We start from the raw sequence: 142,775 nt of genomic DNA on the forward strand, positions 1-142,775 counted from the left end.
TCATGTTCTTTAATGTACTGTGTATGAGAAGTCACTAAACACTGATGATGAACAGACAAAGAAATTCACACTTCAGCTTTACCTTGAGGCCTTATTTTAGTAAACCATAGATGTTGATTGTTCTATAAATGGCAAATAGGTGTTAAGTTTCTAAAAAAATGTGTTCTCAATTCTCCTTTTTTAAAAATAGATTAATGAATGATCTTGCCAAAATGACTCTAAAATGAATACAGTATTTTTAGATTACCCAATAAATTATCAGCAATATTAGTGTTACTATATAAATGAGAGGTTAATTTATTAGAAAATTACAATAATTCAAAGTACCACTTTATTTACTATTCTAATGGCATAATCATGGTTATTTCAACCTAAATTCTTACTATGTCACCACTGTGTTTCACTGGCTACCTCCCTTGTACACTATTCTTTATAACAGTTTGCCTGATGACTGACTCATGAAAACTGACATTAACCATTGTAAGACAGGCCTACTGATCATTTGATATTACCCTTGAGTTCTCAATGATCTTCTGGAATATTGTGTGCATTGCAATTAGAGTGTTATTTGTTGTACTGTACGACCACTCTTGAAAAGAGTTACAGTGGTGTTGAATTTTTAGCTTTATCAAGGGGAAAGGGAATCTGGGAAAACTTCTGCACCAGTAGGTATATATATATATTTAGCTAATACATAAACCCCAAAATGAATATTCACAAATTATACTATTTATAGAATGGCTGGGGGTGCTGCCGAGGACAATGTTAAATCACTGTCCACGAAAGAAAAAGAAATGTCCTCTTTGTTGCTGCACTGTTTAGTAATTGTAAAATATAACTTTTATTAATTGCATTTAAAATGTGAAAACTTTCAGAAGTGAAATATAAAGGATACGATTACATTGTGAATTAAAAATATATTAAACAAATTATGATTGTGTCTTGTGTATTGTGTATTTGTATTGTTGTATAAATAAGTTAATTAGTTGGTCATCTTTTATCCACACTGGTATTCGGCATTTAGTTTACCCTACGATCATAAACTGGTTTCTAATTGAATAGATGTATACACCACTGATGTTTTGTATAATAAGGAGACTAATCACATCTCCTGATGCTACAATGCTATCTGTTTGGTAACAGTTCCTCTATAAATAAACAAAGTAGCAAGTTTGATCACCACAAATGTATCAATGTAATTATGTATACATCACTAGATGGCGTTGTTGATCTAGTTAACAATGTTATTCAGTTACATTTGTGGAGTGCCTGCAATATAAATCAGCACCTTCTTAAGGCTGAATAGATTCTGCTTTGGGCAGTGGTGTCCCTCCCCGTGGTGTCACCTGGTTCGGGGAGGGATGCTGTGCGCGCAGCGGAGCCGTGTGCCGCTGAAAAGAGGCGTGGCCTCATAACTCAAACCCCGGTGGTCCCGTTCTTGTTAATGCAGGGGGGTGCAGAAGGTGCCTTGTGGCAGTGCCGGCTCCCTTACAATGTCAGGAGCCGAGTGCTGCACTCAATGCTACAGTGCAGCACTCAGCTTCTGTCACTGAAGGGGAGTCTGCACCTTGGTGTCACCCTTCGTCAGGTGACACCTGGCTGCGGGCCGCAACCTCCGCACCACCTTGTGACGCCACTGGCTTTGGGTGCTGACTATATTCTATTACAGTCGATATATTTGGGTATATATATTGTTAGTGTGTATGTGTATCACAAAACAATTAGTATCCAAATAGGGTGGATTTGGTGTTATCTCCAACACTGTGCTGATCATATGTTTCAATCAGTGATTTAGTGTTATGGATATACCCGTGCCCACACAATTCTCTGAACGATGTTTGCGAATCAGATCAGGAATCATTGGTGTGTCCATATAAACGGTGATATTTTATGTATAACTGGATCTTGAGTATTGAGAAGGGTCAGCACACAATATATATTTAATAATCCACAGAACACCCTTGATAGCATGGGTGAGCTGGATTTATTGATTATTTAGCAGACATACATATAATACTGATCCACCATGTGTATGCCCTGTACTATTTAGATCTAGGTCAGTTTGGTGTAGGTACGGCTTGACATACATATATAGTTTTGCCACAGTACATATGTTTTATGCCGCAATGTCCAGATTTTAGTTATATATATGTTTTAACTAGATTTACACAACACATTCTGTTCAACATTATATGCACCTTCTGCCAGTAAGTAAGTATAAGTAGCACTTTTGTATTAATGGGGAAAGCTAGGCAGAGTATGTAATTAAATAGTCATGTCTGGATGAGTAGTGAAAACTACTCCCATCACCCACTTATTAAGTAGATCATGTTATTTTTAACAGTTTATGTTCTTTTAAATAGGAGAGTACAACCCCAAACCATGCTGATTCGCATCTCATTTATTGATATTCCTGACTGTAATTAAGAACATTAACTGAAAGTTCACATAATTTTTTAGACGAAAAATGTATTCAATTTTGAAAATATAAATCAGGTTGTTTGATTTATTGGGCTCTTTTTTTAAGAATTGGTGAAGAATTGAACACATTCAAGATAGATATGAGGTGTTCAGAGTCTCAAATCACCCCCCCCCCCCCCCGACTCAGATCACTTTGGGGTTCTAAGTGGAACTGAGTACCGACTCAAGTATTCTCACCAAGTTTGGAATTCGGAACTAAAGAACATATCTCACATATTTTGGGTTGCATTATAGTCACTCCCTCATGATTTCAGATACTGTGAGGTACAATACATAGTCAAAATTAACTGGAAATGCATGTTATTGATGTTAATATTATAGGAACACAACCAGGTCCAAGTTACATGATTTTAGCTGTTTTGATACATTTTTAAAGAAACTGAAGCAAAACACTTGAGGGTGGCTTTGCCAAAATCAATATCAAAACACAATGATGATTTAGAACCAATACCAAAACATGGAGGTCTGCGCATATCTCTAATTTAAGGACACATTTATGTAGACATTCAGAAAATTCTAAAAAGTTCACAAACTTTCTAACACCACTCTAGGTACATTAGTATAACAAATCTTTCCTCTACATAGAAGTAATTTTTCCTCAAATTTCCTTTGAATCTCACTCCCTCCAGTTTCGGTGCATGTTCTCATGTTCTAGTACTTCTCTTCTTTTGAAGAATTTCTCCCTCCTGCACCTTGTTAAAACCCATGATATATATGAAAGTTTCTATCATGTCCCCCTTTTCTGCTCCAAACCAAATTAAGATCTTTTAGTCTTTCCTAGCAAGTTTTGTGATGTAGGCCATGCACCATTTTAGTTGGCCTTCTTAGTATAGTCTCTAATGTATTTATATCCTGGAGATGTGGCCTCCAGAACTGAACACAGTATTCTAGATGAGGCCGTACCAATGATCTATACAGTGGCATTGTTAAGCCTTTTTTCCTGCTACTGATTCCTCTCCTTCTGCAACCAAGCAACTGACTTGCTTTTCTCATTGCTTTGTTACGTTGCTTACCTGCCTTTAAGTCACCTGAAATAGTGACTCCTAGATCCCTTTCCTCCTTTGTAGTTTCCATTATAGTACCCTTGATACTATATTGTACTTTGGTGTCCTTGAGACCCAAGTACATAATTTTGCATTTTTAGCATTAAACTGTAGTTGCCATGTTCTTGACCATTCCTCTAGTCTACCTAGGTCTTCCATTGTTTGTCTTACCTTTCCTGGTGTATCTACCCTGTTACAATTTTTTGTATCATCTGAGAAAAGGCATACTTTCCCTTTAATACCATTTGCAATGTCATCAACAATGATATTAGAAAGCATTGGGGAAAGTACAGATCCTTGCGGTACACCACTTGTAACATTTCTCTCCTGAGACTGCACTACATTACTACAACTCTATGTTTCCTATTCTGCAACCAAGTTCTTATCCATTTACCTGTCTTAGAATCCAATCTCAAGTTTTTGAGTTTATTTATCAGTCTGTGATGTGAGACCATGTCAATAGCCTTACTAAAGTCTAGATAAGCTACATCTACGGCCCTCCCCTTGATCTATTATTTTAGTCACCCATACAAAAAAATCATTAAGATTTGTTTGGCATGATCTCCCCCTAGTAAACCCATGCTGTTTGTGATCCTGTAAATTGCTGGATTTGAGATGTTCCACAACTCTATCTTTCAATAGTGTTTCCATTATTTTACCTACTACTGATGTAAGGCTCACTGGTCAGTAGTTACTTGCCTTTTCCTTGCTTCCACTTTTGTGCAGTGGGACTATGGGCCTGATTCAGACCCACTCGCAAGCGGCTGTCCGCTCGCAAGTGGGTCGATGTTGTGCACTGCGCATGCGCACGACGGCGGGAGCTCCATCATGCGCATGCGCCAGACGCGACGAGCGAAGGACTTTCCTTTGCTCGTTGTGTCTGATCAAAGGGGGCATGCTGTCGCTGTTGATTGACAGCACGCCTCCTTTGGTGGGCGTGCCGGGGGCATGCCTCCCTGACGGGGGCGTTCCCAAGGGAACGCCTACCGTCAGAAGCCGGCCCACTGACATCACTAGTGATGTCAGTGGGAGTGATTTTGGCTCTGATAGAGCCAAAATCACTCCGGGCCTTGCGGTTGAAAAACTCAACCGCAGACTCCGGCTCGCAGTGGCGATGGTCGCGATGGTCAAGACCATCGCGGCCATCAAACTGCACGCTCGTATAGGCTGTGGGTGGTGACCCACAGCTATACGAGCGTCCAGGAGGATGCTCCATAATTATGGAGGACGGCCCTCATACAGAGCGTACGGCTCTGAATGAGGGCCTATATTCACTCTATTCGAGTCCTCTGGAATTACTCCTGTAGCTAGTGACTGGTTAAATAATTCTGTTAATGGTGTTACCAGAACCTCTTTAAGCTCTTTTAGTATGCTTGGATGCAGAGCCATAGCTAGCGCTCTGAGCGCCCGGTGCCAGCCCCGCCCCTTTTTGCATGTGACTTCATGACGTCGCGCACAAGGGGGCGGGGCTGCTGGTAACTGAAGCTCAAGCACTGCCCACAGCATCTTCAAGATACGCTTGGGTAGCTGTAATTATGGCAGGGTGCCTACCTGTAGCATCCGCGGGATGCTACAGACAGCACTGCTGCAGTGATGCTGGCTGAAGGGTACCATTACAGTCACCCTGCTATCAGAAGCAGGGACCATGGGATGTCAACTGTGCCGCCCACAGAGCCCTGCGCTGTTTGGTCAATAATTATTTGGTCAATAATTATCCTGTCTGTTTTCACAGTTAGAAATCCTGGAGTTGAAAACCATTGCCCTACAGCATTGCTGCTTTACAAGGGTCTTGTCAACTTAAAGCATTTTTATTAATTGTGAGCAGTAAGCAATACGCATTAACAGTGAGTGTAAAATCAGAACCATGTACATGTTGAGTCTCCCTTATCCAAAATGCTTGGTACCAGAAGTATTTTGGAATATTTGCATACCATATTATATGTTGGGGATGGGACCCAAGTCTAAACACAGAATGCATTTATGTTTTATATACTGTACGCCTTTATACACATAGCCTGATGGTAATTTTCTACAATATTTTTAATAAAGGGGTCACTATCTCAGCTAAAAAAAAATCTTTATTTCTTCTTCAGGGTCCATAGGCTCCACAGGGAGACCTTGGGGTGTAGGTGATGGGAACCAATCCGGGCGCTGCCGCTCCATCCCCCTCCGGTGCCGCGATGCCAGTACTGATCTGATCCTTAGCTACGGCCCTGCTTGGATGTATCCCACCTGGACCCATTGATTTATCCACTTTCAATTTTGTCAGTTCTGTTAGGACCTTTTCCTCTGTAAATATACTTGTATCTACCTCATTATTATGTATAACCTTGCAACTTAACTGTAGCCCCTCCCCCTCTCCTTCGGTAGTGAATACTGAGCAAAAATAATAATTTAGATGAGTTATTCCCAACCTCAGTTCTCAAGGCACACTAACAGTCCTGGTTTTAGTGATATCCACGCTTAAGCACGGATGGTTAAATCAAAATAACTGAAGTACTAATTAAGTCACCTGTGCTCAACTATGGCTATCCTTAAAACTTGGACTGTTAGTGTGCCTCTCTCCACAGAATCTCACTGTCTGTCTTAAGTTTTATTCCACCATTTGATTTTCTCCTTGCACTTACTGTATATACCAAAACAAGTTTTGCCCACTTAACTACTGACTGGGCCATTTTCTCTCAGCCTGTGCCTTTGCACATCTGATCACATTCTTCGTCTGCTTCATCCTGAAAAGATTTCCTAAATGCCCTCTTTTTTGCTTTCACACTAGTTGATACTTCTTTTGTGAACCATACTGGCTTCCTTCTCCATGTGCCTTTCCTATCCCTTTTGATACAAAGATCTGTTGCTTTCAGTATTGGACGTTTTAATTTTTCCCACCTCTCCTGCAAGTTGTTTCCAAGTTCCTCTAATCTGACAATGACTCCCTTACACATCTACCTATCTCTGCAAAGTCAGCATTCCTAAAATCTATCACCTTTGTTTTTGTGTGGCATGAGTCGCTAAGCTGTACATGTTCAAGTTCCCCAATACTCACATGTAATTCTTTTGAACTAATGATAAGTTTTCTTTTGTTTATTAACATGACAACAATTACTGTATTCTCAACAACGAAAAAGAAGTCTGGGGAATATATAAAACTTTATTTTCTTGTGCAGCCAGCCATTTGTTTTTAATTATTACAAGTTTATTTTATCTGTGATTTATTGTTATAGTTTTTTTTTATAAATTAACGTGTTGCGTATAGAAAATTAGCCAATATAATTACAGTATATTATTGGTTCATTTAAATTGTAATTTTTTTTAATGTCTTGTATATTATTATTTAATGGGCATTACTGTTTAATACAAGGATCAGTCATTAAAAAGTATTTCTAGATAATTAACTAATTTTTATGCACACCATAAAGAAGTGGTTATCAACTGCAGTCCTCAAATACCCTCAACATGTCATGTTTTCTGTATTTCTTTAAACATGAACAGGTGAGTTCATCTATTTTATTTGGTCAATAATTATCCTGTCTGTTTTCACAGTTAGAAATCCTGGAGTTGAAAACCATTGCCCTACAGCATTGCTGCTTTACAAGGGTCTTGTCAACTTAAAGCATTTTTATTAATTGTGAGCAGTAAGCAATACGCATTAACAGTGAGTGTAAAATCAGAACCATGTACATGTTGAGTCTCCCTTATCCAAAATGCTTGGTACCAGAAGTATTTTGGAATATTTGCATACCATATTATATGTTGGGGATGGGACCCAAGTCTAAACACAGAATGCATTTATGTTTCATATACTGTACGCCTTTATACACATAGCCTGATGGTAATTTTCTACAATATTTTTAATAAAGGGGTCACTATCTCAGCTAAAAAAAAATCTTTATTTCTTCTTCAGGGTCCATAGGCTCCACAGGGAGACCTTGGGGTGTAGGTGATGGGAACCAATCCGGGCGCTGCCGCTCCATCCCCCTCCGGTGCCGCGATGCCAGTACTGATCTGGGTATCTCGGCGGGCGTTACGGGGTCAGTGCTAGCCAGGGCCCCCAGAGAGGACCCAGACTACACCTGGACATCAGGGGACAAGTAAGACAGGTTGCCGCTCGTGGTGACCCTCGCGTTATGGCAGTCGGTACCTCCGGTCTCAGGGGACAGACCGGAGGTGGCTGAGTGTGGAAGCAGGCTCTGGCCATCGTGCTCCACTGGACCACCGGGGACTATTTAGTGCGGGAAACCAGCATCCCAGGGGTTAATATTCAGCCAGGGGAGACAGCTTCCCTGTTTAAGAGGCTCCTCCCCTCAGCTCAGCCCGCCTTTCCACTGCAGTCTGGCTTCCCTGAGCTGCTCTCCTCCTCTGGACATGCCCCCTCTGAGGTCTCCGGCCGCCATTTTCTTCATTTTGCAGTCACAGTTCTCCCAGGACAACGCGTGGGTTGGTCCCTCTGCATACCTCTCCCCAAGGTCAGCGTATGTAGCACAATTGCCTACCAGACACTGAGTTTGTGTAGTTGAGTATAGTGCCGCTTTGTAGCATCTTTCCTGCATTGTATGTGACTTGTACTAGTGCTGCCTGTCTGTATCTCTTTTTTCTATCTGTCAGCTTATGGCTATACCCTTTCTCTCATTCTGCCCTAATACAGGTGTTGTTAGGGTGGTTCATACGTGACCTTATATATATATATATATATATATATATATATATACATACACACACACAATATTTGTGAGGTCTGTCACATACTGTTGTGTGCTGCACTGTGCCATATTTAGGCAACGGGTTACTGCAGCTTACCTAAGCTTAAGTCAGGACCAGTATATTGCTCCCTGTTAGTATTTATACATACTCATGATTGCTTTGTACCCAGTGCCATATTTTGCATCATTTTACCCTGCAGACATGTCTGACAAGGGTAATGAACACGTTCCTGTACCCATGCCTCAATCTTACAGATTATGTACTGCAGTTTTCAGTGAGCAGGATGTGGTTTGGGATGGGTTAAGTATTCCCCCTGTCAGTGTTAGGAAACTGAGGTTTAGTCAACAAGGGTTTTGATGATACAGTCTTAGGAGCAGATGACCTAGGCTAATTAAGGCCTGTGGGCCGTGGGCAAGATGTGGCATTTAGGCCATGTAGCAGCCTTGAGGGCTGGTATGCCTTGGCTGGTAGCGGCCTGTGGACCATGAGCAAGATGCGGCCTTTGGGCCGTGTAGCAGCCTTGAGGGCTGGTATGTCTTGGCTGGCAGCGGCCTGTGGGTTGTGAGCAAGATATGGCCTTTGGGCCATGTAGCAGCCTTGAGGGCTGGTATGCCTTGGCTGGTAGCAGCCTGTGGGCCGTGAGCAAGATGCGGCCTTTGGGCTGTGTAGCAGCCTTGAAGGCTGGTAGCAGCCTGTGGGCTGTGAGCAAGATGTGGCCTTTGGGCTGCATAGCATCCTTGAGGGCTGGTTTGCGACTTGTGCCACCGGGTTGACACAAGTGTTGGCACGCTGGGTTGCGTACTCAGGACACTTAGGTGCGACCTATGTCGCTGGGTTGACACAAGAGATGGTACACTGGATCGCGTGCTAAGGACGCAAAGGTGCTGTCTATATCACCGGGTTGACACAAGCGATGGTATGCTGGGTTGCGTACTTTGGACGCTGAGGTGCGGCCTTTGCTGCCATGTTGACACAAGCCACTGGATGCTGGTTTGCACACTCAGGACTGCTAGTGCACTCTGTGCCGCTGGGATGACAAGCGGCTGGGAGCTGAAATGCGCACCGTCCCACCTACATGACACAAGCGGCAGATGGCAGATGTTATGCAGACCATGCCGCCTCAATGGTACAAATGGCAGGCAAGCAATAAGGCTGACAGGATAACTGGAACTCGACTGGAACAACAGGAGACTGACCACACCCGGAAACACGTGAAACACTATCACCGGCATCGAAGCAGCGTTCACACCAGGAGGAAATAGAGCAGGATCCAATCCAGATCAATCCTGGCATGATAAACAGAGGGTAGGAGGAGTTTTAGCGAACGCTCGCCCGGCTTTCGCCTCACCCTGCATACGCAGTGTGGCGGCTTGTGACAGTCAGATCAGTTGGTGGATCACATGGCTGATGCCTGGTAAGTGGTATCAACCTCAAAAACGTTTGACTTACATTTCCTGAGGCTCATTGTAAGGGTGTGGAAATCAACCTCTGCAGTGGATTCACACATTAAACGGTTAATTAAAAGTGCAACGTTACTTATGCCTTCCATGTCTTACTTGAAGGATCCTATGGATAGGAAGGTGGAAACTTGCCTAAAGTCTATATACTCTCTTTCAGGAGCTGTTGCCAGCCCGTCCATGGCTATCACCTGGGTAGCTAAGGCTATAGGGTTGGGCCGATACACTTGAGGACTCCTTGGAAGTTCCAGAGAATCAGGTGTCACTGGTCAGCCATATTAGAGATGTGGCTGCATATATCAGTGATGCCGCTCTGGATGCTAGTCTACTGACATCTAAGGTCTCGGCTGCGGTCATGTCTGCTCGCCATTCCCTGTGGCTACGCTATTGAAGCACGGATGCTGATTCTAAGAAAGGCCTGAAGACCTTACCCTGGACAAGATTGTTGGCATGTTGGCCAAATCCAAATCTGCATTTCTGCCTTCAGCATCTGCTTCTGCAAAGTCTCGAAGCTCCTCCTTTAGGTCCTTTCGTCCTCAAGGAAAATCCAAAGGGCAGTCCTTTCCTAGGCAGTCCGCTGCCAAGAAGACTTCCAAGCCTAAGAAACAGGCCTGGAGCAAAAGACGCCCAGCCTCCAGACCAGAGGATAAACTTGCAGCCTGAAGGGGCAGGCCTCCCTCTGGGGGACCCTAGAGTGGGAGGCCAACTTCTTCAGTTCGCCCAGTGCTGGTGTCAAAGCACTAAGGATGCTTGGGTAAGATAAGTGGTCTCTCAGGGGTACGCCCTCTCATTCCTTCAAAGACCACCTCACCAGTTTTTCTGCACAGGCCCTCCTTCAGACAAGACTGAGGCCTTGCAGATCCAGAAAGCCATACAGTGATTGCTGCAAGCAGGGGTAATTATACAGTACCAGTTCCGCTATCTCAATGAAGGACTGGTTATTATTCTACTCTCTTTCTGGTTCAGAAACTGAATGGGTCTCATTGGCCTAACCTCAACCTCAAATCTCTGAACAAGTTCCTCAAGGTGCGCAGGTTCAGGATGGAAACCTTACGACCCATCATACTGGTTATGGAACCTAGGGACTCCATGGTATCCCTGGACATTCAGGATGCATACCTACATGTTCCCATAATGCCTTCTCACCAGCATTATCTGCGGTTTGCTATACTGCAATGACACTTCCAGTTTTGGGCACTGCCCTTTGGCCTATCCACGGCTCTATGGATTTTTACCAAAATTATGGCTGTCATGGCAGCCAACCTGTGGAGTCAGGGTAACCAGCTCCTACCATATCTGGACGACCTCCTCTTGTTGGCGAGTTCTCCAGAAGTGCTTTACCACCAACTGCAACTGACAGTTGCTTGTCTACAAGCGCATGGGTGGTTAATCAATTGGAAAAAGTCCTCCCTAATTCCCTCACAGACTATATTTCATTTGGGAGCCCATCTGGATTCTCACCAGCAGAGAATCTTTCTAACTCCAGAAAAGATCTCCACGCTGCAGCTGTGAGTACGCAGATGTCTCCGCAGTTGCCGGGTGTCAGTCATCCGTGGTGTCCACATTCAACATGGTAGAATATTCTCAGTTCCATTCCTGACCCCTGCTGAGATTGATCCTCTCCAGGTGGAACAGATTACCCCACCAGATCAGGGCTAAGATGATGGTACTCTCTCCGGAGGTGTGCCTGTCTTTGTTTTGGTGGTTATTGTCATCTCATCTAACCAGGGGTCACTCCTTTTGGATCCCAGACTGGATACTCCTAACAACAGATGCCAGTCTTCGGGGATGGGGTGCAGTGACCGGTCCACACTCCTTTCAGGGCCGGTAGACAATGGTATAGACATCCCTGCCCATCAACATATTGGAACTTCGGGCTGTGTACAGGGCCCTCGTGATGGCAAAGCACATTCTTCATGGAAACCCTGTGCAGGTTCAGTCTGACAATGCCACCACAGTGGCTTCCATCAATGAGGCACTTGACAGAAGTGTCCCACATTCTGACATGGGCACAATCTCATTTCCCAGCAATTTCGTCAGTGTTCACTCCGGAAGTTCTCAATTGGGAAGCAGACTTCCTCAGCCATCACGACATGCATCCAGGGAAATGGTCTCTTCACCAAGAGGTGTTTCAACTCCTAGTGGACAAATGGGGTCTTCCAGAGGTGGACCTCATGGCCTCCTGACACAATCACAAGTTACCAGTGTATGGGTCTAGAACAAGAGATGCTGAAGCAAGTCTTGTGGATGCTCTTTCAGTGAAATGGACCTTCCGGTTTGTGTACCTATTTCCTCCAGTCTCCCTGCTTCCTCAGGTTCTTTGGAAGTTCAAGCAAACTGGAGGCACTGTCCTGCTGGTGGCTCCAGCTTGGCCCAGACATAATTGGTACTCAGATCTTCGGAGTCTCTCCATCGACACTCCATTTCTGCTGCCTCAATGTCCGGACCTGTTTTCTAAAGGTCCTTGCCTGTACCCGGACCTGGATAATCTGTCTTTGATGGCATGGCTCTTGAGACATCCCTCCTAAGGGTCCAAAGGATTCTCTAGCTCAGTCATCAACACGATGCTTAGAGTGCGTAAGCCTGCCTCCGCCAGGATCTACCACAGAGTGTGGCATACATATTTCCAGTGGTGTCATTCAAGAGATTACGATGCTCAGGTGTTTCGAATTTCCAGAATCCTGGCATTCCTTCAAGCTGGATTGGACCTCAGCCTATGCCTGGCCTCATTGAAAATGTATGTCTCTGCAGTGTGGTTCCAATGTATAATTGCTCCGCTTCCAGATATCCACACCTTCCTCAAGGGTGTCCTCCGGTTTCAACTTCCCCTTGTCCCCCCAGTGGCTCCTTGGGATTTGGCAGTAGTTCTTCGGGCCCTCCAGGGCCCTCCATTTGAACCACTAGATTCAGTGGAACTTAAGTGGTTAACAGCTAAGACTCTTTTTCTTCTGGCTATTGCATCTGCCAGGAGGGTGTCAGAATTGGGAGCTCTCTTCTGTAATCTTCCTTTTCTGATATTTCACAAGGACAGGGCGATGCTTTGTACTCATCCTGAGTTCCTTCCTAAAGTTGTTTCTAGTTTCTATATTAATCAGGAAGTATTAGAACTGGCCTTTCTATCACCAGACCTCTCAGCAGGTGAGGCCCCATTGGATGTGGTCCGTGCCCTCAGGATTTATGTGGACCATACCAGTTCTCTTCGGAAATCAGACTCCTTGTTTATGCTCTATGGTTTTCACAAGAAGGGATGGCCTGCCAATAAACAAACATTGGTTAGATGACTTTGTATGACTATCTCAGAAGCTTACTCGCAGGCAGGCCTGCCTGTTCCGGTTTCTGTTAAGGCTCATTCTACTCAGTCTGTGGGTCCCTCGTGGGCAGCTTGCCATGGTGCCTTGGCTGCCCAGCTTTGTAAGGCGGCCAGGTGGTCTTTTGTCCAGACCTTTCTAAGGTTCAATGCATTTGATACCTTCGCCTCTCAGAATGCTTACTTTGGGTGCCGGATTCTCCTCTCTGCGCAGGAGCGTCCCCACCCTTAAATGGACTGCTACGGGACATCCCCAAAGTCTCCCTGTGGAGCCTATGGACCCTGAAAAAGAAAATGAGAGTTATGGTAAGAACTTACCTTTGTTAACTCTCTTTCCTCAAATTCCATAGGGTCCACAGGATACCCGCCCTGATGCACCTGGCTTCATATGGGCTATCGTACTGGTCGCTGTTTTCATGTCTCCTTCTCTGTAAGTGTGATTCTTGAGTTTTCCAGTCTTCATTCTCTCTTATCCTCCTCCGGCCTCTGGCTTTTTACCAACTGAGGTGCCTCTGGCTCAGGGGCGGGGTATAGGGAGAGTCGACCCAGTGTATCCTGAAAGCTTTAATTGTGTGGTGCCCGGATTCATTCCCATCACCTACACCCCAAGGTCTCCCTGTGGACCCAATGGACTTGAAGAAAGAGAGTTAACAAAGGTAAGTTCTTACCATAACTCTCATTTTCAGAATATTCTGTATTTCGGAATATTTGGATACAGGAGACTGTAAAGCAGATTAAAATAAAGGAACCTAATCTTAAATTCTTTGATGTAGAGCTGTAATCTACACATTTACCAATGAATATTTAAAATTGACCCCATTTACACATATAAGATTAAGAACATGCAAGTTAAAATGTGTTTTGCATTCTATGCTGATGTGTTTTGCATGTCAATGCTGATGGCAACTCCCCAATAGCACTTCTGCAAAATTCCAGTGAAATTGGTAATAAGACCACAAAGGATCATCAAAGCCTGCATATAACAGAGAGAGCAACTCATGAAATGTTTCTTGCTTGAGGAAGTGAATCACTAGCTGAAGTACCTGGCATTGCCTGGGTTTAAATCTTCAAGTCATTAATTTTTATTATGTAATGTCGTCCAAATCCATCCAGTGGAAGGCCCAAAACAGGTTCCCTGGGTCAAAGTTCTGCCCAGTGTACTCCAAAGGGAGGTCCTACTGGGACTTTAACCTCCTAGAATGTCTTCTGGGATCCAATGTTACCACTCTGTGAAGTTTTTGTCCAAATCCATCCAGTGGAAGGCTCAGAACAGGCTCCTCAGTTCAAAGTTCTGCCCAGCGTACATCAACGAGAGGTCAGACAGGGACCGCAACCCACTAGTATGTCTTTTGAGATCCAATGTTACCACTCAGTGAAGTTTTTGTCAAAGTGGAAGGCTCAGAACAGGCTCCTCGGGTCCGAACAGACTCCCCGGGGTCAAAGCTTTGTCCAGTGCACTCCGCCATGTCATCCTACTGAGACTCCAACCACTCCATTAGCTATCCCAGACCAATTGCCACCTCTTTTGTGAAGTTTTCATCCAATACATCCAGTGGAAGGCCCAGAATAGGCTCCCCGGATCAAAATTATGCCCAGCATACACCAAAAGGAGGTCTGACTGTGACTCTAACCCCCTAAAACCTGGCCTGGATCTAACTGGACCACCAAGCATTGGTTTCATTCCAATCAGTGCAGGGGTGTCTGAATGCATAACTGGACAGACAAACAAACAAACCAATGATTTTTATATATAAGATTTGTCGCTCTGTCACATTTTCACATTGTCGCTATGTGGTCTAATAGCTTACTTTTTTGATACTAAATAACTATGTAATTTTTGGTTAATAAACTTTTTATTGTCTAATATATGGTTAGAAATTACTCCATTACAAAGACAAATGTTTACACTGTCAAGTTCACCTATGTTCAAGAGAAACATTTAGGGTCTGATTTAGAGGTGGACGCAGTGTAGATGTTGGACGCAAGTGGCCAATGCTTTTAGTCTGTGCATGCATCTGAGTTGCACTGTGCATGCTGCCTGATGGTTACCACTCTGAGATGCAGAATGAATTTGGATGCAGAGACAGTGATTTTTACTGGGCATTTCTGGGCTGTAACAGGGGGCTGACTAGCCAGATGTGGGCATGTTGCACACGTGTCGCAGAGATTCTGTGCCTTTATAGGGTTGGTGCAATCTTCGTTGTTGCGACTGATAGTGCTTCTTAATATGCACAGAGATGGATTAGAGCCACTACTGATAGGCATCTCAGTAATTGGCCATGGCATTATCAAAAAGATACAGTTGTGACTGTGGCAAGTGACTCAGTTGTGGCTGTGGCAAAATAAGCCATCATGGCTGCACCTGCATCCACCTCTGAATCAGACCATTAGTCTACTATTTCCCTTTAAAGTAGTACTCTAGGAAATCACAAACCAGACCAGTTGCCTCTCATTGAGGAGCGGCATGAATCCTACCCTTCAACATTTTTAAATTGTGTATTTGTTAAACTAGATAAAATATAATTTATCTAATTTATTAGACTACAGTGATAATGATTTCTGTATACATAATATAGATTTTTCCTTTATTTTCTTAAGAGCTAACTGAGCTTCTTTGTTCCTTAAAGTATATATAAAAGGATTAAGCAATGGAGTTAAGATTGTATACAGCACAGATAAGATCTTATTAAAACTAGATGCCCCACTAGTAGTAGGACGAACATAGACAAAGATCATTGTACTATAGTAAAGTGTAACCACTGTGAGATGAGAAGCGAATGTCGAACTGGCTTTTCTCTTTCCATTTACTGATGATATTGCCAGTACAGTAGTAAGGATTCTAATGTATGACAACAGAGTAACCAAACAGGAGCCCACCAATATCACTGAGGCTAGGAGAAAGATAAGTGTCTCTGTCTGGTGGACATTAGTGCATGATAAGCTCAGGAGAGGAGTGATATCACAGAAGAAATGCTGGATGTGGTCAGGACCACAAAACTGTAAGGTAGAGATGAAGAAGATAGATGACGTGGTGGACATAAAGCCAGATGACCAACAGCAAGTAACCAAAACTTTACAAATCTTTGTAGTCATGACAGTGTGATAATGTAATGGCTTACATACTGCTAAGAACCTATCATAGGCCATCACAGCAAGAAGAAAACATTCTGTTGACCCTAGGGACCCAAAAAAGTACAACTGAGTAAGGCAAGCAACAAAAGAAATAGTATTGTTGCCAGTCAGTGAACTGTGCAGCATTTTTGGTAAGGTAACGGAAATGTAGCACATTTCCAAAGCAGCAAGATGGCAAAGGAAGAAATACATTGGTGTGTGAAGAGTCCTATCTAACCTGCAGATGATGATAATGATGACGTTGCCAGCCAATGCTAAGATATAAATTACAGTGAAAGACATTATGAAAACAACATTTCCAATAGGGGAAACCCAGAGCTGTAGGAGGACGAAGACTGTAACTTGGGTGTTGTTCATATTTCTTATCTTCATATAACTAAGAAGCAAAGAACAAAATATAATTAACATTGTAACATGTTGTTAATAATATATAATATATAATGATCAAAGTAGAAATTTAGAAGTGAAGTAATGGAAGATGCAAGTGAATAGAATTTGATAGTGTTTTGTAATAATAATTTAGTAATTTGTATAATAATTAATAATAGTGATAGTAATTTGATACAATCAATGCCGTACGAGAAGTGGCTGTATGTCATATAGCCATATACCATTCTGCTTCAGCCATTTTTTATGCAACTTCATCAGAGCACAAAGTAAATAAATCAAGGAAAGCTATTCTTGTACAGTATTTACCTACTTTGTACCCTTGAAAAAAGATGCAGTAAAGCGCCTGAAACGTTGGCATATCAGCTGTGTGCTATGGTTATTTTCATCAAAGTCCCTGGAGTGCTACCTTAATTCTCTGTGTGTAATAGGGGTCAAGTTTGGGCCACCAGGTTTTGCACCCGGGCAATATAACCGTGATGTTCAACAGGAGTGCCTGCCATTTGTGGAGTGTGTGTGTGTATGTAATATATATATATATATATATATATATATATATCTATATATATACACGAGGTCTGTCCAAAAAGTTTGGTGAATGGTCTGATATATCTGTATGCAACGCTTGCAACAAGGCCGCTCATGCGCACTGACATGCATGGACATGTCTGGACCTGCCCCAGTCAGGGTTTGCCCGAGGCCGCCACTGCACTGCCATTGCATTCATTTCAACAGAGTGTCCTGAGCAGAGTGCGTTGAACAGTAATGGAGCAGTGGAGCTAGTCTTCCACCGTTCCTTGCCACTGTGAAAGCATGCAAACTAATCGTACACACATTTTCTACTCACAGCATCCTGCCCATACGCTTTCACCAACATTTTGTACGTCTCCATCGCCGATTTACCCAATTTGAAGCAGAACTTAATGTTGTGTCATTGCTCCATTGCTGATTGACGCACACTGCTTGGGACACTCTGTTACAATTAATACAATGGCAGTACGGTGGCAGCCTCAGGCAAACCCCGACTGGGGGCAGTTCCAGATATGTCCATGCATGTAAGCGCGCATGAGCGACCTTCTTGCAAGGGTTGCATACAGCTATATCAGACCAATCACTGACATTTTTAGACAGACCTCGTATATATTGTATACTGACTGTATATATATATATATATATACATACTGAAATGCTACAGTGGAGCAGCTCACCGTCAAAATGAATGTGTGTCTAAAATGACAGCTCAATGAACCCTGCTGCATATGGGGCTCTGAAGCAAATGGATGGTCACTGCACCTATGCTAACAAAGGTGCATCGGTGGAAAAGGCTTCAATTTTCACGCATGTATCGGAATTGGATCTTTGCTAATTGGCAAAGGGGTGTTTCCTGCTTCATCAAATGGATGGATGTAGGCAGGTCAGACGAGAAACATCGGAGAACAAACACCCTGCAACCATTGCTGGGAGAACACAAGCTGTTGGTGGCAGCGTTATGGTCTGAGGAATGTTTTCATGGCATTCTCTGGGCCCACACATCCATGTGGAAGGCACCTTCAACCGATTTGGTTATGAATCCATTCTTGCAGAGCACGTACACCCATACATGCTGATTGTTTTCCCTGAGGTGGATGGGATCTTCCAGCAAGACAATGCAACATGTCACACAGCTCGAAATGTCTGACAGTGGTTGGACGAGCATGACCAAGACTTCCAAGTACTTCCCTGGCCGCCTAACTTCCCGGACTTAAACCCAATCGAACATCTGTGGGGCCACCTCAATTGTTGTGTTGGCTCTATGGATACTCCACCATGCACCCTCCAGCAGCTGTGGGATGTACTGGAATCAGCATGACTATTAGGACAATACAGACAAGGGGGGTCACTATAAGTAAAATATTGACAATCGGGGTCACTATAAAGAATATACAGAAAAGGTGGTCATTATAAGGAAAATACATAAATGGGGGTCACTTTTATACAGATAGGTCACTATTAGGAAAATAGGGGTGGCCACTATAAGGAAAATACAGTCAAGGTGGAGTCACTATAAGGAAAATACAGGCAAGGGGATACTATAGGAAAAATACAGACAAGGGGGGTCACTATAGGGAATATAGAGACAAGGGGAAGTCACTATAAGGAAAATACAGAAAGGGGGATCACTATTAGGATAATACAGACAAAGCACTATAAGGAACATACAAACAAGGGCGGTGCTAAACAGAAAATACAAGGGGACCACTACTCTAGACACATATGAGTGTATGTACTAAGCATTGGAGAGGGATAAAGTGGACAGAAATAAAGTACCAACCAATCAGCTCCTGACATTTTTCAACACAGCCTGTAAAATGACAGTTAGGATGTAATTGGTTGGTACTTTATCTCTGTCCACTATCTCTCTCCAAGGCTTAGTACTTAGACCACACAGTTTCCAATGGGCACCATGTTTTAATTTGTCCTGGATGCCAGTGACCCTAGTTAAGCCTCTGGATATCAAAAACCAAAGCCAAAATCTATATGACCCAAAACACTTAAAGGGGATTTTTCCAAAACCATATTGTTTGAGGGTGGGTCTGCACATCTCTAGGTAAGACCTTTCTGCTAGTAGTTGTACATTTTTTTAATAGCTACTGTTCTAAACACTCATTTATTATCTTCTCTTCGATTAATTGTATTGTATACTGGGCATCCTACTACATACAATTACATATTTTTTATATTTGTCTTCTATCAGGTTTGTTTTATGGGTGGGTGAGTAGGTCAAGTATCAAATAATCAAAATGCATGCATAACAATTACTATATATGTATACACAATAATAACATTAACATTATTAAGAATTATCAGTTAGTAGTTCACAATAAGTTTGCAAAAACATGACAATTGTTACACTGTACACCCCTAAATGTATAAATACATTATATACTGTTATTCTACATTTAGTACTTTTTTTCCTTTTTCACACCTTAATAATATGTGATATCATAAATAAGAGTGAATACTTACTACAGACAAAGCACAAGTAGAGACTGGAACACATTGTGATGTAATTATTTTATACAAGTGCATGATCTTAAGACTGTAATAGTTCATGCTATATTTATAGAATGTCATGTGCAAATTACAGTGAATTAGTTATTTAAATAAAATACCCAAGGGCATGATGTGTACAGCAACATCTTAATGAATTAAAATAATAGTACTGTATGTAGACTAATTGCATCCCTAAAGAAATCAAACTTGGAAAAAAAAGTATACATGTTAGTGCTAACAGACATATACATGGTTTGCTGACCATTGTACTATAGCTTAAAGCATAGACTGTCACACAGAACACTGTCCACTTAAATGGCACGTGACTGTGACAATTTCTTAAATTGCTAATTATTCGCCCCCAGTCCCTCGCCCCACTACAGCAGTGGTCCCTACCTTCTTCTTGTGGCTGCTATAGTAAAAGCAGAAGTGGCTTCCCACCAGAAGCACTTCAGACAGGCAGTCCCAGGGGGAGGAGTTCCCCCCACCCACCTGGGACTGCCTGTCCGGACTGACATTAGCAGATAGAGCGCTTCCACTGGGAGCCTCTTCTGCAACTGATGCACACTGTATGCACAAGACTTGTTTGGCTTTTTTTACTTTCTCTTTTTGTGTATGCACATTGGATAGTGGCCAGACTGCCGCCGAGGCAAGGGGATGCTGCAGCGTGGGCAGCCCCTCCACCAGTGTCGGACTGGACAATGAGGGGACCACCGGGGGAATCAGTGGTAAGGGCCCATGCTAAAGGAGTGTGGTCATTTACTAGAGGGGGTGAGGCCAGCCACCACAGATGCTTGGCTAACCATTAGTGTGGTCATTTACTAGAGGGGGTGAGGCCAGCCACCACAGATGCTTGGCTAACCATTAGGCAAATCTTGGTGTAGTTTCTATAGGCGGGAACAAGCCCCCATGTTGGTCAGTGGTCCTTCTCTACCAGGTGACTTACTGTCTAATAAAGTAACAACCTATAATTTTAGGTCTAAAACCTGACACAGACAGTGTGGCCCAACGGGGATTTCCCCTGTAACCCTGTGGGCCAGTCCAACCCTGCCCTCCACAGTGGGCAGGTATAAAATAGTAGGGAAATTTAGTAACCTGTTGTTATTTGTGTGGTAAAGTCTCAGGTTTGCAAGCACTTGGTTTACAAAAGTGCATTGTTTTACACCACAAGATTTAAAACCATCCTCCCAATTTTTAGACATGGGAGGTATGAAAAATGTCCCATGTACAGTTATTAAGCAGGCGTTGGCAAACAGTCACTTTTTAGTAAAAACAAATACATATAAATAAATATGGTTCACATGGGTGAGATTGCTGTTTGAGCTACTGTATCTTGTCTGTCAGATAACTAAAAAACTATTTGCAGGATATGAGTGTATTTTATATTCTGTATTTATGCAAGATTATGTGAACATAATGTTACATAAATAATATATAACCTTTTCACTGACACAGTTTTGGGTCATGCTTCAATTTGAATAAGTGTTTATAGAGTTTGACCAAAGAAGATATGGTTATGCAGAATATGATGGTGGCATCTGTGGAGAAATAGAAGTTTGCACAGGCCTAGAAGAGTTGGGAGGAATGAGTTTATTTATTACAGTGTGTCTACTTTTGCAGAGCATTGAAAAACATAATTTCAGTTACTGGATGAAGCTTATTGAAATGAGACAAAAGGATGGATATAATGCATGTTTTAAGGGTGATCTTAGTATTGGCCACTACTTGCCTTGCTTTACTGCCACTGCCAGGCACCCTCTCAGAACAGCAGCCTGCCACCAGAAACTAAACAAACTAAACCCTCAACCTAAACTGAAAAGCCAGCTAACCATCTCCACTATAACCCAAAACCATTGTTCTACAAAAAGGACAATTATTTCTTCTCACAGGTGCACAACATAAGGTATAAACAGATGAGCACCCATGAAGTGCACCATCTGACTGTGTGCCACAAAACCACCCCTCTCCAATGCAAAACAACCCATTGCCACATTGCAGAGCATCATCCAGCTGTGGGCCAGTGGCGAGAAGACACCAAACTCTCTCTGGGGATAATGTCTGAACAAAAAAATGTAATACCACTCCATAACCCCTCAAAATATTGTATGTCTGACTTCATGGCCAAAATGTGAATGACAGACTTGCCATCTCCTAAATCACTATTACCTAAATTAATCACAAATACCTGGTGGAATCCAACATGGTTGCCGGGTCCCTCAATAGTTTCCACAGCCCAGACCAATCAAACCCAAGACTCCCACCCTTCAAACCTGCTGGATACTTGGTAAAATGTAAGTATTCTTAGTTAAGGGATGCCTTGTCACCCAGAAAACAAAAGAGTGTCCCACCGCCCAAATGGCCTTATAAACCAAACTGGGATCAGCTGAACAACAACAGCAGTGAAAGGTTGTGAGGAGAAGTTAGCTGAACAATGAACAGGAACCATCCACGCACATGAGAATGCACAGACCTAAGGCCTGGATGGAAGCATCCAGCAAGACAGCAAATGGAGTCAACATTGCAATTATGACACACAATGATTAGGTACCCAATTATTTCAGATCCTACCCCAACTTTAACACACATCATTTAAACACCAACTCAAACTGGAACTTGGTCACAGGTGACTTGTCATTGTCCTCCAACAATGCATTCCCAGCCAAGGGAGGCAACTGAATATACCATATTGCCCACAGATGGGCAAGATGGCAGGAGGGGGAACATTATTAGCACTGTAAGAGTAAATCCAGCAATAAAAAAAAAATGTGTTTTAAATCACCTCTAGGACATTGCACCTCTGAGGAAGTGTAATAAGTGTGTGTAAACCTTAAGTCATTGTGCATTTTAGTAAAATCAAGTGTCCTTGATTACAGTAAACATTGAGATTAAGAACTGAAGCACACTCTCTCGCCGTGGCACACTAACTGAAGCACACTCTCTCGCCGTGGCACACTAACTGAAGCACACTAACCCCTGTAGAATATCTGCAGTGAAACTATACAGGGCATGTTTTTACAGCACTGGAAAATTCATTCAAGTAATCACAGCAAACCCAAATATTAAGGTTATCTATGTATAAGTTTGTACATGCTGCATATGAGAGTTTTCTGCCTGGAGTTCTGTATGTATGATTTGAAGGTTTGCTGAATACGTGTTTTATGTCATGTTTGAATGATACTAAACTACTGCTGCTTCATCTCTCAAAAACAGGGCACAAGGTTGCAAAGGACAAATTACAGCCATGCCAGACTAAGGTTAAATACTTGGGACACTATCTAACCCTTCGCAGATATGAAGAAGACCCCGTGTCACTGGGCAATAGCAGGGCAGATGAAGCTGCCAAATGGGCAGCAGGGTTAAGAATTAACATGCCAGTTAGTCAAATGATGGTTTTTCAGGCAATTGATATGCAGAAGTTAATTGAGATGCAAAATTTGTGTTCCATTCAGGAAAAAGCAGTCTGGAGATGAAAGGGAAGTGGACAGGAGTCCTCTGGACTCTGGAAAGATGGACAAGTTAAGCCAGTGGCACCCAAGGCATACTACCCAAGCTTGACTGAGGCAGCGCACAGTCTGACTCACCTGGGAAAGCAAGGTATGTGCAAGTTGGTCAGGGCATATTGGTGTGCACCAGATTTCTCTTCCCAAGCCGGAAAGAGGGCAATGTCCTGCTTGACATGCTTGAGGAAGAACGTTGGAAAAACAATACCAACTGAGCCATCCAACATCCCTCCGACAGACGGACCCTTTCAGGTAATACAAATTGATTTAATCCAATTACCACCCTGCAGGAATCTCAAGTATGTATTAGTTTATACTGCTGTGTTTACTGCTAAAAAGATTGTTCAGGAATTTGTATGCAGGTACGGTATCTCTAGAATCATAGAAAGTGATACTCATTTCACAGGTGATGCCTTCCAGAACATGTGTAAGTTAATGGGTATTAGTAGTAGACTTCGCACCCCCTGTCCACCACAAGCCAGTGCCAAGGTGGAGAAGGTAAACGATACTATTAAGAATAAACTAAGTAAGATCATGGCAGAAACTGGACTGGGTTGGCCAGAAGCCTTACCGCTAATCCTTCATAGCATCAGGACAACTCCTAGACCCCCTCTCAATCTGTCCCCCTTTGAGATACTGTTTGGTAGACAACCTCATTTGATTGTAAGTCCACAGGAAGATTTGAAGAGTAACAACGAGGTTACTGTACAGTATCTTATAACAATGAGTAAACAGTTGAAAGAGCAGCAGCTAAAATTGAAATTGTTGTCACCTGATATGCCAGAAACAAAATGTCATGATGTTGAACCTGGAGAATTTGTTATGATCAGAAATGTGTTACTTTCAGGTTGTCTGACAGATCATTGGGAAGGTCCGTATCAAGTGTTGCTGACGAGTACAACTTTGTTTAAAGTAGCAGAGAGAGATACCTGGGTTCATTCCACTCACTGCAGAAAGGTCAACCAACTGGGGGAGATACAAGGTGGAGTCACGACAGATAATGTAGACCTGTCAATTGCAAGCTTATTCCAGGAGAGTTAAAAGTTGCAGTGAGATACCTGAGCTAAAGAAATTTGTAGATCACTGTTCCAGCAATGGAGTGGTGTACTGGGGTTACATTTGTGTCTTCTTTCAGAGTTTTCATCATCCTAGTGTGTTTCGGGATTTCTGGTTTCTGTGACGGAGGAGAGATGACGGAGAGAGAAGCTGATGGTGATATCGATGGAGTGGAGTCGGAAAAAGGAGTGCTAAACCATTCGGGGGAGTATCTGACCAAACTCAGAACAGTAATTGCTAAAGGATCTATTATTTTGGAAACTCGGAGACAGTGTGAAGGTTTATCGTCTGAGGAATATTGTATTTGTGAGTTTTGTGGGTCCCTAGCCGATGAGAAATGCATCCAACAGTGACGGCCGAAGTATAACCCGTATTGGGGTGGGTGTCCTTTAGAGGATTATCATACCTTGGTGGGCAAAGTTTTAAACCAAACTGACTGTTAGGTGTGCTCTCATGTGCCTCAGGGACAGCATAATGCAGGGTTAGTGCCATTCCCATTGAATGTCTCTGAGGATTTAGAATTGCAAAAAGGTGAGGCACTGGATGGAAAATTTCTTATGTCCAAACCACCCCATTTTAAACTCCACCAGTACCAAGTAGATAGATAACTTTTATGTTTGAACATCACCAACCCCAACAAACCAGGAAGTTGGGAGGTGACTGGGAATAACCAGACGATGACCTTCTCACTAAGAGCTGATAATGAACCTATTAATTTTGAACTTTTACGCTACATTAAACTAGGTGGCAGACATTTCCAGTATAAATATACACTTAGTTCCACCAAGGAAATGGTTTGTATGGTACCAGACGGGTACTGTGCCATGGTTATAGAACCAGAAACGTGTATTAGTCAAATGGGAAAATCTGAAATAAGATTATTTGTTAGAAAATTATGTTTGACGATAATAATACATTCTATCCCTTATGTACTCCCAGATTACATGTATTTTATATGTGGAAGGAAAGCATATAAGTGGCTCTCTCTGAGTTCCGAAGGTTTATGTTATCTGGGAAGAATACTTCCAGAGGTTATTACCCTTACACATAGTGAAATGCTTGTGATCCATAAAAACACACCATCTCCATATCTTCATACGCATTATGAACACCGTGACAAAAGAAACATGATACCTGGTGTCATACATGCAGCTACACAGATCATTAGTAAAACAACTGGTTTCCATATTTTATTAGCTCTAGATCCCACCAGGAATGCTTGGGTACTTTAAATTTTAGATATATCCAAGGTCTCGCTAAATTAATAGATAAAATCACTGAGATGTATGAGGACACATTCAGGTATACAGGTAGAAGAGTGGTTCACTTGGTTGAACCCTGTGAAATGTCTCTCCGGTCTAGGAGAATTGTTCAGGAACTGGTTGCTATTGTGGGTAAACTCCTGATCCTTATACTGATTATCATCTTAGTAATTGACTTATGTGTCAGGTGTATTCCTAATGTATTGAAGTGCGGAGCAATGATATTATGGATACCAAGGTCAAGGAAGAACTGTATTACAACCCTGAATTAGAGTGTACCATCAGATGATGAAATATGAAATCATGTGGTGATGTATTATAAAGGTTATTTTTAAAACATCCTAGATAATGTATTCTCAAGTCCCCAAACTTCCTTTATAGGTTCGATGAGATCCCACATCCCGCCAATGATTCCTACAGATCCGCAGATAGTGTATAAAGGTTGTTCTACCCTCTTGAGATGCATTATTCAACAGTTCAGTGACCTACTTGTGTCAAACCGTATATAACCATAAATAATCCATTATCATGCATGACTACAACTGGTTAAGATCAGAGTGTGATAGCATATTGTTTGCGATCAAAGGGTGGACTGTTGAAGCCAGATGGTTGGCTGAGACCTAAATTGTAAAATTAATATCTGAAGACGCCATGTTTGCATTGTCTGCATGATGCCACCTGGCGTAGTAAGTATAATATCTTTGTGCATGGCGCTACTTTAGCATTGTGTACATCTGCCATGTTACTGCACACTGTTAAAGTCTTTACATAATAAATGCACATGAATACACACATATATATATATATATATATATATATTTAAAGACTTCATATATTCAGTGAGGACAGACTAGTCTTGTAGACATGTCTGTGACAAATAATTAAGAATACACAAATATACTGTGAGTGTTTACTTCGCATACACATACAGTATGTCTGTGGCAATTGAAGTATAACACCGACACTGATATGCTCATAGGGAGTGTTCTGAATGTGGATTTAGAAACAATTGTCAAACTTTTAGCTATTGTTAGCAATTGTAGGCCTTGTGTCCCATGCTGATGTGGTTAAGAAGAACTGGCAATTGTATTCTAAATAAACATAGGAAAGCCTTTTGTTAAAGTTATCAGATTTCTTGCCAAAGCTTGCTCCACCAGTGGACAGGACAAACTCCATTTTCTGTCATTTTTTAGTTCAAACAGAAGTAATATTAATAATAACCAGTTACTGTTTGAAGCTGTATATATATATATATATATATATATATATATATATATATACATCATACACACTTAAATGATCACATGTGTATCCACAATGCTTGCACACATATTCACAGTTGCTATTGTAAATAAAAAACACACACACAGTGCATGTTCTGCGCTGTACACAACCACTGCATACAGCGCACCTTTTACACTGCATGAAGACACACAACGCATACTTACATATAATTATAAATATACACACACTCATAAAAGGTTCCTGCACATTATGGTTTATATTGAAGCTATTAATTATGATGTAAAATGTATGTATTTGATATCTAAGGTTTAGTACATGATAAGCAGACCATGTTTGTTACCATTCTTAACCACTGTCTATTTGCAGATCTCTGGTTCCATTAGCAAGGAGATCGCAACATGCGTCTGCAAGTTATGGATTATAGAGAATTAGGTGTTAGAATGTACTTTGTATGTAGTGTCTATTGATTAGTTAAAACACACACAAAGAGCCATTGGAGGGCTGAACTACCATTGTACAAACTGACCTATGACAGAAGAACCAAGAGCAAGTACCAATGGTATTATGCCAACTCGTTTCTATTGTACTGTTCACTCTCTGTAGGGTATATATTCAAGCGCTCTATGTCCAGTAGTTAGTCATCATCTTCTTTCTGTTGGCGGAGGCTTCATCTTTGATGCCGGGAAATCTGGATCCAGAGCGCTTGCCTATGTATCAACTGTACCTTATGAATGTATAATCTTTTGCGCTAAATTGTGTTTAGATCAAGGCACGTAACTGAATGCTTTTTATGTGAATAATAACTTTTTGTGCTTTGGAACCACACTCAAAGTGTGGAAAGCAATTATTTCTTGTGCGACTTGCAACGCTAAATAGCGACTTTAGGGTATAAAGCTTATTATTATATTCATACCACCAAAATCTAGTTTCACGCCCTCAACACACACAACAGCTCTGCTGAAAGATATATATAATTTAAAGGCTGCATCACACTGGCCATTGCCCACTCCTATTTCCTGCAAAAGATGCCCCTTTTGGGAATAAACTTGCATGCATAGTTCAACAGGTCCAACAGAGCCTGTATCTGCCACGGGAACAACTTACAAGATAAAACAAACAAGGAAAACCAGACCCCTCAACTTCTCAATCTTATCCCACTGCAGGTGGCAACAACCATCCACTGTTCGATTTCTATACCAAAATAAACCAACATGGTAGTAGGGCTTTCAGTTTTTTTCTTGAGTACTCAGCACACAAAATGCAGGAAGAGGCCATGTATGGAACATTTCAACTCCTGGCAGCACACAGAATCACCAATCTCAACAACTGGAAAATCCTTCAGATAGTAAGCCACCTGTGGAACAAGAATCCAAACAAACACATTGTCTACCCAACCTGTTAAGGAGACAGCTGGGAAATGTCACCTGGAACCATTGATAGCATGTATCCTTCGCAATTAGCCAGCTGCTACAGATTACTGCATTTATCCATTGCATTATCATCCAGTTGCATCATTGCATTACAAGAATGGAGTGTTGCACTCTAGCTTGGATTGGACCTGACAATTGTCCACAACAGGATGCTATACCCTCAATTTAAGAAATTGAGCACAAAGAATATTAGCTTCCATTTAATATTATACACTATGGGGGGTAGTCAATTTGGAGCAAAAAGTCTGGACTTTTCACATGCTGAACTTTTCGCTCCACATTGGAAGTTTGGCAGGGGATAAAGGGCCTCATGCAGAGGCGGTCAGAGGATGCAAGCGGTCGCTCAGAAACTGGGCGGCGACTTGCATCCTGACCGCCCGCCTCTGTTGCGGTCGTTAGGCTGTGAGTTAACACCCACAGCTCTAACAACCGCTAGGGTGATGGTCGTGATGGTCAGAGACCATCGCGACCATCGGGGCTTACGACGAGACCCTAGGGTAGGGTCTCGCTTGTCGTAAGCCCCGGAGAGCTTCTGGCTCTGTCAGAGCTGGAAGCTCTCCACTGACATCATTAGTGATGTCAATGGGGCCTCCCCCAAATGGCAGGCGTTCCAATAGGAATGCCTCCGTTTGGGCTGCCACCCCCCCCGGCCCGCCTTTCAAACAGGGCGAGCTGTCAATCAACATCGACAGCTCGCCCCCTTTGGAAAGAGACCCACTACGACCGGCGCTGTCGGCCGTAGCGGGTCTCATGCATGCGCACGAGGGAGCCGGCTCCCTCGTGCGCATGCGCACTGGCAAAACATTGAGGCGGCCGTGCGGTCGTAGACCGTACGGCCACCTCTGAATAAGGTCCAAAGTATCGGGCACGTGCCTGCTTATCCCCGTATTCAATTCCAGAAGCTGCAGAATCAGGACCCAGTGGAAAGGTAAGTATAGAACAAAGCAGGACATTTTTGGCAATTGTTCCTGGCACCCCCCTAAAGGTGTCCAGGCATGGAGGAAGTTGGGGTTTGTAATAGCCACTGCAGGTGCATAAATGTGCCTTAAGAAGAAGGAGTGAATAGCATTTACATTATATATTTTTTAAAATAACTATTTCCATCAAATTTGGGGTACATGAAAATGGATGCAAGCATATTTTTAAGTCCCTAAAGCGCATTTTTAAAATTCTTAAAAAATGCACCTGCCGCTACTACCCACAATGAAGAAAACACCTGCCTCATACTTGGGAACCCCTCTGGAATCAATTTAGCTACTTTAGGATTTTGTCTCCCATATTTTTATTTTACCCCAAAATTCAAGTTAATTTTTTTTTGGGTTGTCCCGATTTTTTTAAAAAACTTTTTTTGACACACATTCATTTTAGGGCCGTTCCCAGGGGTGCAGGCTATTTTTTTAAGCCTGCACCCCTAAACCCCAATCTGCACTTTTTTAAGCACCTATTGTGTGGAGAAAAGTTATCCCCGTTTTTTGACAAAGACTTTTCGCACCGGTGAAATTGAATACAGGGATAATTAAAACAGGCAAAAATGACAACATGCCGATAAAAGGTTTTCGCATCAAATTGAATACTGGCCTATGAGCCTAATTCAGAGTTGGGAATAGAGTAAGACAGAGCAAGTAATTGTGCAACTTGGTAAAACCATTCTAGAAGGAGCAACTGCATTCTGGAATATGATTGCATGGAGTTGCTCCTCTGACTCGCTGAAATTCAGGTAGAGGGGCCATGGGTAAAGAGTAGGGACACTATAATCAGAGAACGCAGTCTTGGCTGCTTTGTTCTATTTTTTAAACCATATCCTCTATGTTCACCCTTTGAAACTATTTATGTAAATCTCAGCGTTTGTGATGTCATTATGTTTAATATATATTGCACGTTATTTAGCACTTTGTTGTGGTCTTGTAGTCGGCATTGTAGAGTAGGCTAATCATTTATTCTTGATTGAAGAAAGAACTGAAAAGTTGCATTTTTTTATTGCTAACTGTGTATTATTAAATTGTAAAATTGTGACTTTTCCACTTACAGTGTCACAGGATTTTTTATGAATAAGAAAAGAATAAACACACTGCGCTACCACTTACAGTATGACAATTTTTTTTTACGAATACACAGCCTTTTGCACTTACAGTGTGACAATATTTTTTATGCATACACCCCTGCAGCCCCTGCCCCTGGATGGACACAGCGGCCCCTGCCCTGAATGGACACAGCAGCCCCTGCCCTAGATGAATACAACAACCCCTGGATGGACACAGCAGCCCCTGGATGGGCACAGCAGCCATTGCCCCTGGATGGACACGGCAAATACTGGATGGACACAGCAGCCCCATGATAAACGATACAGGCAGCACCTCTGCGCAGCTACATTGCTGATAAGTGTGGCTAACAAGCACACACAGAAAAAAAAAACCACTTTTATTAATTTATTGAAAAAAAAAATTTACACTGGGGGGAAGAGTACCCCAGAACGAGGCAGCAGCCCCTTGATAAATGACACAGGCAGCACCCCTGTGCAGCAATATTGCTGATAATTGTGGCTAATGCGCACACACAAAAAAAACACTTTTAATTTAAAAAAATTTCACACTGAGGGTGAAGAGCACCCCTGGTGGACAGAGCACCACCTGGACAACACAGCAGCACCCCTTTATGGACTGCAGTGACACAGGAGCCACTGAAGCCCCCCTATTCTGTCTGCAGCACAGCTCCTATAGAGTATAGACAACAACACAGCCCTTATGGACAACAGCACAGCCAGCCCCTATGGACAACAGCACAGCCAGCCCCTATGGACAACAGCAGCCAAGCCCTATGGACAACAGCCAGCCCATATAGACAACAACCAGCCCCTATAGGCAACCGCAGCCAGCCACTATGACAACAGCAGTCAGCCCCTATGCACAGCAACAGCACAGCCGCACAGCCCCTCCCTTGCATCCTCTTCACTCTCCACAGCTGGAATGAAAATGGCAGCGAGCGCAGGGAACCTTTATACAATCCAAAACTCACAAGAATCCGACAGTGGGATGATGACGTTTTGCCTCGTTTTGACATCCGAGTCAGACGGGAAAACCCGAGCCGGTCTTGGATCCGACTCGGATCTGCAAAATTCAGGTAGATTTGGTTCTCTGAGAAATGAACCTGCTCATCTCTAATAGTATGTGGCCTTTTGTTATCTGATTAGGTCCAATTTCATCCCTAGGAGTGTGTGGCACTGTCAACAAAGTAATAAACTTGGCATGGGTTTATTTTGTGGTTGGTTGTGGGATATAGTGTCCTGGAGGTACAGTAGTCTTATCTGTCACCATTTGATTTGCCACCAATATGTCTCTGTCATTATTGTTTTTTCTGCTATTCACCAGGTGTAGAAATGTAACACCAGCCAATAGAAAGTTTATTTCTAAAAAAACAACGTGCAATCTAAACATCATCCCTTTTTTAACCACTTCCCTGGCATGGTCGTATCAGATACGACCACACCAGGCTGGGCTTTCCCTGACATGGTCGTATCTGATACGACCAGTCAGGAATGGCCACTAGGCGGCTATGGGAAGTTAATCTTCCCACTGCCGCCTAAATTCAGAGGGACCTTCTGGTCCCTCTACACCAGCGGCTCCCCCTCCTTTGTGTCCCGATCAATGCTGGCCACAGTGATCGGGCATCTGGCGGCACCCCCCTCCCGGCGCGGCTGCAGGCTCCAGTATATCCTGATCACTGTGGCCAGCAGTGATCGGGCAGCCCAGCCGGCCCCACCCCCTTCAGTGAGAAGCAGCAGCGGCGGCTCTGGTAGCCGCCACTGCTGCTATGCATCGGAGCCGCCAGCGGAACACCCTTCCGCTGCGGCTCTGGGAACACACAGTGATCAGCATGATCACTGTGTAGAAGCAGCAGCAGCGCGGCTCTGATAGCCGCCGCTGCCGCTGATGAGTAGCCGGGCAGCCAGCGGGACACCCTCCCGCTGTGGCTCCGGCATATCAGTGATCACATAGTGATCACTGGCTGAGCAGAAGCAGCAGCGGCGGCTCTGGTAGCCGCCGCTGTGCTATGGGTCCGAGTCGCCAGCGGGACACCCTCCCGCTGCGGCTCCGGCAGTGATCACACAGTGATCACTGGTTATGTATAGACAGCAGCGGCGGCTCTGGTAGCCGCTGTTCTAAGTATCCGGGCCACCCCCTCCAGCCTCAGCTGCTCCTCCTCCCTCATAATGCCCACTTTTATAAGGGGCCTGGCCATAATAAAATATATATATATATATATATATACATACATATATATATATATATATATATACATACATATATATATATATACACATATATATATATATGCATCTATACATATATATATATATATGCGCATATATATATATGCGCATATATATATGCATATATATATATATATATGCATATATATATATGCATATATATATATGCATAGATATATATATATATATGCATATATATATATATGCATATATATATATATGCATATATATATATATATACATATATGTTCTATATATATATATATATATATATATATATATATATATATATATACACACACATATAAGTTCTATATATATATATATATACACACACACACACATATACGTTCTATATATATAAATATACATATATGTTCGATATATATACATATATGTTCTATATATATATGAATTACTAAGCGTTTTTCACAGATTTACTGAATTATTTAAATAGTTAATAGAGTGTACTAAGCACTTTTGTCGCTCACATTTCAACCTTTGTGTACACTATATATATATATATATATATATATATATATATATACACATATATGTTCTATATATATATATATATATATATTATATATATACATATATGTTTAATAGATATCGCAGAGCCTCTGTTTAGAGATGTCAACCAACCATCGATGGTTTGCAAACATCGATGTCTGACTGAAAACAAGTGGTTTTCCATTGCTGGTGGCCATCAATGTTGCACCATCGATGGTAGTCATCAATCGATGTTTAGGAAACATCGACAATTGTGGTCTACACAGATCTTGCCCAATCGCTACACAATTGATGGCTTCTAACGATGGTTGAACCATCAATGATGCAGCTGTCAATGGCCATCACTACAGTATAACATAAAATTTGCTATTTTTATGGTATACTGGGTTTTAAAAAAAAAAATTTTTCAAATAAAATAGTGATGGATAAGTTTAAACTTATGTTCTTGATCTAATTCAATCATAAAAGAAACCGACAATTTTGGAGCGGTTTTTGGAAAAAGAATTCGTCAGTTAAGTGGTTAATTTGATCATTACTGTAACACATCCAAAATGCATTGTTTACATGCTAGCCATCCGCTGCTCTTCGTAGCATCTAGGGTCTTGGTAAAACAAATAAACGAGTTACCCATGTTAAACGAGCCAATCAGCGTCCACTTTACATTTAAAGCGGACGCTCATTGGCTGATCCCACGTGGGTCCCAGCCAATGAGCGGCCGCTACATGTAAAGCGGCCATTGATTGGCTCGTGTCCCGTGAGAAAATACAGCTGACTTCGGTCATCTGTCCTTTTGTGAGGTGTAAGTATATGCACAAGCGGTCTGGTTCAGGTAACATGTTTATTTGTTTTACCAAGAGCAGCACCAGGATCTCGGTGAGTATAGATTATTTTTTGCAGGGCCAGGCACACGGATCCTACTTGAGAAGGGGACAGACACATCTGCAGCAGGTAAGTATGTGTGAATGGGTACGTGTATGAAATTAAGTTATACTAGGCACGATGTTTGCGTTTTGTATTTATTTAACTATTTATTTTACAGTGGGGGTATGGGTGCCGGCCGTCTGCTGGCACTTGTAGTTCCCCAAGTGCCAAAGGACAGGCATGCTGGCACCTGTAGTCCCACTGTAAAATACAACAGTTTCCATATAGCTCTCACTTTATCACCCCTGTACCCAACGCTCCATGGCCCCGGGCATCGGACCAAGCCTGGGGCTTTGGGGGCCCTTCTTGGGGGGGTGCTCAATTCCCCTGAGATCCCCGGCTTGGCATGACTGGCTTGGACTGATAATGCTTTGGCCCTGGAGACCTGGTAATAGGGACTCCGGGCTGTGGCATTAGAGTCCAGCCCTTTTGGGTCTGGTGCTGGTTTTAATTATAGGGGGACCCCTACGCAATTTTTCCCACTATAATTAAAACCAGGACTGGTCCTGCAACCAGGTGCTGGTTCCTAAATTTTGGTGGAACCCTACTCATTTTGTTTCCCGTAATTTTAGGAACCAGGACTGGCTGGCAAGTCCGGGGCTGGCTAGGCTTTTGGGGGGGACCCTATGTCATTTTTTAAATAAAAAAAACACTTTATATTAGGTATTCAGGAAGAAACATACACAAATCACACTGATCTGTGTATATTTCTGCCAAACTCGCAGCTCAGTAGGTGATCTATTTGAAACATCAATTTATCAATGAGTTTGCTACAAACTCACCCCAGATTGTAAACTTGATTCTTTGTAAATTTGCTAGGTGCAACTTTTTCATGTACTTCCTAGTTTGGCCGATGGTGAGTTTAGTCGAGTTTGCAAACTCAAATGAGTTTTAACAGTGAGAAGAGAAAACTCACTTCCAAACTCACACCTTTTTGGTCTTAGTAAATTTGCGGGTTTGAAAAACAGGTTAAACTCGCATGATTTTGCAAACTCACCCATACTGACCCAAATTCGATTCTTAGTAAATTTACCCTCTAGAGTCTCTTTGTTTTGGTGTTGTATATCTTATTCTTGGGAGCACCTCCCATTTCAATTAAAATTTAATGGGAAATATATTTAAATATATATATTTAAAAACACATATTTTCCTGTGCGGACAACATAAAACTAATTGACACCCACTCTATTACATGTAAAAAGAACTGTGCCCTCTCTATTACATGTACAAAGCACTGTGTCCCCTTTGATGTTTATTGTAGTAACTTATGTGTCCACATTATATTTAATATTTGCTATGACCTGTAATATTTTTTGTAGTGTATGGGTAAAATGTTTTACTTGTAAACTTCTTTTCATAATCATAATACCTGATTCATACAGATGTGTCCTAATATACTGTGGCTCAAGTCTCACCTAATAGCCCCCTATAGGCGCACCATGGTCCATGCAACTTGGCTGTGCCGAGCATCCTATTTGCTGGCAATGTGCATCTTAAGCCTCTCTCACACTTGCATCTAAATCCTGGGTTTTTGCACGTGAAAGCACATCAACCCGCGATTTAGGTAAGTGTGAATGCAGACAACTCAGGACGAAGTCCCAGGTCCCCTACTCTGCTCTTTACTCGGGCAATTGCCAGTTTCATAGGCCCAGGAATTTCCTGGCTCCCATATCTGAAAGGGGTATTATTCTCACTGCTAAAACAACCAGGAATGACATTATGTTGCTAGTGTACACTGACCACTGGTTATTGTGGTACTTGTATATCTACATGCAACTAAGTCTCAAATCTGAGTAAAAAAAGATTCTGATACTATTCCTCCAGCTATGTTCAGTTGTACTTCATCTGCAACTTAGTACTTGTGTTATACCAATTCATGCGTGTCAAAAGTTGCAGTCTAGTAACTCTGGTTCAATGTGTGTGGCTTTGTTTGTGGCTGAGATTCGACTATAGGGCTGTAACTAGGGGTGTATGAGTGGAGCCACTGTACAGAGGGTCTCATTCAGGCCCGCTCACGAGCGCAGGTCGATGGTACCCAAATGCGCATGCGCACGACGGAGGGAGCTCCTTCGTGCGCATGGCGAGACCCGAATAACGATGGTCAAGCCGTCGTTATGGGTCTCGCACTAAAGGGGGAGTGCTGTTGATGGTGACTGACAGCACGCCCCCTTTAGTGGGCGTGCTGGGGGCGTGGTTGCCAGACGGAGGTGTTCCCATGGGAACGCCTACCGTCTGGGTCCGGCCCCACTGACATCACTAGTGATGTCAGTGGGAGTGATTTTGGCTCTGATAGAGCCAAAATCACTCCTGGGCTTGCGGCAGCGAGACCCTACCACAGGGTCTCGTCGCAAGCCCGATTGTCGCGATGGTCTTGACCATCGCGACCATCATCATGGACGCTCGCATAAGCTGTGGGTGTCACCCACAGCTATGCGAGCGTCCAAAAGGCCGCTCCATTTTCAGGTTGGAGGACCCTGATTCAGAGCGAGCGCTCTGGTCAGAGCGTCCAGCTCTGAATCAGGCCCGGAGTGGGGTAGCACTCTGTACAGTGTGCTCTGTACAGAGTGCTACTCTGTAACACTCTGTACAGTAGTAGTAGTGCTACCCAGATGGTGCTACCATCTGGGTAGCACCATCACTGTCCCATGACCCTTGCTCTTGGATATCAGGGTACCTGGATGGCACCCTACAACCAGGATCACTGTTGAAGTACCGCCAGGAGAGTCCTTTGAATGCTCCAGACAGACACCCTGCAGTCTATGCAGCCAATCTGAACTTCCTCAGCTGCACTTACCAGAGTTGGCAACCCCATCCCTTCTATGTGATATAATGACACCTTGGGCTCATTGGGTGAGGCTGGCACAGTGCACAGTTTAGCCCTGTTATTGTACTGTTCTACTAGGATGCAAAATTTGAAAAAAGATTTGCCACGCTAACCACATTGGAGCCGGTCAGTTTCGCTTGGTCTTTCCTGCCATATGGCGCAAAGATGCCAAGTAACAGAGGACACATTTGTATGAAATAATAATAGACTCACAATAGAGATGTATTGCACTGCTTTGGTAGAACACCTGTGGCAGTAATTGTTCATTCCTATAAGACCGTCTCCATTATAGATGGACAGTCAATCAGGAAAAGTCTCTTATCTATGAAACCTCCTTCTCAACTATGATATCCAACTCCTGATGGCAGCTGCGGCTCAAGTTGTCCGGAGTGCTCCAGTGGTGGTGGGAGTCGCCGGTTGTGGGTGTGATGTCACGCACCGCGGCCTGCACGCGTCTGGCTCCAGGCGCCGGGCCCAGTGCTTGAGTAACTGTCAGGCTGCTGCAAGTGCCGCAGCTGTGCTTGGTGGTGCAGGGATCTTCTCTCCAGCCGGGGAAGCTGGCTCTGTCAGTAGCCCTGCCTCCATTAGCAGGAGAGACAGGTGCCATGTTAGGAATTAGCAGGGGGCGGAGCCGGCATCCTCAGGGATGCCTGTATTAACTAATACACTGTCTGGGGCTGCATTAATTCTGCCATTGCCTGTGGCTGCTGCTCCTCCAATGGCTCCTGCTGCTGGGCAGATTCCTCCTCCAATGGCTCCTGCTGCTGGGCAGATTGCTAGTTTGGCTGCTCCAGCAGTGTCTCTAGCACTGAACCCTACTGGTTTAATGTGGTTTATTTCCAACATAGCCACTGTATTTGCCATTGTGTTTGCTGCCATGCTCAGTAATGCTGTGCACTTATTGCCACCAACTACTGTTGCTCCTTCTAGCCTCTGTTATTTTGCAAGTTTGCCTCTGCGTGTTGTTCAGTGGTCCATCCTACTGACACTTCAATGGGGTTTGCATCTGCGGGCGTCATGTCATAGGATCCACCTGCTGGAGTCATGACGAGGGCTATGTCTGCTGCTGGGGTTTCAAACCCCACCAAAGCACCGGAAGGTCCTTTTCCCTTTTTTCAGATTTGGTTGATCCCTCATGGAATGCTGGCAATGAGGCGGCCGCAGGAAGTTTGCAGTCCGGTCTTCAATGATCCTCCAGCTGAGGTTGCAGGTGGGTGTTTATCAGACTATCATTCCAGTTTAAGTGAGGTCAGTTCTTCTACATCGGATGACTCCAATGACTCCAGTCCCTCCCAGAGGGCACGTAAAGTGCAGCGACGCACAGGGAAATTTGCAAAGCTGGAGGCCAATAAGTGGGATTGGCGGACATGGCACACTCACTCGACCGCTCGTGATGACAAGGCACCAGCTGATAGCATTGATGTGGGGGTGGTCCGCTGTGCTAACACTGCAGTGCTGCGAAGGCTCTGACCTAGTATTAGGGACAAGATACGTAAGGGCCGATGTGTTCTCCTTCACTGATAAAATGAGGAAGGATTTGCGGGCCTGTAAGCATTCCAGTCCTATTCCACTTGGCACGCTGGGATATTTGTTTTTTCTGCAAGCTATTTAGAGACTCATCCCACTGTACACCCAATTATAATCAGGTATTTTCACCTTATACATAGCATGTATAAGTCATGTAGAGGGATGGCCAGGCATGTTTATGATGAAGAGTTTGTCATAAGCAGGACAGGGTGCAAAGACGTGGAAGTGCGGCTCGATGTCACTCAGGGTTCTCACTAGCCTCCTGCCACAGCTAACTAGCGGCACAAATTAGGCACTGGTCAACCTGCACCCTTTGCCAGCAGCAAGGGTAAGTGCTAAGTGCTTTGCATTCAAGTTTGCTCAGTGTCCTTTTGGGCAGCATTGTTCTTTTCGACACCTCTGCATCAAATGTGGAGAGGGCTACCCCACATCCAGATGCTCAAAACCTGTTGCTGCCCCAGCATCCAGGAAGACAGCTGGATCCGGGGCTGCTATATAAAGCTTTTTTCCACTTAACTTGGATGCCATTGCCAAGTGGTTGACATGGTATCCAAACACAGTTGATGCACAATTTTGAGTGATAGTTTTAAGTTGGGTTTCCATTTGCCATTAGATTCTGTTGTGCCTGATGGTTCTCCAAGGAACCTCTGGTCAGCGAGAGAGCTGCTGCTCATTGTTAGGGAAAAGGCTCTTATGGAGGTGTGGCTGGGCCGCATGATTGGACCCTTTCCTGATCTGCCTCTAGCAAAATGAGTGTTGTCCCCTGTTGGTGTCTTAAGAAGACACCAGGGTCTTTTAGGCTCATTCAGAATCTATCTTACACATCCAGCAGATCAATTAATGACGCCATCCCTCAAGAACTTTGCTCTGTGACTTATCAATCTTTTGAACATGTGCTGGAGCTTGTCCGGGCACATGGTCCTGGTGCTTTGATGGGTATGGTAGATGTTGAATTGACTTTTTGTTTGCTACCCTTGCATCCTGACTCATTCAGGTAAATGAGTTTTTGCACTGATGATGGATACTACATAGACATAGATATAGGCTTAGCTGGGCCGGTTTTGGGGGGTCCTGTGCTCTGGATTTGAACCATAGTATGTTAGGGATCTACCCGAAAGAGGTTACCTGGATATGGTGGGTAGGCCCATAACCTTGGCCATGATTATGCTAAAAACCTCTATTGATTGCAAAATTTTATTGCATTTATATATTATTAATAATTTGGAGTTGTGCACCTGAGATTTTGTCTGTTTCTGTGACTACATAGACAAGTGCCTGCCTATGGGGTGTTTCGTGTCATGTGCCTTTTGTGAAAAATTCAGCTCTTTTCAGCATTGGTGTGTGGAGGCTGGGTCCAGGGGTCACGGTATCGTGCATTATCTAGATGACTTTTTGTGTGTTGGTCCTGCTGATTCCCCTCATTGCGGTTACTTGCTGGATTCCATTCAGGCACTTTTTTTTTATTTTGAGGGGTTCCGATTGCCCGTGATAAAACTTTAGGCCCTGTCACTCAACTATCCTACTTGGGTATCAAAATCGATACCTTGGATGGATATTGTCACCTACCGGCGGATAAGATTCTAAAGTTCAAAGATGCCATTCATGTTTACTTGGCCACTGGGAAGGTAACGCTGCACCAGGCTCAATCTTTTTTGGACTTGCTTATCTTCACCTGCCGAGTTATTACCATGGGTAGGGTTTTCTCCTGTAAACTCGAGAAGGCCATTGTGGGAGTCCATAGAGCACACCATTTCATTCGGCTCTCTGCTGTGGTGCATGTTTTTAACGGGCAGCTTGCTTCCTCACTTCCGGCACTGTTGTCAGGTTTATTATTAAAATTAAAATTACTAAATTAAAATTTTGTTACTTTAATATAACTAAATTGAAATACTGTTTGTTATGTTTGACTAAAATTAAAATGATTTTATTTTCAATATAATTTTGAACTTATAACTTATCATAATAATATTACTTTACTGCAATTTGAATGTTCTTTCTATTTTCTCCTCCACCCTCCATTATAGATTTGATATTCAATTTTAAAGATGTAGGGATTGTGGGTCATACATTTGTATTTTGGGCAGCTCACTATGCCAGAGCCAGGGAGATGCTGCAATGTCCTTTGTTAGCTAGGATTCATTGGTTAGGTTTTAGAGGTCTTCGTTGGGAGTTTCTCAAACCCAGGTTGTTAGCGGCTGTGTGGAAGTTTGGTTTCCCCAAAGTGCTGGTAATCCATCTAGGTGGGAATGACCTTGGCTCTAGGATTGCTCTTGGCTTATGCCTTAACATTGTGTCAGACCTCCTACTCATAATGGGTGCTTGGCCCTTCTGTGGTGCTTGGCCCTTCTGTGGTCTTGCATTAATCCTAGGCAGCATTGGCATGGTGCACGTTGACCGTGGGCTTTGGATGAGACTAGAAAAAAAAATTAATCCTGCTGTGGCTACATTTTTGTTGGCGTATGGTGGTTTTATGGTGGAGCATCTCTTGATCTGTTGCTGTGATTAGCATCTCTATAGGCATGATGGGGTGCATTTGATGGATGAGGGTCTGGTCTTGTTTCTGGATAGCTTGTTCACTAACATAGGTCACATTGTCTAGTTTTGTATGGTGGCGGGCTGCATTTCTGAATCTGGCATTGGCGTTAAAGTCTGGCTTATTAGACTGGGTGCATTTGGTGCATTGGGTGCACACACCTTCTAGTAATTGTGAAGAAATTCTGTTCCACCTTTATGGGAGCAGCATGGCAATCTACGATGGGATTTCGAGAGTCAAAGGTTTGTGCTTAGTACCCTGATGGGTTTTGCATCCACTGGGCGGATAACGCCCCCAATGCAGTGTTTGGTTGTTTAGTGTGCATTGTTGGGCTGCTCTGTTTAGGGGGCATCCTTTCTTGCCACCACACAATATTTAAAAAATAATATAAAATGAATTAAATAAATAGCTGACCTGTTTTAATGCCATTCACTGTCTCCATGTGTTTAATTTAGATACATTTTTGTTATGTATGCTGATCACACACCCAGGCACACCTCATCCATTACTAGGTTTAAAAATATTTTTAAATCCCTTTCATAAAGAAGAAAACTATACCAGACAGAGGATTATATAACAGTCAATAACCTAAGCACACTATGTTATTATAACATTATTGATGCCATTTTATAACAGTGCATATGCAGTAACATATAAATAACTTAAAGCAGATAAAACAACAGACCCAAATGGCATGTATGTTAAAAGCGCTTTATTGAGTAATTAATGGATTCATTTTAGGGCATGCTGTGATTGTTGGTGGCTTCTTCCTAAGAAGTTAACAGTTCGAATAATTCATACCAAGGCCTTTATGGATGGGGGAATTGGGGTGAAATAACTCTTTGGAGTAGTTCTTGTTTGGAACAGTGTATATGTTCCAGGGCCGTAACTAGCTATGGGCAGCCGGGGCCGCCAGCTGGGTGCATAGGCTCTGTGGGCGGCACCGTCGCCACCCAATGGCCATTGCTCCTGGCTAGAAGGGTGTCCAGAATGGCACCCTGCAGCCAGGATTGCTGCTGCAGCATGCTCCACAAGTGGACGCTCCAGACAGAAACCCTGCACACTATATGCAGCTGATTGGGCATCCTGAGTCAGTGCTGCACTTACTGGAGCTGCCAGGTATGCCACCTTTGCGTAACATCTTGATTTCACGCCCTCAGTGGGCTGGGGCTGGCACAGGGCGCTAATGTGCGAAGTTGTGTCTCTTGTATGTTCCCTATACTATTTTACAGCTACTGAATTATAAATCCTGCCTATTATTAACATTTTCTAGTATTTACTGTGAAAACTCTGCTGGTGTACTACTCACCTAAGTTTTGATTGCTGATTAATGTATTAATTTACACTAGTGCTAAATTTCATTTCTGGTTTGAAACCAAATCTATGGAGGGTTACTTAAAGAAAACATTGAAACTATTTACAACCTCTTTATTTTTTATCATTGTCTGAACAAAATAGCCATTGAAAACAGAGACCAATTACCATTAATTTCAAAACTGTTTGACCTTGTCCAAAATTGATCTATTTATTTAATTTAACTATGATTTAAAAGGGAATGAAAAGACCACTTTCAATACCAGCAGTACATTTTGGGTTTTGCAATGCCCCAGCATTCCTTCAAGAGTACAATAGGCCCTAAGGGATTATTTGGTTAGAGTTGTGATAGTTTACACTTACAAGTATTTTGAACCAGTCCTTCACTGGGTAGCAAGAATGCAAAATGTTATGTATTTATTATTTTAATAAAAAACAATAACTGCACCTTGGTACACCCTTCTTCAATCTCTCTCTCCCTCTTCTACATACCTCTCTTATTTTATTTCTCTCTCCCCCTTCTGCATCAATTCCCTTCACTCTGTTTATTTCACAGTCTCTCTCTCTCCCCAATATTCTCTTTGTCACCCTCTTTCCCCTGTTTCACTTTCACCTTCTTGCCCCTGTCTCTTTTTTTTCTTTCTGCCCCATAAGACTGTCACTCTCTACCCCCACCTCTTTACTCTCTGTTGCCACCTTTTCTCTGACACTCATACATATAAAGTGCTTTCTCCTTTAGTATCTTTCTCTTTTAATTCTCTAACTTTTAGTGTCTTTCTTTGTTTCCTTTACATTCTTAGTTGTGTTAAATTTAAATATCTATTCTAAAGTCAATGGCCATTTACATTGCATATCATTATGGAAATGCATGCACCATGGATGTGCACCTGCATACTTCATCTGCCACTGTTCAGTGGCCAAACAGTGCATGGTGGGCAAATGGCTAGGTAGGTTAGTGGGTAAGGTAAGTGAGTGGGCTGGCCAAGCTGACACAGGGTGCATTAAATGTAGTTTATCATTGGTGGCAGTGGGATAGGAGTTGGAATTGGGCAAACTTGCACTCCACCATCTGGATCTCACTGTTTATCACATTGATGATATAGTAAATTTTCTATTTCTCTTTAGGTATTGAAGGGATGTATCATTACTAAAAATGTGGTAAATCCTCAAAATACTGCCATTTTCAGTGGTTTACCATAGTGCACATGGTTCCCCATGTGAATTGAAAGGTCTGCTGTTGACCCATGGTACAGCAACCCCATTCAATTCTATGGGATTTTGATGTGACAATATGCATCGAACCTGAGCCCAATAGGCAACACCATCTACAAAGTTGGTGCGGTCCAAAAGAAAGTCTTGTAACTGTGAATAGGAGTGTGGATGAGAGACACAGAGATCCTGTTCATAGTGGAGAAGTTGTGCTCTGAGATATTTTGACATAAGTTATGAGATGTACAGTATCTTGGTATAGTTTGGTTGTGTAGAGTGTATAGGCTAGTTAGAGCATTGTGGAGAGGGAAATATCATAATAATAATAATAATAATAATAATAATAATAATAATAATAATAACACCTATTACTGAAATGATTACTGTATATATATAAATATATATATATATATATATGTATACATATATGTGTGTATATGTACACACACACATATATAATTATATATATAAATGAACTGTATTTTGTCAAAGTCAATTGATCAAAGAGTCCATGGAAGTCTTATCATTAGCATGTAAATAACACTCAGGTAACAAGAAGTGTTCAGGTGTAATTTCAATTAAAATGCACGTTTGGGATACATATCAATGAGAAAAGACTGCTGGCCTGACTCCTAACATAGGTTGGGGGTAAACAAAAAGCCTTCTACCAAAAGCTGTATTCAAACATATGCAGAGATCAATGTATCATCAGATTTTATCTGGTTTTGACATAAAATTGATATTTCTGTAATTGCTAGGAGTTCCCAAAATCCTAGAAATATATCTAAAGTCTATATGCAGGTTACATGAGATTTGGGAATCACTAAGATTTAAGATTTGAGAGAAATTATATATCTAACCAAGCAAAATCACATATTGTATTTATAGACAATTCAAAAATATACTGATCAGTTATTGGGCATCTGAAAAAACATCAACCATAGAGTGTATGTGTGTGTGTATATGTGTTAGGGAATAGATTGTAAATTCCAATGGGGCAGGGATTGATGTACAGTAAATGGTCAAATACTCTTTGTAAAGCCCTGTAAAATGTGTTTGTGCTATACCAATAACTAGTAATAAATAATAAAAATAAATAAATCAATGTGAAGATTACATATTTTATGTAGTTAATACACATGGGACATTATGTATAGGTATTTGTACTTAGGTTAAAAGTTACACTGGTGAAACTTACATGCTTACTGCGTTAATTAATAAGCCAGTCAGTCATCTAAGACTTGGTTATGACATCATGATGGGGTGGGATAAGCTGATAAAAGGCATCGGAGCATGTTTCTGTGGGTCAGACTGGGGGATCAATTTCTAAGTTGAAGACTGTACTTACATTTTCTTTCCATTTCTCCCAGCCAGAATAAGCTGTGTGTTTTATTCTGTAAGTTTCTCCATTTAATTTGATAATGCAACACGTTTGTCTATGCAATCTATAACCATTTTTCTTTATATGATTTCTATAACTAAGCATTGTACTTCTTTGTAAATAAAGTATCACTTTTTTGGTCTATTATGCTACAGAATCTAATCTTTGATGAAGCTATTAGATCACTACAATGATGCTATAAATGTTATTGATTGCTACATGTGGAAGAAAAGCCATCTGTGTGGTAGTCTTTGTCGCCGAGCCTGCACAATTGTGATGGAGTATACATTTTAACTGTTATTGACTGCTTGAATCAGGAGGAGGCCAAACTAATATGCAGAGCCTGGGCAATTGTGATAGATTGTTTGAGGACCTGTATTTACCATGGATGATGGAAGTAAAGAGAGGTGCATAGCAGAGGCATAGAAGAGGCTGCTTGCGATCACACAGAACCCATTCTGCACATTTGCAGAACTGGTCCTGTGTGCAATGTTTATTTTGCCCTTAAGTCCCTGTTTTTCCAGCAGATAGGACTGTGTCCTGAAGACCTTAGAGCAGTGGCATAACTAGGGCAGGGCTGCTGGGGCTTGTGCCGTGGGACTGGTGGCACAAAGGGTGGGGGGGCTACCGGCCATGGTACAGGCCCGCTCTATAGCCAGTGTAGTCCAGAGCTCAGTGAGTGTGGTCTGCACTACACTGTTACACACACACATCACCGCCAGTGCTGGGTAGTATACTCATATTACCCAGCGGGAATGTGTGTGTTTCAGCAGCCAATGAGTGTCATTGGCTGCTGCGCCCACTGCCGGAACCGGAGCTCACTCATGAGCTCCACCTTCTGGCTCCTGCAGTGGGTGATGGGAAAGACATCACAACATCTCTCCCATAGTACCAAATGGGATCCAGCAGGAGGACAGTTGGCGGAGCAGACAGCGGTGGGTACAGGGATTCAGGTATGTCAAGTCAGTGTTATGTGTGTCTGTGTGTTTTATGCACTATGGAAGGCATTGTATAAGGGGCAACTCATAAGGGGGATCACTACTGGGCACTTTCATAAAGGTGACCACTACTGGGGGCACTGTATAAGGGGCACTACTGGGGGTCTGCATAAGAGGGACCACTGCTAGGGGCACTGTATAAGAGGCATTACTGGGGGCATGCATAACGGGGTACTGTAAGGGGCTTGCTTAAGAGGGACCACTACTGGGGGCACTGCATACTGTGGGTACTGTATAAGGGGCATTACTGGTGGCCTGCATAAGGAGGACCACTACTGGGGGCACTGTATAGGGGAGACTGTATAAGGGACACTGCATAGGGGGGCACTGTATAAGGGTGCACTACTGACACTGCTACTGGGGACATTTCATAAGGGGCACTACTACAGTGGACATTGCAAGAGGGGCACTACTACTCAGGGCATTAAGGTGCATATGGGATGGTAAGGAATGTTCCCAGAGTGATGAGAAAGGGGTGTGTGTAATGTTGACATCCCCATTTTTCAGTGGCCATGCCCATTGTGGCATGTGACCATGCCCATTTTTGGCACGTGACCAAGCCCATTTTTGGCACAGGGGGCTCCATTCTTCAATTTACCCTGGGACCCAAATACCCTAGTTACACCACTGCCTTAGAGCGTGCAATGTTTATCTAGAAAGATAAAAGGTTATATATCTGTACACATATGAGTAAATAATAAATGCTTCATTGAGATATATTGGAAAATTATTCTGTTGGGGGTGCAGCCTATACAACCAATATGATTATTTAAGAAAGAAAGAGAGACTGGGGGTTGTCATAGTAGGCACACAGAAAAATTATGAATTTAAAATGCAACTTTTATTAGTTCTTAATAAAAATACTTATTCCATAGCATGCTGGTTAAGTCTATTTCACAGTGAAATATATGGGTTAAAACAATGGAGTGGTTAGTAATATATGTACTCAAAGAAATAAAGAATGTGTATAAAAAAGAACAAGGAGTCTGTCTCATTATGTCTAATTTATCTTAATTATAACAATGTGACTAAAGTCTAGTTATATAATTATTGAGTCGGAATTCAATATTCTTATATATTTATAACAATTTACCAATTATCCAGGATACAATTTATCATAAATTAATCTGACATTCTCAAGTATAAATGAATATAAGTCGGTTTATGGGACTCCTTTCCCTCTTGTTTTTTTTTATTTTAACGGTGTGTACGGTGAAACATTTATTATATATTTATTTAAGAAAGATGATGTTTTGTGAACAAGAGAAGTATGTATTTTGCACTTTAGCAAAGTATGCCAAAAGTAGTAAGCAGAATAAGATGTGATTATTTCATAGCAGAGATAATATCAATATCATGCTGTAATCTATGGATCAATTCTTTGTAATTAGTGGACCCATATTTTACCTCAAATTTGTTACCACAGATATAGCAGAAATTAAATCTCAGTTGTATCTTTTTGTTGTAAACAATGTAATTATGTTCCACAAAGAGATTCTGTACACTACAACCCAGTAATTCAAGTATCGAATTCGATCATCATGCCAGTTAACCAGGTTTAGCAATTAAAATACATAGTAACGTTATCTCATAGACATATCAGAGCAGACACGCCGCTGCCGACGTGCACGTTTCACTGTCACGCTTTGTCAAGGCTACTCTGATTGTCACCGCTGTCAGAGTATTTATTGTGTTATGCAGCCAATCATCATTCAGTAAGGAGCGGTGAGTGGATTAATTATTCACGCCCACCTCATTCCTTGTGTATGCGTCTGGGCTTGCTGTGTAATTAGCCCTGTCCCACGTGGTCAAGTCATGTGATCGGAGGATTCCTAATAGTTTGCATCACTTGAATTCACGCCCACCTTATTCCCTGTGTATGCGTCTGGGTTTACAATGTAATTAGCCCTGCCCCACATGGTTGAGTGATCGGGGGATACCCAATGATCTGCATCCCTTGAATTCAGTGGATGCACATGTCTTCCGAATACCCATACTATTCGGGTCATGTGCTGTAATCCACCCAATAGGGCATATCTATCACAAACAGGAAGTGGAGAGCTTGGGCAATTGTAATAGATTGTTTGAGGACCTGTATTTACCATGGATGATGGAAGTAAAGAGAGGTGCATAGCTGAGGCATAGAAGAGGCTGCGTGCGATCACACAGAACCCATTCTGCACATTTGCAGAACGGGTCCTGTGCAATGTTGAATTAGCCCTTAAGTCCCTGTTTTGCGGTAGATAGGACTGTGTCCTGAAGACCTTAGAGCTTGCAATGTTTGTATGAGTATAGAGTCATCAATGATGTGAAATGCAGCAGAATCCAGAATAATAAGTAGTGAGTAATGTCCTTTAGACTTAACAGTGATCAAATCATTCACTATCATTCTTTATACTATAATAAGGATACATCATCCTGATGCCAGCTTCTTAAAAAAATAATGTACAGTATATATAAAGTAATACTGTATATATTACTCATCATTTATGTTAAAAGGTGCAATAATGTCTTACGTATAAAACTTTTACTTAGAACTTCCATTATCTTTGTAAGCAGCAGCGATGTGAAATTTGGCTAATGCAGCAGGAGGCGTCTGAGGAGAAAAGACTACTCCTGACACCATTGCAGACCTGAGTGATGTATCCTAAGACAGCATCGGATCATCTGTGAGACCATTAGCCATCTGGCTAATTCTGACATTACTCAGATTGGGCCTCCCAGCTCTTAGGCTGAGGACAGGAAGTCTGTGCCTGCATCCTCATCAGAGTCCTGCAAGGTTTTCTTTCTTACGATGTTTTCCACCTGGGTGGTCATTTCATAGTTGTTCACCTCAAAAATTATATTATTTCATAGTGTAAATCCATTGATAAAAAAGGTTGAACCTATTACATAAAATCAATTCAGAGCCTACTCACAAGTAGCCCTAAAAAGATACAACAGTGAAGATGGTAGAGCCTATAATCAGTAAGGTGAAGATGTTAAAGTCCAGATAAACGCCAGCCTGGGTCCAAGTCCAATTGTCCTCACACTGATAAAGACACACTTAACATATAAGAGTGCACCAAACAAGGAGTTTAGCTTTTGGTCTACATCTGTGGACCACTCCCATAGTATATATTAGTAACCTACTCCCTGGTCCAACGCCAACCACAAAAAAGGATTTCCTGAGTTTTAGGAGTATTAATAGTATAGTTGGCACAAAAACCTGAAGCAGTATTATTGACACTTTTTCACTATTTCAGTTTTGTCTTGTGCGGACTTTTACATCCTTTTTGAAATAAAGAGTTAAATAATATTGTTTTTTTACAAGTGTACTATAAGTCCTAGCAAGCTTGCCCCAGCATAATGACACTTGTTTAACCACAAGTGCCAGCATGCCTAGACATTAAGGGCCCACTGCCACCTGTAGTCTACAAAAATGTTACACAAAAGACAGTACAAGGGAGAAGGTCTTTATTAAAAAAAAATAACACAGCCACACTTCCCTCATTCACCAAGATGTTACATACAAGATGTCCTCTTCATTCCATGTAGGCATCTCAACATTTGGCAAAACTAAAAATCCCTCTTTACAGAGCCCTATCATGAATGCCAGGTCACTCCTGGTAACTCTCCGTAGAACTGAATAGGGATTAGTCAGAGCATGGAAACTGCCTCCATCATAAAAACTGTTTTTAACACTAGTGATGAATTTATAGTGCTTGTTTAATATAATTAATAACTAATATTGTTCTCCCAAATTCTGACCAATCCATTGCAGCCCTTAAAACTGGGCATGACAGCACTTGCTGGAACCTGTAGTGCACCAGTAAAGAACAATATTATTTAACCACACACTAACTGCTCTGGGATGTGGGGTATAGCCCTAGTGCTATTGACACTACGGCTGGTTATACCCAGGAGTGGGACTGGAAAGTTTTTTGTGGGCCAGACTCCCATGGTGAAGCCAGCCACGTAACAATTGGCTAGGACACTGTGGGTTTCCACTACATGGTTCATCCAGTCCTGGCTGGTCAAGCCATAGTGAAATATTGAGGGTACCCCATGCTCTTTGTCTCCCCATTTTTTTATTACTAGCTTAGGTTTAAAGGCCAAGGCCAGGTGATATATTGGGGGAGAACCCCACACCATTTTTATTTTTAAATTTTGCATTGTTTCACAGTTATAAGGTAAAAGTATGCACAGATCCTAAGGATCTGTGTAGTGCTTTTTACCAATATGCCTGCCTGAGATAGGTCATTAACTGTATTTGAGCAGGTTTGATTGCTGTTTTTTGGCAGTTTCTAAAGCTGTTGCTTAGTAGATCAAGGGTTTTTATACTTGTAATGGTAAAAACATTATTGGTGCTTTGATGTTCTAATTGTATTCTAAAGTCTTGATTCTTAACAGCATATGATGGTTTGCTTCAGGTCTGGGTGCAGAAGAAAGGGTTATTGACATTTCCAAAACAGAAAGTCCCGGACACGGCCATGTCACTTCTGATTTTCGGCCGGGAACAATAAAGTTTAAGATATTCAAACTAGGTTCATTAACAAGGGAAGCCTGGAAACCTAGAAGTACACAGTGATTATGCCACTTCCAGTCTGCGGCAGCGCTGTTCAGCTATAATTATGACCTCTATATTTTGCTTTGGTGGTCTCTACTCCACTATTTAAGCATTGTTTTTTATACATTTGTTATGCCATAAGTGCATCAGTACTGTATGTATATTCTTAATCAGTATTTACAACTTTTTGAATTATGATACTTAACACTTCCAGGGTCACAGGGGTAATTTTCCATCAAAAAATCCATCTATATATCTGTGGAGGATCCACTCAGCCTGAAACTAGCATATCCTGGGGAGGAATTGTTGATATACAATGCACAAGATAATTTTTCTTATCTTGTGGTACTATTCCACTTTCTAAGAGAAGTGCCTGGAGGGTTTTCTTCACTTTGTTATTCTATACTGTTGCTTCTAAGTACAATTAGGATAGATTAAGGCTGTATCTTTAGGAGCACCATTGCACACACTGTCAACTGTATATTGTCTTTCTACAAATATGCCTGCCTGAGAGAAGTCATTTACTGTATTTAGGCAGATTTGATGGTTGTTTTTTGTCAGTTTCTAAAACTGTCACTTAGTAGATCAGGGGTTTCTATACTTGTAATGGTAACATTAATGGTGCTTTGATGTTATATTGTATTCTAAATCTAAGGACTGAGGACTCTGGTTTTCCTGGAAGAGACCTAGATACCTGCTCACAGATAGCTTGGGAGGTTTGGAGTAGGGAAGGATGTATGTAACTTCTCCTCATAGGTGACAGATGTAAAAGATGTTTTGCAGCAAGACAGTACTGGGAGAAAGGTGTACAGAGAAGAAATATACACTGGGTCTAGAACCAGAATGTAGCACATACTGGGACCGGATTGGGACCGGAATAAAGAACAAACTGGGGCCTCATTGGTACCAGACTGTAGCATAAACTGGAACTGGATTGGGACTGGACTGTAGCAGACACTGGAGCCAGACTGGGACCGGACTACAACACACACTGGAGCCAGAAAGGAAATGGACTGTAGCGCAAACTAGAGTCTGTAGCGCAAACTAGAAATGGACTGTAGCGCAAACTGGGATCAGACTATGGGGGTCATTCAGACCCGTTCGCGAGCAAAGGACGCTCGCAAATGGGTCGATGTTGCCCCACTGCGCATGCGCACTATGGAGGGAGCTCCGTCACCCTCAGCTATACGAGCGTCCAGGAGGACGCTCCATTTTCATGGTGGAGGGACCTGATTCAGAGCGAGCGCTCTGGTCAGAGCATCCGGCTCTGAATCAGACCCTATAACACAAACTGGAGATGGATTGGGACCAGACTATAACACACACTGGAGCCAGATTGGAACCAATGCAGGAATCAGCAGGTGAACCATAGACAGCTAGCCAGGGAGCTGGAGCCTTGGACATCTAGCAGCGATGAAGCTCAGGCACAGAATGCTGTCATTGAAGGGTATTTATACCCTGGGTCATGTGGTGATTGGCCAATGTGGTCAGGTGGAAATTAGCCTCACTTCCATTGGGGATTAGAGGTCAGCTGATCGGGACCAACATGGCAACACCCAGTGTTCGGAGCTGGCGGAAATGCTGCTGGAGCACCAGGCCCCTGATACCACCACCATGCTGGGATCCCGCCAATAGTGCACTTCCCTGAGACCATCCAGGTTGGGACCCACGGCAGGACAAAGCAGCACGGTGCTGGCACCAAAGGTGAGGACGATTCCTGACAGTACCCTCTCTCCTGAGGGTGGCCTCTGGACAGCCTTTGAGCTTAGAAGGAAAAGCATTTATAAGTTGTGGAGCATGAGCATCTGTAGAATCAATCCATAGCCCTTCTAGTTGATGAAATATTGAAGATGACCAAAATGATTATGGGAATCCAGGATGTGATTAATTTCAGAATCCACTCCTCTGCGGGTCTGTATTTTAGGAGACTTAGGTGTCAAAGACTGGAATTGATTTAAAACTAATAAATGAAGAAGAAATGTAAAGAATGAATTAGGTATCCACAAATGAGGAGGAAGTTCCAGTTTGTAGGCTACAGGAATTAGTATACAAGAGATTGGAATGAGTCCAATGTAATGAAGATCAAATTTCATACTAGGAATTCTGAGTCAAATATTCTGAGTTGAGAGCCAAACACGGTTTCCAGGCTTTAAGGAAGGTACAGTTTGACGTTTCCAATTTGCAAATTTCTTGTAAATGGAAGAGGTTATCTTAAGAGAGGAATGTACATCATTCCCAATTTTGGTGAAAGCCTGAAGAGTATTAGAAGCTGCAGGAACATGCAGAGTGTCACAAATGGAACACGAGGGTGGAAGCCAAAGACTGTGAAAAATTGAGTTGTATTAGTAGCGGTATGGTATCTGGAGTTGGGGTCATATTCTGCCCAAGGCAATATATCCACCCAATTGTCCGGGGAGGAAGACAAATACAAAAGGATTAATGTCTGTAGGTCTTGGTTTACCTTCTCCATTTGCCCATTAGTTTGGGGTTGATATGCTGAAGAGCCTCTTAAAGTAAAAAAGACCCACCAGACTGGATTAAATGTAGAGGAATCCCACAAGACAGGTAAAACTGGAAACAAGAGGCACCCCATGACTTTAGCTGTGATGTAGGCCTATCAATCTGACAATTATGAAGTTGTAGCCATGGAAGACCGAGGACACACTGATGAGTAGCTTTTGGAATCACTAGTAGCTCTATTTGTTCACAATGCAGTGCTCCAACTTGCAGAGTCAGTGGAGTAGTGGAATGCCAATGGGGCTTCCTTGAATGCAACTCACATCTACCGCTGTGAGAAAGACCAGAGGATTAGGATTGAGAGCCTTCGTGGGAATGGAAGTCTCCTGAACCAAAATTATGATGTAATGAAGTTCCCAGCAGCTCTGGTGTCAACCAGGGCATCAAAAGATTGGACCTTTGAAGGGTGGTCAAAGTCACAATTAACAAACAGTCAGACTTCGGGGAAGATTTCGCTGAAAACCCCAACTTGAGTTCCCCAGAACAGGTCAGAGTCTTTAGTTTCCTGGATGTACTGTCACAAGCCGCCGCTGCATCTTGTTTGACAGCAGTGCTTTGAGCGGTCCTCTCTGGTCCATTGCTAAGAGACTAGGATGCTGGGCTGTTACTCTGTGAGGTCCTCCTACCTGGCTGCTCCATCATCACTGCCCTGTTCTGATTAGATCCCTCTCCTTTTTCACCTCTGCTGAGTCTCTACTGGGGTGCCAGCTATAGTGTTCATTACGTGTTTTCCGGTTCCATGTGTGGAGATCATTCTCGTGGTGTATTCCAGTTCCCTCTGTCTAGCATCTATCCCTTCAGTTTCAGCCATACTGTGGCATCTGAGTGGACTCCGGGTTAATTATCATTGCGGCAGTCTCAGCCACACTGCAGTGTCTAAAGTGGACTGTTTGTTATCAACCTTACAGCTGTCTCAGTTGCACTGCAGTGTCTAAACAGACTGTTTGTTACCAACCTTACATCTGTCTTAGCCGCACTGCTGCGTCTGAGTGGACTGTTACCAACCTTACAGCAGTCTAAGTCACACTACTGTGTCTGAGTGGACTTTTGTTATCACATCATGGCTGTCTCAGCCGCATCCCAGCCAAGTACACACCATCCCTCAAGGCTGCAACTCTGCCACAAGGCCGCATCCCAGCCAAGAACTCATCAGCCCTCAAGGTTGCAATTCGGCCACAAGGCCGCATCCCAGCCAAGTACACACTGGCCCTAAAGGCTGCAACTCAGCCACAAGGCCGCAACCCAGCCAAGTACACACCAGCCCTCAAGGCTGCAACTTGGCCACAAAGCCACATCCCAGCCAAGTATGTGCCAGTCCTCAAGCTTGCAATTTAGTCACAAGGTCACACTCCAGCCATGCACACATCAGCCCTCAAGGCTGCAACTCAGCCACAGGGCAGCTCTCTAGTCAAGTGTACACAAAACCTTTAAGGTTTCTTTTATCATTTAATTCACTACTCTAATTTTGTCATTCTCATTTCTGATAGCTAAATTCTTCTTACAGTGAATTTCCCCAGGGATTCAAAACAAGTACAAGACAAGATCCAATAAAATGATTTAGACCGGCACAATATAGACATAATTTTTCTCGCTGACACCTCAAGCGTTCCACTGGAGTTAGGCACAAGTGATTAACTTGCATGGGCTTGTCCACAGGGGGAGAAGATGACTGTAGAGTACTGGGTATGTAAGACTTCATTTTTGAACCTGCAGGCTGCTCTGTCTTGGAGGCGTAGATCTATCTTGGTGCTAAGACAGATTAGCTCCTGCAAGGTCCCAGGGTGATCACGAGAGGCCAGCTCATCTTTGAGCCTTTTAGAGAGGCCATTACAGAAGGCTGCTTTAAGGGCCTCATCATTCCATTCAAGTTCTGCATCAATAGTTTTGAACTGGACCACATATTAACCTATGGTCCAAGAACCCTGAAGGACTCGCAAGTTATCCATAGAGGCTTGCAGAGAAACAACCTGCTTAATCAAAGATTCTTTTAAAATTTGCAATGAACTCTGCATAATTTGATACAAAAGGATATGCACATTCCCATAATGGAGACATCCATTCCAAGGCACCAAAGACGGAGCGCTGGATGCTGGTACTGTTGTTATCAGGGTTGTTTGAATGGTATCCAAACAAGAAGATAGTTCTTGCAAGTACTGCATAACTTGATGCTGAACTGACTCCTGATTTTTCAGCCATGAGGCCAATGTATGCTGGGCATTGCTACCTGGATTTGGCCTTAGCTTACTGTAAGTACTGGGGACTCTGGATTTCCAGGGAGAGACCTAGATACCTACTCGGGAGGTTTGGAGTAGTAAAGAACGTATGTAACTCTTCCTCATGGGTGACAGATATAAATTATGTTATTCAGCAGGACAGTACTGGGAGAAAGGTGGCCGCCAGCCAATCAGGGAGCATCTCTGTCGGAGCAGCTCCCTGTTTGGCTGAATGCGGCCAGCCAGTGTGTCCCATAGACTTCAATGGTGAGAAATCCCCATTGAAGTCTAGGGTGGGAACCGCTACATCGTAGCCGCAAGGTTAACTCAGGTTAATCTTGTGGTTACATCACTGATACAATGCTGCTCCGACAGAGATGCTCCCCGATTGGCTGGCGGCCTCTTCAATGATGGGGCACGCTTGTGCCCTGGTCTTTTACGCGGAGCAAAGGTATGTGTACACACATACCTTTGCTGTGTCCGGCATGGCTCGGTATTTATTGCATGGATTTTTTTTTCAACCCCTGGAATGCCTACTTGGACAAGTGGACGTGATCTACGCATAGGAGAGGTGAGTATGGATTTTTTTTTAGGTACCCCTATGGATTACTTCGGATACTAGGTGAGTATATGTGAGTGTGAGTGTGCATGTATGTTTCATTAAAATTTTACTTTTTCAGTGTATGTTTGTTTATTTACATATTTCTTTAGTTGTGGAACTACAAGTGCCAGCGGGCACGTAATGCCCTGCATGCTGGTATTTGTGGTTCTCCAAATACCAGCATGCGGGGAGGCTTGCTGGTACTTGTGGTTCTACAACTAAAGACAATATGGAAACCTTTATTTTACACTTTACACTACCAACCCGGCACCCACCACCCTGGGGTGGCGGGGATAGCCCCGGGCTATCAGTCTAGGCCTGGGGTGACCTAGAGAGGGGTACCCCTTTATTGGGGGGGTACCCAACTCCCCAGGGATCCATGGCCTGGACTGACTAGCGGTCAGGGATAATGCTTTGGTCGGGGAAACCGGTGAAAGGTTTTCCCTGGCTGTGACATTATTCCCCTGCTAGAAAGAATTCGGTGCTGGTTTTGGAATTTTCAGGGGACTCCTACTCGTTTTGTCCCCTGATTTTCCAGGACCAGGACCAGCTCTACAAAGCCCTGTGCTGGTTCTTAATATACAGGAGCCCCCTACACATTTTGGCCCCTGTATTTTTAGAACCAGGACAGGCTTTATAAAGCCCAGGGCTGGTAAGGCTTTTGGGGAGGGGGTGCACATCATTTTTTTAAAATTTAAAAACATTTTACATAAGTACATACAGAAACATGTACATATCTCAGGAATATGTGCATGTTTCTGTGTTAAAATTACCGGCTCAGGATATACTCGCTAGCCTGAAGCCAGTCTATTATTTGGGGACTTTTGGTTATCTTTTTTTTGCGAGTCTGAAACTGACACCCTATTACATTGGGTGAGTTGATTGTTTTCAATGTGAAAACATCTGGATGCAAGTTTGAGAATGGGGAGTTTTAGTAACTTTGAAAAATGCGAGTTTTAGTGAACTGACACCCTATTACATTGGAGAGTTGTGAAAAATTGCGAGTTTAGCACCAAACTCGCAATTTACCAAAACTGACACCCTGTTACATTTGGCCCTATATGTTTATTACAATTAATAAACCAATACAATTATCAATAAATGAGGCAATCAAAAAACATGTGACACATATATTAATATATAATATTGATCATGAGAATGGGAAATCTAAAATGTTTAAAAAGTCCCAAACCAGGAACATGGAAAGTCAATGGTTAATATTAAGCTCTTTTTGGAAGTACCTTGCTTATTTGTGTAACAATAATGGAGAGTGTCAGACTCTGTGCATCATCTGGCAATTAAACACAGAGCGGATAGCAAATAGTCAACTGATAGCTGATACAATGTTACCTTCCAAGCGGGCAGATCAGCTCCCATGTCATTGTGGTAATCCAGCTGCAACAATGAGGGACACCATGACCAAGGATGGCTGGCCTCCAGAACTCAACTCAAGTGTTAGTGGGTGTGCAGAGGGGAGTGAGGTGGCTGCTCCAGAACTCCGTGTCTGGCAGGTGAGAAGCAGAAAGCTCCGTGCTCTGTATGGATAAGGTAACAGCTCTGACCTGCATGCATGAGTGGCTTGCCATGAGCGCTCGACCCGACTAGCGGGGAGACTGCAGGAAAAAGATGGGACGGCCACTCCAAAGTTCTGTGGTGAGCAGGTGAGTGTCAGAGAGCTCTGTGTTCCGTGATGATGCAGGGAAAGAGACGCTGTAAACGGCCAGTGATGTTGTGAGGCTTAAAAGGGGGTGGTGAGCCTCTGTTCTTAATGATGCAAGGGGGCTTCCAGCAATGGGTCTGGGGATCAGGTGAGGAACCAGTGACAGGCACCTATGCGTTTCAGCGTCCTTCTGAAGCCTTTTTCAAGGGGAATTGTTGCTACAAAACAATGTAATGTGTACATTACAACTTACATTTTACATTTAGAATAACCTTAAAATTACCTGTAAATAATAATATCTGCTTAAAATAAGTTTCATTGAAGAGTCATGCTATACACAAAGGTATAGTACATCATATGTTTCCCATGGGGAGCTTTAGCTACCTATAAATGTGTAGCTGTTTTAATGTAGCTTCATTACATGGGAGCATATGGCATAACAAAGTATTGCAGGTACTGTAAGGTTTTAATAATCAGGCATATTGATATATACTATTTTGTACATCACATACTCTGAAAACAGTATTCTCCTGAATCTGATCAACAAATATATACTGTATAAACTGCATCATCAGAACATTTAAAATTCATGCACATTTTACATAATTGCATGAAACATAAGGCAGATATCCTAAATCAGTTTTATGCTGTTAAATATTTTTACATATTTAATTTTTATACTAGAAGAGGTTTAAATTATTTAAATTATTATAAAAATTAATTTTTATTTAATTTTATTTATTTTTCTTTCTTTCTGCAAAATCTGATGACCATGGGCCAGCTTAAGACCATAAGTACAATACAGTTGATCAATATATGGTGAAATATTTGGCTAACTATTTAGATTTTGTAAAATTTTGTGATATCAAATAAGTGTAAGATATATAGCAATAGTCAGAAACAAGCAGACAGGGAAAAAAAATACATAATAAGCCTAGTTCTAATTAAATTATATATATATATATATATATATATATATATATATATAATTTAGATACATGTACAAGTTACTTTAAAATTGAATTGAAATATGTATATTATTTATGAGAAAAAGAAAAGAAAATGTCCATAGTGGTGCACTATAATGAATACTCATAAAACATTACTTTTAATAATATACATCTAATATCAAAGGACTAAAAAGCGAAATTATTAAAAAAAGTTTTAGTGTGTGTAGTGTAAGTGACTTAGTAAAAAAGGCGTACGCTCCTAAACCACTCAATGTCCTATTAATGATGTTAAATATGTCAGCATGTATCTAATTGAATCAGTATTCACAAGTATATACAATATATCTAATTTAGCTGCTTCCACTTATCGTGTAGTGGATTTAATATATGCTTATCATTAAAGCATGTATGTTAGTCAATGTTTGAAGAAATACGATTCTTCTACAAGACTCAATCCTGTGAATCTCACGGGTATGTAATGTTATATTTCTATTTTTAACCAAGTTCTATGGTGGCATATATATTATACGTACTTCTATTCAGTTGCTGCAGCGCTCACAGCAACTAATTATATATATTGTCAGTATGTGTTTCCACCCTCAGAACCCTATTTAAATAGTACCATGAGTTTTGTACTCAATTTCTCCTATAATAAATGCAGTCTATTGATATATATTGTAAAATACTCTAATCTTTCACAGTGACCAACATATAGATAGATGGGAAAAGTTTATGCAAATAGGAGTTCCCTCTACTCCTACTCATATCAACACAATATATATTCCTTTATATGCCAACTTGCATGTCTCAAAGATTATTTTCACATAATAATGCTGTACTTCATGATCACTTTTAATTCAATTCAGTGTGATTGGTATTGTCACTGAATATCATACATTCAGATCAGCTGAGCATAGTCTTCTATATCCCGCGTGTCAACACACATCTCTCTATTATGTTTTTACCCTGACAAAGCTATACAGCAAAACGCTGCGTCGGTCAGCGGCGCTCCATACCACTGTGTCCTTGCTATAATAGTCCTATATCCCAGCGTTAATATCCGAGATATGTGATACATAATAGAGAGATGTATCTCTCTATTATGTTTTTACCCTGACAAAGCTATACAGCGAAACGCGAAACGTCCTTGCTATAATATTCCTATATCCCAGCGTTAATATCCGAGATATGTGATACATAATAGAGAGATGTGTGTTGACACGCGGGATATAGAAGACTATGCTCAGCTGATCTGAATGTATGATATTCAGTGACAATACCAATCACACTGAATTGAATTAAAAGTGATCATGAAGTACAGCATTATTATGTGAAAATAATCTTTGAGACATGCAAGTTGGCATATAAAGGAATATATATTGTGTTGATATGAGTAGGAGTAGAGGGAACTCCTATTTGCATAAACTTTTCCCATCTATCTATGCGTTGGTCACTGTGAAAGATTAGAGTGTTTTACAATATATATCAATAGACTGCATTTATTATAGGAGAAATTGAGTACAAAACTCATGGTACTATTTAAATAGGGTTCTGAGGGTGGAAACACATACTGACAATATATATAATTAGTTGCTGTGAGCGCTGCAGCAACTGAATAGAAGTACGTATAATATATATGCCACCATAGAACTTGGGTAAAAATAGAAATATAACATTACATACCCGTGAGATTCACAGGATTGAGTCTTGTAGAAGAATCGTATTTCTTCAAACATTGACTAATATTCATGCTTTAATGATAAGCATATATCAAATCCACTACATGATAAGTGGAAGCAGCTAAATTAGATATATTGTTTATACTTGTGAATACTGATTCAATTAGATACATGCTGACATATTTAACATCATTAATAGGACATTGAGTGGTTAAGGAGCGTACGCCTTTTTTATTAAGTCACTTACACTACACACACTAAAACTTTTTTTAATAATTTCGCTTTTTAGTCCTTTGATATTAGATGTATATTATTAAAAGTTATGTTTTATGAGTATTCATTATAGTGCACCACTATGGACATTTTCTTTTCTTTTTTTCATATATGATCTAACAATGTGTCTGTGGTAGCACCCCCACTTTTTCAAATAGAGAAATATTATCTGTGGGGTTCACTTCAATTTAATATATATTAGGGCATATATGGTGTCTGGTGCAACCGGAGAAAAATTTGTTCATGTATATTATTTAGATTGCCTGTATGTATAAGCTGTGAGTAAAGCAAGATCAGATAATATACCAGCGGCCAGCCAGTCTCATACATTGTTTTTAGAGATAACATGAAATTATCTGCAATAGACAGAGATGTGCTGGATTACTCCATAATAGTGGATTCAATTAGCTGGGATTTTGCTGTTTGCACCCTTCCTGCTCTTTCCCACTGATGCATTAAAAAAGTTATTTAATTACGGTACAAGCTCAGTGATAAAAATTGCAGAATAAATGATTGTAAATTCACCTGGTTTTGCTCATACCTCTAAGGTAGGTGAAAACTTTTTAAAAGTGTTTATTTTAATCAACAAATGTCCAAAGGACATCATGTAAGCCCCTCTTGCATAAAACATTTTTGATCTAAAATATTGGCATTTCTTATGACTTCCCTTTAAAACAGACATTTTAATTATTTATATATTATGCTTGCCATATCATCCCTTTAATTCGGGACACATATGAATTACACAGATTCTGTGGCAAGTCTCCATTTCACCTGGTTTTAATCAGCCACAGAACCTGTGTAATGTGTTTCAAATAAAAGGGATGGTATGGCAAGCCTTTTTATGTATTAATTATTTATTAGCAGTTATTTATATAGCACATACTTTACACATTCCGCTGAGCTTTACAGAGAATATTTTCCCATTCATATCAGTCTTTGTCCTAGTGGAGCATTCAATCTATGTTTCATAACAGACTGTGTCATACATGTTTTTTTTAATTATTATTTATTATTTTGCATATCCTAGTTCAGTAGTTGTCAACGGCAAGCCTCAAGTTTTCCCAACCGGTCATGTTTTGAGGATTTCCATCAGTGGATGCAGGTGGGATAATTACTGAATCAGCAAAATACATTTTTGCTTATACATGATGAAAGATATCCACATTAGGTGGTACATGAGGACTTTATTTGAGAAACTCTGGCTTAGTTTTCATAAAGTGCTATTTTGAAAACACTACTAGTTAAAAAGTTTAATAAAAACATGACTTACATTTGTTCATAGCAGTGTTAAGTCTGTGCATTTGAGAAAGGCTTTGTGTGCTGTTTAAATAGGCTTCATGGTAACTACAGTAGTTAATTGATTAGCTGATGTTCAGGTGTTTAGGTTTGGAGGTATAATTTTGGCACATGCTAACCTCACATCCAAGTCCATTATCAAAGTCTACAGCAGCTATACATTGCTCAGACGAATGCTAATTGTTCAGCCACAATAACCCCTTTATAAAGATGTATGAACAAAGTTAAATGATCACTTGAAAATACTGCAAAAAGACTCTCTCCATCAACATACAGTGAGGGGAGATGTACTAAGCCGTGAAGAGAGAGAAAGTACTAACCAATCAGCTCGTAACTGTCAATTTTCAAACACTTAATAGCCTGTAACATGACAGTTATTAGCTGGTACTTTATCTCGCTCAAATTTATCACTCTCCAAGGCTTAGTACATCTCCCCCTCTAAAGTAAAGCACACACATATAGGCTGTCTGTGTCCTATTGTCAGCACAATACACAATACCTCCATACGAAATGCTCCTACAGATGTGTCCTCCTACAGATGTGTCCTCATGCACCAAACTTCAATACACCAAACATCGTGAGACGCCCGGCGTGACCAAGCCCCACCAAGTGGTGTAGTTTAGCAACACCACTTTACAGTTTGTATCTTATTCACATCGCTGATTCAACAAAACACTGCTCAAAGTGCACTAGAGATATAATGGGCTGCAATCATACTTGCCTACTTTTTTTTATCTCCTCTCCAGGAGAAGCCCGGTGAGGAGATGCAGCTGCCTAACAGTACTTCAGGAGAGGGGCAGGGCTTCATGTCATTAGGCCCTGCCCCTGTCATGGCAAAATGCTGCAATTTGTGGGTCCACAATGAGGAAGTGGGACTAAAATTAAACAATTGCATCATTTTATCCCCACTCCCACCATATGGACCAGGATCCCAGGCAGTATTATCTCCCATCCAGCCCACTTAACTAGGAAGTAGGCAGGATGCTTAGAGATCTGGTCACTCTTTCAGGGCTGTGGAGTAGGGAGCCTCCCGCACCTTGCAGGAGAGTAGGCAAGTATGGGTACAACTTTAACTGCACAAGAATTTGTTATACACACACACACACACACACACACACAGAGTCACAGATGAAGCACAATGTAACTAGTTGTGAGAAATAGCCACATCCGCTGCATCGTAGCACTTTGTATACAGATTCTGACTCATTTGTACACACAGGGCTGGAATAACAATGGAGTGGATGGAGCTGCAGCTCCAGGCCCCCCCATGAATTTTAGGCCCACATCAACATGACACACTGTCATCATCACACATGCAAAAAGGCAGGGGGTGTCCAATTTTCTTTTTTAACCCCCGGGCCATAACAATACAGTTGTGCCACCGCACCCACACATCATTGCCCTGTAGCCAGTGATTTGTGGTAGCCTGAAGAGAGCACCTCTAGATCCCCATTGCACTCACTACTATTCTTGGATGCAGCGTCAGTGTGTCAGCCATTTGTGGCCATGCTGCGGACGTGATATCATGACATTGCATATTGCCCATATGCCTGTGCCAATCAGTTTAGGGGAGAGGAGCTGAGCTCAGGAAACCTCAGACCTGTGGTTGCAAAGGGTGAGACTTGACAAGGAACTGCACAGGTAAGGGGATGGTGCAAAAAACCATACAGAGGGGGTGGGAGAAACAATGATGGATATACAGACGAGAAGGTTGGAGCACCATAATTAATATACATACTAGAAGGGGGCACAAGAATGTATATATTGCCTAGGAGGGGGTGCACAATGATGGGTATATAGGGGAGGAGGAGAGGGTGGCCTAATAATGGCTATATAGAGGAGAGGGGAAGCACAATAATGGTTATGTAGAAATGAGGAGAGGAGCCGACACAATAAAGAACATACCAATGGGGGATATCATAATACAGAGCATATAGAAGGGAGGGGGGCTTCTTGGCATGAAAACAAATATGAGGTATGAGAACAATAATATGGAATAATAATAAATATTTAATTCACATGTCTGTGCAAAGGTGTATGTGAGGTTGAGAGAGTGTGTATAATTAAAAATGTAATATTATTATATGATGATATAATGATGCAGTTTTGGTTTATTGCTTTTTTGTGAATCCCCCGTAGAACGGTCTACCATGGTTTCCCCGACCAGTGTTGGAATACAGCAACAGCCTCCAAGCTTCTGAACAAACAGCCAGTGCAAAGAGGAATAAATAGCAACAGGTGTGGTTAGAGGTTGGACAATTTAATTTAGGGTCTTGTTTTTTTGTCAGATTTTGGAGAGTGTATTTGTGTGTCTGTTGTGGGGTCAGAGCATGATGGTGAGTATTTCAAGGAATATAGTCATAAGGTCATCAATAGTTGACAGTTATGATGTTGACATTATTAAAATGTTGTTAGACACCGTATCAACATTTTCAGAATGTTGATAAATGAAATAATGACGTTGTCAGAATGTTGGCATTAAAGTTAGGTTGATGGCTGGAGGGTTAGAGTTAGGCTGCAGGAGGAGGTTACATTAGGGGGAAAGGGAAAATAATGTTAGGAACTAGAGGAAGGGTAAGGATTAGGAGTAGGGTATAGGGAAAAAATACATTGCTTAAGTCTCACAGACTTCTGGGTCACATGACCGCAGGGACCCAGAAGCTACATTGGACTTACTGCAGCCATCAGGAGCAGGTAATTTAACACTGGGCCAATGTGCACAATATGTTGACATTCTTACATGTCAACATTTCATCACTGTCTACATGATTAATGTCATCATTGTCAACTTCGACATCATGACCATGTCAACATTCTCATGTTGACATGATGAATGTCGAAATTATGACTGTTATCATATCATACAATACCTGTATTTCAGTGGCTGAGGTATGAGATAGGGAACAATGGTGAGCAGGGCTGCCAAGAGGGGGGGGAGGAAGCACTAATTCTCTGGGCTTGGGTCAGCTGCAGAGGTGGACATTGTCCCCCTGTGTAGCACTGGATGTAATGATTTTTGGTGTAATCTCAGTCACCACCTCTCTTGTGACTGACAGCTCTGTCAGACAACAGCAGCCCACTTTGCGGAAAGTCTTCACTTGATTGGTTTAGGAGCTGGTTGTGGATGGTGCAGACTGCTGATGTTTGACTCCTCAAACACTGTGGAGAACTGAGCACTGGTTCCTTCCTCCTGCAGCAACATCTCTGAGCACAGTGATAGCAATCAGTTTGCACTACTAGTGCTAAGGCAATAGATAACCTGTAGGTCACTGCAGCAGTGGCAATTATCAGCTAAACATCAGAGGGGGCATTGCAATCAAAGACATCACTGGGGCAAAGCCTGCACTTTCTGGGAGTATACAGAGAGGTGTGCAGGGGGAAGGGGTGGACTGAGGGTCTGCAAGTGATTGGAAGAAAACAGTACAGAGGTGGCTAGGAATACACTCTTACAGAAGAGAGGAGAGAAACTGGAGGAGGAGGGACAGACAGAGACAACTGTGCTGTACAGGCATCATGGAGAGATGGGGGGGATGGTGGAAGGAGTAGAGAGACATACTGATGTGAGACAGGAGCCAGCAACAAAGACTCAGGAAGAGACAGCAAACAGCAAGAGAGACAGCACACAATAGGGAGAGACAGCACACAACAGCTGTGAGTTCAGGGAGAGGCAACAGCACAGAGAGAGCTGCTGTACAGGTGGTGCACCTGATAGTAGAGTAATAATTTTTTAGGGGGAGTGACGACATCTACCATGGCCACGCCACCCAAACCCAGGCCCACTTTGGCTTTTGACAGCCCTGGTGATGAGTATCTCAGTTTGTCAGTTATGGGATCAGGGAGTGTTTGTGAGTGATGGTTGTTTCATTAGGGGGTATGAGGTTGGAAAGTGATAGTGAGGGATATTTCAGTATTTGTGGGATGTCTAGTTACAGGTCTGCACACCGCTGATCTTTAAAGTACAGTAACAGTGCTGGTGTCCATTGTCCTCACTCTTGTGCTTCACTGTCTGCACATTACAGTAAGCTGCCTGTCACAGAATCACACTGGTCAGATAGTTACAGGCAATCATTCTGTCAGTAGGGTGGCCATAGAGCAGCTGGGTCTGGTCTTGCTAGACATTCAGGGGTGAGAGGCGAGCTCAGGTAGGACAGAAACCTCCCGTGGAGCAGAAGGCCATAGTTGTCCAAAGAAGAGCAAAGTGGAGCAAGCAACTGGAAGGAAGCTCAGCTAATGCAGTGCAGTCTCTTCAGCAAAGAGAGGATTAATACAGTATAACCAGGGCAGCAGGAGGACGGTTGGTGCAAGAATTTGCATACAGATTAGGAAGAGGGAGGACAAATAAAGTTCCACATGGATAAGGATGGAAAGCGCACACAGATGACATATAGATGAGGTGGGGAGAGCACATGATTGGCGGGAGAGCACATGGATGGACATACAGATAAGGGAGGGAACACTTTAATGGACATACACATGAGGGGGAGAACACATTAATTTATCTACAGATGATGGGGGAAGTGCAGCCATAGTTTGTGGGATGTTTTTTCCTTTTTTTATTTAACTATCAATAAAATAGTAGATGTTACATGCTTCATATGAGTGAAAAACAGAGGAAGATTAAGGTGATTGAAAGTAGGTGCTAACTATGTACTCCATGGTGTTAGCCACATCCATGGCACAGGCCACATCCACTGAGCAAACCAGACCCCCACAGCATGCCCCCATAATACTAGTCATACCCATGCAGGACATGTCACAACCCTGTGGAAGCACACAATAGGCCCTTCATAAATACCAGCTCCAGGTCCATGAGTGAGCTTTATCTATCACTGCACACACAGATGTACAATGTTGCACATCAAATTGATCAGTGCTGCCCAGTATCAAATCTCCCACTAGGCACTAGCCTAGGGGCGCCAGCTGCTGGGTGCGCCACAGCAGGCCACCTACCCAGCATACATCAGTGTCGTTAAATCAATGGCTGGCTCAAGGGTCATTCCAATGGAACAGCCACACAAGGATGTTACCCTATTAGGGGTGTAGAGTGGCTACGGCCAGGGCCCTAGACAAATAAAGATTGGTGGGCCTGGCAATGGTATTCAGATAGAAGATCAACAGTGTAAAGTTCGACAGTCAACGGGTCGTCAACACCAAATGGTCGACATGTAATAGGTCATCAAGGACAAAAGGTCAACAGATAGAAAAAAATCAACAAACAAATGTTTGAAAGGGTTAAAAGGTTGAAATATTTAACTGGTAGACACACATATGGCCGACACATGAATGGTCAACACATATATTTATGGTTTTTCAAAATTTTAAGGTATGGGGTTAGTGTTATGCACTTGGCGGAGGGTTAGGATTAGGCTGCCAGAAGGGTTGGTTAAGGTTAGGTACTCAGGGTAGGGTTAGGGTTAGAGTGCATACACACGAGGTGATTAGGAAAGACAGTACAATTACGACATCATAATCGTACAGTCATTCCTGATCCCCTGTAGTGCCTATACGGAACGATATGTCGTTCAGTGTAGGTACCCTCCATCATTCCTGAACATTGCCAATCTGTCATTAACGGCAGATTGGCCTGCATGTTCAGGTGAAGGACAATGTCGGAAACGACCAGCGGGAACGCGCATCGCTGGTCGTTTCCGACATTATGTAGCTTGATTTGTGCATGATTACTGAGTAATTGCATGATTATGATGTAGTAATCGTGCAATCGCACAGTAATATCGACCAGTGTGTATGCAAATTGAGCATTTGGTGTTGACACATTAACTGTCAACTTTTACATTGATGATCTTTCATACCACACCCCTGGCAGCAACCATACTGTAGCTCCAGCCACACTGCCAGTTCTAACTTTTTGGACCCAGGCAGCACTGGGCTCTTCCGGGTGACTCAGACAAAGCCCGAGCGATGATCTATGGAGATGTGTCGGCATGACATCATAGATCATGCATCTGCATGCAGCGTCGTCATCCCACCCACTCATTGCTCTGTCTGTTTGCAGTTACTTTGTCACTGAGGCTGCAGCCACTGCTGGGTGCTGGTGTTACCTGTGGGCAAGGAAGGTCTGGGAGCTCCTCTTTTGTCTGCTACCGAAAGGTCAGGTAAGTTTATTGTGGGGAGGCAGAGGCAATAATTAATGTGTGTTTTCTTTCTTTTTTCAGTTGGGGCCAATGTGTGTCTTTTTTTTTCTGTGGGGGATAACGTGTTTTATTTTTTTCCTGTGGGGGCCAATATGTGTGTTTTTTTCCTGTAAGAAAGCCAAAGTGTTTTATATTTTTCCTATATAAAACAATGTGTTTTCTTTTTCCTGTGGGGGAGATTGTGTTGGGTTTTTTTCCGTGTGGGGGACAATGTGTGTGTTTTTTATCCTGTGCGGACAATGTGTGACTTTTTTAATAATAAAAATAATACTAATATAAGTATTAATTACAAATATAGTTGGATTGGAAGGAAGAGGTGTGAGAGAGGTTGGAGTTACCTGCTTAATTGTTGTCTGATGGAAGGCTTCAGTTTCGGGAAGAGCCAGCCCCAGAAATCATTGAGGAGGTGGAGTCTGAGCTGGCAGTGACACTATCATGATGTCTATGCCTAGTGACTGGTCACTGTTGCTGAGCGACTGTGCAGCTATGCTTAACTGCCTGTGAACGTGGAGGCTGAGGACAGTTGTGAAGGAGGGGACGGCGGCCAATAATGGTGTGCCTAGGGGTGGCCTGATCGCTAAATGCACCTTTGGTCAAAACGGAAACGCTCACCTCCAGTTTAATATTGCAGCGTTTCCTATTTTGTATTTAGATGTTTGATCTCAGAGTGAGTCTATTCTGTTTTCACAGTACTGCTCTATTTTAATATTGAAATATATTTTATATGATTTTTAATATATTGAGGATAATGCAATAATGATTGCTAACATTGATAAATGTTAATTGGCTTGTGTCAGTTTCAGGTTCCAGAAGAATGTGTTATTTGAATTAGAATATTGTGTTGACTCTAACAAATGACAAAAATGTATATTACATATAAAAAACATTTTAATTGTACCATATGCACAAGGCTGCAATCTTTAAATACTGTTTACTGTTACAATGTTTCTCATGGTATACTTTTTTTCCTTCAGGAACAAACAGGCAGAAATATGGAACACAACAAAACATGGCTATCTGGATTCACACTTCTAGGACTGACTGACAATGCTCAGAGTCAGTTATACCTATTTGTGTTCTTCTTAGTGATATATGTAATCACAGTTCTAGGAAACTCTTTGATGGTCATAACTATCACTCTGTCTTCAGTTCTTCACTCCCCAATGTATTTCTTCATATGTAATCTTTCCATTATAGATATGTGCTATACCACTTCAACAGTTCCTAAGCTCTTACTGGACTTTTTATCTGATGTGAAACGTATATCCTTCATGGGTTGTGTGGCACAATTGTATTCCTTTATATCTTTTGGGGGGATTGAATGTGTTCTGCTTGCTGCTATGGCAGGTGATCGCTATGTGGCTATATGCATGCCACTACACTACACTGAAGTAATGAACTGGAAGACGTGCAGGATAGTGGCAATAGTATGTTGGATTGCTGGCCTATTGAACTCTCTTGCTCACACTGTCTTCACATTCCGTTTACCATTCTGCAAATCTACATCTCTTAACCACTTCTTCTGTGACATCCCACCCCTTCTTGCACTGTCCTGTGCTGACACTACCGTTAATGAAGTTGTGGTATATACTGCTGGAGGATCTGTGATCATAGGGTCTTTTTTGTTAACTGTTATATCTTACATATTCATTGCTAAAGCTATTTTAAAAATTAGAACTGTTTTGGGAAGACAGAAAGCCTTTTCAACTTGTGCATCTCATTTGGCAGTGGTTATACTTTATTTTGGAACTATTGTTTTTACATACATTCGACCTACTTCTACTTATTCCCTTGACCATGATCGGGTTGTTCCTGTTCTTTATGGAATCATTACCCCTATGTTAAATCCAATAATTTATAGTTTTAGGAATAAAGAAGTTCAGGGAGCACTGCTAAAATTAATTGCGACATATTTTCCTGCTAAAATTAGCTAAGATGCAAAATAGCTCTCTACTATTTGTAAGTACCACAAACACTATATATGACACACTTTATACCAAAATATAAAAACTGGGATATTTTTGTTTATTGTCTGAGTTTACTAATCAAAATCATCACTGCAACACCACCTCACATCCACAGGTCCCCCATCCTCTTCTTCTACATAAACAGAGATGGAGGATGAGGAGGTGTTTCATGCCACTTTATAATCACTCCTTACCTTCACTGCAAGGTAAGATTCCCTGATCATTGAGAGGATAACATTAAGATGTGAGTCTATGGGGTAAATTTACTAAAGTGAGAGTTTTTAGAAGAGAGTTTTAAAAGTGATGTTGCCCATAGCAACTAATCAGATTCTAGCTATTATCTTCTAGAAGGTGTTAGTTAAATGTTAAGTAGAATCTGATTAGTTGCTATGGGCAACATCTCCACTTCTAAAAACTCTCACTTTAGTAAATTTACCCCAATATGTGAGACCATTATGAATGTATGTATAGCTATTATATATACTGACACTTGCTTGTGCGACTCTCTAGTAATGATTTCAAATATCACAATTAGTTCACAGACATGTCTTTTAAAAATATGGCACTAGTTTACCAAATTCATTTCAAAGTACTGTAGGTGAAAAAGTGATTTCCAAAAGTATTCCACCACCTAAAAAGTCATCTGGGTTTCCTGTGTTACAAATTAACTTCTACATTGATTGTATCAAAGAAAATTTTTATTGTGAACCTGTGGGCTCTTCACCACTTAACCAGCTAATTTTTTTTTCCAAAAATGTCCACAAAATTGTTTATTTTTATTTTTGTTATCAAATATTGTGAATAAAAGCTATTTAAACCTTATTCAGTATACTTGTATTAACAAATATACAGACTAATAAAATAAGCTTTAAATATCTATTATTCACAGAATTTGATATTTAAAAATGACAACTTCAGGGAATGTTTTTGAAATAATTTATACAGCTAAGAAAAAAACTTTGCTATACAGTATATATATGTATATATACAGGGCCATAACTAGGGTAGTGCGGGACAAGGGGCAATGTTCTGGGTGTGTAAATTTGTTCTATTTATTATCATTCTCACTTGTAACTTCCTCTTTTTTCATCCCCAGCATCCATATATGGATTTCATACCCAATCCATATATATATATATATATATATATATATATATATAACATATAAATATATATATATATATATATATATATACATACATACATACATACACACGTATCATACATACACACATATATATATTAGAGAAGTGTGTGGGGACTCCCCTGAAGTGTGTTGATTCAGTTTTGGTTCTGGAATGCTTTAAAATTGATAAAGACAGCTAAAAACATGTAATTTGGACCTGTTCACATGCTATTGAAAACTAAGATTTGTTTTTTACCTCCAAGTTCCGACCTTGAACATGAGCGGGGACTTGGTTCTTCTTTTAACCCCAAAAGTGATTCATGCTGGGACTCTGTTCTACTCAGAACCCCAAAAGTGATCTGTGCTGGGACTCTGTTCTTCTCAGAACCCCAAAAGTGATCCTAGCTGGGACTCGATTTGACTCTAAACCAATAAGTTTGGGTATGCTCGTGTTTCGGGGAAACAAAACCACACAAATAGATGCTGTAGATAATAAAAAGAAACAAGTGCACCCATAGCATATTATGCTCCAAACTAAGTTTAATTAGATGCATACTTTTGTGAGAAAACAAGCAAGGTTATCTGATTGTGTATGACTATCTTTCTTTTCCTCAAATGTCCCAATATCATAGAACGTAGCGTAGGCCCAAAACAACTGTTACTAGTCACATACGAAGTGAAACTACTTAGTGCATTATCCTTTTAAAAATGTTTTATTAGCCCATGAAAACAATATATTGGATATAAAAACAAAGGTATCTATCTGACAGGGTCCCAGTTACAATACAGTGACAACAGACATCTGGTACACTGCTATATCTGAAGCAGCAGTTCAAGGTGTACAGTGATGGGTGACAGAAGCAAGGTACAGTAGGTCATCCTATTAGTTTAATCTTTAAGACTTTGTCAGACTTTTGTTGTTCAACCACACCAGTGTTGCTTTGGCCTTGTGCTTGGGATCACTGTGTGGCTTAAAGGTGAGCTTACTCACAACTTTTTCTAGCAGACTGAAGCAGATTGTCTGCAGTATTCCATGTATTTTGCACCATCATCGGTCCTTCACATTGAACAGGATGCCCAGTCCCCACTGCAGTATAGCATCCCCAAAGCATGATGCTGACGCCATCAAACCTCAGTTAGGATGGTGTTTGCTGAGTGTTAGGTTTGCTCTGCACATTTTAATTTGGGGCCAAAAAGCTCTATTTTTGTCTCATCTAACCACAAAATCTTATCCCACATTTTAGCTGCGTCACTGCTATTTTCTGGCAAGCTCCAGGTGTGCTTTGATGCGTTTTTACTTTAGTAAAGTTTTCTTTCTCGCCACACTCTCAAGCAGGCCCAATTGTTTGAAGAGCGCTTAATATGGTTGATTGGTGCATCTACACTCCACTCTCAGCCACTGAGTTATGTAGCTCCTTTGTGGCTTCCCTGACAAATCTCCTTTATTCTATTATTTTGAGATTTGAAAGGAGGCCTTGTCTAGTCATGTCTGGGTGTTGTGTTGCATCTTCCATTTTCCCACAATTGATCCAGCAGTACTCATTGGAATATCTAGTCACTTGGAAATGATTTTGTAGCCTTTTCATATTTTAAGCATGTCTATAACTCTATCTTTAATTTTCTTAGACATCTCTTTGGCCAGATGCACAGTATTACCAATATTTGAATGGGGGGGTCCTTTATTCAAAATAGATGACCTATTTTAATGATTCACAAGTAGAGACTAATTGAAATTCAATTGTTTGGTGAATATTTTATGTCTAAACTTTTAGTTCCCACAGCACATAGTTGCATACGTATGCAATAAACCTGTTCTATTTTTAAAAAAATCTGAGGACAAATAATGATTTATGAGTTTGAAGAATTACTTTAAGAACCTACTGGCTCACACAAATTTACTGTCTGGAACAATCTGTAAGTTATTTGTAATACAGACAAATCTATTGACCTTTTAGGGTGTTGAATAATATTGCTAGCCACTGTACAGTACATTGCACTCACTAAATCAAGTATGTTACATTTTTTAAATAACTTACATAAGAGCAGACTCCAAGAAACATTCCTTAGCTAAATCAATAATGCATATGGGGAAAATTATCTATCTGTGCCTGATAAAGGTAAATGCTGATAAATAAAAAGTCCAGATATTGATTAAGTATTATCCATTTTTTGCAATAGATGTAGGACATAAGCTTCAATAGGTTTCTAATAACAGATCTGGGAGGAGCTGTACAACTACTGTATATACTACAAACCATTTAATTGCCTCTCTCAGCGCTAACATATGTAAGAACATTTCTGTGCTGAAATACACTATAGCATGGATATTCAACATGCATCCCTAGAGCTGTTGTGGAACTACATGTCCCAGTGTGTTCTGCCACAGTTTAGGTACTAGGGAAGGCTAAAACTGTGATATAGCATACTTGGATTTGTAGTTCCACAACAGCTGGGGACTACTTGTTGAATATAGTATTAAAATTGTTCAAATTTATATTGCACATATATTTTAACCAGCACATATTCAGACCACCCACGTTAGTTTCAATGTTTCACTTTATTTCCCATAAAACCTAGATAGCTGTCATTTTATTTTGGTTTTTTTTAGAAAACACAGGGCAAAAGAAAAACCTTACACTCTCATCAGACTAGAATACATATTACATGATGTAATGATCATTTTCTACAAGAATACATTACTGTGGTTATCTTCCTTTAAAGTCCTTAAAGATTAGACTGCACCTAATTGTGTTAGTATTACCTGAAGCTTAAAGGTTAATTAATAAATTTGGACAATGAAAAAAAAAACAATATTCAGGCTTGCTGCTGGCCACAACCACCATATTACAGGTATTACAGTTCATTGCAATGACCAACTCACCATTGCTATGAACAGTTAAATTAATAAAGGATCCCTCAAAGGAAACTAGGCATGCTGTATGCGCCATGCATGCATAACTCACGCCCATTTTGCACATGCCAAGCATTATGAACAGAGAGGAAGAACAGGAGTGGAATGGGCTATTCTCATGTAGTCAAGGTGCAGTAAGAGTGTGTTCACACAAATGTGGCCCATGCAGACCAGCAGCTTTGTGCATGTACAACTCTTAGTTGGGAGGTAGTCAGCATCCTTGCAGATGGGATGCCGATGGTCAAAGTACCGGCACTGGAATCCCGACAGTAGTCGGTATATCCCGGCTCCAGAATCCCTACTGTCTGCATTCCGAAGGTAAGTATCAGGAGTTAGGGGGAGGGTTAGGTTTAGGGTTAGAAACTAAGAGAAGAGGGTTAGGTTTAGTGTGTAGGGGGGGAGGTTAGGTTTAGGCACTAGGGGGGAGGTTAGGTTCAATCCCCGGGGAGGCAGGGATAAGGGTAAGGTTTAGGTTACTTATCTAATGGTGTCGGGATTCTAACTTTCAGGATGCGCTGTCAGTATTCTGACCGCTGGCATCCCGATCGCCGGGATCCCATATCCAATCCCTCTTAGTTGGCTTATCTTTTACCAGATGCAAGTACAACCTAGGACATACTCTTACCAGATCAAAAAAGATTAAGTACTAATATATAATTATTTACTATTTTATTAAAACAAAAATAAGAAAATATAAAAAATAAATGTATTAACAAAAAAATAAAAAATAAAAAATTGTAAATGTAAGCTACATTGTCCTGTATTTTTTTTTATTATTATTATTTTAAACAGAGAAATAATGGATGCAATTGCCAGCGATATTTATTGTAGAACTAATTATACTGTACAAATAATACATTGGCTTACACAGATTGGCTGAGGTCAGCAACCATTGCACTGCTGGTCACAATGATCATGTTGGTGATCCAAAGCAGCATCTACGTATGCTGCACTAAAATCACAGATGCATCCGGTAGGTGTCTATTTCTACAACGGTTGCCTAGAAACCCCCCTCACCAGCTCACACCATGACCACAGGAGCAATAGTATATAATACAATTATACTAGAGCAGAGCTGCATATTTTAAAGATCTCCTCAGTATCATAAATTAATTAATTAGCACCATCTACAATTTGTAAGCCAGTAATGAATACAGCTGTGCACCAACTAGAAGATTTGGAAAACATGTACAATTAGGGGTGCACTGCTATAGGCCATCTACAGGGTTAGTTATTAATACTACTTAACAAACATTATCCAGTGTATATGAAGACCAATGTGTACATATATCCCATGGTGGTGCTAGGTCATTCTGCCCCTTCCTCAGACTCACAGACTTGTTCTAATGCTCTGTAATGGTACCAATATCTGAAATAAAAACATTTAGCTCAGGCAGGATGAACCTACTGCCACATTTAATGGCTTTCCATGATTGCTGGCCCTGTTTATGTTGGAATTATGACATACACTTTGTATGAGGCAGACTATTGCTGTTTAATTGCTAATTATACCCTACTCATCTTTAGAATGTAAGCTCTTACGAGCAGGGCCCTCTACCCTCTTGTGCTTCTCCTTACTCTACTTTCATCTACGCCTTATTCCCCACTAGGGCACCTAACACTTGGTTACTTTGCTCTGTTGCTTATCTGGGTGTTATGGTCGCTAATATAGCAATGTATATTATCCTTGTCCTTGTCTTGTATTGTATTGTACTGTAAGTCACTGGACAACCTATTTGTTTTTGTGCTTTGTAAGTTGACGCAGAACACTTGTGGCACCATATAAATATATGATAATAATAATAAATAATAATAATATTCATCGACTGGCCATACTCATACTCAGAGCTCGAAGTGGGAATTTAGAGGTGGGGGTATGGAATTTTGAATCTTAACCCCCTCCCCCTCAAAGCTTTAGGGATTTGATATCAACAGGATATGTTGAACAAAGTTTGCTCACCTCTTTTATATCTTTCATGTGTCCCATCTGCTTTCTCTTATCTGTTTCCTTTGTCTGTCATTCTCCTCCTGTGTCCATATGTTCATCCTAGGTATCCCTCTTACTCCCTATATACTCTCCTTTTGTGTTTGATCACCTGCGTCTCTCTGTCCTTTACTTTCTCCCTACACCTCTCACTCCCTGATGCCCTTTTAGCCCCTGCTTCCATATCACCCCCTGCACCTATCCCCCTTCGGAAGTGGATAGATCCCCTTCAGTTTTTGTACCCTGACGTCACCAGCTACTGTCTAACGTCATTACCTACCATCCATGTGGGCATAGAAGGACTTTCCTTTCACCCTTAAAACTTTTCACTGCCTGCTACCCATCTCTCTGATTCCCTCTCTCTCTCACCCACTGCACCACTGCCTGTTTACCTGTGTCACCCCTGCCCCTCTCTCTAAACTCACTCTCACCCCCAACACTTCTCACTGCCTGCTTCCTCTCTCAACCCCTTCCCCTCTCTCTGATTCCCCCTACACAACTGCCTGATTATGTAATGTAAGCATTATTTATAGATCACTTCATTATTTATCTATTTAAGAAGGCATGCATCTTGCATGCATATTTTGGGAACAATTTATAATAATAGCATAAATATAATAATAATATATACTGAAACAAATGCACCCTTCTCAGTGACTCTGTGCAGCACATGGACTGGCACCAGTGAGCAGATTTGTACAAAATGCAATGTCCAAGTGCCATGTTGTTATTGCATGGCACATATGCCTCAGCCTAGATGCCTCAGCTACCCCAGCCCATGTATCCAGACAGTGTCACACTGCTTCTCCCCAGGCAAAATAGGACCAGCCTGCACACGAGTCCTAGTCATCTGCAGTCTGCCCTGCTCTGCATACAAAGGCAAGTTAGTCTACTCTTTACTCACTCGGGTAAGAAGAAAGAAAGTTTTCATGCAGGAGGCCAGGAGCTGGTGGCTGTTCGTGGTCTCAGAAGGCACCTTCTCATTGGCTGATGGGCCGCAAGCCATGATAGGCTGGCAGCCTGTGCCAAATACAAAGAACCAACCCTTTTTATTCGCAGCCGGTCTGCGAGCCAGGATTGGCTGGCGGCCGGTGCTAACTGCATAGCTCATGTCTCCAGGCTAGCGCCGCTGCAGTGCCGATGTGAATGAGATGTGTCCCCAGCGGGACACACCTCTATGCAATGCTGCTACTGTTCCAGCGCTGGGATCCCATATGCGATCCCAGCGCTGGTACATTCTCTAATGTAGCAAAGATGAAGTGGTGGCGGTATGTCATACCGCCGTATACCACCCCACTTCGAGCACTGCTCATGCTAAAATCAAACACTTGTTAACCCACTCTAGAAAACTTGCCTTTGACCCTGGCTGCATTTGCATTTTAGCTGGAAAGTATTGCACAGTCGATTTTCTTTGGCTGTGCAATACCATCCACATTGAAATCAGGCCCAGAGTCCTTTATTTGTGCCAATGGGGGATATATATAATTTTTTGAAAAAAATTCCTGTAATTTTTCGACAGACATCGAGTGTTTTTTCTTAGCTTTTTCGCCATATGTATGAAAATTTTTCTACAGTTAAAGCAGAATCGATAATCTACCTGAAATCTGAAGTTCTACGGTAATGTGAAAAAGAAATGCGTAGTAGTTTTTTTCATTTTTGGAAAATAATAGCAACTGCACATGCTCGGTCATAGATTCATGCGTGGTGCACGTAGGCTATGAAGACCATTTCGAGCGTGGGTGACGAGCTGACAAGACGTTTTGCTCCCTCATGAAGTATGGCATCAAAAGAAAGTGAAGGATATACATAGGCTCCGTTTTTTTATATTTTGGTGGGGGGAATTTGCTTTTAGGCTCTGGCATTCAATTTTTTTAGTAGGCTGTTTATTTTTTAGCAGTGGGTGTTATTTCATTGCTTTTTTGAAGAAGGGTAAAAATAATTATAAAGTGTATAACTATACACACCCATATATATATATATATATATATATATATATATATATACAGTATATAAATTAAAGAGTGGAGAAGAGAGCGCCTCCTAGTGCAATATTGTAAAATATATTTAACCACCACCAGGTGTAATCCCCTCTATGTGGATGGGGGTGTACCTTGAGAAGTGGAACCACCACTTTTTTTACAACACGATTAACCGTAATAGACCGCAATCTCAGGATCCTATGAACAATCCGATATCATAACATAACGGACTGAAGATGAATTCCCTGAGTTAAAATGACCAAAGGATTGTGCCTGACACCCTGCTGCTCCCTCCTGCAGTGGGGAGTGACTGACTGGACACGTATTTCACCACAAGAGAAACCGAAAGATTATATAAGAAAAGAGTGTTTTAAACCTCTAGGATCGGGGCCAGCATGTATGCAAATTACTTGTTGGAGTTAGCCTATGGCAAGCAGGGGCGGGTTTGTAACAGGAACATTATAAAATGGGCTAGAAGTGTTGGCCAAAGCCTCTTTGTTCCAGATTCTGGTCAGTAACAGGTGTCATAATACAGTGTGTGCTGATTGCATTAGTGCTGTTTATTGTTTTTTCTTTCATTTGCTTTCCCTCTTACTGCATATCTCTCTTCCTACTAAATATCTATCTCCCTATCTTCATATTCTTTCTTCACTTCTTTTTCTTTCTCTCACTTTCCTGGTCAATTTTGCTGTGAAGATTGTCCCTGTTGCTGGCCCTATCCCTCTTAATCATGCCCCGTCCCCGCCACTGCGTTCCCCCCCCTGCCCGCTTTATTCAGTCGGGCTGTGAGCAGAGCCCACGCCGGCGTCATGAAGCGGCCCCTGCTGAGGATGCAGCGGCTGCTGCTCCTGACGCCGGTCTGCAGCATACACGGGGCCCACATCAGCATAGGGGAACGGCCTCTGCCGCGGCCGCAGCAGATGCCGTTCCCAGTGCTACTGTCACTGGGGCCCGGCATCGCGGGTTGGCCCCTGCCGCAGATGCGGCGGGTGTTGCCCCTGATGCCACTGAGGTTAGGGAGCGGAGTTCACGCTGGCGTCCGGCTTTGCTGAGTCCAGGCCCGGCTGTGGCTCCCATTACTGATCTCGGGCAGGAGCGCACCATGTCACCTGCATGCGGTCAGGAGCGCATTGCGTTGGTTGCACGCGGGAGTGTGCTCCTGGCCAATAATGATAATATATCCTCCGGTAAAAGGAGGAGGCCCCGGCGGGGGCATAGAGCTCCATCTAGGGCTGGTCAGGCCACCACATTACCTAGTGCCCTTTCCGTTCCCCGCTCACATATTAGTGAGCGGGGGGCGGGGCTGAGTAGGGGGGGCATCTGTTTGGATGACAGTTTACCCCAGGCTTCTAGTATTAGTAGGGGAGCCCAAACCCAGTCAGCCCCTGCAGTTTTGAGTATTGCTGCCCCTCCCCCCATTGCTGTGCCTTATCAAATCTGGCCACTGTGTTTGCCCCATTTTTAGCAGCTCCGCCAGCAGGCCCTTTACCTATCCAAACTGTCACGCCTGCTAACGCTAACTCTGCAGGGGTGCAAGGGGAGTTGGAGATAGGGCAGATGGTGCAGGCATTGAGAGCTATTGCTCCTAGTTTGGCCCAGCGAAGTTTAGTCACTACCACACCCTCCCTTCCGCTGAACCAAGGGTCTGGTCAGGGCAGTGCGGATCTTGGGTTGCCTGCCACAGAGGTGGCAGCAGGTGTCCTTTCTTCCTTTTCAGATGACGACGTCGAGGAAGGGGAGCTGGTTGATCTAGACTTTGGGGAAGGGCATCTAGATTTTCCTCTGATAACATGACATTGGAGGGTTCAGGTGGGTATTTTTCAGACTCTAGTTCTTTGACATCTTCTTTTGCTACCTCTATCTCTAACGTGGACAGTGTTGGTAGAGCACGCAGACGTGAGACAAAATACGCAAAATTAGAGGCAAGGTGACATTCCAGGCATAAGCATCACACCCCTAAGCGTAGGTCTATAAGAAAGGGTTGGAAGGTGCTGCAAGCGTACACTGCGACAACAGCGCGGTATTGCGAGGTTTAAGTGCTACTTGCCGCACTAAGATCCGCAAGGGAGACTATGTGGATATTTTTGCTCTTATGGAGCTAAGAAGGCATTTAAAGCGGCTAGAGCAAAAGGTGGTATAGGTTTGGAGGCTTTCAAATCTCACAATAATTGGTTGGCCGGTTTTTGCATTTTCTCAGCTTGTTATTTGGAGACGCGTCGAGTGGAACACATGAACGTCATCAGATTTCTGTATTTATTTCACAGCATGCAGTTATCCACTAGGGGCATGGCTTGGCGCGCTTGCAACAAAGAATTTAGTCGCAAGCAAATGCCAGACAGGTTGTGGATCCAGGCTCGAAGGATGTGGAGGTGTGGCTGGAGGTCATGCAGCCTTTACGTCCTTCGTATGAGGGGTATAACGCAAACAAAAATGCTAGTTCGGTTCGGCAGGGCAAACAGCAGGCGTCTGTCGGCAAATGCTTTGCTTTTAATAATTCTACATGTTCGCAGGGGCGAAAATGTAGTTTCCATCACCTCTGCTTGCGATGTGGTGGCAACCGCCCAGCTGCCAAGTGCTTCAAGGTGGGTGCTCAGCAGCAGCCTGCCCAGCCAGCAAAAAGCGCTAGTACTAAGTAAAGCTCCATCCCCTGTCTGTGTCACAGCAATAGCAAAATGGTTGAGTTGGTGCCCTGTTCTGCAGGATGCAGAATTTTTGTTAAAGGGCTTTAGTTTTGGTTTCCGTTTACCTATTTGCAGGGATGTCGACACAGGTTCACCTGGGAATCTGAAATCTGCGTATGAGCTGCCTCACATTCTTAGGGAAAAAGTCGCTGGCGAGGTTTGCTTAGGGTGTATGGCTGGGCCTTTTGCAGAACCCCCCATTAGGGATCTTGTGATTTCGCTGGTGGGAGTGGTTCCCAAGAAATTCCAGGGAAATTCAGGCTGATTCAGCATCTGTCTTATCTGCCAGGCTCGTCAGTAAATTATGCCATACCAGTTGAGGTTTCCTCGGTGGTGTACCAGTCTTTTGACGATGCTTTGGACGTCATTAGGTGTTATGGTCCGGGCGCACTGATGGCTAAGATAGATGTTGAGTCAGATTTTCGCTACTTCCTTTACACCCAGAGTCATTCCGATTAGGTTTCCTCGGTGGTGTACCAGTCTTTTGACGATGCTTTGGACGTCATTAGGTGTTATGGTCCGGGCGCACTGATGGCTAAGATAGATGTTGAGTCAGATTTTTGCCTACTTCCTTTACACCCAGAGTCATTCCGATTTATGGGTTTTCGCTTGGACAATGGATGTTACATAGACAAATGCTTGCCTATGGGATGTCATGTGCATTTTTCGAGCAATTTAGCACTTTCCTACACTGGTGCGTGGAGTTTTCTTGCGGTGGTCATGGGATAGCCCACTATCTCGATGACTTTCTGTGTGTCGGCCCTTCTGGTTCAGATAGATGTGGTTATTTGTTGTTTTCATTGCAAGCGCTGTTCTTTCATTTTGGAGTTCTCGTTGCTGAGGACAAAACTGAGGGCCCTTCCTCTTGCTTGTCATTCTTAGGTATTGAGATTGATACCTCGGCGGGTGCTTGTCGCCTTCCTCTTGATAAGGTACACAAGTTGTGCAATGCCATAGCAGAGTGCACGGCTTCCAGCAAAATTACCCTGTGGCAGGTGCAGTCTCTCCTGGGCCTATTAAACTTTGCCTGTAAGGTCATACCAATGGGCTGGAGTCACTAAGCCGAGACATTTGATCCATTTGTCCTCAGAGATCTAGCGGGACCTCTCCGTCTGGGTCTCGTTTCTTCAGGATTTTAATGGCGTCCGGTTGTGGTTGTCTCCACCTGTGGACAATTTCCAGCTGCAGCTGTTCACCAATGCAGCAGGCGCCACGGGGTTCGGATGCTACCTTGATGGTTTCTGGTGTGTTGGTTATTGGCCGGAGGAATGGGAGGGAAGGGGCTTGACCGGAGGAAGAGTTCGAGAAGGACTTGCTCCTTCTTGAACTCTTTCCCAAGCTGGTTTCATTCGAAATCTGGGGTGAACGGTTGTGCAATCGCAGCATTGTGATCAGGTGTGACAACCTAGGCGTGGTGCATGCAATTAACCGGCAATGCGCATCTTCACTGCTGGTTTTGTGTTTGCTAGCGCAGCTGGTGCTTAGATGTTTGCGCTGTAACATCATGTTTAAAGCAAGACACGTGCCAGAGGTCGAGAGTGAGATAGCCGATGCGTTATCACATTTCCAGTGGGCTCGATTCCGTTCTTTGGCTCCTGGTGCTGACGCTGTGCTCTACCCCTCTTATGTTTGGCAGGTGATCGAGCTGGCATGGAGGGCTTAGCAGAACAATTTCTAGCTCCCTCCACGTTGCGAGCATACCGTCAGGCATGGAATGAATGGGAAGACTATTCCCATAGCAGCAGGCAGGCAGGTAAGAGTCAGCATCGTTCGATGCTTTCTTTTATTTGGAGTCTCCGTTTGGCTGGCAGATCCAGGGCTTCTGTTGCGCGCTCTTTGGCAGGCATTGCATTTTATTGTAAGTTGAAGGGACAGCCTGACTTTACTAAGAGCTTTCTGATTGTGAAGGCTTTAAAGGGTTGGGCACGGGTCTCCCGGCCAGTAGCTGACCGTAGGAGACCTATGGATGCTCATTTGCTTCTGTCAGTATTGGGGGCAGTTCACACAGTTGCTCTTACCGAGTACGAGGCGGTCCTGATCCAAGTAGCTTTTTCGATGGCTTTTCACGGCACCTTGCGGGTATCGGAGCTGGTGGCATCTTCCAAATGGGTTGATGCCACCATGCTCCTCTCGGATATCTCGATCAGTGAAAGGTCTGTGCTGTGTAGAATATGGCGGTCAAAGACCGACCAGGCTGGTAAGGGTAGGTGGATCTCGTTGACTCCGTCTAAGGATGAACGGATCTGCCCTGTGGCACTAGCTACGCGCTACACATTATTACGGCTGGATGTCCCTGGTTCATGGCTCATGCATTTGGACAGGACTCCACTTACCAAATACCAGTTTGGTTGGTTTTTGAAGAGGTGTGTATCAGGTTTAGGCATTTCGTCTCAGGACTTTGGTACACACTCGTTTCGTATCGGAGCCACCACTTCGGCTGCTGCTGCGGGTTTCTCTGCATAAGAAATTAAGGCCGTGGGATGTTGGAAATCGGATAGTTATAAAAGTTACATTCGACCTAAGCATTAAGGTCCTTTGTTTAAAGTCACTTCACAGTGTGTTCTTGTTACGTTTATATTTTATGCTCACCTGGTATTTTGTCTTGTTTCATGTCATGTCTTGTCTTGTCTGTTACCCCTGTCTGTCCTACTTGGGTTTAGCTACTTGCCATTGCTGGCAATGGGAGTCTTGAGGGATTTACCAATTTTTACCTGAACTGACGGATTCAATTTGGCTAGTCTCAATCATTTAATTAGGTCATGGGGCCTGATTCAGAGCTGGACGCTCTGACCAGAGCGCTCGTTCTGAATCAGTGCCCTCCTCCATGAAAATGGAGCGGCCTCCTGGCCGCTCGCATAGCTGTGGGTGACCACCCACAGCATATGCGAGCGGCCATGATGATGGGCGCGATTGTCTTGACCATAGCAACCATCGGACTTGTGACGGAGACCCTGCCGCAAGCCCTGGAGTGATTTTGGCTCTATCAGAGCCAAAATCACTCCCACTGACATCACTAGTGATGTCAGTGGGGCCGGCTTCAGACAGTAGGCATTCCCATGGGAACGCCTCCGTCTGGCAGGTACGCCCCCGGCACGTCCACCAAAGAGGGCGTGCTGTCAATCAACATCGACAGCACGCCCCCTTTGGTGTGAGACCCGGAGCGATGGAAAGCCCGTCGCTCCCCGGGTCTCGAGCATGCGCACGACGGAGCTCCCTCCATCGTGCGCATGCGCAGTGGGAAACATCGACCCGCTTGCGAGCGTACTGCTGCTCACGAGCGGGTCTGAATGACCCCCATAGTCCATTCCTCAGCAGGTTTTTATTTTACCTCTTGCCGAGTTCACCTGTTTTTTCCGAATTCCCCCCCACCCATTCTTCCCCTTTGTGTCTTTTGTTTGTCTTAGCCACTTTAAATAGAAAAGTCGGCGACCAATAGAAAATTTTTCTTTTTGACAGATACTCACTTATGTTCTATCAGATCCCACTAATATGCCATAAAATGTTATTGTTTTATGTCAATTACTAATTTTTTCTTTACTCCTTTCCTCCACCTTTAGGATTGCTCTTTGACACGCAGGACATTTGGGTTATAGGCCACTCATATATTTTCTGGGCTGCTAGGTTTATGAGTTCAGATCAAACTCCAATTTTTGAACATTCAGCTAAGGTCCGTTGGATAGGTTTCAGAGGTATGAGATGGCATTCCTTTTGTCCTAGACTGTTAGAATATGCAAGGCTTTTTGGTAGGCCACATATTTTGGTGGCTCATTTAAGAGGCAACGACTTAGGGCAGAGGTCCACTGTAGAATTATGAGTTGATATTGTCAACGATTTGGAGAGGGTGCTATCGGCCTGGCCCTCGTGTAAATTAATTTGGTCTTCCATTGTACCTCGACAGGTCTGGCATGGGGTTAGGAGTTTTCCTGCTATTGAGGAACCTAGGAAGAAGCTTAATTTTGCAGTTGACAAATTTGTGATGGCCAATTATGGCCATGTCATTTACCATAAGAACATTCTATTTCATTTTAGTGATTTATATAGGGCTGACGGAGTCCATTTAACAGGCGAGGGTTTGTCATTGTTTATTGGGGATCTTTTTGAGGAGTTGGCATTATTGGGATAGTCCTTGGTATGGTGGCGGTGCGACGGTTCTATAAGCAGAACCTTGCTGTGGCGGGAAATAACGGCAGGTCACCAGTCCAGGTGTAATTGTGATTTAAGGGCGCTCACTTCGTTGACTGGTAGTTGGCTGTACCAACTTAATGGGGGGCAGTATCACCACTTAAACGGGTGGGAAGTCAAGATGGTGGTGAGCGTTACCTTTTGTTGATGATATGATTTACATGGTTATGTGTATGCACTCTGGGTGATCTATGCCTGCTATGCCTTTTGTTGTTTGTGTGTGGGCATAGCAGATTTGGCTGATTTATGGCCATCCTTTCTTTGCCACCATACATCCTTAAATAAATAGTAATAAATAAATAATAAATTATTATTGCTCCAATAAATCGCCATCAAGTTATCTGCCAAATCCACGTCTCAGTGTCTTTATTTTATGTTAGTATAAGTGGTTTGCACACATGACACACCTCATCCGATAGAAGGTTTAGAGAAACCGAAAGATTACATAAGAAAAGAGGTGTTTTAAACCTCTAGAATGGGGGCCGGCATGTATGCAAATTACTTGTTGAAGTTAGCCTATGGCAAGCAGGGGCGGATTTGTAACAGGAACATTATATAAATGGCTAGAAGTGTGGGCCAAAGCCTCTTTGTTCCAGATTCCCCACCCTTCCTACCCTATAAATTTTGGTATGTTGTGGGCTGGTTTTTGGGTGGCGGGAAAGAACGGCAGGTCACCAGTCCGGGTGCAATTATGATTTAAGGGCGCTCCCTTCGTTAACTGGTAGTTGGCTGTACCAACTTAACGGGGGGGCAGTATCACCACCTAAACAGGTGGGAAGTCAAGATGGGGGTGAGCGTTACCTTTTGTTGATGATATGATTTACATGTTTATGTGTATGCACTCTGGGCGATCTACGCCTGCTTTGCCTTTTGTTGTTTGTGTGTGGGCATAGCACATTTGGCTGATTTCTGGCCGTCCTTTCTTTGCCACCATACATCCTTAAATAAATAGAAATAAATAAATAATAAATTTTTATTACTCCAATAAATCACCATCAAGTTATCTGCCAAATCCACGTCTCAGTGTCTTTATTTTATGTTAGTATGATAACTGGTTTGCACACATGACACACCTCATCCGATAGAAGGTTTAAGGGCTTGTTCACAGAGGCTGTATGGTGAATAAGCCCTTTGTGGTGAAACAAGTGTCCAGTCAGTCACTCCCCCTGCAGGAGGGAGCAGCAGGGTGTCAGGCACAATGCTTTGGTCATTTTAACTCAGGGAATTCATCTTCAGTCCTTTATGTTATGACATTGGGTTGTTCATAGGGTCCTGAGATTGCGGACTATTAAGGTTATTTGTGTTGTCAAAAAAGTGGTGGTTCCACTTCTCAAGGTACACCCCCATCCACATAGAGGGGATTACACCTGGTGGTGGTTAAATATATTTTACAATATTGCACTAGGAGGCGCTCTCTTCTCCACTCTTTATTTTATAGGATTATACGCTGTCGGAACAACAGTCTTTGGGAGAAGAAGCAGCCACCCTTGAGATCTGGGGAGTGCGTCTATTGAGGATTATTGAGACATTAATATAGACTAAGCACCGTTACCACTCTTTCTTTTATATATATATATATATATATATATATATATATAGATAGATAGATAGATAGATTACAAGTAATACTGATTATTAAATTTTTTTTAGTTTAATCTAAATAGCAATAATTAACATAGCTTATTTCAACATAAGTGGTGCTGGAATACAATTAATGCAAGCCAAAGTATGTTAAAAAAAAAGTCACGGTCATTTTATTTAAAAAAAACGACAAAAATGATGATGCAAACCATACTTTGATGAAAAAAAAATGAAAAATATGTGAAAAACATTGATACATTTCCTCGAAACTTATCTCTAATGAAAAATACTCGAAAACCATTTTTATCACTTTTTTATGGCAAAAAACTGTTGATACATATCCCTGAATGTCTTAAAATGGTTTGGTGCATACAATTTGATGATATGGAAGAAGTACTTGAGAATATATATATTGCCTCTTTAGCCTGGTTGTAACACAGTAATGTCCTGACCATGTATAACAAAGAAATTTAAGTTTAAATGGAATAATTTTTTTTGACATAGGGCCATATTCAATTAGCGGCGATATTATCGCACCCGCAATAATATTGCCAATTTTTCAGTGATATTATCGCATCGGCGATAATTTATCACCGATTTTTCATGTGAAATTGGAGAAAACTTTTCTCCATTTTAAAAAAGGGGGAAAATGTGCAAAATCCCTATTTTTGTGTAAAAATCTGGGGATTTCTTACAGAACCCTATGGACAGCTCCCCTAATGATACTTTAGTGAAAATTTATTTCGTAAATTGCATACTTTGGCGAAAAATGACAGCAGAAATTTCAGTGAAAATTATTTTTTTCTGTGAAAAATGCATTTAATGTATTGGGCTGGAATTTTGGAGGGACATAATGATGCGCAAAGTGTTTTAAACAATGCACGTGGCTGGCGCAGGCATTTTTTTAGCAGCTTTAAAATACAACCTGCGCCAGCCACGTGCGATGTTTAAAACACTTGGCACATCCTTATGGCCCCCCGAAATACCAGACCCAATACGCTAAATGCATTTTTCACGTGGAAAAAAATTTGACCAAAATTTCAGCGGCCATTTTTCGCAACAAAGTATGCAACTTAAGAATTTTTTTCGCTAAAGTATCATTAGGGGGGCTGTCCAAATGGTTCTGTAAGAAATCCCCACATTATTATCCAAAAATAGGGATTTTGCTAATTTTTTCGCCTGCCCTAGGCAGGAGAAAAGTTTTCTCCAGTTTTTAGGTGACAAACGACCATTTTTCGCCATCGACAAAATCAGCAGCAAATCGTCCGCAAATCGGCTGATCACAGCCAATATATCGGACGGCCGCTTCGCAAACGAAGGCGAAAACGGCCGATTTTGCCTCTAATTGAATATGCCCCATAGTCTCCATTTACTTCAATACACTGCTCACATCGATGCTCCAACCTCTTGAGTCCATTTAGGAAAGAGTCCCGCGATTGATCTTCAACCCAGACCTGTACAGCAGTTATGACATCATCATGAGATACAAAAGTCTGCCCACGAATGTGCTTTTGAAAGAGGAAGAGGCCACTAGGGGACAGGTCTGGTGAATAAGGGGGATGGTCAACCAATTTGAAACCTGCTGCGTCAATGACAACCATTGTGATATCACTCTTGTTAGCTGACGTGTTGTCGTGTTGGAACAGGACCACACATCACAGTTTCCCCCACCTCTTCTCCTTGATTAGCATGAGAACTTTTGGAATTGGTTGTGTGCAGTCGTCACCAGATATAGTGACTACTTTATACTTTTCCACTGCATGCTTTGTCCTTTCAAATCTGGATCAAAATGGTGCATCTGCATCTTGTCCATCATCAAGAATCATTCTAAAAACATGGTTGGATTTGCACAATAAGTGGCCATAAGACACTCACAACATATCAACCTCATTCGCTTCTGATAAGGAGTCAACATTCGGAACCCATTTGCTTACTCCTGCAGTGCAGGCCCAATTTTTCAGTCAATATGGCTTGAATTTAGGTAGATGAGATGCCAGCAACCTATTCTAAATGTGGAATGATCAGTTGAAGTTCATCCATAACAAGGTCATGGATTTTGTTGACATTTTTTGGAGTGCTCACTCCCACAGGCCGTCCACTTCTGGCAAATCTTCGCATGACTGCCATCCACATATGAATTCACGCCACCACTTTTTCACTGCACTATAAGATGGAGCAGACTCCCCTAATGAGTTTTGCAAGTCCGTGTGAATTTCAGTATGCGTCATCTTCTTTATTTTCTGATATTTAATGACAGCCGAATTTCAGTATTCTTAATTTTTCAACTTTTAACAATGTTCTTCCATTTATTACTCAATATCTAAAAGAATAATTTGTGCTGTAATTTTCCACAGTGTTCTAAGTCCTCTAGTACATACATACAGAAAATCAATATAGGGCGACATCAACTACTACATTAGGACACAGACTTTTGGATAAACCCTCATATTTATATGAAGTATTTATTGTTTCAGTGCCATGGTGCCATTACCCTTTATTTATTTATATACTGTACTATAAAATGATTTGCTAATTTTATTGGTGTCTTGATCGTTTTTTCTACCATATCCAATAGAAAAAGTTCTATACACTCAGATACTAGCGCAAAACTCTTTTGGTTTGTACTTTATTTGAAGCTATCATCTGAGTGGCGCCACATAACTTTGGGCCTGATTCAGAGCCGCTCGTAAGCGGCTGCTCGTTCGCTCCGAGCGATGTTTGCCCAACTGCGCATGCGTACGGATCGTTATACGCATGCGCGAACCAGTCAGTGCGGTCGAAATTCATGTGCTAGCAAAATAGCGAATGCCTGATAATTTGAGTGACAGAAAGAGGCGTATGTGGGTGGTAACAGGGGAAGGAGCTTGAAAACGGGGAGTGGAGATCCGATCACAGGCGTGCTTAAAGGTCAAAATGGGCGTTTTATGGGTGTGCATAATTAAAACAGCAGCGTCATTGACCACGTCACTGGATTATTTTATAGCCAGAACTGCTCGCAAAATTGTGGTAGCAAAAACCAACCCCAAGAATAGCGAGCAGTTAATACCCTGGTCGATGTACTCGATTAATCTAATAAATAGCGGACATGACGTAGGATGCGAGCGGCCAGGGGGCGTAGTTTCCCAAAAAACGACCGCAAGTTTTGTTCGCTCGTTCAGACCTAGAGGCGTGAACAGACCGCAAAGAGCGAACGGTTGATTTGAATATCCACCCCTATTTTCTGGACGAGCGAGCGCTAATTGCGTCCGGCTCTGAATCAGGCCCTTAGTTACATGCTCTGTTTTTATATGTATAATATATATATATATATATATATATATATATATATATATATATATATGCAGATAATCTGCTAGACTAGATACATTTGCATGATAAATAAAAAGAAAAATGCATCATGTGACTTTTGTGTCATTATTTTTTTTTTCATATCTGCTCTCTAAGGGTGAGTTTTCTGTGGGGATAGGCTAGTCATAGAATATTAAGGCTGCTATAACAGATGCAGTTCCTCATATGGGCTGCTTAACATCTACAGTTCATAGCAGTAGAATTATCCTGTAAGATGTTTTATCTGAAAACTAAGTTTTCCTAAATTATATGTACAATTCATATCAAGTTCAGGTTTTATGGAGCAACTGATGATGTTATAATTTTCTTCTTTAATGATCTTAGCAATCAAAAAAGTTTCACATCACCTGATTTAGTAGTCTCCTGGAGATTACATTATTTCATGGTCATGTCATTCACCATACATTTTAAAACCCATTTCCCTGAGATTACACTATCCTTTTCCACATGTTTCCTGATGCAAGATTTTGTGCATTCATGTCGATGTACAGTACAGTATGTTGTGGACATGTCACCGTACTTCAACTGTTACCTTCCTTCAGGCTTTTAGAATATAAAAATTTACAGAATATGATACATACAGTAAATAGGAGTAGTTATTTTTACCCAAAAAATGTTTTCTTTCTCCAAAAATTGTAGTTTATTTTATTGTAAAGATAAAGAAGATCCACAATGTAGATATTTTATATGCTGGAGCAATAAGACAATTATAAAATGTGGTCAATTGTATATTATCCAGGTTACGTGGCCCCTTTTAAGTCTGGGTTGTTTTAGACATGTACTTTTTACAATTCCCCAGATTTTACATCAAAAGTTTGCCTCTTGAAAATTTATAAAATAAGAGTTTGACAGTAAGTTGAGAAAGATAAAAACAGATGGCTAGAAGAAGCAAATGCTAGCTTATGGTATATGTTACAAATGGAAGCCTACTTTTAAAATGATATGGTTGTATAGACAAAAACTCGCAGAGATAAAATATATAGCCTGCATCTTGATAATAGAGTATATGTTATGTCGTAAAATACTATTCTGTATAGACAATATTACTGTTTGCTGGATGGAAATATTCCCATGGAATAAGGGATAGAATACTTCTCAAGAAATATAATGAAATTTCATGTCTATATACTTAGATCATGGTTGCTGCACAGTGTATCTTATTTGATAATATATATATATATATATATATATATACTATTTTACTAAAATTATATATGTATTGTACACATTTGTAAGAAATATTCACACTGAATTTATTAAAGTAATCTTAAAACTTTTTACAATAATTTCTTCTAGCCCTCATGTTCACATTTGGCAATATTCCTGCCCCTCTCATCACATCACTTTTCCTGAAATATTATATAGTCAACCACTAACATGGGCATTTGAAAAATAAATTAATATACTCTTATGGTAATTAACATTATCAGAATCTTTCTAGAAAAAATGTGGTAACATAATGGAGCAAGGAGCAGCCTGACTCTATTGCTCCCTTTGGACCAGAACTAAAGATTATTCAACAACTCTACCCTTATTATGACACCTGGCATCCTCTATCCTACACCAATATGATACTATTCCCTGTAAGTAAAATTACAAGTTACTGTTTATATCTCCAGTACAATTCCCACTAGCTCCTATTGATCCTGCAATGTCCTTTCCCTTTAGACCATAGGCTGTTATGATCTCTGTAACCTCCCTCACATGTCCGTACTGTCTTCTTAAACCTTATATGTACTTGTTTAATTTTTACATATAACAATGTATTTGTTCCTCATATATGTTTTCTACATTTTTATTAAGGTAAAATCATATGCAATGCAAATATGGAGCTTCTGTAATGAAAGTACAGTTACCGAGTTTATACTTTTGGGATTTCCAGCAGCTCAACAATTGCAGCACTTCCTATTTTTTATTTTTTTCATTACATATGTGCTAACGGTGTTTGGGAACATAGCTATCCTTGCTGTAATTCTAGCTGACCATCATCTCCATCGTCCAATGTACTTTTTTCTAAGCAATTTTGCTTTTATGCAGATTTGTTACACAACTGTCACTGTCCCTAAATTGCTGTTAGGTTATTTAGTGAAAAGAAACAGAATATCTATAAGTGCTTGCTTTGCTCAGTGTTACTTTTTCTTTTTGCTTGGAGGAGTAGAAAACATCTTGTTGGCCATTATGGCCTATGATCGGTATCTGGCCATCTGTTATCCTTTACGGTATAATAGCATCATGACCTCCCAGTTTTGTTGGAACCTAGCATGTGGTTGTTGGCTGGGGATCTTCCTTGGATCTATACTCCCTGTCACATTATTGGCAAGACTATCTTTTTGCGGATCAAACATCATCAACCATTATTTCTGTGATGTGTCCCCACTCTTAAAATTAGCCAGTTCAGACACCTCTCTCCTCAAATCCAACTTTTTTAGCTTAATGTGGGTCATTATTTTCAGCTGTCTTTCCTTCACTCTTGTGTCATATGCAAATATTATTTTCACTATTTTGAAAATTCCATCTACAGTTGGGAGACAGAAGGTATTTTCCACCTGTGGTTCCCACCTTACAGTGGTGAGCATATATTTTTGTGCTGTCATATTTATGTATGTCAGGCCAAGAGAAAGTTACTTCTTTGTGGAAGATAAGCTGATTTCTGTTTTCTATTCTATTTTAACCCCTCTATTAAATCCCTTTATCTATTGTCTGAGAAACAGTGACGTAAAACAAGCATTACAAAAAATCATCCAAAGCACAAAAATGTTACCAGGTCAGTACATGTGAATAACATGCTTGATTTGTGCTTATATGTAATGTACTATATTCATTTTAATGAAAAGTAACATCAGTCCATATTCCTAAATTAAAGCATTGTTATTCGATATGGTGTTTCGATACAGTATTTTCTAGAACAAAGACCACAATACAAAGGTTTTAAAAAGTTTTAATAGATTATCTTCTCTAAAAAATTTGCTTATGTAATATAGAGAAATCCACTTTTACATTTCCAGGTATTGCTAACACGAAGAAAAGTTTATTGCAATAATGTCTCTGAGGCAAGATGTTACTTTATTAAAAATAAATCTTCTCTAACTTCAAGGTAAAAAATGTTATACATTTTTATTATTCAATTCAAATTGGGAGTGTAATCAATGGAATGCTTAACACATTATCACCAGTGAAATTATGACATAATTGAGTAAAGATATAACGTAGGATTCTAAGATAATATGATCACGTAACAGGTTTTTGTTTGTATAAATGGAGAATAATACATATCAATTTACTTGGTATCTAGAGTACGTAAACAATATGACGTGTTATTGTTAACTATATTTCTTATGCACTAAATATTCTTAACCTCAATAACATCTATCTGCACATGTTATATGCAAAAACAGCACATATTTTCAAAGTCTGTTCCACAAAGAGAATGTTTTGTCCTAATAAAGATATACATAAAAATTGCACAGCTGATGAATGTAGGGCAATGGTCATATAAACCACTGTCATTAACTCCTAATGGAGTTAACACTTGGAAAACATGTTGGTCATTCTAGATTGTTTTGCTTGCTGTCCGTAAACTGTTGTTACTGACCACTCCTACCGGTGCCACTTAGCCTTATGAGCCCCCTCACTGACTGCATGTGTCAATTGTTATACCTCCAAGTGTAGAAGAATTATTACTATCCGCACAAAGTCTTTTTACTGGAACCTTGAAATACCTGTTTTTTGATGGTTACTTTAGGTGGATCAGTTCTGCTGAGTAGAGAGCAGAATGATAACTCAGGATGCTGGACACAATACACATCAGCCTGGGGATGGCTTAAAGGGTGAGGGAGATAGGTGTCAAACTTTGGAGAGAGATAAAGTGGAGAATGCTAACGTACCATCCAATCAGCATTTAACTGTCATTTTACAGGCTGTGTTTGAAAAATGACTGGTTGGTACTTTCTCTCTCCAGTTCATCTCTCTCTAATATTTATACATCTACCCCTTAGTTCTTATACGTAAGTCACAAGAGTTCAACAAATTATTATTAGTAGTAGTAGCAGTAGTACTTTTTTGTTATTATTATTACCATTGTATATTTATACATACCACCCAACATTTTAAAATTGCAAATCGAGGCAAAATACACAATATTCCAGATCCACCCAAAACCTTTCCCAGAGTCAACCAGAGACACCCATTCTTATCAATATTCCAACCATTCTGTTTCCTGCAAATTGGAACCGTTGATAAATATGATTTATACTGTGCCAGCATGGACTGCTGATGCTTGTGCTTATTCAGTTTTGGATCCTTATGTGTGAGACATTGAGCACAAAGGACCCATCCAATGTCAGGAGCCAGGTTCCAGGTAACCAGCCCTTGAGCTCTGACTGTGAAGTGCTTTCTCTATTGCAGTTTGAGTTTCTCTACATGTCTGTTTGAAATGCCTTCCTATTTTCCTGTGTTTATATGCAAATGATGAAGATGGGGGGGGTCACAATCACTATAATGTTGCTTAAAAATAATACACATAGTAGATATAGATGAGCTCTGAATAATCCAACATAAGTAAATTTAGGGGTTCCTATAGTATCAAGTTACACCTTGAATCTTCATGGCAAAATCAAAATTTATAATGAGGCAAAAAAATTGGATCTTGAATGATTTTGACTGTGAAATCCAATCCCAAGGTGAAGCAGGTTAAATGTAATGTTCTCATAATTCTCTGTGCTCACTGTTTTTGATCTCATATAGGGCACTGAGGATACTTATCTGCCAATTGACAACTGCTCATGTAAGCATAGGATTCATCATCGCATGCCAGTTGATAATGATAGAGACTAAGGGGGTTTATGTACTACTACTTATATTGTGTACAGAGTATTATAGCAGTTTACCTAAGAAAATGCAAAAGATTGGGATATTACCCTGGTATTAGTCAGTGAACTTATTCAGCCCCACTCCCCCCACAAAAAAAACCCAAATAAAACAAAGTTTTTAACACTGTTAAAGACAGACACACAAAAGATTGTTGTACTTATATTGTGTTTATCAGAGTTATATCACAGTGTAACTAGAAAGTTGCAAAAGTTTCTGGTACTTATCCAACCCCCCCAAAAAAAATTCCAACACTGTTTATAAAAACACCATTTGTTGTACTTTTAATGAGTGCTGAGTTATCCTAGTTTACCTAGGAATCTGCAAATGTTTGGGATACTATGCTGGTATTTGTCATTGAACTTATCTACTCCTCCAAAATAGTTCAAATGTTTAACACTGAAAAAAATATATCTTATTGTAGACAGGGGCAGATTGGAATGCAAAACCAGCCTGGGAAGTTTCTGGAAGCAGCCCTAATGGGGGTGGTGTTTGCTGTGGGGGTGGAGTCTGTTAAGGGGGTGGGGTCTCTTGAGTGGGGTAGGATACTCTCCAGAAGCAAGAGTTTTTCTTTTAAATTGCCAATGTTTATTTTCCTTCAAAATGGTATATTTATGGTATGGTATATCTAGGTTCAGATCATCCGTCTGAGTATGGTGATTCCACATCTCTGTACGCAACCACTTGCAGCGACACTAGAATAATATACCCAAACTACATTACATCTGCATCTGATTAGCCAACCACCTGTAACTGCCCAGACCGGTATGCTCTAAACGGAAAATGCGGTAAAACCCGTTTACCGCATTTTCCGTATGCATCAATCAGCTGGCCACCGGGCTCAGATGCGGAGGGTAACGCCAGCTTTTGCCCCGTGGCCGCCGCGTCACTCTGCCCCGTGGCCGCCGCATCACTCTACCCATGCGTAGATGGACTCCCGGGTCATAAACCCGGAAGTCCACCCGGCGGCAGGGATCGCAAAGGATAGCTCTTATCAGAAGAGCTGTCCTTTGCTGTACAGAGCGCATATGTTAGTGCATATGCGATCTGTATAATTGCGGTAACTGGTGGTAAGTTTAAGTGCATCCCTGCCCCAGGAATGCCCAACACATTTATAATTTACTTGTTCATGTGTGCACCTGAATAAGTACTGTGACTCTGGCGAACACCATCAGGATGTATGCGTGACGCAACGCAGACGAAAAACATCATTACACTGCATCCAACGTTGTCACTAAGTGTGACTCAGAATCAAGCCCACAATGCTGTATACTACTATGCCAGCCATACTGGTGCTTGCTATCTAAAATAACTACAAAAGGAAAATGCATATTTACATAATGTCACTCTCCTATCTGCTGATATTTATATTTATAATAATTATAAAAACATTCAGAGCTGCAATAGAAAATAGCATTTACCAATAAATAAATACATTAGTAAACATTCTGCCTTTCATTGACATGTTAGTGGTTAGCAGCTGGTGTGACTTTATGGTGAAGATCACACATAACATGTTGCAGCATATTATATTATATAAGGTAAATATATTAAATGACCTGACTGACTCATCAACACCCAGCCCAAACTCCTGGACCTAGAAACATGAAATTCAGGGAGTATATTCCTTCCATGACGTAGGTACCCATTAAAATGGGATTTTTCAAAATTCAACTCTTTAAGGGGGTGAAAAGGGCTAAAATGTTTACGCTTGACTGAGGTGATTGGATGACAAAGCAACTTGGCCCAAGTGCTGTGGGACTGTAAGCTCATTGTCTGGGATGAGTGGCAGCTCCGTGTATCTGTATATGAGACAAATCCCCTGTGTCCTAACTCCTGTACTGTGTATAGGAAATGCACCTACACCATCAATTTTAAATGCAAACAGGGATAGATGGAAAAAATATGTTATGCATGTATTCTATTAGTACACATAAATATAGAAATAAAAATACCACATAATAAAATAGGTGTGTATATAGGAGGAGTTATTGGGTGCCAGGTTCATCACCCATGTTTATATATATATATATATATATATATATACACATATACAGTGTATATGTATATATCCAACAAGGATGGCGGCACTCAGGTCAATAATAAGAAGTCAAAGGCAGGTAAGTGTTCCCCAACGTTTTGGAGCTATATTTACTGCTCCATCTTCAGGGTACATAAAACACATTCACAAAAATCACTTACTTTATACCTCCACCATCACACCATGTGTATTGCGGCTCCAAGCTTCTGGCAGCGTCCAGAGGGGTGGCGCACACATGCAACGTATTCACTCAGCAGCGGTAGCTATGGAAACCGCTAACCTCAAATCTGCAACATAACAGGTGAAGCCAGGTCATTGATACTAAAGGCCTCTAAGATACATGTTGCTAGCATAATCAACACATTTTAAATACATTTAAATATACGCAGTTATATATGCCACATGATATCAGAAAAGCGACACATATATGTGTACAGAGTCATGCTAGAGTATCAAAGTAAACAAGCATAGATATGCAATTGCATGTTGTATAAACCATCACAGAAATATAAACTATATAGTCTCAGAAACAACCTACTAGTAAATACATTACAATATTATAATGGTAAAAACCTCAACCATCATAAGTGTGGAATCTGGGTACAAGGCAACATATATCAATGATAAATAATTGTCAGCCCACAATATTGACAATTATATAAAAAAAGGCATCCTATAGTCATAGAAAACAATGTAGTCCTAGACTCTCATTCAGACCCCTTTGCGCCATAGTGCCCAGTCAGTAAATCCATTGTGTCTCGCACCTCAATCATTTTAAAGACCTATCACCGCTCCGTAGTGATTTAAGAATATGGTCAATAATGATATATTTCATGGTTGCACGTTATGCCCAGTGTGGGCAAAATGATGTGCAACTGGCTGATCGCTGTTGTCTGTAGAGATAGCAGCACGAATGGCTGACCGATGGACAGCCATTTGTTCACGAAGTGTTCTATTGGTCTTGCCCACATAGGCAAGACTGCAGGGACAGGTGAGCAGGTAAACAATGTACCTGGCAGTACACATTACCCTAGGTCTGATAATGTACCTTTTACCACTATGTGGATGGGAAAAATTCTCACTGGCGGTCAATACCGACATATCAGACAGTTCAAATATTTAAAACATCCATTCCTTTGATGTAAGAAATGGCAATTAGATTGAGATCCCAGTCCTGAGATGTCTGTCTTGACTAGCCAATCCCTTATATTACGTCCCCATGTATAATTTGGCTCCGCTGTCATTTTAAATCTTGATCAGAAGTAACAATAGGCCAATGTTTATTAGTGGCCATCCTAATCACCTGACTATGTGTGTTATAATGTTTCACCCATGGCATCCTCATATCATTTTTAGCTGGATCGTCACCTTTAGATATCAAAAGTTCATCACGTGATAATGCCAATGCTTTCTTCATGGCAGATTCCAATTAGTTATGGCTATATCCCCTCGCCAGAAATTTCATTTTCATAGCCTCCATGTGAGTTCTAACAGAGTGGTCATCACTACAAATTCGACGTGCCCTAATAAACTGTGAGTAGGGCAGCCCAAATTTTAGTGGTTTCGGATGAAAACTGAGTGTAAAATGGAGTTTCGATCTGTGGGCTTAATATACAGTGAAGTAGAAATTTTTACCTTCACAAAGTCTATCACAAAGTCTAACCTGCACGTCCAAATAGTTAACACATTCATGATCTGCAGGAAAATGACAGACTAGATCATCGGGCCCAATGATTCATTTAAGCCTTTAGAACACAGTGTGTCCAGACGATGTATCCACCTTGATTCTAATTTTTGGAGTTTTATGGAACAATTTCCCCCTCTAAAAGAAACAAGGTCAATTTAGCAGGGCTGTCCAATTTGTTGTGGTTCTCAATGAACTCCACCAAATCATCCCTGGTCCCAGTCCAAATCAAAAAGATGTCATCTATGTATCTGACATAGAACAAAATCCTGTCAGACACATAGACATTTTGGAAAAAGACATCCTCTTCTATCATGAACATGTATGTGTTGACGTACGATGGGGCCACATTGGATCCCATCACACAGCCAACGAATTGTAAATACAGTTTACCATCATATAGGAATAAATTATGTGAGGATCATTTCCAATAAGTCATGGACCAAGTTGATATCAGGACCCGTATAACAATGACTCTCAAGAATCAATTTACATACTGCCTCCAACCCATCCAAATTGGGAATAATAGTATATAAACTATTGATATCAATACTGCATAATATGCTATTGCCTGGAACATTCCTTAATTTACTGATCGTATTCAAAAACATGGTTGTATCCAGTAAAAATCTTGGATGCTCCATTATGCAAGGTTGAAGTATCGAATCCAAAAACACTGAATTAGCCTGAAACAATGAACCCCGAGCAGAGATAATCGGCCTACCCGGGGGATTGTTCAGGCTTGTGTAGATTTTGGGCAAAGTATATAGAATTGGGGTAATTGGATGTTCCGGGATCAAAGCTTTACCCAACTCATAGGTGATTATACCCTGATCCATAGCCAATGTCAATCTATCAATCAATCCCTGTTTGAACATTGTAGTAGGGTCAGAGCTCAGCTGTCTATAAACACCAGTATCAGAGAGATTTCTCTCAATTTCAGACTTGTACTGTGTAAAATCTTGTACAACCACAGTACCCCCCTTGTCCGCAGGGCGAATCACAATATTGGTATAGGAAGCGACATTCTTAAGCGCTTTCCACTCCCCTGCGGACAAGTTGCTGTGGGACAATGATGTCAAATCAACAACACCTACATTATCATGTACATCTTTATCAACCACAAATATTAGTTATTTTCTAATTTCCTATTAGACAGATAATGTGGGAGTTTTGGGGTCCTACTGTATATAATGATCATATTTCCTATTGTCTGGACCAAGTGTTTATACCTATATATATGTATATATATTAAAAATATCGGTGCTGAACCTAATTGCTTTTGTCTCTGAAGTGCAATAAATACCTTACCCCTCCAGTGCCGTCAAGCAGCCTTCGACAGTAACACCGCCCAGCATCCGAACTATCCACTTCCGGTTGTGGCATCCTCTGATGCCCGGAAGTGACGTCATCCGGCCCAGTCTGTTGCTATAGGAGTGCTGGAAACAAAACAGTGCATAATCAAAAACTGCTTAAAAAATGGATACAAGCATATTAGATTTGTGCAAAATATAATACAACCTTCAAATATACAATTTGTTTTACTATGAATATAAATATATCAGCTTTAAAACAAAGTATGTGTACACTCTGTATGAATCAGTGCATTAATAGTACAATTTGTAAAATAGCACCATCTTGTGGTCAAGATGTAAAAAGACACTTGTATAAAAAAAAACATCTGTTAGGAATATAATAATAATCATAGTGTGTGACATAAGTGTACATGCATTATGCATAAGTGCTAAAAAAAGGTGGTAAAAAGTAGAAATATATAAAATAGATGAGAAAATGACAGACTAGATCATCGGGGCCAATGATTCATTTAAGCCTTTAGAACACAGGGTGTCCAGACAATGTATCCACCTTGATTCAAATTTTTGGAGTTTTATGGAACAATTTCCCCCTCTAAAAGAAACTGGGACATGGTCCACTATATAATATCTGAGGGTGGCCATACTGTGGTGGACCACAGAGGTAAAAAGAGCCACATCGACTGCGCATGTGCAGAGTGTGCACTCCAGCCTGGAACGCGTCAGCGCATGTGCAGATCCAAAAGCTAGGCACTTAGGGCCTCATTCAGAGGCGGTCGGAGATTTGCAAGCGGTCGCTCAGAAACTGGGCGGCCGCTTGCATCCTGACCGGCAGCCTCTGTTTCGGTTGTTAGGCTGTGGGTTTACACCCACAGCTCTAACAACGGCTCAGGTGATGGTCGCGATGGTCAGAGACCATCGCAACCATCGGGGCTTACGACGAGACCCTAGGGTAGGGTCTCACTTATCGTAAGCCCCAGAGAGCTTCTGGCTCTGTCAGAGCCAGAATCTCTCCACTGACATCAAAAAGTTGATCCTGTTGCAAGCACCAATTCCACAAATATTGGCCCTGATTCAGAGCCGCTCGCTATTTGCGAGCGCTCGCTCTGAATCAGGGTGAGACGGATTTTTTTAACCCCGGCCTCCAGGCCGCTCGTTAAGCTGTGAGTGTATGACCATGAGTGTATGCACCATTATACTGATTTGCTATGTAATTGTTGTTTTTTATGGTATACAAGCTCATATATTCAAAATGTCCAACTCTTTTGGCAAGTTTAGACATACACAATTAACGCACATATACTGTACCTTTATGCATCTTTGGTCAATGAGAAGTGATGAAAAGGGGAACATGTCAAATAAGGCCAATATTTCTCCTGTGTGTGTTGCAATGTAAATATTTTTTTTTAATTTCTGCCCCCAGACTCACCAAGAAGCTGTGGAGAGTGGATTGGCTGATCCTCCATTTATTTGGGTATGACTCTTTGGGGCCTGGATGGTGCCTCTGTTAGTGTACTGTAGGTCGGGTGCAGGTATTGCTGAAGAAAGGCCTGTAACACAAATGTATACACTATGGGCCTGATTCAGAGCCGGACGCTCTGATAAGAGCGCTCGCTCTGAATCAGGGCCCTCCTACCTCTTATTGGAGCGGCTTCCTGGCCGCTTGCATAGCTGTGGGTGACCACCCACAGCTTATGCGAGCGGCCAAAAAGATGGTCGCGATGGTCAAGACCAACGTAACCATCGGGCTTGCGACGAGACCCTTGCGCTATCAGAGCCAAAAGCACTCCCACTGACATCAACATCGACTGACACTCCCACTGACAATCAACATCGACTGACACTCCCACTGACGAAAAGCACTCCCACTGACAATCAACATCGACATCACGCCCCCTTTGGGTCTATTCGGGTCTCGCGCATGCGCACGACGGAGCCCCCTCCGTTGTGCGCATGCACACTAGAGCACCATCGACCCGCTTGCGAGCGCTCAGCGCTCGCGAGCGGGTCCGAATCAGGCCCAATGTATGTTACTGCACATCAAACTTGCTTTTTGCACAATGCATATGGCTAGCTACATGTAAATTTATGTCCTAATTATTTTAAAATGAAACACATGCTGTTCAACTGTACAGTAGCACATTTTTAAAATAAAGTACATGTATGTATTTGAACAATTATACATTGTCTATTTTTTTACTTTTTAAACAAAAAAGAGTCCTTTTGCATGGAGGGCAGAAAGCAAGGCTAACTTTCTAACAACAATGCAATTGACCTAACATATCACAAAACCACTCATAATTTACATTTCTCTGAAAATTATTTTCACTGGCCGAACCCCACCTTCAGAGCTGCATGTTGTGCCCACAATGCACGTATTTTAGGGAACAATTAAGATATTTAACACAATAAATTGTACTTTTACATTTTAAAAATACATTACTAAACAAAACATCCAGTATGACATATTTGAATGTAAATCATTGAATGTTAATAATTACCAGACTGTCTAGCCAGGGCATTTTAAGAGAGGAGAGGGCCCGTGTGCATTCCCCGTGCAGGGCCCCCTCCTCTCTCCTTTGCGGCCGGCAGCCAACTGACGCGGCTGGCCGGCCACCGCAGAAGCAGTAAACTCTGGGCACTAGAGTGTGCCCAGAGTCTACTGCCCATGCGCAGAACACCGGAAAAATGGCCGCAGCGGCCATTTTCCGGTATTCTGTGCAGCGCTGAGACCCGAAGTGGGACCACGGACAGGTGAGTTTTATTAATATGGGTGCAGGGTGTGTGGTGTGTGGCCGCCCTTGACCCGAGGACCTGTGTGCCCTGCACACCCTGCACCCATTATAGATACGCCCCTGCTGTCTAGGCTGATCAGTGTCCCGCACATGAGTCCAACGCACCACTTCAGGTGGGATCAAGAGCTTCAGTGGCTTCTCATATTCCAGGAAGGTGGAAATATAGGGAGATCCTCCACCTGTCCCAGCTGCCGAATTGGCCTCATTCCCCATCTTTGCCTTCGCCCTCCTTTTAATGTCCGACAGGCACTTTTTGCAAATGTAGACTGTACGCCTAAAAGGCCCCTCTGCATTCACGGATGTCAACACCTTCTCCCATATGGTGTTTTTGCGCCTAGTGCTGACACTTGCAGCCTCCCATCAAACAGCTGCTGGTGATGGTTCATGACCTCCGTGACCAGGGCCATATTCTCTGAAAAAGAGAACCTAATATTGCAGCCTGTACCGGTGCGGGGCCTCTCCTCCACTCAGGGCCGGATTAAGGTCTGTGGGGGCCCCCGGGCAACAAATGTGTTGGGGCCCCTATCAATAAATGTTTATATGTTTATTATATATAAATATATATAAAAAATATACACATACATCGGCCTGCCTGATATATATGTGAGTGTGTATATATATATATATATATATATATATACACATACACATACACATATATATGTATATCAGGCAGGCAGGCAGGCCTATTTGTGTGTGTGTATTTTATAATATGTGAAGTCCCTGGTGTGTTTTGTGCTGTTTTTTTCCTCTTCTTTTCTATATATCGTTGGGAGTGAAATTGTTCAACAAGCAACAGAGATTTGGACTGATATCCAATACACGATATACATATGAAATAAGAAAGACTGTAAAGAATTTTATTGTGTGTTATTTGTGGATATGAAACAACTAATTAGCACCGGATATATGTGACCAAAAAAATTTTTTTGCATTGTGGAAACCCTAACAAGCCTGTTACCAGGCTAAGAGAACCAAAACCTGGAGTGGCCGTGGGTGGAGCCCTCCCTCTCCTCTCACCCACAACCCCCAGGTCCCAAACCAGCTTTTCAAAAAGCCGAGACTCAAGCCTGCTACAGTGCAGACTTTCTCCTTGGAGTTTAGAACACATAAGACAGGAATCTGGGACCAATGTACCTGCCACAGACCACTTTACCAGTGATCCTATCACATATCCCCCCCCTTTGTTTCGACCTGTGGGGCGGAACAACTGAAGCCCCTAAACAATGAACGCGTGACAACGCGTCTGCATTGGCCAGCTGGCTTCCTGGCCTGTGTTCCAATGAAAATTTAAAAGTTTGTAACGCCAAGAACCATCTCGTAATTCTCGCATTACTGTCCTTATTTTCAGACATCCACTTCAGAGGGGCATGGTCAGTGATCAATTTGAACTTTCTTCCGACCAAGTAGTACCTGAGAGCCTCTAACGCCCACTTTATGGCCAACGCCTCCTTCTCCACTGTGGCATAGTTTCTCTCATGTACATTCAACTTTCTGCTAAGATAGAAAATAGGGTGTTCCTCACCCTCCTTGTTCAGGGACAGGACCGCTCCTATACCTACTTCTGATGCATCGGTTTGTACTATGAATTCCCTTTCAAAATTAGGAGTCATCAGGACTGGTTGGGAACACAACGCTACTTTCAACTCCTGAAAAGCTTTCTCTGCCTCAGGACTCCATTCTACCATGACTTTTTGTTTGCCTTTGGTCAGGTCAGTCAGTGGGACTGCCATGGTGGCAAAGTTGGGTATAAACCTCCTGTAGTACCCTGTAATTCCCAAGAAGGCTCTCACCTGCTTCTTATTCAGAGGCCGTGGCCAGTTTTGTATGGCATCAACTTTATTGAGCTGTGGCTTTATCAGGCCTCTGCCAATGGTGTATCCCAGATATTTTACTTCCTCCATGCCTAGACAACACTTTTTTGGGTTGGCTGTCAAACCTGCCTTATAGATGGAGTCCAACACTGCTTGTACCCTGGGTAAGTGAGACTGCCAATCAGGACTATGAATGACCACGTCATCCAGATAAGCAGCCGCATACCATCTATGGGGCCTTAGAATCCTGTCCATCATTCTTTGGAAGGTAGCAGGTGCCCCATGTAGCCCGAAGGGCAACATCTTGTACTGAAACAAGCCCTCTGGTGCTGAAAAAGCTGTCTTTTGTTTGGCGCTCTCGGTTAACGGTACTTGCCAATACCCTTTGGTTAGGTCAAGAGTGGTTAAATACCTTGCCGTCCCTAGTCTCTCAATCAGCTCATCCACTCTTGGCAATGGGTAGGCATCGAATTTTGAAACACTGTTCAACTTTCGGAAGTCATTGCAGAAACGCACCCTCCCGTCGGGCTTTGGAATCAACACAATGGGACTTGACCATTCACTATGTGATTCTTCAATAACCCCTAACTCTAGCATATTTTTAATTTCTTTCGACACTGATTCTCTTTGTGCTTCTGGTAACCTATAGGGCTTTAGATTAACTTTAACCTCTGGGTCAGTGATGATGTCATGTTTAATGACCGAGGTTTTCCCAGGTACGTCAGAGAACAGCACCCTATTTCTAATCAGAAACTCCTTGACCTCTTGTTGTTGAATTGCCGACAGGGTTTTTGCCACTGTCACTTCGGGAACTAAGGGCCCTGGATTTACTGGAGGGGCTCGGTCGGCCGACAGTACCGTTCTATCTTTCCAGGGCTTTAACAGATTTATATGGTATATCTGTTCCGGCTTTCTTTTCCCCGGCTGGTAAACTTTGTAATTGACCTGCCCCACTCTTTCTAAGATTTCAAAGGGCCCTTGCCATTTAGCCAAAAGTTTATTTTCCACAGTAGGAACCAATACTAACACTCTGTCCCCAGGAGCAAAGCTGCGTAACCGAGCATTGCGGTTGTATACCCTCTGCTGTGCCTGTTGAGCCTGTTCCAGGTGCTCTCTCACTATCGGCAATACCGCAGCAATTCTCTCCTGCATTTGAGAAACATACTCAAACACCGTTTTGTAAGGACTAGACTGCCCCTCCCATGTCTCTTTGGCAATGCCTAGTAACCCCCTCGGGTGTCTCCCATACAACAAATCGAAGGGTGAAAACCCGGTGGAGGACTGGGGAACTTCTCTTATGGCCAACAATAAATACGGCAATAAGTTATCCCAATCCCTACCATCCTTGTTGACCACTTTCCTAAGCATGTGTTTTAACGTCTTGTTAAACCTCTCGACCAGCCCATCGGTTTGGGGGTGATAAACCGAAGTTCTTAACTGTTCGATTTTAAACAGGCGGCATAACTCTTTCAAGACTTTTGACATAAACGGTGTACCCTGGTCAGTTAGTATCTCCTTAGGTATACCCAGCCTGCTAAAGACATGAACTAGCTCTCTGGCAATGGTCTTGGTTGACGTATTGCGCAACGGGATCGCTTCCGGGTACCTGGTAGCATAATCCATTATGACCAGAATATACTGGTGTCCCCTGGCAGACTTCATTAAGGGTCCAACCAAATCCATCGCTATTCTTTCAAACGGCACCTCTATAATATGCACTGGAACTAGTGGACCCTTAAAATGTGGCCTGGGAGCATGATACTGACACTCAGGGCAGGATGCGCAAAAGTCAGATACCTCTTTATGCAGCCCGGGCCAGAAAAACCTCTGCATTATTCGTTCAGTGGTTTTCTCTACCCCTAGATGGCCTGCCGTTATATGACCATGGGCCAGATCCAACACTGTTCTTCTGTAGGCTTTGGGAACTATTAGTTGTTCCACAACATCTTCCCCCTTCTTAGTCACCTGATATAACAAATCCTGCCACATTGCCATGTGGGGATAGGACAAAGGACTATCAGGGTCTACAGGTTTACCATCAACTACTTTTACATTCTCCCTGGCTTTTACCAAAGTAGGGTCATTCAACTGCTCCACGGCAAAGACCTCTCTTCTGACCTCTAAATCAGGTAGACGATCACCTGGCCCAACAACACTTCCCACCTCAATGGGAGGCACATCAGTTGGCGGGCCACCGTCACGCTCCACATTCTCTAGTTCGCCAATCATAGTAGAAAAAGGGAATAACTCTGACTCAGAAGAAACTCCCTCCTCCACTACATCGACAACCTTCTCAAATGGATCGGGGTTGTTCACCACTGGAACAAAACGGCTTTCCCACAACTTCCAGAAGTGAGCAAAGTCTCTCCCCAATATTGCATCGTACATCAGACCATGCACCAAACCCACAGAAACTATAGCAGAACCACATGGTGTCTCGATGTTCACCTCGGCAGTAACATAATATCGAGTATCCCCATGTATGCAGGTCACACCAACAGTTTTCCCCTCATGCCGCAAGGGGTTCTCCAGCTCAGCTTTTATAAGTGTCACCAAGCTACCAGAGTCTAACAGTGCCTCTACTCGGTTGCCATCTACAGTGAGTACACACATGTGCCTATCAGTCTCAGCCTTCCGGTCAGCCGTACAGGCTATCTGTGCAAAGAAAGACCCCCTGCGGTAGACATGAGCAGTATCACATTGCATAGGTTCAGTTGTAAGTGAACAATTAGCGGCAATATGGCCGAAGCCACCACATCAGAAACACTGAGTCATATTAGTGTCTAGTCGTTTACGGGGCAAGAAACTTCCCGGCCTGGCAGGCCTGTCTCCAGGTTCTACACCCTCAGTCTTAGGTACATTCCACCGCCCAGCACCCTTCTCCCCTGGAACAGTCTTACCAGTGTCTGTGGGAGTTCGCCGGTGCGCCATCGAGGCTCGGTGGGGCATACTCAGCTCCTCAGCCACCACGTACCTCTCCACCAGCTCGACCAACTGGTCCGCGTACTTAGGGTCTGCATGGCTCACCCACTTGCGCAGAGTCACAGGTAATGATCGCAGGTACCGGTCCATCACGACCCTTTCTACGATCTGTGGTCCTGTCAGCATCTCGGGCTGTAGCCATTTTGAGGACAGATGGATGAGGTCATGCATCTGTGAACGTGGAGGCTTATCCCTATGGAACTCCCAGCGGTGAACCCGTTGGGCACGAACAAAGGTAGTGACTCCCAAGCGAGTTAGGATCTCCTGTTTTCGTTTTTTATAGTCCTTGGCATCAGCCAGGCATAAGTCAAAATAGGCCTTTTGTGGCTCCCCAGACAAAAAAGGTGCCACCAGACTTGCCCACATTCTCCACCATATTGTGACACAGTCAGATTAGGAGGTCCCTCTCCTGGGTAGGGGACTCCTTCCTTACACACACACACACAGCAGCAGGGAAGCAGCACACCAGTCTGGATGCGAGTACAAGCTGGTCGGCGCCAGTCTTTATTGTACAAAGTCAGAAATAACATAAAGAAAACATAAACATAAATCCTAGCCCTGTTGGGGCACTAACTTCACAGGTGGTTCCCGCACTACCAGAACCTGGCATGGCCTAATGCCCTCACCAGCAACAAAAGCACAGCACAACACTCACAGTTAGGTTTTCAAGTGTCTCTGAGCAAACTCCCTATCTGCTCTCCCAGGTGAGACAATCAGCCCTAAACACACTAGGCTTATATTGGCCACTCTCAGGTGGAAACCCTAACAAGCCTGTTACCAGGCTAAGAGAACCAAAACCTGGAGTGGCCGTGGGTGGAGCCCTCCCTCTCCTCTCACCCACAACCCCCAGGTCCCAAACCGGCTTTTCAAAAAGCCAAGACTCAAGCCTGCTACAGTGCAGACTTTCTCCTGGGGGTTTAGAACACATAAGACAGGAATCTGGGACCAATGTACCTGCCACAGACCACTTTACCAGTGATCCTATCACAATACATATAAAAGCAATTATGAGGCTAAATAAATTGTCTCACACAATACATTACATTTGTGACATGTAATAAACATACTAACATAGTAGTAAATCACTTCATTTGAATCTCAGCTCAGAGTGATATTGTATCCAGAATAGGGGTTTAGAAACCTCAGAATCAGTATACCATTGCTGGCATAAATGAAGTCATAATAGCTTCTCCTGAGAATGAAGATAATAAATAAATGTTCCACTCCATTGGTAGTAATTAGTATGAGCCACAGTCTATGCTGATGCAGCAATCAGTAGCAGCAAATAGAAAAGATGGTATTTATGTAGACAATAAATCCCGGTATAATTACCCAGCTCACTCTTGATTTAAAAGATGTTTAGAAGAGAAGTGCCGGTCCATAAATAGCGTGGACCCCGCTCGTGGGATGTTACCTTATGAGCGTATGTCATTCAGTGCAGTCTCACTGCGTGCTGAATCCAGTCTACACAACTATCTTATTAATTGCTACACCTCTTGCTTTGAAGTTGAGCCACCGCAGCAGACACTGAGACCTTTCCAGCTTTTAACCAAGACCTTTCTTCAGCGCACAGTGAGACTGCACTGAATGACATACGCTCATAAGGTAACATCCCATGAGCGGGATCCACGCTATTTCCGGACCGGCACTTCTCTTCTAAACATCTTTTAAATCAAGAGTGAGCTGGGTAATTATACCGTAAAATTCTACTCCAACCCCTAAGTATCACTTATTTTTAGTAAGCAGATCGCATTTCCCATAATTGTAATGGGAAATGTGATCCGACCAAAGTTACTAAAAATAAATTGTAAAAAAATACAGAGGAAAGCCCTGTGATAATAATGAGATGGCGTTATCCAGGGTCTCCCCTGGTTACCGGGCTCCGACTCTGCTCTAAAAGGCAGAGCCCGGAGCGGGTCCCAGTGATCAGCTGTGTGATCTAAACAGACCGCAAGCTGATCTCTGCTAAAAAAAAAAAAAAATAAATTTACTTACCTGACTCCATGGACTGGTGGTCGGGGCTCCGGTGATGTTTTCACTCTGGTCAGCTGGTCTCCCATGGTGCACTGCGGCCCGGTCATCAGGTGATCGGGTCCCGGTGCTGTATGGGATATCAGCTGACTGGAGGCATGGAAGACATCACCGGAGCATCAATGACTGCAGGTAAGTGCTATTAAGGCAGGGGGGGTTGCGGGGGGTGTCTGTGATTGTGGGGAGCGGGGCTTAAAGACAGGGGCTGGGCTTAGCGCCGGGGGGTAGCAGCGAGGGTCGGTCGGCACATGCGTGGGCATTTTGTCATGGTATTTTTGGGGAAAATACTGTGACTGGTGTGCGGAGGGGATTCGCAGGGACAGAGCTTTCTCGCAAGCTCTGTCCCTGCAAGGGATTTGTAGTAAATCCCTGTGATATTGCCTGAATTCGCAATGCGAATTCAGTTGATAATATCACACTACAATCTGCATTACAAATGCGGATTGTAGTAAATAGAGCCCAATGTCTGCTTGTCAAACAGGACCATTCATCTCCAGCTACCTTTTATGAAACTTGCTCCTAAGTACATTAGTCCCTGCCAAATTACCCAGGTTATCAATCAGGTGGCATTTTGGTTGAAAACCCTCACTGCAAAAACATCACATCATCTAGATGTTCTCATATACAGAGGCACTACCGAAATCCCACACTTTGTGTACTTAACTGTTCTGGAGGAACAAACCTGGGTAAGGGCATGAGATGTCCCTTCTAGACAGGATATTCCTGAGAAAGTTTCCCCAAAAGATGATTTGTTAGTGTCTGGTCACCACCCTTTAGAGGGGCGGTGCTGTCAGTGGCAGCAGTCATGGACACCACTGGCCTACCTCCAAAACTTAGTAGGCCACTGAATGCTGGCCTCCACAATTAGAGTCCTTAACAGAACCCAGCTGGGTTCAGCATCAGGCAACAGATGACAAAACACCTCTTTCAGGTGTTAACAGTAACCACCAGCACAGGTGACTCATGCAGAGAATAACCCATCCTCCAGAACCTGACCAGAGCACTCCTCTAGTGCGTGAGTATCAATTGTGTTCTATGTAGGTGCTCCCAAAATATACAATCAAGTATAGTTTTCTTCCAGTGATATTTAAATTTTGGTGTTTGGTTTCCTCAACAGCAGTACATTCATACCTATTGTACATTTCCATCTGTGGTGTTTCCAGGCAGAGTTCTCATACCAGCTAAGTACTCTGTTGCTTTTATCGTGGGAACCAACTAAACTAGGCCTCGACCTGGGCCTTCACTCAGTAAAGTCTAAGGGCCTGATTCAGAGCCGCTCGTTAGCGGCTGCTCGTTTGCTCCGAGCGATGTTTGCACAACTGCGCATGCGTACAGATTGTAATACGCATGCGCGAACCAGTCAGTGCGGCCAGAAATCGTTTGTTCTCAATATAGCGAGTGCCTGCTATTTTGAGTGACAGGAGAAGGCGTTTGTGGGTGGTAACAGTGGAAGGTGCTTGAAAACGGGGAGTGGAGATCCGAACGCAGGCGTGCTTAAAGGTCAAAGCGGGCATTTTATGGGTGTGCATAATTAACAAAGCAGCGTCATCAACCACGTCAGTTGGGTGTCTTTTAGCCAGATCTGCTCGCAATATTGCGGTAGGAAAAACCAACCACAAGAATAGCGAGCAGTTCATACGCTGTTGGATGTACTCGATTAATCTAATAAATAGCGGATATGACGTATGATGCGAGCAGCCAGGGGGCGTATTTTTCAAATAAACGAGCGCATGTTTTGGTTGCTCGTTCAGACATGGAGGCGTCAATAGACCGCAAGGAACGAACGGTTCATTTGAATAGCCACCCCCTTATTCTGAACGAGCAAGTGCAAATAGCGATCAGCTCTGAATCAGGCCCTAAATCCTCTTGCAGGGATTCCTGGTGAATTCTGGCGGGGGTCTTAGACTCCACCCCAAAGTTGATTGATTACGCCCATTGGAGCTGTTTGCATTTCTCTGTTTTGTGTGTGTGCCCTATTTTACTCTTGCTGGGTGTTTTGAGTTCCAGGGTTATTGTAATATACTCTGTGTATCTCATTACATGCTATGCGTTGTTCTTACAGTCCAAATACATATATGTTTGTCATTGCAAGCTACTCACTGTTCCTACAGTGCCCACACATCTGTGCCTCTCATTGCATGCTGCATGCTGTTACCACAGTGCCAGCACATAAGTGCATCTTGTTACATGCTATATGCTGTACAAACAATGTGAACACTTCCAAGTTCCTTGTGGCACATTACCAAAATATTACATTTATGCATCCGAATACTTGAATAAGTTTGAGGATAGATAAGCACCCTGTTTGATATGTAATTTTGTTAGGTAAGTTAAGGGTTAAAAGCTGGAAGGGGGTGTGGTTAGTATTCGTCACTTGAGGGGTATAAGCCTATGGTAGGATTTAAGGGAGGGCTTAGAGGTCCCATATAAATAGCCATATAAATAGGTGAGGGGAGCCATCTTCCTCTTTCCAGTTTATTTCAACCCCACCCAGCCACCCATGTAAGATGGTTTGTGTACATTTTCTGTTGTTGGTCTGTGCATTTGTCTGTGTTTGCTTCCAACAGGTAGAGGTGCAGCCTGGCGGGAAGCAGTGCTCATGGGCGCCCTATTATTAGTGCAGGAGTGCCTGTGGTAGCATTCTTCCTTTGAGAGCGGCCAGTTTGTCACCGCCTAAAGGGGGGACATGGTCATTGTTCCAAGGGAGGGACCAATGCTGTGCCAATTAGGGAAGGATGGTACTGCCCCAGGTCAGTCTGTGCAGGGCGAGGATCCGCCCCTTTTTATTTGTATTGATATCCACCGGGCTGTGGCCTTGGAGCACTGCTTTCTTCTTGCCACCTATTCTAAAATTTCAATTTGATCAATAAATTCTGGCTGTGACCTCTTTGAATTCCATACATGTGTCAGTGTGTTTATTTCTAGGTTTAGGATTAAGTTAAGTTAACAAAAGGGAATAATAAAACAAATGGGTGATTTATGTGTTCTCAGCTGTACATTTGGCATTTGTGCCTACATTTTTAAATAACTCAGGGTATTCTGTGGCTTCCAACTGTCAGAGTATAGTAGCAAAGTGTTTCCTTCTAGAAGCAAAATCCCAAGGCTTTATACACCAGTTGATCAAGTTGTGCACTCACCCCTTCCTTCCCTCACTCACCCCCTCCTCCCTGGCTAGCTTTAGTGCACAATTCAGACCTACAATTCAGACTTATTTGAGTATACTGAACTGACACTGATGTTTAACTGTTATCTATCAATACAGTCATTTTAAAGCTTCAATATGTGTGTATGTGTCCCTACATACACACTAGAAACCCAGCCAAGCACCTGTAGACTAGACACATTTACTAAGTACAGTGCCCAAACCAACCAACACTTGAACTTAATAATAAAAAGAAGATTGGTCTATTTTCACCTCAAGTCCAGAAAGATCCTGAATAGCTAGCTTCTGCAATTGGGATTTAGTGCCTGATTTATTTAGTTTTGGGCATGTAAAGGGCATGTGTTATACTTCAGTATAGTGGGGAGAAGGGAGTCATATACTACAATTTCTCTGGGCTCCAGGGCTCCATGCTACACTTCTGCATTCACTGTGCTGTTGTGATGTGAGGGAGTTGATGGCAGTGGCGTCACAAGGATGGTGCACGTCGCACCCGGGTGTCAATAACAGCAGCCAGGTGCTGCATTGTAGCATTATGTGCAGCACTTGGCACCTGACACAGTGAGGTACCCGACACTGAACATAGAGTGGTCCCCGGGGGCAGTCGGCATCTCCGGGGCCTTCAGAGTAATTAAAAGGGGTTCAGGCCATGCCCCCTACATGTGAGGCCACACTCTTAGCCACTACTATCCTCTACAAGCATTCTGCACTGGGTGTCACCTAGGTGAGTGAAGCTACTGGTTGAGGGAATTAATGTGAGAATCAAAAATATGAGGATCACTGTGTGGGATATGATGATGTGAGAAAGATTGCTGTCATGCCCCGAGGGTGGAGCCAGACACATTACTTCGCAATGAATCTCTTGCTTTCTCTGGGTGCAAATCATTATGTAATGTGCTGCACAAGCTGTGGTAAAAACATAGGCCCTCATTCAGAGCCGTTCGCTATTTGCGGTCGTTCGTTCTAAAACAAGGGGTGGCTATTCAAATGAACCGTTCGCTCATTGCGGTCTGTTCACGCCTCTAAGTCTGAATGAGCAAGCAAAACTTGCGGTTGTAATTTTGAAAAATACGCCCCCTTGCCGCTCGCATCATACGTTATGTCCGCTATTTATTAGATTAATCGAGTACATCGAACAGCGTATGAACTGCTCGCTATTCTTGTGGTTGGTTTTTTCAACCGCTATTTTGCGAGCAGTTCTGAGTAAAAAAAAAACAAGTGACGTGGTCAATGACGCTGCTGCATTAATTATGCACTCCCTTAAAACGCCCGTTTTGACCTTTAAGCACACCTGCGTTCTAATTCCACTCCCCCGTTTTCAAGCACCTTCCCCTGTTACCACCCACATACGCCTCCTTCTCTCAATCAAAATAGCAGGCATTCGCTATATAGCGAACAAACGATTTTCGGCCGCACTGACTGGTTCGCGCATGCGTATTAAAATCTGTACGCATGCGCAGATGTGCGAACATCGGTCAGAACGAACGAGTGGCCGCTTATGAGCGGCTCTGAATCAGGGCCATAGTTTACACTTTCCTGGCATTTCTGCTACTTATTTTATATGGGCAAGAAACTTTCAGGCACTTTTGTATTAATGTACTAAAAATAATCAACTATAATATAGTGAAACATACAGTAAATAAAGTCCACTTGTCACAACTTTAGTATTATTACAGTAGAAATAAAATGTTTTAGGTAGCTATATATACAGTAGGTACAGATGGGTCCTCATACACATATCCTTTTTGATGCAAAAAATGGTGCAGCTTAGATGCTCCACCACGGGTAGCAATTCCTGGACTTTAGCACCTTTACTTTGCCATCTACTTTACACCTAAAATTGAATCCATACATCAGGACATCATGTCCCACCAACCCCTAGAACTCCAGCCCCTTCTTTACCTAATCATTTCTCCACATCCATCTCACCAACTCTGACAACTTTCTCCCCTGTATCAGGAGAAGAGGTCATGGCCCTCATCTGGTCCTACCACTTTCCACCTCCCCCTTGATTCTATTGCCTCCCACTTTCTCCTGCCCACCTCCTTAATCTCTCCCTCTCATCAAGCACTGTCCCTTCTGCATTCAAGCAGGACCTTGTCTCCCACCTTCTTAAAAAACCTTGATCCTAACACTCTCTCCAACTACCAACCTATTTCTCTCCTGCCTTTTGCCTCCAAACTCCTTGAGCATATTGTCTACAACCATCTTACCACCAATCTTTCATTCTACTCCCTGTTTGACCCATTTCAGTCTTGCTTCCATTCTCTCCACTCCACTAAAACTGCCCTTATAAAAGTAAGCAATGACCTCCTTGCTGCAAAATCCAAAGGCCACTACTCTCTGGTCCTTGACTTCTCTGCTGCTTTTGACACTGCGGACCACCCTCTCCACATGCAGATTTGTCACACCCTTAGTTTACATGCTATTGCCTGCTCCTGCCTGTCCTCCTAACTTTGACTGTTTCTTCTCTGTCTCCGCTCATGTCTCCTCTTCCCTCCTGTTTCCACTAATTGTAGGTGTTCCCCAAGGTTCTGTTCTTGCACCTCCCTATTCTCCCTCTTTACATCTTCTTTAAGTGAACTCATCAGCTCTTTTGTCTTCCAATATCATCTCTATGCTGATGGTACTCAGATCTGCCTTTCCTCCCCTGACCTCTCCCCCTCTCTCCTCACTCGTATCTTCAACTGCCTCTCTGCTATCTCTTCCTGGATGCCCCAATGCTTTTTCAAACTTTACATGTCTAAGATTGAGCTGATCATCTTCCCACCCTCCCGCATAACCTCAATTCCCACAATTTTATTGTCTATTAATGGAACAACTATCTCCTCTAATTGCACTGTCTTGGAGTTATCCTTGACTCCTCGCTCTCCTTCAAGTCCTGCCGCTTGCATCTCAAAAATATTTCCAGGATCAGACCCTTTCTTTCCCTTGAGGCAACTAAGACCCTCATCCACTCACTGGTCATATCCAGATTTTACTATTGGACTGATCTGGCCTATCTGACTCCCACCTTTCTCCACTCCAATCCAACTCCACTCATCTTCATCTCTAAACATTCTACATCTGCCTCCCCTCTCCTACAAGTCCAACACTCACTCCCCTTTCCCTTCAGAACCCAATTCAAGGTTCTTACACTCGCGTACAAAACCCTCACCAAATCCTCATCCCATTTACATATCAGATCTTATCTCACTTCACACTCCTGCCCACCCACTTCGCTCAACAAATGCATGCTGCCTCTCTTGCCAACTGATTACTTCCTTCCACTCCCTCCTCCAACATTTGCTGCTCCCTACCTCTGGAACTCTCTCCCTTTCCCTATCACATCTCCACCTCTCTACAAATCTTCAAATGGGCTCTCAAGACCCAAAACTTCATCAAAGCCTTCCAGCTCTAATCCTAACCTGCTGCTCCATGTTTCTTTCTCACTGCCTACCCCATCTGTGTCACCCCTGTCAGTCTGCCCTTCCCCTTTAGATTGTAAGCTCCAACGAGCAGAGGCCTCTTCCCTCACAGGGCTGCCATCAGGAATTATGGGGCCTGGGACTAACAAAATAGGCAGGGTCCCCCCAGCCCTAACCCAAGCCTCCCTTCCCATGCTCCACCCACATCCCTACTGGCTGGTAGAAAGTAACAAAAAAACAAAGCAGCCCCAGCCAGTCCCACTCCCCACATCTGTCATGCTGCAATAATGCAAGAAAAATCAGACACACATTAGTAATCTTGCTCCTTCTTCTGTTCTGGCTGCTCCGGCTCCTCAGTCCACACACCACATGCCGTGGCTCCTATCTCATTTAGAGATGTGGCGTAACATCATGATGTCACACCACGCTGGCTCAAAAGTAAAATTTTATTGTGGCTTTGGTAGGAGGCGGAATGTGATGGGAGGGTGAGAAGTGATTGGTGGGTAGGGAGTAGTAGTGGGCAGCTCGCTGTTAGGAGCGGGCCCCGGGCCTGTCACTTACTATCTAGGTGATAGTAGCAGGCGGTAATAGGAGTGGACAGGCAGGGAGTCATTTCTCTTGTGCAGCAGTAGGGGCTAGTAGTCGTGCGAGCCTCCTGAGTGTCTGGGTCCGGGACTCCAGTCCCGGCAGTCAAACCCCTGATTGCTGCCCTGTTCCCTCACGTGCTTCTCTTCACTCATACGATCATCTACTCCCAACTCCCTACAAGGACACCTAACATTGGACTGCTGACGCCCTGCTACTTATTTGAGTGTTATGATTGCCATTGCAGCAATGTTTATAAAATATGTTCTTGTCCTGCAATGTTTTGTACTGTAAGTTGCTGTTTTCTTGTTTGCTCATTTGTTTATGTACTTTGTAAGGCGCTGCAAAACCCCTGTGGTGCCATACAAAGGATAATAATAATAATAATAATAATAATAATAATAATAATAATAATAATAATAATAATAATAATAATATGCCTCTTATCATTACTGTCATAGCAGATTAGTAAATGGGAAATCCTATAATCAACTTGCTGGTGAAAAGAAAAAAAATAAGAATTTCTGTTCCATAACAGCAGAATATCCAATATTTAGAGAGGAATGTTATATGGTACCTAAGTTAATGGCATACATGGGTTACATATTTCTCATAGTTTGCCTAACTTTATAGACATAAATTACTATTGTTTTTTTAGTTTAATAAAACATTCCCATGATATTAATTAGAAGTTAAGAAGTTAAGTAAAATAAATGTATTGCCAATAGTAAAATACTTTAATGTTACACTGGCCAATCATCACTTGTCTATCGGTGGATGGGGCCCTTAGGACAAATGCCTAACATGACTTAAGGAGAAAGAGAGATGGGTTATGGAAGAGAGCATAAAGTATTGCTGAGGGTGCATAAATAATCATTTATTTTACTTAGTTTTATGATGTGGCAGAATAATGCACATGTCAACACAATCTACAGTGCCAAGCTCATAAATAGTAAGTACTGTAAGCAGCAGTTTTGAAGATGTGTTATATGTTGTTCTAAAACCTGAACAGATTATTGATTTTTCCCCCAATAATAACAATGGTTACCAAAAGAAAGAAAATCAATAATATTTAACTTTAATTTTTATATTTTTAATCTAATTTAATTTTTTTGAATGTTATATCCTAGAAAGTAATAAGAACTACTGTTGCTTTCACTGTGTTGTTTTATGACATGTTATTTTGAATTAATAAAAAATTTCCATTCCTGTTTTATTAGGCATTAAAATGTGATTACTGGTGGGGTCTCATTGTGTATTACACATGGCAGAGAAGGGCACATATGGGGAAAAAAGCTGCACAATGTAATTTAAAAATCTTTCTAAATAAAACTTTTTTGAATATTTTATTCACACATTTAGTTAAGAACTTTATTTCTAATTCAAACAGTTGATATCATTTCTCAATATGTGTTACTGAAATTTCAGTGTGAATTGCCATAATTTTTCACTTGTTAACAGTGTAACCTTTTATATTAACAAAAAGTTTGGGTAAATGCCTGTAACAGTATCTTCTGATTTGTGTCAATATTATATGGACTGATGCAGAGTTGGCCACAATTGTGCTTACAGTCACAGGTGTAAAATGTGTTCACTAAAACTGATGCAATTGTCTGCATATAAAAAGTTGCAATTACCCCAAGATACATGCAGGTTCATACCACTAGCATGTGATAGGCATAACACCATATAAGTGATATACAACAATGGTTTTAACCACTTATAGTATTTTGCTTTCAACTTTTGTTTGCTGTGGCATACTTTGGTGCTTTGTTGCATCTGTAATGACAGTTAGATGCAACATTTAAAGAAACGGGGTCTGCTACATCTCTCAGAGCATCTTAGTCGCAACGGTTGTCTCGTGCCATATGACGTATGAAAAAAAAGTGTGAGGAAACATCTGTAGTTGCATGAATTTAAACAAACAAGCAAACAAATACATTATAGAACAATGTGGCAATGTATGTTTTTTTAAACAATTGTTAAACAATGAACACTGCTTATTTATTTTATATCCCTATTAATAGACAATTTTGCTAGAAATTATATCCTGCAAAAAAACAGTAAATGTCTAAGAATATGGTTAATGCCACCTTCCAAAGATTCCATAAACAACTACCTGTCTCACTGATTGTTTTGTAAGATACACTTTCTACAGTTTGACTTATAATTGGTGACTGTTTACAATGGTTTCCAAAAGAAACAATTTAAAAGGGATGTAGTCATAACCCCAGCAGTCGGGATTCCGGCAGTTAGAAAGCTTGCGCCGAAAATTTACGATATCTGTCAGAATCCCGGCGCCAGTATCCCGACCGCCTGCATCCCAATGGTAAGTATTGGGATTATGGGGAGGGTTATGGATAGGGGTTAGTGTTAGGCACTAGGGGGAGAGTTAGGGTTATGCTGCAGGGAGGGTATGTTTAGGCTGGGTGGGGGAGGTTGGGTTTAGGCTGCGGGAGGAGGGTTAGGTTTAGGCTGCTTTGGAGGGAGGGTTTGGGGTAGGGTTAGGATACTTACAGACAGGTGTCAGTATCGTAACCCTGTCGGGATGCTGGCATTGGGATTCTGACCATCGGGACTCATTTAAAATACAGAAGTGTGTGTTATATCTCCACAGTCATATCATTTATCCAACATCAATGAGCCTCATGCACTCAGGAATAAAACACAGCGTAACCCCACATTTCCCTGTAATTCTAATAGTTTCCCATGTAAAACAATGAAAATGGTCACCAGTGAACAACTGCTATATACTCTCATATATACCAATGGAGTATGTTTCTACTTGTGCAGTAAGCAGTAGAGTAGTTCACAATTATATGTAATACTGTATTTGTTGAATATAGCGTCACATTTTGCTCCTACCCCAATAAACTGTGCTTTGCTACAGTAAACATACATTATATTCTGCTTCAGGCTCTGTACTTTTCTTACTAAAATCACTGCTCATCAGTATTTGTACAGTAAAGCCAAGAAAGGGGAGTACAGTAGGTGATATACTGTATGTATAGTCCAAGAACCGGCAGGTGAGTGTATTGAATTTTTACTGTGTAGATACTGTAGGACTAGAAGATAAACTAATATGGAGGGAAAAAAAATATATATATATGGACATAAAATTATTGCGTATTTAAATGCAGCAAATATACATTATGTATATTATTAATAGTACACATTATATTTTTTAATGAAGTCAGTTATAGAAGTGTCCTCCCTTATTCCTGTGTATGTAACTATGGATACCCAGCAACGGGTTGGGTATTGGATGCCAGTGCTCAGGATCCCGGCACTCAGAATCCCTACGCCAGTATCCTGACTGGGTTACAATGCCGACACCTGGAGGTAAGTTGTGTAACCTTTTCAATAACCCTACCCCTTACCCACAGCCTAAATCTAACCCTCCCCCACTGCAGCCTAACTCTCCCCCTAGTGCCTAACTTTAACCCTCCCCCTACTCCAGTATTACCGCCGGGATGCCAGCACCGGGATTCTGACTGGTGTCGGGATTCTGGCGCAGGAATTATGAGTGCCAGAATCCCGACACCAGCCAAATACATCCCCCAGCAACATACTGCAGAGCATTGAATAATGGCTTTTAGGGGGTATGGGCAGCTCCAAAGGGTACACCGTACCTACAGCCTAAGCGATTACCAAACCCTTAGGGTACAAATTGAGGTACAAGAGGACTCTTCAGCGCTAAGAGGTTACAAACTTAAAACATGTTTCTATGGCACAGAGCTGTAACCAAATATTCCCTTGCTCACCCATCTAGGTAGAAGGAATGGATTTGTTCATTAAAGTGCAATCCTAAATGATATCAGGGGGAAAAAAGTGGAAACGTACTAAGGAAACATAAATCCACTGCGCTTCACCTGTCATAGGATTAATTTCATTAACCACTGCAAGTGCCTTTTACACGAGGGAATACCCTATAATGTCAATATCATTTTTTTTCCTCTTCTTTTATTATAATCAATACAAAAAGAAAGAGAATATGTTATCTGAAAATGCACAGTGAAATATAATTTGCTATAATTGAATGATTTTAAATGCTGAGATTCTGAATGCTGAAACAATTTATTAATTACCCTGCTCCATTTTTTTTTACTAAATGGATACTGTATTCCTCTATCATTCTGGTTTGTCTGCAGACATTTCTGTTATATGGGTATGCCGTTAATTGCAAGCACCAAACCTTTTTGTTACTTTTATTTTTCTGCATATTCAACTACTGTACTTTAAGGTTATTACCACAATTAGCAGACATTGATTACAGTGATATGAGTATAACAGCAGAGTTTTAATTACTGGCACATCAAATAAGTTTTGACTAAAAGGATCCCTGATGTGAGCTGATATGCATTAGTGACAGATTTAACCAGTGGTGGCTCTAGAGGTGGGGCTGCAGCGCAGTCCAAAATTCAAATGGGGGAACCACACCAACTGCCACCCCAAACACTACCAAACATCGGTGGCCAGGATACACAGTTGGTGTGGCTCCCCAATTTGAATTTTGGACAGCGTTGCAGCCCCACCTCTGGAGTCGCCACTGGATTTAACACAAATATATTCTGTCATGTATACTATTTAGATTTGTCCTTATGTTATTAGGATCTTAGGACACAGATTAATTAAAGTAACCAATCTGGATAATGTAATATTACGGATGTATGGTTTACTTTTGATACCCAAAACTTTGTTAATGCATCTTAATCAGCTCATAGGCTTTAGATAAGGGCTATGGAACATATATCTTAATAGTTATTACAGTACAGAGAGAGGGTAACACATATGAATATTTTGTAATCCAATATTCACCATTGGCAACACATCCAATCCAACTAATACTACTGCACTCACACACATTACATTTCAACCAAGGAAAATGTACTAAAATAATAAACACAAAGCAGGACATCTGTTTTGATTTTAATCACCAATTCTTTTTTCACACTTGTCTTTAATGTTTTTAATAATATCTTGCTGGCACTGTGGTTACATGTACCTATTTTAAAAGGAATTAATAAAAGTTATATTTTAATATTTTTTGGGGGCCACTAAAAGGCAATTCATTTCCTTCTTGGTTTTAAACTCTTGTTGTTAGTTGTCCTGGTCAGCACCCCTGATTTTATTGTAATTCATGATTATATATAATACAGGGCACTCCAATTGGAATGGGATTGAAATACCGGCGGCTCAAATCCTGACAGTGACCGCACGACACATCGAGATCCCGACGGGTGTTGCTAAGTACCCTAACCCTCCCCTCCCACCCTAACCCTCCCTTAGGGGTGTCTAACTCTAACCTCCCCTCCTAGTGCCTAACCCTAACCTCCCAACAGGGGTGCCTAAACCTAACCCCCCCTCCCCGCACCCTAAACAAAACCCTCCCAGGGGAGTGCCTAACCCTAACCTCCCCCCATAGTGCCTAATCCCCCCTTTCCCTAGCCTAACCTTAACCTTCCCTGGGGGGTGCCTAACCCTAAGTCCCCCCGGGGGTCCCTAAACCTAAACCCCCATCCCGGGCTAAGTGTTATACTTAACCATCAGAGGACGATCGGGATGGCAGGGGTTGCTCTTCCGGCATCAGGATTATGATAGGCGTCGGCATTTCGACGCCTATCTTAAGTCCCTTGTCGAGGAGGTCGTGTCGGGATGTAGACCGGTGGCATTGCGTCCGCCGGTCTATTAACTACATCCCTTCCGATTGATTATATTTTTCAATTACTTGTGCAAAAGTCACTCCCATTTCCCTCTCCCATTTTCCCAATTTGTGTTAATGAAGACATGAACCTCTACTCTTATTACAACATCGGTAATGCCCAATACAACTTATGTATTCATCAGCCAAAGAGCTCTAACTATATATCCACCAGCTCATAGGATTATACAGTATACTATCACACATGGTTATATAGCAGTCAGCAGCGTATCTATTTGATTGTATACCTGCCATACAGATGTGTCCTCATACAACTAGCCTCAATATGCCATAAGGTGTGAGATACCTGACGTGAGTGAGCTGACAGATCCCGTGCTACTCTGCTAATGTTGAGTGTCTTTTTTTGTGTCTTCTTTTGGCAAAATGCATCTTAGTAGCAATGTGTTGTACCAGGAAGCACCAGGAGACTTAGCTGAATAATTAGATGTGAATATCACAAATTTGATATCTGGGTGTGACTAAGATGCATTTTCTGCAAAATAGTCGCAAATAAGACTCCCAGCGCTAGCAAAGTATCATGGGAATTGGCGCACCGAGGGGGGGGGCGGTGTGTGATGCAACTGCAGCAATGATGTATGAGGACACATCTATATGTACCTAACAAGCTTATATATCACTCAAAGGGGCATATTCAATTGGGTGCGTGAATTGCCAAAATCCCGCATCTGCAAGGTTTTTCCTGTAGGTGCGGGATTTTTGCAATTCAATTAGGTGTAATTTGGTTTTTTTTGACTGTTGGGAGGTTTTTTAATCACGCAACCCCAGAGCAAGTGTGATTTTTGCCTAAAATCTTTATTTTTAGGAAACATCAGTGGGACTTGCTCTGGGACCCCGGCGGCACCCCCACTTAGGACTAATTAAGCAATTGGAAGTTTCAACTTAGCTTAATTAGTCCTTTATTACTTACCTTCTGCAGCGCTATCTTCTGCATCTTCTGTATCCAGCGTCGGAAGCTGGGTCCTCTGCTGCAGGGTAAGTATGTCAGTGTGTGTATGAGTGTTGTGTGTGTGTGTGGCACCCGGTGTGTGTTCCCCAAGTGTCTGTGTGCTCCACCACGGAATGGGTGCTGGGAGAACTACATCTCCCAGCAGCCTTGCCCCTCCCACCAGCCCTTGGTGCCTCTCAGTAGCCCCCAGGACTCCCAGCAGCCCCCTCTCCAGCAAGAAGATAGAGGGGAGGCCACCGGGAGCTGCCAAGATCACAGAGCAGGTAAGTGCTTTTTTTTTTTTTTTTACGAGGTGTGGGGATTTTAGTGCTATTTTTTTTAAAGGATACAGCGGGGATCGGGGGTGCGCATACCCGCGGTATTCCAAAATTGGGTGCGAGGGGCACAAGGTTTTCCCCAATAAACCTCACGCCCAATTGAATATGTCCCAAAGTGTCTCAATTTATTACCAAAAACATTTTTTATGTATGAGTTTATAACAGCCAAGGAGTTCCTGTATGTTGCATACCAGCCAAAAGATTCTGATATGATGTAACTTACAATAAAGGCTCTAGTATTAGAATTACTTTTGTACAAATTTTTAGAACTTAAAAAATAGCAAAGACTCTTCACTGTGCCAGAGCCTATGCTAACTTCTGCACATGCGCCATCTTTCCAAATGCATCACTGCTAAAATGGCAGCACCTCTGGTAACAAGTATAGGGAGGGGCTGCCACATGGACACATTTGCCTCCAACACAGGTATGAGGGGTTGCTGTCCGGTGGGGGGCACCCTCAACTTTTAAAATGCCCTTAATATGAGCCGGGCTGTCATCAGAAATCGTGGGGCCCGGTACTGACATAATAGGCAGGGCCCCCCTGGGGGATGGCGCAGAGGTGGGCGGAGTTACACTGGGGGGTGAGACATCAATTGGTGATTAAACCAGTTTAAAAATTCTCAAAAGTTTGGGGTCGGGAAGGAATAATGGACATGGGGACACACGGCTGGGAAGCCTGGACTTGGAGGGCTCAGAAAAGGCTGAACTGGGGGTGCACAGGGCAGGGAAGGCTGGATCTTAATTGGGGAGCACAGGGCAGGGAAAGCTGGCTGGACTAGAGGGGGCAGGGCAGGGAAGGCTAGGTGTACTAGGGGGAGGCACAGGGCAGGGAAGGCTGGAATGGGAAGGGGGGACAAGGCAGAAAAGACTGGCTGGATTAGAGGGCACAGGGCAGGGAAGGATGGCTGGTTTAGGGTGAGCACAGGGCAGGGAAGGCTGGCTTGATTAGAGGGAGCACAGGGCAGGAAAGGCTGGCTGGACTGGGGGGGCACAGGGCAGAGAAGGCTGTTTGGACAAGGGGAGCACATGGCAGGTGAAGGCTGGCTGAAGTAGGGGGTTAGGGCAGGGAAGGCCAGCTGCACTAGGTGGAGGGGCATACGGCAGGGACTCAGACTCCTACCTTGTTTCTCAGCATCAGCGGGCCCGGCCCAGGGAGACAGCGGCGCATATGTACAACGGCAGCCTGGGAGAAACAGCGAAGCGCTGCCGGCGGTATTTCAAATAGGGCGTTGGCCGTGAGCCAATCACAGCTCGCGTACCAGCAGTCAATCAGGAACGGCCATTGCGGCCACTCCTGATTGGCCGACAGTCCGCGAGCTGTAATGCTCACGGATGGTGCCATGTTTCAAATACCGTCAGCGGCGCTGCACTGTTTCTCCCAGGCTGTCCAAGCACGATTCGTATCTTCTGCCTTGCTGGCACTGGGCCCCTGCTCTCTCCAGGCCCGGCAGACCCCCCCTGATGGTGGCCCTGATTATGAGGTGCACTATTACAGCTTTGTCTCATAGTAATAAAATTGTAGAAGTACATGATATGTCGATAGTACTGTCATTTTGATTAAAACTAAATGTGCTGCCAGATGATGAGTTACAAGATAGCTCCTTTGTACAGAAGACATCATGACAGAAAAGAGAAGACAGAAGAAAGGAGATAAAGAAGGTCTTACATAAACTTTGATATAGTGAAGTACATATACTGTACAGCATTCTGTATTATTATTATTATTATTTATTATTAATTATTATTATTATTATTATTATTATTATTATTTTTAACTATTGAAAAATAGACTAACAATTTCAGAATATATATATATATATATATATATATACATACACACACACACACACACACTATATATAATATATGTTTTTTTTTTCATAAATTAAATTTAAATTAAAAAAATTCTCTAGAAACAGTAAACAGTACCAACTAATTATATGTAGCTCACCAGTGCTGCGCCACACTTCGTCCACTTGTTGTCAGAGCTCATGCCTAGCTTAGGTGATGGCAATGACTTGATTTGTTAATGATTTTGATTGAGTTTTTTATGTTGGTTCAATGGCTGCTTTTCATCTGATGATAAAATACTGTATATCACTTCTTAGATGTTATTTTTTTGCATAGATGTATAACAATTGAGTGTTGTTAAAATCCTTATTTTAAAACTGATTTTTATATTTCTCATTCTAAAGTACTTTATAGAAAATGGTTACTTGAGTTAAATTAGGATAAAACACAGTATTTTAAAAGAAAAACAGAAAAGTGTAAAAGAAGGTACGCCTAAAGTTCAATTTGGTTGGGCTTTGATGTTATATCTCCGTTATATCCATTATCAGATTTATGCACAACATTTTTCTGATCTTGAGGTTCCTGGTAAATTAGATCACATCTTTTCAGTTAATGTTTTGTTTGTGGATCTCTACTTCTGTTTTATTTACATCCATTAGTCCATAGAATTCACTAAAGGTCATTTATAATGTGCAGGTCATTTGGGGGCCTATTCATCATAGTTGACCAGGTGGCCCACTATAATTAAGTATCCAGCTCACTGCAAATTGCAGACATGGATACTTCATTATTCAAAATTAATCAAAACTTTATTGTCAACAACAAACACAAATATGTACATTAAAAAAATTACACGTGCAGTCAACAGAATCATAAAAAACATAACAACATCATCACTTAAAAACCTCCTCAAGCACCATGAGTACAATTTAACATATTTATTACTGTCAGGAAAAAGCTACCTCAACTAGTACAACATAAAATAGATATGTATTGTTTATTTAATGGCAACACAGCAAACGCTCCATGAATCGGATGGTACAAGTTTTTTAATATATCTGTACTTCATTAAAAATACTTTTTACGGGAACAATGTTGCAGTGTTGGAAAGTTGCAGTGTTACTTACTGGTGCTGTGAAGACTTTCTGTGCGTGCTTGACCTGAGTGGTCAACATGTGAAAGAGGCAAGGGATCTGATCAAATCCCTCTTAACAACCCAGGACCTCCTTCCCATAGAAAGGAGCGGGGCTCTGGGAACCAACACCATCTAAAGATGGCATTGGTTCCCATAAGCAATGTCCAAAAACTTTTGATTTTCTGAGTTTGCTGAATATTAGGTGGTGAATTGTGTCCCTAAATTAATTGGCTTGTTACTTAAAATATGCAGAAAATGCCATTTCCACATGTGTAACGGGCCCATTAGGAATCATAAATAGGCCCCTTAATGTGCAAACTTTGTATTCCTCATGCACCTTTTATCTGTACAATTGTGCCATGATGTCTACCAAGGCACAGGGGTTTATAAGACAAGGTGGGGTTTTATTTTACAAAAAAATTGAAGTTTGGATTGGTGGAGTTTGATGAAGTGAAGGTGTTCCTTGTAAGTTTGGGAGTAGGCACACATTGGCTAGCAGATCCGTGGGTCAACAAGTTTTCTGAGTGAGATTACTGTTATAAGAGAAAGGATAAAGATGGTGGAAAAGGTGTATTTTCATAAAATGGGTGGCACCAAAATATACATGAATATCGTTCCAGAACTTATCAGGGAGCCCTTCATCAGCTGCAAATTCTGAGTCCAGGCATCCCATTGTGTACAGCCATGCCCCTCTCAGCAGGTAGAGAGTGTCATGTATACACCCCCACCGGGCTGAGTATGGAATCCCAACAGTCAGGATGCCGATGTTCAGAATACCAACAGTGGCATCCTAAACTCTCCCCTCTCACAGCCTAACCCTAACCCCCCACAACCTAACCCTGACCTTCCATCGCATAGCTCAACTTTAACCCTTTCATCCTGCAGCCTGATCCTAACCCTCCCATCCTGCAGTTTAACCCTAACCCTCTGCCTAGCGCCTAACCCTAACCCTCCCCCCACCCCTAAACTTAACCGTAAGCCTCCTCCCAACCCTAATACTTACTGCCAGAATGTGTTGGGATTCTGACCAATGGGATGCCACTGTATTGTGACCTTCGGCATCCTGACCATCGGGATCCTGCCTACATCCCCCCTACCACACACACTCATACTCACACACACTTGGCCATGCCACACAGTTCCAGGTTCAATGAGATCTCCTTGTGGCACAGCTAGGACGTGGGTCTTATAACATTCAGAGATTTGCACTTTGTCCACCAGCACTCTTCAAGGTCCATGCCTATACTCAGCTTAACCCTCTGCAATTTAGAGGTGTACTGTACCTAGATGTGCAATCATATTACACCAGAGTGCATCAACTGTGCTACATACTTTATGACCTTCAATTATTATTAATATAGAATGCTTTAGAAATATTTAATATGGCAAAAGTACAAATAGAACATTTTATTGCTTATAGACAGATATATGAGGTGAGCATAATAGTTATTTTTTTAATTTTAGCAAAACATATCTACAATCAAACAGCCTTCTTTTCTACTTCTTCTACCATTGTGGTAGTATAGATAATCTTCATGATAGTACTTCCACAAGACTGTATGAAAGGGAGATGCCAAGATGCTTTGCCATTAGTTGCCTAGCATAAACTAATACACACAGCATCCAATACAGTAGGACCACATCATGATAAATGTCAGTATTGTAGTATTTAATATTCACAGTTTAGTAATAAGATTATTTTCAGGTTTCTTATGGTCACACATTTTCCCAATTATACTGTATAACATTTTCTTTTTATTATTACTGCAGTAGAACAGAAATATGGGGAATCAGTCTAATGTGAAGGAATTTATTATCCTGGGTTTCTCTAGCATTCAGGACTACCAGAACTTTTTGTTTGTATTTTTCCTGATAATGTATATCACAACCCTCATTGTGAATATATCCCTCATCATCATAATACGGTTTGTTCGTAAGCTTCACAAACCCATGTATTTCTTTCTTGGTAATTTATCCTTCCTAGAACTGGGTTACATTTCAGTAACTGTCCCAAAGATCTTAGTGGACATCCCAAGGAACAAAAAAAGCATTTCATTCTCTGGCTGCATTACCCAGCTGTTCTTCTTCACATTCCTTGGTGCCACGGAGACAATCCTTCTCGCAGTAATGTCCTTTGATCGCTTTTTAGCAGTGTGTTATCCTCTGCATTACACAAGCATTATGAGTCATAAGCTCTGTTTCATTTTATCTGCTGCATCCTGGGTGTTAGGGTTCTTGACCACTTCATTTCCAATTATTAAATTATCACAGTTACATTTTTGCAATGCCAATGTTATTAACCATTTCTTTTGTGAATCAGCCCCTTTGCTAAAGCTGTCTTGCTCTGATCCTTACTTCAAAGAACTAACTATTATTGTTTGTGCATCTTCAGTCATTCTAAGCTCAGTTGTATTAACTATGATGTCTTATGGCTATATCCTTAGAACTATTTTGAAAATCCCATCTGACACAGGAAAGCAGAAAGCTGCTTCTACCTGCGCGTCACATCTTTTAGTGGTTACCACGTTCTACTCAACAATGTTTGCCATGTACATTAAACCTACTGCTAGTGAAGGATCCTTAAACAAGGTAATGGCGTTGTTCTATGCTGTCTTCACACCACTGGTCAACCCATTTATCTACAGCCTACGTAACAAGGAAGTTAAAGAATCTTTTTTTTTTTTATTAAAAAGAAGATGGTTCTGATGTATTTGTGGAAAACTTTATTGCACTATGCAGGTGTCTAATGGTTACTGCTCTAAGATGCAGATTGAAATTGCACACAGAGGGATAGAATTTTGGTGGGCATTTCTGGGTGGTAACAGGAGGGTGGCAAGCCAGATGTGGGTATGTTGCAGTCAGTGACTGTGTCTAAAGATGCAGCTTCACAGACACAGGCATCCATGTTCAGATGGAGAATTATGCCTCTATAGGCTGGTGCAATCTTCAGTGATGCATCTTAATAGTCACAACAATGGAATAACACTGCAGCCGGTGGGCATCTCAGTAGGAAGTCACAGCTGTGGCAAATGATGCAGTCATGGCTGCAACTGTGTCCACCTCTAAGTCATGCTCTAAGCTTCCTATTGTATGTAGTAAAATGAGCAGAAACCATCACATGTGACGTCTACATTTTAGGTAGGTAGCAGGATGGACACAAAACGGCTGATTCTAAGTATAAATAAAAAAGTGAGTAACTTTGGGCCTGATTCAGAGATGGATGCAGTGTTGATGTTTGCGCAGTTTGAGTGATTGTTTGCTATTGTGTATGCACATAAACTCCTGGAAACCCCTACAGCACATATGTACCAATGGGTATACGCAGAGACCTCTGTTGCATATACAATTGCTCCTATTTGAGATGCAGGCAGAAAGCCATGGGTGTACCTGGGAGGTAGCTTGAAGTGACTGTAAAATAGGGGACTGTTATGGGAATGCCATAGGCGAGTCAGTGAAGGGGCTGCATTCCCAAATGCAGAGCTGCAGGCACAGAGGCCATGTTTAAAGACACACACACTGTGCTAGCAATAGGGTATCATAAGTATTGATGGTGCAGCAATGGTGGGGTGTTTGAGTCCCCCAGCACATTTGCACTATCTACAGACATTGAAAGGAAGGCTAAAACTTGCATTTGCCTACTGTATGTGTAGCCTTTTTGCCTCTATGCGGACACAAAGAATGGTATATAGCTTTGGTGGCATGTAATATGGTTCACAGATACGTTGGCACTGTTTGTACAGTGTGTGGCATGCAATGAGGTACACAGAGGTGTTGGCACTGTTTGTACAAATCATAGCTTGCAATGAGGTACACGGAGGTGTTGACATTGTTTTTATATCACATAGCATGCAATAAAGTAAACAGAAGTATTGGCACTGTGGGAACAGCACAGCATGTGTTGGCATTGTGTGAACAATGCATAGATACACAGAGAAGATGAATAATCCTGGAGCTCAAACCAGACACCAAGTTATCAGAGTACACACATTCACATATATGCAAACAGGTGAAAATGGCATAACAAAATACACTGGTGCAAAGTCTAAGATCCCCACTGGACTTTACCAGGGATCCCCACAAGAGGATATGGGCTTTATTCAGTGAGGATCCAGTTTGCGGGCCAGTGTAGTTAGTTACCAGTGTCAAAGCAGAAGAGTACTTAGATGATATAAGGTCTCTGTCTGGAAACACCACCAATGGAATTGCTGGTATGGATGGGCTGCTATCGAGGAGACCGAGCATCGGAGTGGTAACAACAATGGAAGCAAACTATGGAAAAAAATATAGCTCTGGAACAGGACCATCTATGTTGACACAATTGATATACAGGCATTGGAGAAATGCACTAAACAGGCTTTTAAAGTGGTTGGCTGAAAGGTGATTCCCTGCATGAGTTATCAGTGCTTGAGGTTAGTGGTAACACCTAATAAAGGTGTTATGTCATCTAAAATACCAGCAATTACTGACCTGTTGAATGTTTGAAAGCAGGCCAGTCATGTCCATGACTGTTTATATTGACATCCTATAAATATAGGTGCAAATCAGTAAGAAATAAATATCATCAGTGCATGCATTAGCAGCCACTTCTGAATCAGGCTCTTTGTATCTAGAATGGATGTTGCACTGCACCGGGTGCAAATACATTATTATTATTATTTGTTTTTGCATACAGGTTAAATACTAGTTGCTTTTGTATGTAGCCAACAAATACTGGACAGTTTTATTTTGGCACTGCAATTTATATTTCAGTTTGATCACATCCCTCTCAAATCTAATTTTCTATGCACCTTTTGTTATTTTTTGTTGCTTTGCTCCCAACTCAGAACCAGGCCCAAAAGATGCTGATTTAGCTGCACATTTTGCCCAAATGCAGAATTTGCAACAAAGTATGTTGTACTGCAAGGGATGCAGAGTCTATAATATTTGCATATACGGCAAATGATCTATGCTCTTGCATCTTTCCAGCTGCATACCCATATGGGCTTATGCTAAGTTAGATGTACATCAGTTTTCATTGCATAACATATGCAAATTGGCTCTCCGCATATCCAGAAAGTAGTCCATATGCATATGCAGATTTGCTTGCATCAGACATTTGCATCTGCTTGTGACTGGAGATGGGGTACATGGGAGGTAAGAGGCGGTCTAATATATGTAGACTACAGTAATGGCATTTTAGAAAAGGTCATCAATTTATTGATAACATTAAACGAAATAAAATATATGGTAGCAAGGAAAGGGGGAATAGGCCTATTAGCACCAGACTTTCCGCCCCTGTAATACTGCAGTGGCCTCCACAGATGTCAAAAACCTACAGTATTCCTGCATATAATGTCTAAACTGTGAACCATCTGTCTAGATGGTAACACTGGCCCATGGATAGAGGCCAAGCTCAGCTGAGAAGTAAAGTGTAGAACTATGCACCACCAATTCACTGATCTGCCAATCCTCCCACCGTGGGAAGGTTATTCCTATGATATAAACTAGATGTTTATAACATAGTAACAACCCAAACAGGTTTATAAATGGATCCTAATGTATTACAAAAGTGCAATTTTATTTATTTTTAAACCTGTTTGGGTTATTCCTATGTTATAAACATCTGGTTATTTATTCTGAGTTTACCAGTTCTACTTTACTATTCTATGATATCCTTGTGGCTCCTTCCGGATGCATACATATGTACTTCCCCTAGATGGGTAAGTAAAGGAATACCTAGATACAGTTATGTGTCATAAACACATGTTTTATGTTTGTGCCCTGCCAGTGCCGGAGAGTCCTTGTATTTCTCTCTCTCCATGAGCAGCAGCCCTGGCACCAGAGGACTAACCGATAACCTCAACCAAAACTCTACACAAAGCCCTGAGGAAAATAGGCAGCCATTCGGCACATTAGCACACCGGACTCGGTATGAAATACCGCCGGCCGCACGGACGGCGGTTCGATTCCCGGCAGCGCCTGGCCGACAGATGTGCAGAGACCAGCAGTGGAAGCCCGACAGCGCTGGAAATCCCGATTGTCGCTAACTTAAGTATATACTAACCTAACCCCCTAACCCTCCTTAGGGGTGCCTAACCCTAACCTCCCCCCAAAGTGCCTAACCCTAATCCCCCCTCTAAGTGCCTAACCCTAACCCCCCCTTCCCCACTGCCTAAACCTAAGTCCCCCGGGGGTGCCTAACCCTAACCCTCTCTCCCCCTAGCCTAACCCTAACCTTCCCGGGGGGGTGCCTAGCCCTAAGTCCCTCCCGGGTGCCCTAAACCTAACCCTTCCCCCCATGGCTATCCGCTACCCGGTGTTAGGGAAATGTCAGGCATCTACATCTAGATGCCTGGCATTTCACCCTCGCCGGGATATGACAGTCGGGAAGCCAGCTGCCAGTATTAAGGCAGACGGTTTCCCAATTGTATACCAGCATACCTAATCAAGGTAAGAGACACCACAACACCACCACAGTCAATGTTCTGATTAACCTTGGATGGGCCAAATCCATTGCATCAGCCACTTGATGGTAATGGAAAAACTGCTGCAGGATATCTGACCAGACCAAACAAACCCAGGGCTGCAAGTTAGACACCTAACCCAAGTCCTTGCTGATAGTGCCTCTTAAACTTCAGTACATATTTTGTCCTAAGCCATTAGTCCTCATATAAAAAACAAGGACCTCAAGAACTTCATATTGCATGGCTGCCTCCAACAGTTACTGTAGAATGAAATGCATCCCCGCACATACCTTGAAAACTTAGCCAGCAGACTATGGGCCTGGTTCAGAGGTGGATGCAATGTCAATGCTGCATGCAATTGCAAGAAAAAGAAAACAACCTGGAGCCTAATCTAGTCTGTATCAGACTTTTCTATATCCAAATACAGTAATGCTGCAGCTCGTGTTGGACTAGATTGCCACCCCTACCAAAGCACAACAAGGTAGAAAACTATTTTTCTTAACAGGGAGCGCTGACAAATGGATAGATGCTCAGGCAATTAAAATATATTTTATTAATACATAGAAATATGGCCATAAATTGTAAAACAATTTCAATACAACCCTAAAAAAAAATTACACAATTCTGTCTAAAATTCCAATTGCCTTAATTATGATGTTTGTAGAAGCATGTAAAAGCGCATGCACACAATCACTGTGGAGGTAACTATTAAAGGGAAATAAAAAGCCAGAACAATTAAAAAAAAAAGGAAAAACCAAATCCACATAACATACACTGAAACAAGCCAGATCCACATAAAATCATTGAAAAAGCCACATACACAAATAATACACAGCAATACACAAATAATACACAGCAACACCCATGTGTCACTTCAGCAGCCCCTCATGTGTCACTTCAGCAGCCCTTCATGTGTCACTCCAGCAGACACTCATGTGTCACAACAACAGACGCTCATGTTCCACTCCAGCCCCCCCTCTCTCCTTGGGCCACTCCAGTCCAGCCACCTTCACCCACTCTCACTCCCAATCCAAAGGCCACTCCAGCCCCCCACAAATAAAATGAAAAAAACAAATAAAAATACCCCACAGCTGTAACTCTCTGTGTTACGTAGGTACACTCCTGCATCTACGACCGCGTCCTCCTCGTGGCTGTAGGTTCAGTGACAAGTTGAGTTCCGCCTCCTGTTTGTGGCATGACATCACCACATCACCCATACATGCCTCCAGAACTACTGCAACAAAGGATGAGCCTCTTCTGGACAGCTGCGCGCTGATCAGAGGAGGCAGTCAGTGTCAGTAAGGGGAGTCGTATCAGAACAACAGAAGAGCCGCATGTGGCTCAAGAGCCACAGGTTGGCCACTGCTGGGCTAATGTTTTTTCTAAAATTGTCCCCAAATTGTTTATTTTTTTCATTATCAACTTATGTAAATAAAAGCTACTGTATTCAAACCTGATTCAATAAGATTTTTGTTTTACAAAAATGTAAAATCATGTTTAAATAGCCTTAATTTATAATGGGATAATTCCCCAAAACTCACAATTATGGGGACATTTTTGAAAAAAAAACACCCACAATTTTAAAACTTGATCACCCCTCTATCCTGCCAGAGCTATACACTGGGGACAGGCTGGAGTGACCAAAGTCTGCTCCTCTCTTCAGCTGCCAGCTCTTTACACTGTGAGCAGCAGCTGTTCCTCTATGCAGCTGCTGGGACTGGGGGCAGAAATGATTGACTGTTGGCAACTTTTCTGTGCAGTCGCCAGTTCTTTACACTGGAGCAGGGTGGCTGGGACCTGCCACTGGGCTACACACACTGGGGGAGGAATCTAAAGATGCTGGTCCCTCTGAGACTGGTGACTTCTGGAAGGTTATCATCCAGCAGCCGCCCAGTGGGCATTTCTGACTGGTCTCCTTAGATGTGACTATGTCAGGAAAAGCCCAGCCTGGCATGGATGCATCATGCAATCATGTCAGGCAAGTGTTTAAGAGCCTTCAGATCCAAGAAACTCTTATTGACATCTGGCTGACCAAAGAGGTCTGCAAAATAATTAATGCCTGCTAAGGATCTGGCAACAAATGCTCTGGGAAGTCAAGAAGTGATAACAGCTCTCCCAAGTGGCCTGATAGTTATTCAACATAAAGGTAGTGATTGCGCACAGGACAAGTCCTTCCATACCGCTCTAATTAGCTGCCAAATATAAAAAGTGGCAAGAGTCACCCTCTGTCACTATCTGGTGAGCCAGACTCTGAAAGTTATCCCACAGAAACTGAGAAAGGGAGTAAACAATAGAACTGTTGAACCATGCACATGTCTTGCTGGAAATACTATGACACTTATTCCAAACAACTAAATCCCACTTGATGTTTGAAGATAAATGAAATAAATGATGAGGTATTCACGAATGACCTATTGTCTACCTTTGTAAAGCCAGCTGTGTTGCTTCCCAGTCTGATCTCAGAATTTGACACCTTTCGAAAAAATGTCCAATTTAAAAAAAAAAAAAACGACTCAAAATTGATAGTTTAAAATATTACTTCTTCAGATTGTACAATCCATGGATTGCAACAAATGTTCCCAGAACACCTATTTAGGTATTATAAAACACAACATATTTGTGATTTATAAAGATAAATGGAGAAATCATTAAATACCACAAGGACAGATTTTAAAAAATGGCAAGGGAAGAATTCTTCATTGCTTGAAAGGGTCAATGTCATAAAATAATTTTTTTTACTGAGGATGCTGTACTTTCAGACACTAATATTTATGATTCCCACAAAAAAATGTTCAAAGATTTGTATAAATGTATTAGTGGTTTCATCTGGAGGGGGAAATGTCCACGCTTCCGCCATGATGTTGATATAGAGACAAAACCATCATAGGGAACTCCAGAATGTTCTGCTGTACCAGGGCCGCAACTAGGGGGGGGCTAGAGGTGCACGTGCACCAGGTGCCGGATTGCAGGGGGTGAAAAAGCTGACTCGAGGTGGCTTGGGGGCTGCAGACTCAGAAAACGGCCATCCAAAAATGTCCACTGCCAAAGAGGAGACAAATGCTAGAGGTCCTTACTGGCCCTCTAGTGTGTCTCTTCCTTGGCGGTGGCCATTTTTGGATGGCCGTTTTCAGCAAATTCCATGCGGACTAGCCGTCTGCATGGACTCTGCTGAAAACGGCCATCCAAAAATAACCACCGCCTAGGAGGAGACAGATGCTAGAGATCCTACTGGACCTCTAGTGTCTGTTAGGCCAGCGCAATGCATACAGCGTTCACGGCAATGGGAACACTGGCGCTGCCGGGAGAAGATGCTGAAAGCTGCATCTTCTCCCATGAAATTCCCTGGCAACGAGCATAAACCCCCATTGCAAGAAGCATAAACCCCATGGCAACAAGCATGTAACCCCTGGCAACGAGCATGTAACCCCTAGCAACGAGCATGTAACCCCTAGCAATGAGCATAAACCCCCTGGCAACAAGCATAAACCCCCTGGCAACAAGCATGTAACCACCTGGCAACAAGCATGTAACCCCTGACAACGAGCAGGTAATTTTAAAGTACTTAGAAGCCTTACTGTGGGTTATAAAATGGTGTCGGGCAAATATGTAAGTGGCACTTTGGTAACAGGCATTACAGTGTGTGGCATAATGTGTAATGGGCATTATGGTGTGTGGAATAATGTAAGTCACTATACCAGGGACGTCTGAGTAGTGCACTGCCTTATGGAGGAGCAAGGACAAACTTCAGGTACACGAAGGGAGGGGGCACAAAATTGCTGCCTTGCACCGTGTGACAGATATCCTAGTTTCGGCCCTGGCTGTACTACCACACAATACATCTTAATAGAATAGAATAGAATAGAATAGAATAGAATTCTAAATGTATTTACAGCTCTGCCATTATGTACAAATGCTTAATAAAGGCAAGTCATTTGAATGGGAACTGGCTTCATTTGAAAAGCACTGTATATTTCTTTCCACATCAAGACAACCTCATTAATCTACAAAACACTAGTGGAAGAAATATTCCACACCTTACAGTACCAGAATTTAATCAGAAATGGGAGAGAGGTTTACAGAAAGATATGTATGAGGCAGAGTAGACTAGAATTTTTGACTTAATACATGACTGCTCACAGAGTCTTTCTAAGAGACCCAAGTCCTTTGTATTTTTTACGCACATCCCCACCCATTCTGTAATGGGTACCAGCACTATGATAACCACTATAATAAAGCTCCCACTCAATTTGAAAATAGCTACTGGCACTATGTTACCATTATTCTGCCAACCAAGGGCTGCGCTTCTATTTCATTCTCCACCCTCTATCCTTATGGAAACCAATTCTGCTCCTTGCCGCGGCTTACCTGTCACTTTTTAAAAATCACTCGTACTGTTGGCTCGGTGCTCCTTATTAATGTGGCCTCAACATAGAAGAGTAAACATGCCTTTCATTAAGATCCCATTTTAACCATCCACTTTTCACACTGATGCTTAAATGGTTTATTATAATTCTGATTTTTAGAAATTAGTTATTTTTATATTGTACTGTATATTTCACTCTAATGCATATACTTTATTATACTGACATCTACAGTATTTTACTATTTTTTTATATTTAAGTTTTTTATGACTATTTTTAGTTAATTTTCCCCCGATCTGTTATCCATAAACATATCTTGCCTGTATATTCTAGATGTTTTGATCATTCACAACACAGTTTTGATCTCTCACAAGAAAGTTTTTTTTATCTCTGTTTTTTTTTCTTTGGTTTCAACAAATGTACATACCTGTATACCTTCTTTGACTGCCCCATGCAATGTTTTTACTTTGTTTTAGTATCCTCTATCTAATATCCATAAACATCTCTTGTTTATATATTTTAGACCAGTAGTTCTCAAACTCGGTCCTCAGGACTCCACACAGGTCATGTTTTCCAGGTCACCTAGCAGGTGCACAGGTATAGTCATTACTCACGAACACATTTTAAAAGATCCACAGGTGGAGCTAATTATGTCACTTGTTATTCTTTGGGGAGACGTGCAAAACATTCACTGTTTGGGTTCCTGAGTACAAAGTTTGAAAACCTGTGTTTTAGATGTTTTAATCTCTCACAAAAAATGTTATTTCAATGGTTATGTTACAACTCTCTCTGCTCTTTTACTTTTGTTTGCTGGTTTCAAATAACAAATGTGCTTATATATACTGTGAACTTTTGACTACCCCAATTCACTGTTTTACTTTGTTATTTCATTTTCCATAATCTATTATGCATATCAACATCTATTGCCTGTATATTTTAGATGTTTTAATCTCTCACAGAAAGTTTATTTCAACAATTAGCAACAACACTCTGTGCTCTTTTACTTTTGTCTGCTAGTTTCAATTAACAAATGTGCCTATATAGGAACTAGGGGTGTGAACCGGCCACTTTTCGTGTTTTGTGTTTTGGTTTTGGATCTGGATCTTTCTTTGTGTTTTGGATCTGGAATGGTTTTGCCAAAACCACCCTTCCGTGTTTTGGGTTCTGGGTTTTGTGTTTTGGATATGTATTTTTTTTTAAAAAAAGCATAAAAACAGCTAAAATCACAGAATGTGTTGATTTTTCTGTTCCTATGCTATTATTAACCTCAAAAACCTTAATTTCCACTCATTTCCAGTTTATTCTGAACACCTCACACCTCACAATAGTGTTTTTATGTCCGAAAGGTTGCACCGAGGTAGATGGATGACTATGCTAAGTGACACGAGTGGGCGGCACAAACACGTGGCCCATCTAGGAGTGACACTGCAGTGGCAGACAGGATGGCAGTTTGAAAAAGTAGGCCCCAAACAGTACATAATGCAAAGAAAAAAAAGAGGTGCAAGATGGAATTGTCCTTGGGCCCTCCCACCCACCCTTATGTTGTATAAACAGGACATGCACACTTTAACAAAGCAATCATTTCAGCGCCAGGGTCTGCCACACGACTGTGGCTGAAATGATTGGTTCGTTTGGGCCCCCACAAAACAAGCTGGCAATTAATCTGGCCCTGCACAAACTGGCTTTACGGAGGCAAGATGTCGTCCTCATCCTCCTCATTCACCGATTCCTCACCCTCTTCGGTGTTGTGTACATCCTCATCCTCACAGAGTATTAATTCGTCCCCACTGGAATCCACCACCACAGGTCCCTCTGTACATTCTGGAGGCTGGTCTCCCTGGAAAAGTTGATAATTAATTTTTATGAACATCATCTTCTCCACATTTTGTGGAAGCAACCTCCTACGCCTTTTGCTGACAAGGTTCCCGGCTGCACTAAACACTCTTTCGGAGTGCACACTGGAGGGGGGGCAACACAGGTAAAATAGAGCCAGTTTGTACAGGGGCCTCCAAATTGCCTCTTTTTCCTGCCAGTACATGTACTGACATGCCTACTTGGATGCTGTCACCGATGTAATCCTTTAACAGACAGACACATGCTTGTCGCTGCTGCTTTGAGGATGCAGGTGCGGCTACAGCCCACACAATTCACAAAGACAGGAAAAAAAAGAAGAATTTTTTTATTGTTTGTGGAGCGCACTTTGAGGGTTACACCACCCTTTAACAGACAAACACACGCTCGTCGCTGCTGCTTTAAGGATGCAGGTGGGGCTACAGCCCACACATTTCACAAAGACAGAAAAAAAAAGAAGAATATTTTTATTGTTTGTGGAGCGCACTTTGAGGGTGTCACCACCCTTTAACAGACAGACGCACGCTTGTCGCTGCTGCTTTAAGGATGCAGGTGCGGCTACAGCCCACACATTTCACAAAGACAGAAAAACAAAGAAGAATATTTTTATTGTTTGTGGAGCGCACTTTGAGGGTTACACCACCCTTTAACAGACAGATGCATGCTTGTTGCTGCTGCTTTGAGGACAGTATCATATGCAGTGACAGTAGACTTGTCAGAAATTGTTGGCACGTCCTTCAGTCCGCACCAGATGTCCAAACCGGCCCTTGACTTAAGACACAGGCGCACACTTGGCGCTGCAACTGTGTTGATGCACGTGCGGCTACATCGCACACAAGTCACAAACACATAAAAAAATAGTTTTTTATTTTTTGGAGCACTTTGAGGGTTACACCACCCTTTAACAGACAGACGCACGCTTGTTGCTGCTGCTTTGAGGATGCAGGTGCGGCTACAGCCCACACATTTCACAAAGAGAAAAAAAAAAAAGAATTTTTATTGTTTGTGGAGCGCACTTTGAGGGTTACACCACCCTTTAATGGACAGACGTACGCTTGTCGCTGCTGCTTTGAGGACGCAGGTGGAATCTAGATGGGATTTGGAACCGGGGACACACTACCTCCATCAATTGTCTAAATCCCACTGCACTAATGGCGGATACCGGACGCACGTCTAACACCAACATAGCAGTCAAGGCCTCAGTTATACGTTTTGCTTCAGGATGACTGCTGTCGTACTTCATCCTCATCGCTAGGGACTGTTGGAGGGTCAATTGTTTAGTAAAAGTAGTGGTGTTCCTACTTCCTCTCTGGGATGATGAACAACTCCCAGCAGCAGCAACAGCACTAGGAGGTAGTGGTTCTTGATCTTTCCCTATTTAATTTTATCGGAGAAAGTTTGGTCCTCGATTTATGTTATATTGATATATACGTGCGGCTAAGGCGCACACAAACACAGAAAATATTTTTTTATTTTTTCTGGAGAGTAGTGCACTTTGTGGGTTACACCACCCTTTAAGAAATGAGCCAGCCGGCTCTTTACTTATGGGACACAGGCGCACGCTTGGCGCTGCTCCTTTGTTGATGCACGTGCAGCCACAGTGCACACAATTCACAAACACAGAAAATAGTTTTTTATTTGGTTTGGAATGTACTTTGGGGGTTACAGCACCCTTTAACGGTCAAGCCAGCCGGCCCTTTACTTATGACACAGGTGCACGCTTGGCACTACTTTGTTGATGCACATGCGGCTACTGCGCACACAATTCACAAACACAGAAAATATTTTTTTATTTGGTTTGGAGTGTACTTTGGGGGTTACAGCACCCTTTAACGGTCAAGCCAGCCGGCCCTTTACTTATGACACTGGCGCACGCTTGGCACTACTTTGTTGATGCACGTGCGGCTACTGCGCACACAATTCACAAACACAGAAAAAATATATTTTTTTTAGCACTTGGGGGGAGCACCCCTGATGGACAGAGCACCCCCTGGACAACACTACAGCACCCCTTTAGGACTGGGACACTGCACTGGACTTTGGAGTGGACACAGCCCCTATGGACAACTGACTGCACAACACAGTCCAGCCAGCCCCTATGGAGTTTGAAGTAGTGGACACAGCCCCTATGGCAACAGCAGCACAGCACAACACAGCCAGCCCCTATGGACTTTGAAGTAGTGGACACAGCCCCTATGGACAACAGCAGCACAGCGCTGCACAGCACAGCACAACACTACTCTGCACTACACTACACTACAGTACACAGCCCAGCCAGCCCTAACTCCCACCCTCCCTCTTCACTGTCCACAGCTGAGTGAGAAAATGGCACCGACGCGAGTACCTTATATAGGATCCAAAACCCGCGAGACCCGGAAGGCGGGATGATGACGTTTTGCCTCGATTCCAGATCCGAGTCAGGTGGGAAAAGTCGAGCCTGACTCGGATCGGCCTCGGATCGGGGGGGGCTCAGGGGGGTTCGGATTTCAGAAATCCGAACCCGCTCACCCCTAATAGGAACATTTGACTACCATCACTCACTGTTCAACTGCCTGTGGAAGTGGTTGGATGTTGTAAAATGTGCTGCACCTCAAGTGAGATTTTTGTCTTTTATTTTAGTCTTTGTTTTTTAGATCATTATATTGAATGAAGCTGAGACAATTATAAGGACAGTCCCAGAACACTGTATATCTCGTTTTTAGGAGAGTGAGGGACAGTCACAGTAATACATCACAGACTAATTGCATGATGTTGCATATATAGTAGGAATGTTCTACAACTCTCCTGTTCTAGACAGAAGTCATAGGAATCATTAAGGTTATAGTAGGGGAGACGTTCTGGCTGACCTTGGCTTCTGCTCATGGGACTTCAGAGTATAAGAAATAGCTCCTTTAAAATATTTCTTCCTTCTATTTAGATAGCAGGAATTCTGGTATCATTGGTAACTGTTCAAAGAAACATATAAATACAGGTATCTTGCTCACCCTTTACTTGAATTTAATGTATGCAAAGGAGACTTCTCAGTATTCATGTTCAGAATTGTAGTCTGCTGGATATTTGACAGCCTCTAGAGTGGAGATGGCTACACCTGACCCTCCTTCTTCTCTTCAAGTTTCCTTGTTTCTCTCCTTTTTTTATTATTTTATTTATTGTTATGTTTACTTATATTTCTAAAGGAAGACGAAATTTGTATAGAATTGAGGATAGATAAGATTGCTGGTTTTCTGCTGGGTGTTGGTGTTTATGACAGCCTTGTTGCTGGGTAAAAGTGAGTATGTCAGATGGTTGGATTATCCTATGGGATTTGTTGAAAGGAGGAGTTAGGTTGGGACTATTTAAAGGGCTGCTAGAGCTCAGCCCAGTCTCGTTGTAGTGGATCTTCTTAAAAGCTGAGTATATTTTGGTGCATTTGATAGTACTATGTTCATCTGTCCTATTTTTCATCAGTGAGCCCATCTGCTAGCCAGCTGTCCCTCTGTTAGTTTCATCAGGTCCCAGCCCCGTCGCTCTGCTCCCCCTCCCATCCAGTTTGCATATTTTTCATGCCCGCTGCGTGCGGCTCCCTCCCATGTGTCACCTCCCATTTCATCGGCAGCCCTCCTCATGGCGTCCCCGGACGGATTCACTATTTCCACAGGCAATCCCCCAGCAGCCGCTGCCTCTGCCTCCTCAGGTGCAGGCTCTCCCTCTTCAAGCTGGCCTGCTGCAAGCCCGGCTTCCCCCTCACCCCTCCCTCCTTCTCCAATCCATGCCATTATTTTGGCACCATAACAGTCCCCCCCTGCCCGCAGTACCAACCCCGCGCCTCTTACCTTCTCATCCCCCGCCGCTATCACTGCCGCTCCTCCATCAGCTTCGCTGTTCGCAGCCAAGGCGCCACCTCCGGTTCTCCACCATATTTCCCCTTCCATTGCGGGGGCCGCTCTAGCGCACCACCCGGCGCCTATTTCTACCTCAGTTCTCATCAGTCACATGCCGGCAACTTCACTTGGCCCTATGCTGGTGCGGGTGCCGGGTTTTAATCTCCGCATTTTATCCCTTGCATTGCTGTTCACAGGTGGTCCCTCCGGTCTGGCGCATGCGGCGGGCCCGGCGGCCATCTTTCAGCCGGCGGCCATTTTAGGTAGAAGCTCCCCCTACTTTGCTGGCACTGCCAGTCAGGTGCCCGGCGGTGTGCCCATGCACTTACCACCGCCTATTGGCTTCCCACGCATAGTGTTGGGGTGCCTTTTAGTTTTGTGTCACAGGCCCCCTTTTCAGCCCCCCCGGTACACTGCAGCGAGTAGTCAGGCAACTGTGTTCACTACATCTATGCCCATTACCTTGGCCAGCCCTTCTTGGAGTCAGGCATCCTGGAACTCAGG

General features: G+C 42.3%; 4 protein-coding genes across 4 annotated transcripts; 3 read left to right on the forward strand and 1 right to left on the reverse strand.

Annotated features, from left to right (window-relative positions):
• Window positions 1-15,524: 15,524 nt before the first annotated feature.
• Window positions 15,525-16,487, reverse strand: LOC148526487 (olfactory receptor 6B1-like). Its single transcript, XM_088470148.1, has one exon. The coding sequence runs from the start codon at window positions 16,485-16,487 to the stop codon at window positions 15,525-15,527; it is 963 nt and encodes a 320-aa protein (XP_088326274.1).
• A 46,918-nt stretch (window positions 16,488-63,405) lies between these two features.
• LOC148526488 (olfactory receptor 5V1-like) lies at window positions 63,406-71,221 on the forward strand. The gene is made up of 4 exons (XM_088470149.1): window positions 63,406-63,494; window positions 67,270-67,369; window positions 68,383-69,312; window positions 71,192-71,221. Exons 3-4 carry the CDS (start codon window positions 68,401-68,403, stop codon window positions 71,219-71,221), a joined length of 942 nt encoding a protein of 313 aa, XP_088326275.1. The 5' UTR covers window positions 63,406-63,494; window positions 67,270-67,369; window positions 68,383-68,400.
• A 7,944-nt stretch (window positions 71,222-79,165) lies between these two features.
• On the forward strand, window positions 79,166-99,060 carry LOC148526489 (olfactory receptor 6B9-like). The gene is made up of 4 exons (XM_088470150.1): window positions 79,166-79,302; window positions 80,132-80,213; window positions 90,971-91,913; window positions 99,011-99,060. Exons 1-4 carry the CDS (start codon window positions 79,166-79,168, stop codon window positions 99,058-99,060), a joined length of 1,212 nt encoding a protein of 403 aa, XP_088326276.1.
• Window positions 99,061-127,538: 28,478 nt separating this feature from the next.
• Window positions 127,539-128,462, forward strand: LOC148526490 (olfactory receptor 6B1-like). Its single transcript, XM_088470151.1, has one exon. It carries the CDS (start codon window positions 127,539-127,541, stop codon window positions 128,460-128,462), a length of 924 nt encoding a protein of 307 aa, XP_088326277.1.
• The last annotated feature ends 14,313 nt before the right edge of the window (window positions 128,463-142,775 follow it).

The sequence above is a fragment of the Taudactylus pleione genome, unplaced genomic scaffold (genome assembly GCF_031769625.1).
Source record: "Taudactylus pleione unplaced genomic scaffold, aTauple2 ptg000095l, whole genome shotgun sequence".
NCBI lineage: Eukaryota > Metazoa > Chordata > Amphibia > Anura > Myobatrachidae > Taudactylus > Taudactylus pleione.

What these genes read in the sequence shown, in the direction of transcription:
- LOC148526488 (XM_088470149.1), top strand. Translation starts at nt 68,401, where the DNA reads ATGGAACACAACAAAACATGGCTATCTGGATTCACACTTCTAGGACTG. An exon ending in GAGCACTGCTAAAATTAATT is followed by an intron (nt 69,313 to 71,191) that starts GCGACATATTTT and finishes GAAACTACTTAG; the next exon opens with TGCATTATCCTTTTAAAAAT.
- LOC148526487 (XM_088470148.1), bottom strand. Translation starts at nt 16,487, where the DNA reads ATGAAGATAAGAAATATGAACAACACCCAAGTTACAGTCTTCGTCCTC.
- LOC148526489 (XM_088470150.1), top strand. Translation starts at nt 79,166, where the DNA reads ATGACATTGGAGGGTTCAGGTGGGTATTTTTCAGACTCTAGTTCTTTG. An exon ending in TACGCAAAATTAGAGGCAAG is followed by an intron (nt 79,303 to 80,131) that starts GTGACATTCCAG and finishes ACCTATTTGCAG; the next exon opens with GGATGTCGACACAGGTTCAC. An exon ending in GGGAAAAAGTCGCTGGCGAG is followed by an intron (nt 80,214 to 90,970) that starts GTTTGCTTAGGG and finishes ATTTTTATTAAG; the next exon opens with GTAAAATCATATGCAATGCA.
- LOC148526490 (XM_088470151.1), top strand. Translation starts at nt 127,539, where the DNA reads ATGGGGAATCAGTCTAATGTGAAGGAATTTATTATCCTGGGTTTCTCT.